The following is a 133,949-nucleotide window of genomic DNA, read 5'->3' as shown; positions in this document are numbered from 1 at the left end:
GCCCTGAAGGAGGAAATGCAACCCCTCCAGTATTCTTGTCTGGGAAGTCCCATGAACAGAGGAGCCTGGAAGGCTACAAATAGTCAGACATGACTGAGCATGCATACACTACTGAGATGTATTTGATATAATATTGTATAGGCTTGAAGTGTACAAGTTGATGACTTAATCCACTGATGTATTGTTAATTGCTACTAAACAACTAATGGATCACTGAAGGAATCAAACAGTAGATAAAAAAATACCTAGAGACAAATGAAAATGAGAGCACAAGTATCCAAAACCTATGGGACACAGCAAAAGCTGTTTTAAGAGGGAAGTTTATAGTGATGCAATCTTAGCAAATAAAAATCTCAAATAAACAACCCAACCTTATGCCTAAAGCAACTAGAGAAAGAAAAATTCCAAAGTTAGTAGGAAATAACTCATAAAGATCAGAGCAGAAATAAATGCAATAGACTAAAAAAATAGAAAAGATCAATGAAACTAAAAGATGGTCCTTTGAAAGGATAAAATTGATAAACCTTTTGCCAGACACATCAAGAAAAAAAGGGAGAAGGCCCAAATCATTAAAATCAGAAATGAAAAAGAAGTTACAACTGACACCACAGAAATAATCTTAGATTACTACTAACAACTATATACCAATAAAATGAAAACGTATAAGAAATACACAAATTCTTAGAAAGGTACAATCTCCAAGACTGAACCAGGAGAAAATAGAAAATATGAATAGGCCAATTACCAGTACTGAAATTGAAACTGATTTAAAAACTCCCAACAAACAGAAGTCCAGAACAATATGGCTTCACAGGTGAATTCTATCAAACATTCAGAGAACAGTTAACATCTATCCTCCTGAAACTATTCCAAAATATTGCAGAGGAAGGCACACTCCCAAACTCATTTTATGAGGACATCATTACCCTGATGCCAAAACCAGACAAAGATACCACAAATTAAAAAAATTATAGGCCAATATCACTGATGAACATAGACACAAAATTTCTCAACAAAAGACTAGCAAACTGGATCCAATAATATATTAAAAGGATCATTCACTGTGATCAAGTGGGATTTATCCCAGGGATGCAAGGATCTTTTCAATATTCACAAATCAATTAGTGTGATACACCACATTAACAAAATGAATTAAAACCATATGATCATCTCAATAGATGCAGAAAATGCTTTTGGTAAAATTCAGCATCTATTTATGATTAAAAATACCTATCCAGAAAGTGAGTCTAGAAAGAACATTGTCAATATAATAAAGGCCATATATTACAGACCCACAGCTAATATACTCAACAGTGAAAAGCTGAAAGCTTTTCCTCTAAGATGAGAAACAGGACAAGGATGTCCACTCTTGCCACTTTTATTCAACATAGTTTTGGAAGTCCTAGCCATGGCAATCAGAGAACAAAAAACAAAAGGAATTCAAATTGGAAAAGAAGTAAAACTGTTACTTTGCTGATGACATGATACTATACATAGAAGATCCTAAACATGCTACCAGAAAACTACAAGAGCTCATCAATCAATGTGGTCAAGTTGAAGGATCCAAAAGTAAAACATAGAAATCTGTTGCATTTCTATACACTAACAATGAAAGACCAGAAAGAGAAGAAAACAATCCCATTTACCATTACATTAAAAAGAAGAAAACACCTAGGAATAAACCTACCTAAAAAGGCAAAAGGTCTGTAATCTGAAAACTATTAAAATGGTGATGAAAGAAATCAAAGATGACACAAACACATGGAAAGATACAGTATGTTTTTGGACTGGAAGTATCAATATTGTCAAAATGATTCTACTACCCAAGGCAACCTATAGAATCAATGCAATCCCTATCAAATTACTAATGGCATTTCACAGAACTAGAACAAAAAAATCTTACAATTTTTATGGAGACACAAAAGAACCTGAATCACCAAAACAATCTTGAGAAAGAAAAGTGGAGCTGGAGGAATCTGGCTCCCTGACTTCAGACTATATTGCAAAGCTACAGTCATCAAAGCAATATGATACTGGCACAAAATCAGAAATATAGATCAGTGGAACAGGGTAGAAAGCCCAGAAATAAACCCACTCACATATGGTCAATTAATCTATGACAAAGGAGGCAAGACTATACAATGGAGAAAAGACAATCTCCTAAATAAATGGTGCTGGGAAAACCGGACAGCTACATGTAAAAAACATGAAATTAGAACATTCTTTAACACCATCCAGTTAGTTCAGTTGCTCACTTGTGTCTGACTCTTTGTGACCCCATGGATGGCAGTATGCCAGGCCTCCTTGTCCATCACCAACTCCCAGAGTATACTCAAATGCATGTCCATTGAGTTGGTGATGCCATCCAACCATCTCATCCTCTGTTGTCCCCTTCCCCTCCCACCTTCAATCTTTCCCAGCATCAGGGTCTTTTCAAATGAGGCAGTTCTTCACATCAGGTGGCCAAAATATTGGAGTTTCAGCTTCAGCATCAGTCCTTCCAATGAATAGTCAGGACTGATTTCCTTTAGGATGGACTGGTTGGATCTCCTTGCAGTCCAAGGGACTCTCAAGAGTCTTCTCCAACACCACAGTTCAAAAGCATCAATTCTTTGGTGCTCAGCTTTCTTTATCGTCCATCTCTCACATCCATACATGACTCCTGGAAAAACCATAGCTTTGACTAGACGGACCTTTGTTGGCAAAGTAATGTCTCTGCTTTTTAATATGCTGTCTAGGTTGGTCATAGCCTTTCTTCCAAGGAGCAAGCGTCTTTTAATTTCATGGCTGCAGTCACCATCTGCAGTGATTTTGGAGCCCAGAAAAATAAAGTCTGTCACTGTTTCCACTGTTTCTCCATTTATTTGCCATGAAGTGATGGGACCAGATGCCATGATCTTAGTTTTCTGAATGTTGAGTTTTAAGCCAACTTTTTCACTCTCCTCTTTCATTTTCATCAAGAGGCTCTTTAGTTCTTCTTCGCTTTCTGCCATCAGTGTGGCGTCATCTGCATATCTGAGGTTAACACCATACACAAACATAAACTCAAAATGGATTAAAGATCTAAATGTAAAACCACATACTATATAACTCTTAGAGGAAAACAGGCAGAACACTTTGACATATATTGCCACAAGATCCTTTTTGATACATCTCCTAGACTAAAGGGAATAAAAACAAAGATAAACAAATGGTACCTAATGAAACTCAAAAGCTTTTGCATAGCAAAGGAAACCATAGGCAAAAGGACAACCTACAGAATAGGAGAAAATATTTACAACTAATGTGACTGACAAGAGATTAATCTCCAGAATTTACAAACAGCTTATATGGCTCAATATCAAATAAACAACCCAATCAAAAGTGGCAGAAGACCCAAATACATTTCTCCAAAGAAGACATACAGATTGCCAAGAGGCATATAAAAAAGATGCTCCACATCATTAATTAGAGAAATGCAAATCAAAACCACAATAGGACATCACCTCACACTAGTTAGAATGGCCATTATCAAAAAGTATACAAACAAATGCTAGTGAGGGTGTGGGGAAAAGAGAACCCTCCTGCATTGTTGGTGGGAATGGAAACTGGCACAGCCACTATGGAGAACACCGCAGAGGTTCTTTAACTAAAAATAGAAATACCATGTGATCCAGCAATCACACTACTGGGTATATCCAGAGAAAACCATGGTTCAAATTGATACATGCACCCCAGTGTACATTGCAGTGCTATTTACAATAGCCAAGACATGGAAGCAACCTAAATGTCCATTAATAGATGAATGGATAAAGATGATGTGGTACATATATATAATGGAATATTACTCAGCCATTAAAAAGAATGAAATAAATAGCCAAGACATGGAAGCAACCTAAGTGTCCATTAATTGATGAATGGATAAAGATGATATGGTACATGTATACAATGGAATATTACTCAACCATTAAAAAGAATGAAATAATGCCATTTGCAACAACACAGATGTACCTGGAGTTTATAATACTAAGTCAGAGAAAGACAAATATCATATGATATCACTTACATGCAGAATCTAAAAACAATGATATAAATAAACTTATTTAAAAAACAGAAACAGACTCACAGACTTAGAGAATTAACTTATGGTTACTAGTAGGGAGAGAGAAGATGGGAGGGGCAAGACAGGGGTAGGGACTTCAGAGGTGCAAACCACTATGTATAAAATAAATAGGCTACAAGGATATATTGCACAACACAGGGAATATAGCCAATATTTTATAATAACTACAAAGGAAGTACAACCTTTAAAACTGTGAATCACTATATTGTGTACTTGAACCTTATATAATATTTACAACTATACCTCAAAAAAAAAAAAAACTATGGTAATCAAAATAGTGTGGAACTGACAGACCAATAGAACAGAATAGAGAGCCAAGAAATAAAGTCATACACTTACAGTCAACGAATATTGGACAAAGGTACCAAGTATATAAAATGGGGATAGAATGTCTCAAAAAATGATGTTGAGCAAACTGTGTATCTACATGCACAGGTATGAAAACTGGACTGTTATACTTTACTCAAAAGTCAAATAAAAATGGATTAAAGACTTACATATAAGACCTAAAACAGTAAAATTCCTAGATGAAAACAGAAAAAAGCTTCTTGACATTGGCTTCAGCAATAATTTCTTGAATATGATACCAGTAGTACAAGCAACAAAAGCAAAAATAAACAAGTGGAAGTACATCAAAGCAACAAGAAAAGGCAACCCATGAAATGGGAGAAAATGCCTGCAACCCATAAATATGATGAAGGGTTAATATTCAAATATATAATATATAAGCACACCTACAACTCAATAGCAAAAAACAAAATACTTGATTTAAAAATTGACAGAGGAGCTCAATAGAAATTTTCCCAATGAAGACATACCCATGACCAACAGGTATATGAAAAGGTGTTCAATATCACTAATCACCCAAGAAATGCAAATCAAACCACAGTGAGATATCATCTCAGCTATTAGGATGGCTATTATTTTTAAAGACGTAGTTTTTGCCAGGGGTGTGGAGAAAAATGAACCCTCACCTATTATTGGTAGCAATGTAAACTGGTACAGTCACTATGGGAAAAAGTACGAATGTTTCTAAAAAAACTTACAAATAGAACTACCACGACACAGCAGTCCTACTTCTAGGTTTGTATTGAAAGGGATTGAAATCAGGATCTCAGTGAGCTATCTATACTCCCATGTTCATAGCAGCATTACTCCCAATAACCAATTCGTGGAAACAACCCAAATGTCTATCATTGGATGCCTGGATTTTAAAATGTGGTGTACATAAACAGTGTAATATTTTTTAGCCTTAAGAAAGAAAGAAATTCTGCCATTTGCAACAACATGGATGAACCTGGAGGACAATATACTAAGTGAAATAAGCCAGATACAGAAGGGCAAATACTCCATGATACCACTGCTATTGTGAATTTAAAGTAGTCAAACTCACAGAAGCAAAGTAGAATGGTGGTTGCCAGGGTCTAGGGGAAGGAGGAAACAAGGAGGGATTAGTCAAAAGATAAAAAGTTTCAGTTAGACGAGATGAATAACTCCTAGAATAACAGCATAGAGACTACAGTTAACAATACTGCATAGACTACTTAAAATTTTGCTAAGGGTAGATCTTATTTTAAATGTTCTTATCACAAAAATTAAGTAAGTAAATAAGTCAGTTAGTAAGTTAATAATAGAGTGCAGGAGGGAAAAAATCATCCTCCCACAAAGAAAATTCCAGGTCCAGATGACTTCACTGGTGAATTTTGCAAAACTTTCAAGAAAGAGATAATACTAGTTCTACACAAAATATTCCATAAAGCTGAAAAAAAAAATGTGGGGGGTGCATAATTCCCAAATCATTCTGCAAGGACATTACTCTTATACCAAAACCTAAACAAGATATTAAAGAAAACTACAGACCAATATCCCAATGAACATGGAAAAAAATTCTAAACAAAACAGTAGCAAAGCGAATCCAACAATATGTAAAAACAATGTTTTAACTCATAGTGCTTTATCCCAGGAATTAGCACTTCTCTTCTACCTTGTTCAGAAAGTTCTAGCCAGAACAATCACACAAGAAATGTGTCTGCAACATGGCTGAATCTCAAAATCATTACACTAAGAAACCAGTCAGAAAAGATCATATGTTGTATGATTCTCTTTATATAAATGTAAATAATAGGCATATTTAGAGAGACAGAAATTAGATTAGTGGTTGCCTGTGGGTGGATGGACGGGGGCATGGATGTTGGGGAGAAACTGAGAGCGTTAAAAGATATAGGGTTTCTTTCTGAGGTGATGAAAATGTTCTACAATTGATTGTGGAGATGGTCGCACAACTCTGAATATACTAAAATCACTGAATTGTGCGCTTTAAATAGGCAAATTTTATCATAAGTGCTTGTTTGTTATTTTTAAAAAGGTATATTTTGTGTCACTGAGTTCTTCTGAGTCTTCCCCTAAGTATGGGTGACTGGAAAAGTGAATAAAATCCTTGTACAGATTAGCAAGAATTCTTTCTCCATTTCCTTGTGTCACATTTTCTTAAGTTTCTTCTGGCTGTAACATTATACAAAGATTTTTTTTTTGATTCTTTGAATTCTGAGCTTACCTACTTTGCCAAACAGTCATTTCTATTTGACTGAATAGTCATTTCTGTATATGTTAGTATTTTAAAACTCTGTTCCCATAAGCAATTGTTTGCTTTGCCTGGCTATGAGATTGCAAGCTTAAGTCTCTGAAGGGAGTATCCTTGTTTTCAACTTTTCATAGAAGTGTAAGACACAAACAGGAAGTACTCCTATCATAAACATGTTTTTGATGATTTTTGACTAAGTAAACACACTCATATCACTGGCACCAAGATCAAGACATAGAACTTTCCCAACTTCTTGGAAAATCACTCATGTTCAGAAGAGAGTTTTTTTTTTTTAACTGTGGTAGAAAACCACATAAAAATTATCATCCTAACTACTAAGTGTACATTTCATTAGTGTTAAGTACATTCGCCCTGTAGTGCAATCAATCTGCAGAAATTTTCATCTTGTAAATCTGAAATGCTATATGCATTAAATAAATCTTTCCATTTTTCTCTTCCCCCCACCATTCTACTTTCTGTTTCTATAAATTTGATTATTTTAGATATTTCATGTAAGTGGATTCATGCAGTATTTGTCTTTTGGTGACTGGCTTCCCTTAGCATGATGTCTTCAATGTTCATCCATCTTGTAGCATGAAACAGGATTTCCCTCCTTTATAAGGCTGAATAATATTCCATTGTATGGGTAGACCACATTTTGTTTATCCATTTGTCTCATGATGGACATCTGGATCACATCCACCTTTTGGCTATTGTGAATAGTGCTTCAGTGAACATGGACATGCAAAAGGAGAAAGTCTTTTAGTACTAAAATATCTAATGTTGATTGATGACATTCATGTCAGGAACTGTTCTAAAGGCTTTATCCCATTTAATTTTCACAGCAACAATATGAATTAGAAAGCACTCTCATTATCTCCATTTTACAGATTAATAAACTAAGCAATGAGAAGGTTAAGCAACTTTCCCAAGGTCACCCAGTAGAGTTGGGACTCTCACTCAGTCAGTCTGGAACCAGTACCACACACTTAGCCACCATGCTATGCTACCTCTTGCTTATTTTCTATAATAATGCTATGAAGCAGCGGTCTCCAACCTTTTCAGCACCAGGGACCAGTTTCATGGAAGACAATTTTTCCATGGACTGGAGAGGGGATGGTGTCTTCAGGATGATTCAAGCACATTATGTTTGTTGTGCACTTTATTTCTATTTTCGTTATATCAGCTCTACCTCAGATCATCAGGCATTAGATCCCAGAGGTTGGGGTCCCCTGTGGTAAGTATCTCCTATGAAGTTTTGCTCATATGTGTGCTCATAAAATGTTCAAGTCTCCTGATTATATGCCCCTTTAATTAAAAACACGAGCATTCCCCCTTGAAGCCCCAAATTTCTTTCAATTTGGACTCATTTACAAACTGCAGTATCATAAGGCATATTTATTAAGTACTCGACCTTCTAGAGCTTCTTTTCTTGTTCTGGCCAAGCATTTCAGATATGCTGCACATTGAAAAGAAGTAATCGAAATTAGCTTCATGTACTCCATTCTATTAAAAGTTATTAGCAATTAATACAGATTTAAGGAAGAGGGGAGTTATTAGCCCTCTTGCCCTGAAAATTAATGCGTCTTTCATTATACTCCTAAGGGGTATTTTACCCAATAACATTCCATTTCAGATTAATACAAAATGAAAACTACATTATTTGAGAATGCTGGCTACAAAACGATTACAAACCACAAATCTCACAAAGATTAACAGGGAAGGAAGATCAAGCAGAACAATGAACTATTAATAATTCTAGACAAGATGAAGGTAATAAAATCAATGTGTCAATCATTCTACGAGAATCAAGAAGCCACAATATTTTTTGAGGGCATGGCCAGGCTTATGTAAAGTAAGGGTTGATAATATTTGTTCTGTAGGTTAAACTAGGCTTTCAGGAGTGGGTGATTTCTGGATAGTTACAAAAGAAATGAAATATACTCTATAAATTCTAATTTTAAAAATGCAAGGGTCTATATACAGAGATACTGTTTTCTTCATTTCTAGGCATAACTGTCTTCCCTTTCCTGCACAAGGGGCCCCAACTGCTCAAGGTTAAGCGTGCCAACAACTCCAAATGAACCACTAGGGGGCAGAAGCAGACAGAAGCTGACCAACAGGTTCCCCTGAGAACCCATTCACACTTGGAGTGACTTGAAAGTGCTGATAATTGCGTCCAATATGTTAAGCTGAATCTGAAATTTTATCATATTTCCTTACTAAGAACCAGAAACCAAGATGAAATTGCCTAATTCTTTTTTGTCTATCCTGATGCTAGAGTTACCATTTGATAAGAAATACTGACCCAGGAGCACTGATAGCAGCCACATGAATACAAGGCACTACTGTTTTGCTTTCTTGTCCTCTCCATTGCCAGTTTTATAGTTTTATAGTCCTCTTTATCCTGACAGCCACTTTATTTATTCTGGCTTATGCTCGTGGTTACCCCCTCAACATTTGGCAACTTGCTCTTATCCCAGAAACAACGTCCAGACAAATTTGATTATATACCAACCTATTGCCACACGCATTTAACCTATACCACAGTCATTTCATAACAGGCAGAGTTCATGCCTCCCACTCTGTCATGATGTGTTGAAGTGTAGCCAGAAAAAGTTGCACAAGAACAAACAAGTACCCAATATATGTAATAAAACATGGCATTGACACCAATTTAAAAATCTTTCTCCCATATAAACCCACAGACATATGTTCTGTAAGGCAGTAGAAGGTGGATTATAAAGCACCATAAACAATTTCATCCATATGTCACTCATGGCAATTGTTTATATCCTGAGGAGGAATAAACACTGTTGTTTTTTCATTCAGCAGACTGGGTGCTTAATGTGTGTCAGACTAAAGATGCATAAAATACAAACCCTGTCCTCAGGAGCTCACAATCAAGTGGGAAGCCAGAAAAAGAAAGACCGCGTGGATAAACAGAAAGTTGCATTTCATGTGAAATCACAGTGATTTGGATGGGGTATTGCTTAGCTGGGAGTAGGGGGCTGAAACACAAGGGATCAGATATAAACAAATGCTGCACTTCCTGAAGAAGAGTGCCCAGAGACCAGTGCTAAAGAACAAATAGAGCTGGCCAGGTCAAGGGGAAGTGGAAGAAGGTTGGCGCCAAGGCAGGCATTTGAAGCAAGAGACAAGCTAAGAATAGCATGGGTGTGGTGTGGGTGAGCAGATAGCATCGGCTGTGTGTGCAGCGGGAGTCGTGAGGGACAGAGCTCTCTGGGCCTTATACAACCGGTTGAGAATTGAGGACTTCACCTTGTAGGCAACAGAGAGCTGGGGAACTGTTTTGAATGGGGGAAATTTGATCATTCTGGAAGAAATTGAGAAGCAGGAGATTGAGGTCAGACAGACTAGTTAAGAGGCTACAATTCTCCAGAGCTAAGGCACTGAGAGTGGGGGTGGGAAGAGGTGACACTGGGGGATTCAAATGGGCAGGGTTTGATATGTGAGGAAGAATCACGGATGACACTTAGATTTCCAGTGTGGATGACGAGGAGGGCAGTGGGGCCACCAGCAGTGATAGGGAACACAGGATCAGGGCTGGGAGACAGCAAGGAGTCTGGTTTTAGATAGGCTGAGTTGGAGGTGCCTCAGCGCTGTCCACCTGCAGATGTCTGACAAACACATGACTATAAGCCAGGTGAGCCTGAGTTGAACTCCAGAGGTTGGCTAGGCCTCTTGTCATTGCTGGCAGAAAATATGGAGTCAATGAGATTTTTCCTGAGGATGAGTAGACCAGAAAAGCAAGGACTGAATGGTCAGAGAACCCCAAGGTTGAAGGGATAGGTGGAGGACATGGGTCACCAGGCTGAGGCAGAGAAGAAATGGTCAGAAGAAACCATCTGTGGTAGGAAGCTCTGACAAGGACCTCAGATTACAGGCTAGAAGCACCCAAGTTCCTCCTCATATCCAGTCAATAATTATTTGAAAGCTCAGCAGTGTGACAGGCTCCATGCAGGAGGGGGCCACTAAGAAATCGACCACAGGACTCTTGACTTCAGGAGCCTCATAATATAGTTGGGAAAACAAAACGCACTTCCTAAAAGAGGTGAAGTGAAAGCCTAAGGAAGAGGCAAACAGCTGCGAAGGGCAAGATCTAGAGGGACCCTGTGGGACTGAGGGAACCAAAATTTCTAAAAGAAGCAAGAGCTGGCTGACCTTGGGGGCCAGGGTGGAGATTCTCCTAAGAAAGAAAAGTTGACCACAAAGGCCAAGAAGACAATAAGGTAATGTCTACTGTGGATGGAGCAGCCACTTCACATTCAAGAAGAGAGACAGATCCTGCTGGAAATGTGGCTCAAAGCCAGGGCTGAAAGATGCCTGAATGACCACCTGGGTCATGCAGATTGTGTACAGGGGAAATGAAAGTTCAGAGCAGGAAAACATTGCCTTCATTAAGAAGCAGCTACCAAGTATGCATTCTTCAAAGAGGAGAAAGAAGAAATGTTTCCAACCCTCATAGAGAAAGGAAAGCAGTGTTTTTATGAAATTAATACAATACTGATGTATCTCTTCTTTTCTACTTTTGAATAGTCTGACAAATCAAATTCTTATTTTCAGAAGGTATCAGTTCAGTCGCTCAGTGTCTGACTCTTTGAGACCCCATGGCCTGCAGCATGCCAGGCCTCCCTGTCCATCACCAACTCCTGGAGTTTACTCAAACTCATGTCCATTGAGTCAGTGATGCCATCCAACCATCTCATTCTCTGTCATCCCCTTCTCCTCCCACCTTCAATCTTTCCCAGCATTGGGGTCTTTTCAAATGAGTCAGTTCTTTGCATCAGGTGGCCAAAGTATTGGAGTTTCAGCTTCAGCATCAGTCCTTCCAATGAATAGTCAGGACTGACTTCCTTTAGGATGGACTGGTTGGATCTCCTTGCAGTCCAAGGGACTCTCAAGAGTCTTCTCCAACACCACAGTTCAAAGGCATCAATTCTTTGGTATTCAGCTTTCTTTATAGTCCAATTCTCACATCCATACATGACTCCTGGAAAAACCATAGCTTTGACTAGACGGACCTTTGTTGGCAAAGTAATGTCTCTGCTTTTTAATATGCTGTCTAGGTTGGTCATAGCTTTTCTTCCAAGGAGCAAGTGTCTTTTAATTTCATGGCTGCAGTCACCATCTGCAGTGATTTTGGAGCCCCCCCAAAATAAAGTCTCTCACTGTTTCTATTGTTTCCTCATCTATTTGCCAGAAGATATAGTTCCTAATTCTTTTGGTTATCAAGTTTCCTGGTTACTGTTATTTTCTGCCTAAACATCAGACTTGAAGGAAAAAAAAAAGAATAGTATTTCAGTGAGCTTGAGCCTGTGAGATTTTATAAACGTCATGCTTTTAATAGTAGCTTTTCTCCATCAGACAGCCTCATAGAAATCTATGCTCATAATCTTCAGAAATCACTAAATATGTGTACTTTATCATTCACCTGACTAAACTGTGATAATGGGGTGCTTTACAGCTGAAGAACTTTCTAAAATATGATTGTATTTTAATCCTTAAGCCTCACAATTCAAGAAAGGCTAACAAGTTAATGAAAAAGTGGGGGAAGGGCATGACAAGGCAATTCAAAGAAAACAATTGCAAATAGCCGTAAGCACATGAAAGATGCTTCTCATTCATTCTTATACTTCACTAACATTTAAAGAAATGCATATAAAAACAGGTACTTTCATATCTGAAAGTATTTGCTATCATCCTCTTGTCGATGTTAATGGCAGTTAAAGATTGTTGCATCTTCTGGGAAGGACAACTTGGCGTTGGCTTTCACATTGTAAATGCAAACACTCTTTGACCCAGCAATTCTCCTCCCAGATGTCTCCTAAGGATATTATTGCTCAAGGGTTTTAATACATGTGTAAAAGTTTCTCTGTTGCAGCATTTTTTGTAGACTTTTTTTAAAAAATAAAATCTAGATCATCTAGTAAGGTGGGGGGTGGGGGGTTGGTTAGGGACTTCCCTGGCAGTCCAGTGGTTAAGACTTAACCTTACAATGCAGGGGTTACAGGTTTGATCCCTGGTAGGGGAGCTAAGATCCCATCTGCCTTGTGGCCAAAAAACCAAAACATAAAACAGAAGGAATATTGTAACAAACTCTAGACTTTTTTTTTCTTAAAAAGGTCCATATTAAAAAAAAAATCTTAAAAGAGGGGGCTGGTTCAAGTCACTATGCTATCTGCAGACACTGTGCTGTGCTTAGTCACTCAGTCATGTCTGACTCTTTGCAATCCCATGGACTGTAGTTTGCCAGGCTCCTCTGTCCACGGGGATTCTCCAGGCAAGAATACTAGAGTGGGTTGCCATGCCCTCCTCCAGGGGATATCCCCAACGTAGGGATTGAACCCAGGTCTCCTGCATTGCACATGGATTCTCTACCATCTGAGGCACCAGGAAAGTCCAAGAATACTGGAGTGGGTAACCTATCCTTTTTCCAGGGGATCTTCCCAACCCAGGAATCGAACCAGGGTCTCCTGCATTGCAGGCCAATTCTTCACCAGCTGAGCTACCAGGGACGCCCTGGAGAGTCATAAACCAAACTGTACAGATCAGGACATGCTGTTGTGGCCTTGGCTGTGATCTACAGTCTTGGAGACCCATCACATCCTCCCTCCTAGACTATGATTTTTTTCCTGAAAGCCTGGCCACTAAGTGAAGAGCTGTTTCGTGAAAGAGTATCTAGGTTAATTGTACTGGGGTAAACTGTGTTGTACTCTAATCTAACTTTAAATACCCCCAAACATTTTGTGAATTAAAAGAAGAAATCAATGGAACTATGAAAGCAAGTTTGTGGAAATAATACACATCCTTTTGGAAGTGTGCACATAATTAAGGTTTATCATTCTTACCCATAGTGGATGGTGGGTGGTGGAGGGGGCACAAGGAAGCTATTCCTATTAAAAATTCTGCTTTCTGTGCCATTTTCTTCACTTTTCTGTGGCTCAGTTACCTTGCCCTGAGACTGTTCTTAAAAATAAAGTCATAGCACAAAAAAACATAGTGGAAGCGAACTAAAGGCTAAAACACAGAGTGCTTGGATCACATGGAAATAGACCACCTGAACTCCAGACTGAAGATGTGCGGGAGGTGCCACTGCTTCATCCCTTTCTCTGGGTCCCCATACACAAAACGAGATGCTTTTGGCTTCATCAAAATACAGTACACAGTTTAAAGTAGTTCATTTTCAACTAGAAACTGGTGTTATTCAAGTAATTTGGTGAGTATGTCTTTGAAACCACAGTGTCAAAATTCTCATTATATTGCATTTATTTAGTATGTTTTGTGGAGGAAAATCATTATTTTATACCAATTGTAAAAAGGTAGTGTTCCCTCAAATGGTGTGGCTTTTCAAGGGCAGTTATAGAAAAGACTAGTAATTAAGTGAAGAAGAAGAAAAAACAAATTGCAGTATAATATAATACAATCTCCTTTTAAAAAGGGCATATACCCATAATGCTTACATGTTTCTGGAAAGAAAACTCAGAAAATACATACAAGAAATTGCAGCACTGGTCTTTTTGGAAGGGAGGAGTGTGGCAAGAAAGAGTTATGGGCACTATTTTTAGTATGAAAGTAAGAGTTTTTAATAGCTGCTGCTGCTAAGTCACTTCAGTCGTGTCCAACTCTGTGAGAACCCATGGATAGCAGCCCACCAGGCTCCTCTGTCCATGGAATTCTCTAGGCATGAATACTGGAGTGGGTTGCCATTTCCTTCTCCATTTTTAATTGCAAAACAGCAAAATAACAAATCCTTCAGTGGTTTCCCACAGACTAAAGAAAGGAGTTAGATTTCGGGTCCGGGCATTGACATAGAAGACCCTGCAGGATCTATCTGGCCACATAGGCCGCACCCATGCCCCCATGTATCTCCTTACTGCTCCACCAAATTACTCACCACTCCCTGAATGCACTAGGCAGCCCTGAACTTCTGTGTTTTTGTGCTAGGTGTCTCCCCTGTCACCAGCATGCCCTTTCCAATCTCACCTGTCAGAAAACTCCCTCTCATTCTTCAAAATCAAGGTCAATCAAAATCAAGGACAACACTGTCTTATTGTTATGTCTTTCCTGATCACCCTGAACCCCGATCCCTCCCCAGTCAGGTATGCCCAGACGTGTTTTCCTCGGGTTGAAAGCTTGTGATTCACATGATATGCTATGAATGGGCTCCTCCTGGGCCTGCCCAGCTGCTTGGGTCACCATTTTCCAGTCGAAGGAAGCAATGGCTGAAGGTAGGGTATGGGATGCATGCGACACCCACCCCAGGCTGGGTGGAGCATTCACTCACAAATGTCAAGGCATCTCTCCCAGCTTTCACTCAGAGCCAAAAAACTGCTCCTGAACCCTTTCCCTTAAGACTGTTAGACCTGAAGCCAGGGGCCTATTGGCTTGATCCATTCTAGGACCGGGGAAGATGGTACTCTGACTACCTATGCTATTTTTACTTGGTAAGACAAGTTAATTCTTCATAACAAGCTTCCTTGGGGATATGTTAGCCAATGCAAACTTAACCTTAGATTCAAAAGAAAACTCCCCATCAAAACATCCAGCCTCAGTTTTTTAAAAAAATACAAGGAGAGAAAAATAATCTATATAAAGAAGTTTCTATGACATATGCAGAAGTTTGCTTCATCTTTCATGTCCTCACACCCAAGGTTAAATGATCACAAACAAAACTATAAGAAACGCTCACTTAAAAATAAGCAAGAGCAGCCAGTGAAATTCTGAAAGAGAAAGACCATAAAAGGACACTGACCCTATCTGAATTAAAACATACTGGGATGTCTCAGCAATTTAAAAAGTGCTTGTGAACTTCCCTAGTGGTCCAGTGGCCAAGACTCCATGCTCCCAATGCAGAGGGCCTGGGTTCAATCCCTGGTCAGAGAACTAGATCCCTCATGCCTCAACTTAAAGATCCTGCACACAGCAATGAAGATCTCGCATGCCACAAGTAAGACGCAGCACAGCCAAATAAGAAAAAAAATGCTTGAATAAAGAATGAGACCAATGGAAGAGAATTAGGAAATCCAGAAATTAAACCATGTACATGATGTTAGTATTTGCTAAAGATGTCATCTCTAGTAGGTAGACTTATAAAGGACTTTATACTACTGGGTTGTGAACTGAAAAAAAAGTACAAAGTTTTATCTATATTTCAAACTGTACAACTAAATAAGTTTCAAATGAATTGAGCATTTAAATGTAAGCAAGAAACAAGAAAACCATAAAAGCATGTCAAGAAACATGGTAAATAGACAAAGAATATACACAGTTAACACATACCAAAAAAAAACCCCCAATATAAATGGCCCTAAAACATGTAAAAATATACTGAACCTCAGTCATCATTTTAGAAATGCAAGTTAAAATTACACTGAGGTATTATTTCTCACCTGTCAGGTGGACAAAACTCAAAACGCTTGACAACACATTCTACGGGTAAAGTTGTGGGGCAGCAGATACGCCCACACAGTACATGTGGAAATATAAATGTTATAACCTGAATCGAGGGCAAATTGACAATATCACAATTACCAACACATTTACCTTTTGCACCTATTACACAGATGCAATTGCCCATGTAAGAAATGATACATGTTCGTGATAATTCATTGCAGCACTGTTTGTAATTGCAAAAGATTGAACACAACCCAATTGTCCAATAATAGGGTATTGGTTAAATAAATGTTGCCACATCCACACAATGGAATACTATGCCATTGCTCAAATTGAATGAAAGTATTATTTTCTATGTACTAATACGGAAAAAAATTTCTAGTTTATATTGTGAAAAAAGAGAGGCAGAACAACATCTAGAGTATGCTACCTTTTGTATAAGAAATGGAGACTATAGGAATAATTACTCATATTTGCTTGTGATTGCATAAAGAAGAACTGCAACACAATTAAGTAGGATTACTGATTGCCTAAAAAGGACTGGTGAGAAAGAAGTGGATGAAGACAGCAGAAGGGATTATGCTTTAATATATGTCTTTCCATATTACTTTAACTTTTGGCTACTGTGAATGCATTTCCTTTGCAAAAATAGAAATAACATTTAAAAACATACTCTGCAGAAAATTTTTGCCAAAGTCAGAGCTAAATAACACAAAGGCAGAGTCTATTTCTTCTAAAGCATAAGCTCCAAGTAAAATGTGTTTCATTGTATTTATTAACTTTGCTTTCTTATTAAGATCTTTTGTGATCCTTTGCTTGGTGTGATAGCTCTGACATAAGTCAAACGACGATGTCAATATTGGCTGGATAAGTGTGAGGAATACTATAGTACATTATTAGGTCCAAGATTATAAAAAGTTACCTATAAAATGTATAACATAGATTTCCATCAATTATTCATTGAGAATTTATATGGCATAGGACAGCTGAGTACTTTGTCGGTAAATAAAAATGTGATTCTTGGCTTCAAGAAAGTGACATTTGATGGTCAAAAAGCAATTAATCATTTCCAAGTGTGAACTTAAAACCAGGATTTCCTCTCTAAGATTAAGCTACTAAACATCATGATTGTTAGGGAAACATACTTTGAAATCTTTTTCAGACTATGTGGCCCTGAGGCTGATTTTATCCTCCACTGTACCAACCCAGGTTTTACAATGGTGTTCTGGATCAGAGGGGTATCATAAGTCAAGCTTTCCTTTTCACATCTCTATTAACATCTTTTTCTTCATCTTCAGCAATGAGGCTTGCTTGGTCCTCACTCTGTTTTTTGCCAGCATGTCTCTGTCTCCCATTCTCTTTGACGTTGTTCAGTCACCTAGAAAGATGTGCAGTGGCATTCACAGGCAATGATTGGCATCAGATTTTCCTCATTATTCTGCCATAGAGTCAGCACTGAAATCGATGGGAAACCAAGTGCAATCACATAAAATTGATTGCCATTTGGGTCCTATTGATTATCCTGCCAAATCTATGACAAGAAGAATAGCTGCGCTGGATGGCAAAAAGGTAGTGACTACACATGCTTCAGCTGCCATTTGAGGTTGGCTAACATAGCATCTGCCCATTGATCTAGATCAGAAAGTAAGAAAGAGATGCCTTTACAGAAAAGCAGGCTAGTGGAGGGAAAATGCTTATTCTTGTCCACTAATGATGACCTCTTAAACTTACCTTCAAGGACAATCATTCAACAATGCTCCTTTTTTCTAACCTCGAAATTTGTTTGAGAACTGAGGACCTCTGGGGACCATCTTGGACTGAGGTACTATAGATTACCCTCTCACTACAGACACACAGAGATGCTTGATAGAATAAATGAACAATAACTTGCAAATATGTAGCTTAGTTCAAATAAAGGAAAGCAAATTCTTACAATGCAAAACTAAGAGGAAATCGAAAACAAGGCTCCACGGGTTTGGGCTGGGGATGGGGTACAGCATCCGATCCAGCTAAAGTTCCTTGTGGCCAAGTGTTGGGATTTAATGGCCATATAGGGACAGAAGATATGGCCTTGGGTCAATGAAAGATGAGATGGAATGTCTTTTGTTTTATAAAACCAGATTTCCAAAAGAGTGGTCTCTTCACTGAGGGTAGAAGAACCCTGATTGGCTCAAGGATTTAACAAGGAGGTGGTCTCCACCCAGAACTTTAAATGGATTTAAAGTTTCTAAGAAAATGAAGCCACAGGTTTCTGCTAGATATGTAGTATGAATTTTCACTACTTATATGGTATGAGAATCCCTGAGCTGAAAAATCAATATTTGTTTCAGACCAATAAAATCCAAGCCACCTGGCTGAAAGAAATGGAAAACACATCCTGTAGGGATCCTTCTACAATCCAGGACACATGGGTCTTCAGAAATGTGATGGTTTGAAAAATATTGGTCAAAATATTCTTGATATTCCACTTAATTCTGGGCAGGCTCATGACTGCATTGACCAGAGTATAGCTGAAGTGATGCTACATTATATTTTTTCATTCTTAAAAAAAATTTAATTTTATACTGGAGTATAGTTGACTTACAATGTTGTGTTATTTTCAGGTATACAACTAAGTGATTCAGTTATACATATACAAGTGTCTATTCTTTTTCAAATTCTTTCCCCATTTAGGTTATTACAGAATATTGAGCAAAGTTCCCTGTGCTATATAGCAGGTCATCATTGCTTATCTATTTTAAATATAAGCAGTGTGAAATGTCAATCCCAAACTCCCAGTCTATCCTTCCCTCCCTCCCCATCCTTTCCCTCAGTAACCATAAATTCATTTTCTAAGTCTGTGTTTTTGTTTTTATAAATAAGTTCATTTATATCATTTTTTATATTCTACCTATGAGATATTTCTTTTTCTGACTTACTTCACTCAGTATGGCAATTTATAGGCCCATTCATGTCGCTGCAAATGGCATTATTTCATTCTTTTTTATGGCTGAGTAATATTTTATTGTGTGTGTGTGTGTGTGTGTGTGTGTGTGTGTGTGTATACAAGGCTTCCCTGGTGGCTCAGCGGTAAAGAATCTGCCTCCATCTGTTTGTGTCATCTTTGATTTCTTTCATTAGTGTTTTATAGTTTTCTGCATACAGGTCTTTTGTCTCTTTAGGTAGATTTATTCCTAGGTATATTTTTTTCTTTTCATCACAATGATGAATGGGATTGTTTCCTTAATTTCTATAATTTTTCATTGGTAGTGTATAGGAATGCTAGGGATTTCTGTGTATTAATTTTATATCCTGTGACTTTACTATATTGATTAGTTCTAGTAATTTTCTGGTGGTATCCTTAGGGTTTTCTACGTATAGCATCATGTCATCTACAAACAGTGAGTTTTACTTCTTTTCCAATCTGGATTCCTTTTATTTCTTTTCCTTCTCTGATTGCTATGGCTAGGTGGGATGGGGTGGGAGGTGGCAGGGAGGTTCAAGAGGGAGGGGACATATGTAAATCTGTGGCTGATTCATGAGGATGTATGGCAGAAACCAATACAATATTGTAAAGTAATTATTCTCCAATTAAAAATAAATAAATTAACAAAAAGAAGTCTTGAACTGACTACCTTGTTTGCTGAACCACTTATGCTAGAGCCCTAAACCTCTGCATAAAGAAGTATCACCATTCTGAGACTGCCATGTTGGAGAGTTCACATGTAGGTGCTCCCACACTACATGTCAGCTGAGCTGTTAACTGATAACCAGAATCCAGAACCAACTGCCAGCCCTGAATGTGAGCCATCTTGGATGTCTAACCCAGTAAAGCCTTCAGATGACCCTAGGCTCAGTTGGCATCTAACTGCCAAACCATGAAAGAACTCAAGTAAGAGCTACTCAGTCAAGTCCTTCCTGAATTTCTGACCCACAAAAACATGAGCAACATAGTCATTTTAAACCACTGTGCTCTGGAGTAATTTGTTTTTAGCAATAGATAATCAGAAAAGGTGGGGGGAGAAAATCTGAGGAAGAGATGCTCCCTAACACAAATTATGAACATGAGAAGAAAGGATCCTCAATGAGGGAGAAGTCCACAAACAATATTTAGGAAGATACTAAGAACTAGAGACATTGTAATAATCTAAAAGAGATAATGTGATGTATGTTAAATGATTAAAGATGAGATCAGGCATTCAGGGTGGTAAAGAATATTTACGTATAACTGAATCACTTTGCTATACACCTGAAACTAACACAACATTATTAAATCAACTATAATATAAAATGAAAAAAATTAATCATTAAAGAAATTTGACACACACTCTGCTAGTGATATGGGCTTCCCTGGTGGCTCAGACAGTAAAGAATCTGCCTGCAATGTGGGATACCTGGGTTTAACCCTTGCATCAGGAATATCCCCTTGAGAAGGGAATGGGAACCCACTCCAGTATTCTAGCCTGGGGAATCCCATGGACAGAGGAGCCTGGTGGGCTACAGTACATGGGATCGCAAAGAGTCGGACACAACTGAGAGATTAACACTTTCATTATTAGTGATACTGTGGAGAATCAGGAAGGCACTTTCATGATTGTTTGTGGGGCACAAGATGTTCTAACCATTATGAAGAACAATTGAGTTATATCTATTAAAATTACAAATATAGTTACACTTTGACCCAGCAATCCCACTCTGTGACTCTATCCCATATAGTTCAGTGCTCTTAAAATGACATTCAATACAATATTATCTTTAAGTGTAAAACAACAACAACAACAAAAACTAAAAACAATCCAAGTGTAGGGTATTGGTTAAATTAAATGGTTTTTCCAGTGGTCATGTATGGATGTGAGAGTTGGACTATAAAGAAAGCTGAGTGCCGAAGAATTGATGTTTTTGAACTGTGGTGTTGCAGAAGACTCTTGAGAGTCCCTTGGACTGCAAGGAGATCCAACCAGTTCATCCTAAAGGAGATCAGTCCTGGGTGTTCATTGGAAGGACTGATGTTGAAGCTGAAACTCCAGTACTTTGGCCACCTGATGTGAAGAACTGACTCATTGTAAAAGACCCTGATGCTGGGAAAGATTGAGGGCAGGAGGATAAGGGGATGACAGAGGATAAGATGGTTGGATGGCATCACCGACTCGGTGGACATGGGTTTGGGTGGACTCCGGGAGTTGGTGATGGACAGGGAGGCCTGGCATGCTGCAGTTCATGGGGTTGCAAAGAGTTGGACACGACTGAGCGACTGAACTGAACTGAACTGAATCATGATATATCCACACAATGGAATGCTACGTAAAGGCATAAAGGAGTGAGGTCATGTTTTTACATACAAAAAGCAAAACAGATCAATGTTAACATAGTGTATAAAGTTGCCTTATGGTAAACAAGGGAGAAAAATCAATACACATTTAAAAATTCTTATATTTGTATAAAGAAACACTAGAAGGATACATAGCAAACTACTTAATGAAGTTATTATTGAGGGAGTAATGCACTGACTTTTAAGCTATACATAAAAGGAGACTTTAAAGTGAGACATTTTAAAATAGGAGTTAAAACAATAATGAAAACATGAAAAAAATAGTATCTGAAGAGGGTTATTTTAAAAAGAGTAATCAAAATTGAAATTTAATGTCTATGTTAAAGATAGCTGAAAACAAACCTGTGAAAATTACATATAATCCAGCAAAGAGAAATGAAGAGTGGGAAAATATAGCCAAAAAAAAACTAAGAAACATGGAGGCAAGAATAAGAAGGTACGATACACATCTAATAAGATTCCAATAGGAGAGATTAGAGAGAATGGGGTAGAGGTCAACACAGTGAAACTACAAAATACCAAAAATATGGTAAAACAGGAAAAAAGACCAAAGAACAAAAATTAGACTGAGACTTAACAATAATGTCAAAAGATAACTGAATACTATCTTCAACTGTTAACTTCAACTCTATTGTCAGCAAGATTGAGTTCATTCAAGACTGAGTCAAAACAAAGATAATTTTAGAAAAACAAAGAATGAGAGAGTTGGCATGCATAGAACTTTGCTGAAAAAACTCTAAAGGATATATTTCAATAAGAAGGAAACTGAACCCAAGATAAAGAACTGGGATGTAAGAGTAATATGAGTTGTCATTGCTCAACATGGAGTTCAAATCTACATAAATATTAACTATAAAAACAATAACAATAGAGGTTAAGAAACAAGGGGCAACTAAATACTAGACAACAAAAACATAGAAGATAGGAGGATTATGCTTAGAGTTTGTGTTCCCAGATCTTCTTTTTTTCAGGTGGAGGGTAAAGATACTTTTTAGGCCAAGTATGCATGTTAAGCATTTAAGGGTTTGCATTAAAAGAAAGAAATGGAACGATAACTTACAAATGAGAAAAAAGAAAGAAATTTTTAAAAATCAGTAAAAAATAGAAACCACAAGAAGGCATGATACACAGAAAATGAAAAAGATGTTAGAAATAAAGATATTAGTAGTCACAAATATATGCAGTTATTCAACTCAGCTATAGTTTCTCACCTCAGATTTTTTTCTATCGAGAATACTTTTTATTACACAGGTTTCATATATACAACAATTATTTAGGGAACACTGAGAGGCAAGGAGTTCAATTCTAAAACTCCTTGTTCACCCACACATACATCTTTGGGTTCAGCCCAACAGAAATGAGACAAAGTTATTGCTTTGTGAACTGAAAGCTTCAATTAAATAGGTCTTTCAGAGTCAAGAACAAAGCCCAGGATCCTCTTAACTCTTAATAGGAGTGTACACATGAATAAAACCTAACGATGTACCTTAGATTACCCTGTCACCTTTAAAAATTAATATTAAAATCAAATCCCACTTCTCAAAACATCATGAGAAGTACACCCGTATTTACAGACCCCATTAAATTATACATAAATAAAATCTGTACATTCAATGCAGTTTCTTAAAACACAGAGCCTCCTCTGGGACTTGGGCATGACAGACAGCAAAAATCATTGCTTCATGCCTCCCTTTTCAAGTTTCTTCGAAACACCAAGCTGTGAAATAAATATGCAGAATAAAGCTTCTGTACCTTAAAAAAAAAAACATGTCATTTCAAAGAGTCTCCTATTTGAAGAGTTAACTTTCAAAGTTTTTTTTTTTTTTTTTTTGAAGGAAAACATAGAATCATCAGCAGGCTTTGTTTCTACAAGTTTCATAAAACCCAAAGGGCCCTTTTGAACAAGGGGTTTAAAGTGCGTCAAATACCACCTATTAACCACTTCTTATGTGGATAGGATCCTTGCCTTCTATGGTATGTAAGATGAGACTGAAGAAGCTATATACTTTTACCTTAACACTGAAAGTTATTGTTGATCTGAATCATATCAATTTGATATTTCAACAGCCGAGTGTGTGTGGGTTTTTGCTAGCCCGGGGAATTTATTTAAAAGGTTCTAAAACTTGTACCACCACTTTCAGAGAAAGGAAGAATGGAGTTCCACAAAAAATAAAATATAAGCTTAATGGGTAAAGAACCAGCACTTATCACCTTCTGACATCTCATCCAGAGTTATGGAGACACGCCAGCACTCCTTAATTACTAAGGAATCCAGGTGGGCATGTGAAGACCTGGAAATCAACTGAGGCCTTTTTCATAGGAAGGTGGATAACAACTCTGTCCCCCAGGCAAGCGAGGTGCCAGTCTGCCCTGGTGGAGATGGTTTGGGAGTCCTTTTCCTTCTAGACTGTTTGGCCCTTGGTTCACCACCATGTTACTTCTTGTGCTTCCCCATCTTCTCTACAGTTGTGCTAGAATTGGCTGGACTGTGGTCTCCAGGATGGTCTCTGACTCTCAGGGCTTCTTTTATGTAGTTCTGCAGGGTAGACACAGCAGCACAGATGGCCTGGTTGCCAAATCCATGGGTAATCAAGCTGAAATGAGACAAGCAGTTCTGGATGTTGGTCTCTAGGAATGGGGTGGGCTGGTTGTTCCCACTGGGAGTTCAGTCTTGATTGAGAAGGTCTGTGAATCCTTTACACACTTGATGTGCAGCCAGCAGCATATTCTTCCTAGCTGCCATCACATGCTGTCCTCCGAGATGAGGTCTGGTTAAATACTACAGCCATGGATTTACCAGGAAATTCTGCTTTGCAGACATGGGCAAAGTCCTAGGCCAAACGAACAGCCTCACCTTCTACTAAAGATGTCAGGAGGGTGATGTGAGGGGTGATATGAGTAGTTTTCTGTCCCTTGGCTGGAAGATTCAACTCATTTTGTCCAACTTCTCCTGCAAGGACTGGCCAACAATTTTACACTTGGCTTTTCTAAGAATGCCTACTGGGGCTTCCCAGGCAGCGCTAGTGGTAAAGAACCTGCCCACTAAAGCATAAGACTTAAGAGATGCGGGTTAGATCCTTGGGTGGGGAAGATCTCTTGGAGAAGGAAATGATAATCCACTCCAGTATTCTTGCTTGGAAAATCCCATGAACAGAGGAACTTGGAGAGCTACAGTCCATAGGGTCACAAAGAGTTGGACATGACAGAAGTGACTTCACACGCACATGCAAGAATACCTACTAGTAATGATGCATCTAAGTACTCAGGCAGGGAGAGTCACTCAGGACTTCAGGAACTGTCACTTTGTATTTCCATGCAGAGCTGCAGATGGACAATCTTCCAGGGACCAAGCAGAAGACCTTACTGAGATTCATCAGAGCCCCCACCAGCTCCTCCTGACAAGGCAGAGTCAAGGGGTTCCTGGTCATTGAAACAGGACCTTTGCTGAGTAATTGTCTGATCATGCAGAAATAGATGCTGGTTGTGGACACACTGCACTTGTCAACATCCTGCATCTCCTTCACCCGGGGTCCTGGTTCTCAGCCAAGCCCATGGTGTCCAGGGTGTGCATCACCTTAGATTTTTTTTTAATCAATAAAAATTCTTTAAATATGATGACAAAAGAGATGAAGAAAATAGGCCAACCCAGGAACAGAAAGAAATGAGATATCCACAATATGCATGTCAAATGAAATAATCCTCAAGTCAAAAAGGCATTATTTGGGATAAAGTAACTTGTTACATAGTATTAAAAAGGAAATATATGTATATATCTATAACAGTCATGAATTGGAACACATCTAACAGATCTTCTAAATATATAAAGCAAAAAAAAGAAGAAAAAGCCAATACTGCATAGAGAATTTTAAAACTATTTTTTAAATTTAAAAAATTCTAAAACTATTCAATTAGTGGAGAATTTTAACACACCTCATTCAGAGAGCTATAGATTAAGAAGAGGAAAACTTAAGTGTATGGAAGAGTCAAACAACACAATTGACAAGCTTGAGCTAATGGATTATGTAGAACCAGACCCAACAGCTTGTGAATACATACTTTTCTCAAACACTGGAGACTGCTTACAAAAATTGACTACATACTTAATTATAAAAAATCTCTCTAAAGTATTTTTTAAAAGTCTCAGAAATGTCAAATAGGACTTTCCATGGTGGTCCAGTGGTTGAGAATCCGCCTGCCAGTGCAGGAGACAGGGGGTTTGATCCCTGGTCTAGGAAGATTCCACATGCTGCAGAGCAAATAAGTCCATGTGCCAGAACTACTGAGCCCATGTGCCAGAACTCCTGAAGCCTGAGCACCCTAGAGCCCATGTTTTACAACAAGATAAGCCACCGCAATGAAAGGTAGCCCCCATTCGCCACAACTAGAGAAAGACCGCAAGCAGCAAGGAAGACCCAATGTAACCAAAAAAGAAATATAATAATTTAAAATGTCAAATAGTATCTCACTACGAGGCAAAAATTGATATAGCAATCATTACACTATCTTACATCATCTACCATTTGACTTATTTAGTGTTTGTTCACACATGCATGTGTATATACACCAAATGCACATATCTTTGGAGAACAGATGGAAAGCTTTCTAAAAAGAAAGGTTATTTTTTCCTGTTTGCTCGAGATACTGTCTCGTATGATTCACCATCCATGTGTTGCTATTTTCATTGTGTTTTTCAGCTGTTCATCAGAAGGGTGGTGTTGGAAACATTTGTTCTACATATCTATGAATGAAATTTGTGAGCTCTCAGTTTGACCTCAACCGAAAGTTTTGGTAGCAGGATGAAATGGAGGATAGAAGACAAAAATTAGAGTTCTTAAAAATATTTTTTCTTTCTTGTCAACATATTTAAACAGCCTCATTAGCTTTGTAGTCTAAGAAGAAAATAGCTGGAAAAGAGAAACTGATTTCTTTATTAAATACTCTCTTGATATTAGAACTGTTAACTTGATGGCCTAAGAGAACCTGTATTGGCAGAATGATGGCAAACAAATAATGAATTGAATCTGACCTCTTTCTTTATCATAGGATGAGTTGCTGTATTGATATGGTAGGAAGACGCTTCTGCTCCTTTTTACATCAAACTCAGAACAAAATTCTACAGTTCTGAAGCCTATAATTACAGCTTTGCATGTATGACAAGTTTAAAAATTAGGACTATGTTTTTAAAAAAGTTTCAGATGTTACAATTTTCAAACAATATTCTAATGGTACATGATGGGGGCTTGGGAGGAAAGACCTCGTCTACGTGACAGGAAGCTAAAGACATACTCTAGATCTGTCCCATAACTATAGAAACTCTGGGGGCCCTAACACAATTTTAGAATGTCAATGCAAAGCTTGTTGTGGTATTGTATAATTGTATTGTACTATTGTACCACTTGTTGTGGTATTGTGTAATAGTATCAATTGATACACAATGTTGAGACTTGTAAACCTATTATGTTGAGCTGAGTTGAGACCATAGAAAGAATGCAAACCTGTAATTGTACACAAAATACACATAAAGACATGAGGCAGATTGAGTGATGGTCATTAACTTCTCCAAGACCACCTAGTTGGTGAATGACATCTCAGCATTTGATTCTAGGTGCTCCTTCTTCCAAGGCTTATATTCTTCCTACTTCACGATTTCGCTATATGCTCTACAAACTGTATATTCTGAGGTAGGAATTTAACTCACTTGATACATTTTGTATCAGTACCAGAATCCTTATTTACCTTGCAAAAGAAAACCAATATGGGCCAATATGATTGTATCATTTAAATCTCAGAAGCAGTTCTACTCTCCCATGTTTGGAAATATGTGCGAACAATTTAATCAAATTTCAGGTAGCAAACCAAACTTAATTGAACATAAACTAACCTTACTTTTTAGTTTGCAGCAATTGAGCTCTCTAACTTCATTTACTCACTTATTTCTTCCCTTTTTAACAAGTACTTATTAGATGTCCATTGTGTGCCCAGCATCACATTCTATGTTAGAGAAGATAGAAGTTACATCTTCAACTGTCTTTTCTTGTGGAAATGCTTATAGTTCAGCTGGAGAAAAGCAATATACAGGTAAACACTCAAAACAACTGTAGACTGGTTCTACAATCATATATAGACAAATGAAACTGTGTGTTGTGTGTGTGGACTTCAGAATTCAAAGAAAGGGCAATGTTGCTATAAAATGGTATGGAGGAGGTAAGGCTTAACTAGTAAGTAGAATCACTAAGACTTGATGAAGAGTATGATTTAATTCAGCTTGGAGGGCAGCTTGAGTTTAGAAAATAGGAGAAACCAAAGTCAGAGTGTGGACCCGAGCCCTCTCTGACCTCCCAAACTAATACAGCTTTCCTTCTTTTGGTCCCTGATTGAGCAACAGACTGATTCCAAATTGGGAAAGGAGTACATCAAGGCTGTATATTGTCATCCTGCTTATTTAACTTACATACAGAGTAAATCATGAGAAATGGTGGGCTGGATGAAGCACAAGCTGGAATCAAGATTGCCAGAAGAAATATCAATAACCTCAGATATGCAGAAGCTACCACCCTTATGGCAGAAAGCAAAGAACTAAAGAGCCTCTTGATGAAAGTGAAAGAAGAGAGTGAAACAGTTGGCTTAAAGCTCAACATTCAGAAAACTTAGATCCGGTCCCATCATTTCATGGTAAATAGATGGGGAAACAATGGAAACAGTGAGAGACTTTATTTTTGGGGGCTCCAAAATCACTGCAGATGGTGACTGCAGCCATGAAATTAAAAGACGCTTGCTCCTTGGAAGAAAAGCTATGACCAACCTAGACAGCATATTAAAAAGCAGAGACATTCCTTTACCAACAAAGGTCCATCTAGTCAAAGCTATGGTTTTTCCAGCAGTCATGTGTGGATGTGAGAGCTGGACTACAAAGAAAGTTGAGTGCCAAAGAATTGATGCTTTTGAACTGTGGTGTTGGAGAAGACTCTTGAAAGTCCCTTGAACTGCAAGAAGATCCAATCAGTCCATCCCAAAGGAAATCAGCCCTGAATATTCATTGGAAGGACTGATGCTGAAGCTGAAACTCCAATATTTTGGCCACCTGATGTGAAGAACCAACTCATTGGAAAAGACCCTGATGCTTGGAAAGATTGAAGGTGGGAGGAGAAGGGGACAACAGAGGATGACATGGTTGGATGTCATCACCAATGTGATGGACATGACTTTGAGTAGGCTTCGAGAGTTGGTAATGGACAGGGAAGCCTGGCATGCTGCAGTTCCTGGGGTCGCAAAGAGTCCCACATGACTGAGTGACTGAACTGAACTAAGCATCCATCACATTTTCTGAGCACTTACCAGACTACCTGCCTGGTTTCTAATAAGCAGAGGCTCTGTCTTCTTATCTAAGCATCTCTGGCACATGGTACATTTCACATTTATCAGTGAATGAATAAATGGCAGTTGAATTTTGGTTGAAGGAGGACTTTGTTGGGATATCATGTAGTCTGATTTTAAATACTTTCTGTCAAGTACCTATTTTACAGTCCTACTCTGTCAAAATATCATTGTATGTACTAAGTGAAAATTATATATTAGTGCCTCATTTTGTTTGTGATATAATTTTTAAAAAACAATGCTGTGTCCTCTTGGGCACATTTCTGGAGAAAACCATAATTTGAAGAGATACATGCACCCCATGTTCATTACAGCACTGTTTACAATAGCCGAGATATGGAAACAACCAAAATGCCCATCGACGGATGAATGGATAAATATGATATGGTACACACACACTGGAATACTACTCAGCCATAAAAAAGAATGAAATAATGCCATTTGCAGCCATATGGATGGACCTAGAGATTATCACTAAGTGAAGATAGGCAGAGAAAGACAAACATCATATGATATTGCTTATATGTGGAATCTAAAAGAAACAACACAAATGAATTTATTTCCAAAACACAAAGTGACTCACAGATACAGAAATCAAACTAGTGGTTACCAAAGGGGAAAGGGGGGTGGAGAGATATATAAGTTAGTAGGCTGGGATTAACGGATACTACTATGATAACTAACAAGGTCCTACTGTATAGCACTGGAAATTATACTCAATATTATATAATAACCTATAAGGGATAAGAATCTGAAAGTGTATGTATATGTATATATGTGCTGTGCTTAGTCGCTCAGTCATGTCTGACTCTTTGTGATGCCATGGACTGTAGCCCGCCAGGCTCCTCTGTCCATGGGGATTCTCCAAGCAAGATACTGGAGTGAGTTGCCATGCCCTCCTCCAGGGGATCTTCCCAACCCAGGGACTGAACCCAGGTCTCCCACATTGCAGAATTGCAGGCAGATTCTTTTCTCTCTGAGCCACCAGGGAAGCCTGTGTATGTTTATATGTATATATGTGTGTGTGTGTGTGTGTGTGTGTGTGTGTGTGTATTGAATTGCTGTGCTGTATACTTGAAACTTACATGATATTATAAATCAACTATATGTCAATTAAAAAATTAAAACAATGGTGTGTCTTTTTCTAGGTGTTGATTGGGTGGCTTTTATCTGCTTTAGTTATCCCAGGGTTTACTACTTTGCCAGATTTGGAGACTGTAATGGACATATTTATGTTCTCAGCTAACAAGACCCATAAATGGAAGCTTTAATGAAGGTTTTTATTTTTTAAACCAAATTTTAAAATTGTAATGTTCAATATATAAATGAGAGCACATGTGCCCTGCCAGTTACAATAACACTACTTTTCCTATTGTTTACTTCAGCCTCTTAGATAATATATGCCTGGATAAAGACAGTTTGAGAAAGCAGTCCTGGGGAATCTGGTATAATACTTACCTAATGGTTAATGATCCTGTAATAAATACATCAAACCTGGACATTCTTGTCAAAGCTTCTAGTTGGGGGCAAGATCATGATGGCAATATAGTTTTTTAATCTCTCCAAGTCACCTCATAGCAACTAGGATAGCAAAAGAAAGTCTACAGGCAACATCTTCAAGCAAAGCAAGTGACTGGTACACCCATGAATTCCAGAATATGGGGGAGTGAGTCCAAACTCTGACATCAGCAGGATCCCTATGGGTTTAATAGCTGTGTGAGTTTAATAGAGGGAGGATAAAGTGGCGTTCTGATCATCTTAGCAGACCCAGGACACAGAAATTGTCAACAAATCCTTCCAAAAGAAGTACTCCACTTTGAGTGGAATGTTCAGTAGGCAAATCTGAGAACAACCTGAGAAACATCTTCATAGTTTCCATTTGCAAATCCAGAAAGAACTACAAGAACCCACTAAGGTCTGTCATAGAGTACTAAGGTAAATTAAACCTATAAGAACTTCAAAAATACACAATAACATCTCCCATCCAGAAGAACTGAGACTCTCTCTGAAAAAGAAACTTGTTGGGAGTGGAATCTGAATTGAGCAAGCTAGAAACACTGGTGGGAGACAGAAAGTTTTCACACACTGGCCAGGAGAGGTTCTGAACTGGGCAGGTGGCTACAGAAAGGCCATGGTTTTTAACAATCCCTGGCAGGATCAGTTATGTAATTTGCAGAGCACAGTGCAAAGTGAAAAGCCAGAGCTCCTTGTTCACAAGTGATTAAAAATTTCAAGATGGTAACGGGAGAACATGAAACCTGGAGCAGGACCCTGTGTGGCTACACAGGCCACATATCCATGAAGCCAGCCCTGCTTTGGAGCCAAAGCAGAAAAGGGAACCCTTGAGCAGGGAAGCTAGAAAAGCAGCTCTGGTTTGCCTCTTCCCTATTTAGCACGCATCTCCTAAACACACAGGAAAACCCATCTACTTTAAACATGACCAGTGATTATGATCAAACCGTTTATAATGATATAATAAGGAAAAAGAGGCGAATTTCCCTGGTGGTCCAGTGGATGAGAGTCCGTCTGCCAAGGCAGGGGACAGGGGTTCGATCCCTGGTCCGGGAAATTTTGCACATGCTGCAGGGACTGATCCTGCAACTCAACTACTGAGCCAGCATGCCCTTGAGCCCGTGCTCCACAACAAAAGAAAGCCATCACAATGAGAAGCCCGCACAGGCAACTAGAGAGGAGCCCCGCCCCGCTCCACAACTAGAGAAAGCCTGTGTGTAGCAACAAAGACTCAGTGCAGCCAAAAGAATAATAATACTTTTAAAAAAAGAAACAAAGGAAAAAAGAAAAATCAAATAACATGCCAACAGATAATGAAGGCACAGCAGAAAATTATGATACAAAACCTTTCAGGTAATAATACAAAATGAGGTTAAAAGAAAGTAATAAAGCTATGGAAAAGTGTTACTGAATGGAAGTTCTTGTGCCCCTCGCCCTGTGAGACCAAACAAACCAAAACGTCAGAGCTTGGAGCAGGAGACTGAGTGGTTTGTGCTCAAAAAAACCTCCAACTTCCAGAAGGTTGCAGCTAAGCATTTTCAAAGGTCAGGTGACATCAGTTGGGGCACAATTCTCTGATTGGTTGATGGTGATCACTTAGGTGCCAGAAGGCCTAGGGGCCAGCGGCTCAGGATCGTCAACTGGTCAATTAGTTCCACTTGGTGGTGGTATTAGCATCTGAAAAACTCAGGAAATATGCATCAGATACTATTACCCAGGTACTTCAGAGAGGAGCTACAGAAGAGGGTGTGTGTGTGTGTGTGTGTGTGTGTGTGTGTGTGTGTGTTGGGGGGGGGGGTCTGTCCTAGGAAGGGCCTGTAGGGTTCTGCTCAGTTATAACTCCTCCCTTTACTTTGTACCCCTCAATCTCGAGGAGAACAGGTGTTGGACAAGAAAGGGAGTAATGTGAGAATTCCCTGGTGATCCAGTGATTAAGAGCCTGCCTTGCAATATAGGGGACACAGGTTCAATGCCGTGGGGGTAACTAAGCCTGTGCACCACAACGAAAGATCCTGCATGATTCAGTGAAGATTCACTGAAGTGCTGCAGCTAAGTCCTGATGCGGCCAAGTACATAAATAAATAAATATATATATAAAGAAAGGGAATAATACTTTGGATAGAGGTTCATCGTAAACTCGGCAGAGAAACTCGGTTTCAATCTCCAATCCTGTTTCATCCTTCCCCAAATCTTTCAGGGGATGGGGAGAGAACTCCTCTGGCTACTCCCTGCTGAAATGGGGTGTAGTCCTGTCTCAACTTGGGGAACAGATGTAACCAAGCAGAACCCTATGGAGCCTTCCCCAACAGACCCCTCCCCTACATCCTCTGTTTTTAGTTCCTGTCTGAGGTACCTAGATAATAGTATCTGATGCATATTTCCTGAGTTTTTCAGATGCTAAAACCACCACCAAATGGAAGAAATTAACTGCTTGATGATCTGAGCTTCTGGAACCTAAGGATAGATCACCATCAACCAATCAGAGAATTGTGCATGAGTTGATCACATACCATGGGACACCCTTCCTCACCTGACCTCTAAAAATGTTTTGCTGAAACCCTTTGGGGAATTTGGGGGTTTAGAGGACCAGCTGCTTATCCTCCTAGTATTGGCACCTTTACAATAAATGCTCCTTTTTTCTTCACCACAACCTGGTATCATTAGATTGGCTTCACTGCATGGGGTGAGTGGACCCAAGTTTGGTGCAGTAACATGCAGACAGAATTGGAAACATTTCCGAGTTTCAAGTCCTAGATCCACGTCTCATATAATTAAAATCTCAGTCCCTTGCTGCTGCTGCTAAGTCGCTTCAGTTGTGTCCGACTCTGTGCGACCCCATAGACGGCAGCCCACCAGGCTCCCCCGTCCCTGGGATTCTCCAGGCAAGAACACTGGAGTGGGTTGCCATTTCCTTCTCCAATGCATGAAAGTGAAAAGTGAAAGTGAAGCCGCTCAGTCGTGTCTGACTCTTAGCGACCCCATGGACTGCAGCCTAGCAGGCTCCTCCATCCATGGGATTCTCCAGGCAAGAGTACTGGAGTGGGATGCCATTGCCTTCTCCCCTTAGTCCCTCAGTCCACCCTTTTGGAGCCAGCCGACCCAATTAGAAGTAGCCGGAGGAGTGACAACTGAAACTTAATAGACAAGTGTTGGGCTGCATCCTACAGGCCTACAAAGCCTGTACTTGCCCAGTTTTAAGACCGAAGAAAGGGCCTGGAGACAGCACCAGAGACATCAGTGGGTTAATGGGTTGGGGAGCTCACACGTCTGAGGCAAGATCCTGGAGCAACACCCCACCATGTGAAGCAGATGGTGGGCAGGGCATGGTGGCAGTTTTTGCTCCCAGGGAGAAGGGTAAATTACCAGTTATAGGGTAATTGACTTCAGTTGGGCTCATCAGTTACCAGGAAAACCAGTATAAGAACAGTCAGTAGTTGGGGTCTGGGACAGGTATACAGGAATGTCAGTCATGTGGGTCTAATATAGGTGAAGCAGGCACTGGTTGGGCAGGGGGTGTACAGAGAGCAAGACGGCAGCCATTTTGAGTAGCCTGACCTTACACCAAGATAGATGTCATTTCCTGAAGACTTCAAGAGAATAAGTCTGAAAACCAGTCTGGACCTGGCAGTTTGGGGGAGACTTGTAGCCGGGGAGCCAGTTGTCTACTTTTGTCTAAGCTGATTTTAACTTCTGATGTGGTATTAACATATACATAACAGGAGCTGATGGTCACTACACATGTCTCCTTTTTTCTGCTAACATCTGATCCGAAACAATTTTATTGTCTAAAAATTTAAGAGTTACAAGAGAAGACCTTGAGATTGTAAGCTTGCAGCTGCCATCTGCCATCAGACACTGCTTTGAGAATGGCTGATGGGGTCCTAAGTATGACACAACTCAGAAAATTCGAGTTCTCAACAATATAGGAATGTGCCAGAAATCATGTCCGTAATGGCAACCTAGTTTTACCTGGGATGTCTGAACCACAGCTACTCCATTTTGATTTTCAAATGCATTCCCCATCTCAAGGCCCAAAAGCAGATGTACAGTGCATGTTCAAAAGACTATAAAACAGGCTACTTTGATCAGCAAAGTTTAAGTTAAACCAGGTATAAGCCAGAATTACTTCCCCACACCTCAAAATGTATGGATTTCCCCATCATTTCCTCTTTTGATTGCAAGTCCCCGAAGGGTTTCAGCAAAACATTTTTAAAGGCAAGGTGCTCACGATCATTAAGTAGTTAATTTCTTCCATTTGGTGGTAGTTTTAGCAGCTGAAAAATCAGGGAATAAGCGTCAGATACAAATGAATCAGGCTGCCAAGGTGACTCAGTGGTAAAGAATCTCCCTGTCAACGCAGAGCCATGGGTTGTATCCGATCCCTGGGTTGGGAAGATCCCCTGGGGGAGGAAATGGCAGCCCACTCCAGTATTCTTGCCTGAAAAATCCCATGGACAGAAGAGCCTGGTAGGATATAGTCCATGGGGTCGAAAAAGAGTTGGACATGACTTAGCGACTAAACAACACAATAACTAATGTATTATCTGGGTACTTTAGAGAGGAGCTAAAGCAGAGGATATAGGGGAGAGGTCTGTCCCAGGAAGACCCTCATAGGGTCCTACTCAGTTACAAAAGCAGTGAAAATCAGAAATGACAAAGCTCTGAAATGCTCTGGCTAACCAAAAGGAGGGACTGAAAAGAGCTTTCAGGACTTAGGGGCGAATGAGCAGATAAAGAAAAAATAAATTTCAGAAACAAAGACTCAAAGTAACACAGGAGTAGACTCCATGTGAAGTACAGTAAGAGAAATAGGGGATAAGAAAAGAAAATGAAACAAACAGAAATAAAATCCTTCTGTGAAAAGCAAATTTCACACCCTCTAACCACTTGAATCCTACTTGACAAAAAAACATGAAGTTTGTTTTTTCTCCTTTATTTGTTGAAGTTTGATTAATCTTACCCAAAGAGGTTATAGTTAATTAATTTTTTAAAAATCCAGTTTCAAGGAGATATTCCAGCAACCAATTCTGCATCCATATTCTTTGCAATTCATTAGATAATTTGAAAACATTAACAAAAACATTTTTAATCTGCTTTTCAAAGGGAACATCTGTGTGTTATTGTTTGTGGCAGTAGCTTTGTTATAGCAAGTGAAACATCTGGAGAGACTTGATTACTTGTTGACAGAAACTCCAATGCAAAATGTAGGTAAACGGCAGTATATTCTCACTGGCTCAAATAAATAAGCCCAGCCAATGGGATTGTCCTAAGCTAATACATTTTGGAACATGGGAGTGCTTGGGATCTTTATCTCTGAGCCATTTCTTGTAGTGGGTCTAGATCTGGGGCCAACATTGGTTTGGACCCAATTTAAAAGAATTAGAATTAAGACCTTTTAGCTTCTGACTTTTACTCTGGATGTTAGGAGTGGCTTGTTCAGTCTCTTTAGCTTAACTCCCTGCTAGAAACAAAGAAAATCCAAGTCTTAACAATCTAGGTTGTTTGAACCCATGTTAACGGAAATTTTTAGTCTTTCTTTTTAATACTGATTTTTAGCTCACTTGATTATTAGAATAGGTTGGATAGTATTCTCATTCACCAATGAACAGCTTAGGGGTTCAGAGATAAACAGATGAACAAGTGGCCTCTAAGACCCCAACAGGTAATTTATTGACCATTCTAACTTGATTACAGCTTAACTAGGTAAGTAATGTAAGGTGCTTAGCAGCGTGTGAAGCCTGGGCTAAGACCTCAATAAAAGTTGAATCTAAGTGTAGAATAACACTGCTGATTATCAGCACAAAGGCCATCTCCTCCTCCTTTCTTGATGGAAGAGAACCTCTCATCCTAGAGACTGAAAATGCCAGCTTCTCACTTTCCAGCCTCCCTTGCAACTAAGACAGGGACATGTGACTCAATTCTGGCCAATGATAACTGAGGAAGGGGGCTTCTGGGGAAGACTTCCTCCCTAATAAGAAATACTTCATGAGTAGAAACATCTCTTTTCTTTAGTTGGGCATTATTATGTTTGCACTCAATGCTTGGGACCATGACAGCCACTTTGCAACCATGAGGGGACATGCCTAGGTACCCTGAAGGGGACAGAGCAGAAAGATGAAGGGAGTCTGAGTTCTTGGTGCCATTGTAGAGCCACTGAACTGACTCTGATCCCACCCACCTCTGGATGTTTTGTGTGTATTAAATAAGTCAAAGCTATATTTTTTCTAGTAGTCATGTATGGATGTGAGAGTTGGACTATAAAGAAAGCTGAGTGCCAAAGAATTGATGCTTTTGAACTGTGGTGTTGGAGAAGACTCTTGAGAGTCCCTTGGACTGCAAGAAGATCCAACCAGTCCATCCTAAAGGAAATCAGTCATGAATATTCATTGGAAGGACTGATGCTGAAGCTGAAACTCCAATATTTTGGCTACCTGATGTGAAGAACTGACCCTGATGCTGGGAAAGATTGAAGGTGGGAGGAGAAGGGGACAACAGAGGATGAGATGGTTGGATGGTATCACCAACTCAATGGACATGAGTTTGAGTAAACTCCAGGAGTTGGTGATGGACAGGGAATCCCAGCCTGCTGCAGTCCATGGGGTCGCAAAGAGTCGGACACGAACTGAGCTGAACTGATTAAATAAGAAGTATCCTAGTGGTGAAGCAATTTTAGTTGGGTATATAATTATCTACAGCCAAAAGCTTAACTAATACATATTAAAGGAGCTCTCTCCTTTTCAAGTATCTCAATAGAACCTAAACCCAGTTTTACTTTAATGTGCTGGACAAAATGTGCAGAAGTTGCCACTGAAGGGAACGGGCCCTTTCCAAACCCCCACCCATTTCCACATTCACCACTGAGTGTCCTCAAGTCTTCATCCACAAAATTGAGATGGTTCCTCTTTCTCAACTAATTAAATGTTTATGATGACTAATTGATTTGTGCCCCCCCCAATTAAGGCATTAGAAAATACTTTTTTAAATGGTATTTTTCCATATGAGCTCTGCACATGCTGTGTTGTAATTTATGGATGTGTTAACTGGGGAAAGGACAAAGTGATCTGTAATTCACTGGCAGAGCCCTGAGAGGCTGTATAATGTCCGCCCCTCCCCATCATCACAGGAGTAATAACCATCAAGCCCACTGGTGGGCACTGAGGGACTTCCTTGCTTGTGAGCTTGTATCCTGCATTGGATCTAAGCCCCCTGCCCAACAGCCGTTGGTGATGACATCCTGAAGAAATCAGCAGTGTCTCACTGAATCCAGCCCAGATTGAAAAGTAATGAACAATTACAGGATACCAAATTAATATTTAATGAAGATGTAAATTATTAGAGTCAATACTGAATTGCTCAGTGAAATCTATTCCAGCCAGAGAGAGCAGCAGTGGTCTGTAGAGGCAGGAACTGTCTTTCTTATGAGCCATTGTTCTCTAACTTCTCCCCAGCTCTAGCTGAGGCCTTGGCTCAGATTCCTCTAACAGCTGACAGTTGCAGCTCGATTGAAATCAATCTTAGAATCCTCCTAGCCGTTTTATTCCTAATTTCCTTCTTTGTCCACTCTTTCTCTCTGTTCTCTCTGTGCACGCCAAAACAAACTCCGTGGAGGGTTTCTGACATTAGACTTGCCAACTGCCAACACTCTGTCCCTGTGTTACCTGGGTGTCTGCCCCTTCGAGAGGGACATGATGACTCCAGGGCAATTCCACACCTTTGCAAAGTGGGAAGAGTGGCTGAGCCCGCTGTGTCAAAAGAACCTGCAAATTCCTCAGTCAGAGCTTGGGGGTGGGTGTGAAGGTGCTGGTCCATGAAACTACATGGGACACAGGGGGAAGAGGCAGGGGGGGAGAGAATCCCGGGCTGCAGGGTGTATGGAGGATGACAGCTGATTGTGCAGGACACCGAGCCCCTGAAGGGCCGAAAGATGCCCAGGGCTGTGTCTGTTGCTGTTTACTCTCAAACCCCCATTCAAAAGACGTGATAACAGCACTAGGGGCTGGAAGCAAAAATAGTCTCCCAGGAAAACAGTTTGCCAGCCAAGAGCCCCCGCACTCGCCCAAGCTAGGGACTGAGAGATGAGGAAGTTAGCCCAAAGGCTTCTCTGCTGTTTTCCCGGTTGGTCTGGCCAAGAGCCGCTTCTTTGTCCAGTAGGGATAAAGAAGACAGCACCTTTGCCAGGGCACAAGTCCTCCAGCAGTCTGGAGAAACGGTTTCAACACGTTGCAGGCTGAACTCCATCCCCAGGGCAGCTGGGCCACGTGTAAGCAGTGTGGAGCCCACAAGTGAAGCCATCTAAGTCCCAGAGGAGGTGGGCTCTGCTTCCTAGGATCATGATTGATTGTGTCCACAGCTGTGAGACCTCCTCTCACCCTACTGGAGCCTCAGGGAGCCTCGGCAAAGGGGAATCCCCAGGATAGCTGCAGCCACTGGGGAATACATGCTCCGGCTCACATACCCTCTCTCCCCGGCCGAGAATGCTCACTGCAGACTGGAATGTGAGAAGGGCTGCTCCGTCACTCTGTCATCACCTTTCAGAGCTGTTACTATGCTATGTGGTAGCTCAGCAGGTGGCTTTCTGTCTTAACCTATTTTACTCATGAAGACTGATTCTAGGACCTACAAGGCTCTCAGTCCCACACTAATTTCTTTCTCTCTCTAAACAGCCTTGTGAAGGCTCAAGTGAGCCTGTGTGTCACAGGAGATGAAATGTTTCCCCCTGCAATGCTAGAAACCACTCTAGGTATTTCAAACAGAGAGGGGTTAACACCAGTAGCTGATTATGTGGGTCACAGAAGAGTAAGAAGCCAGAGTGGTCCATCAAGCAACACAGAGATTGTTGTTGTTTAGTTGCCAAGTTGTTTCCAACTCTTTGCAACCCCATGGACTATAGCCTGCCAGGCTACTCTGTCCATGGGATTCTCCAGACAAGAATACTGGAGTGGGTTGCCATTTCCTTCTCCAGGGGATCTTCCCAACCCAGGGATCAAACCTGCCTCTCCTGCATTGGCAAAACTTTAGCCATATTCTATTTGTAAGAAGGGGGTCATTAGGTATAGCCCACACTCAAGAAGAAGGGATCACCAAGGGCATGAATGGCAGGAGGCAAGATCTTAGAGGCTGCCCATCACAGGATTGTAGCCACAGAGGCACAGGCAGCTTTTGGTTTGGGGGTCCACAGCTTATGCAATCTGGGGAGCCCTTGAAATATAAAGCATTAAAAATTACAAATATAAAATCACGGTCAGGTCCAGTAACTGGTGAAAGAATAAACAAAGTGGGGAAGAGCCATAAAATAGAATACTATTTGGCAATGAAAAGGAATGAAGTACTGATTCATACTACACCATGGATGAACCCCGAAAACATGCTGTTCAGCAAAGGAAATCAGTCACAAAAGACCACATACTATTTGACTCCATTTATATGAAAATGTCCAGAACAGGCAAATCCAGAGAGATAGAAAGTAGATTAGTGGTTTCCAGGGCCTGGAAGCCAGAATTGACTGAAAAGTCACAAGGGAAATTGGGGGTGGACTGTGGTGACACTTGCAGAACTCACTAAATGTACTAAAAACCATTGAACTGTACACTGACAATGGGTGATTTTCATGGTTTATAAATGATATTTCAATAAAGCTGTTAAAAAATTATACACACAGGGCATTGGAAGAGGCCTGTGCAAGGGAGAGGCCCTGGAGCTTAGGCTTCATTAACTTTTTAGAAAATGTATCTCTGTGGAGGAGATAGAGCTATTGCAGAGACACTGCCTGAGGTGGAAAGAGGAGGAGACGATCACTGGGCTTCTTCCTTCCTTTCTCCCTGCAGTCTCCTGCCTGGGTCTCCTATTGCCCCGACCTGCCCAGAAGCCAGGGAAGTGGAGTGCTTCATGATACCGAGTGGAGATACCGAAGGCTGGGAGGAGATCTGAGAGCAAAGAGGCAAATGACAGACTCGTGGGCCCCATCCTGAAAGGCTGCCTCCACACCCCAATGCCAAGGCAACTTGGACCAACTCTATCTTTTGACGTTGAGACATGTCTCAAGAGGAAACCCATAGAAGGCCCATGTTTCCAAATGAAGACCTAAGCTGTTGATTATTTATCATCAAACAGTATAGACCACTGGGTTGGTTGGTTCGCTTGAGCTAAAGGCTCAAAATCATTTGTTCATGCACATATATATGGAAGGATGGAGAGCAGGCTTTGGGTGGGTAGGAGGAAGGGAACAAGGAGATAACTCGTGGAAGGAGAATATTGGATGTGTTAAATACTCAATATTGGATGTATTGTCCTGGCTGCTTTTCTCATTTAGTGGTTGCAGGCAATGGGTAACAAGAGCAGGGCTGTGGGAGCAGTCAGCCCCAGATGCAGGCCAGAAGAGAATTCATTGTTTGTAGAGAACTTAAAAAAAATAATAAAACCTACTAAAAGTTGGCGTCTTTTATTATCAACATGTCCAAGTAATTCTAAACAATGTAAGTCATAATATTCCTCCCCTCATATCCCAGACACCTTATTAAAGTTCTAAAATTGCTGAAGTTACTGTTGAACTTTAAATAATAATATATAAGCTTCAGATGAGCACATTTTCATTACTTATCCTGTAAGAAACATTGTTTTCTGCATGGGAGGTGATGCAGAGAGCCCCAATTATATAATAGGGGATGGACACAGTGATCTCAGCTACACAAACATTTGATTCTAGAGTAAGATTGTGTTGGTTTGAAATTGTGTGGGCTTACCTGGGCTGAGTTTGTGTCTCCGGTCCTGGTGGTACTACAGATTCCTTCATTCAAATGGGGGATTCAGAAACACGATAGCACAGTGACTGTGAACATGAAGAAACAGAAGTTGAGTTGCTTCAATCTGTCATTCTAGGGGCAGTGACTCTGAACCATGAGGGACTTACTCTATTGGACATGTTTTTTCATGTGGTTTCCCCCTCCTTCAAAAAGACATTAACGTATGACAACCTATATGAGAAAGGAATCTGAAAAAGAATGAATATATGTGCATGTCTAACTGAATCATTTTGCTGTACCCCTGAAACTAACACATTGTTGTAAGTCAACTATATTCCAATAAAATTTTTAAAAAGTACATTAACATAAATAAAACATTAATCCAACTAATTGTTTCTTTTTCCTTTTGGCACTATTTATTTTTATTTTACTTGTATCTTTATTCATTTAATAATTTATTTTTTATTTTTATTCAGTTTGCTATTTCTATTAGAAGGAAAGTTCAACAAAAGCTTGATTTTCACTCTCTGTGTTTCTTTGTTGGCCATTATAATCATTTGTTTTATTTCATAATTATTACTTGAAAAAATTTTATCATATAGAGGAAGTGTATGCTCAGGTGCTTCAGCTGTGTTCGACTCTTTGCAACCCCATGGACTGTAGCCCACCAGGCTCCTCTGTCTATGGGATTTCCCAGGCAAGAATACTGGAGTGGGTTGCCATGCCCTCCTCCAGGGGATCTTCCTGACCCAGGGATCAAACCCACATCTCTTATGTCTCCTGCATTGGCAAGCAGGTTCTTTACCACTAGCACCAGCTGGGAAACCCATAGAGGAAGGGAGATTTAAAAATAATGTACTCTGGGTGTCAAGTATTGATAGGTATGTGATGCATAGAACCGAAAGCTATCCTCCCCATAAATAAGGAAACTGAGGCTCAAAGAGGTGAAGAAATTTCCTGAAATCCACACAAGTAGCAAGTAAGAGACCAAAGATTCAAACAAGATTATATAGTCAGCGGGAAACATGTATTCTTTACATGTATGAACTCATTTGGTGCTAACCACAACCAGTATCATGGTTCCCAATTGACAGAGGAGGGACAAATGACTTGTCCAAAGGCAGAACAAGGATTTGAACCCTGGTAGCACTACTGACTCAATGGACATGAATCTGAGCAAACTCCAGGAGATAGTGGAAGACAGAGGGACTTAGTTTGCCATCACGAAGTGTTGGACACGACTTAGCGACTGAACGACAGCAACAAAGCATTGCCTGGAAGCAACCTGTGTAAACTCTTACTCCGGGCTTCCTCATCAACCGAGGTTCCCTTCCAAAGTCATGCTCAGTTCCCATGGCTGCCGCGCTGTCCTCTCCACCATCAAGTCCCATCAAGAAGGAAATCTAGCAGACGCATGTGGGTGATTTCTAAGGACACAACTGCCATCTGGTCTGAAGTTAGCTCAGCCTGGCTGTTCACTTGGTTTACTTTGAGAAGGGAAGGATTAGAAAGAAGACTGACTTTTTAGACATTGATACTTGGGGTTCTAAGATATATTTACCTCCTACAGACTCAGACTTCTAGGCAAGCTTTCATAAAGGCTGAAGCAAAGTACATGGTGCTTCCATCACAGGTAATACTGACCTGCAACACTAGATGGCAAAATGGTGCTATGTTACTGTGCTGTGATCTGAAAAAGCTTGGTATAAAAGTGTTTCCCCAAATCCAAATCCATTGAACTGTCCTTTGAAAAAACAGTGTTTATTTTTGGAAAATAAAGTTCTATGTGGAGTTAATATCTTATTTTTAAAAAATCATTGTTTAGAAATGCCCTATTTTGGACAGTCTCAGTCGCCTAGGCTCTATCAAGTAGGTAAATATATGTCTCTTTGCCTAATGGCCAGCTGGTCAAAAGCTACCTCCTAATTGATCAGATAAAAACGGGAGGATAACAGAAGATAATGGAGATAGTACGAAATGTACTTTCAAAAGCTGCATGTTAACATAAATGTGACATAAATGTGACAAATGTATATGGCACAGATGTCATCTGTCATGGCCTCTTTTGTTGAAATAAACATAGAAGCCAATAACAAATTGGACACACTGCTCTTTCTCATTTCATTCATTCAAGAATAAGCACTTCTTATGTACAAGGCAGTTGTAGGCAGTGCAGAATACAAAGAGAATTTTCTTCTGGCATTTAAGAAATCTGTGTTCTAGAGGGAGACAAAAGACAAATGTGCCACTACTGTCAACCATCAGACCCTGAATCATTCATTCTCTGGAGCCTTACAGTTAGAGCTGCTAGTCCCTTCTTCCTCCCTCACCCCCTGCAAGCCGTGGGACCACCCAGGGTCCTGACCCGGGCAGGCAGCACATCAGCATATCAAGACTGGCTCCATCCAGGGGCTCTGGGCTGAGTTGGTATTGCTCCGTGATTTGCCTGGGCAGATCAAATCTAGCAAAGTCCCTGCTTGTCAGAAATGCAGAAAAACTATCAGCAGGAGGGAGGGAGGAATCAAGGTGTTCAGCTGTTGAGGAGAATTGGTCCAGGAAGTTTTCTAGAACATTGCAATGGGCAATGAAGAGAAGATGAAACTGTTGTTTAGTTGGTAAGCTGTGTCTGACTCTTTGTGACCCTATGGTCTGTAGCTTGCCAGTCTCCTCTGTCCATGGGATTCTCCAGGCAAGAATACTAGGGTGGGTTGCCATTTCCTCCTCCAGCGGATCTGCCCGACCCAGGGATTGAATCCGTGTCTCCTGCTTTGCAGGCAGATTCTTTACCACTGAGCCACTTAGGAAGCCCCTGAAGGTGGAATTATAGGCCCAGAATATTATCCACACAGAGGCAGAGAGCACTGTCTCGGCCAGGGGAACCTACAGGGATTAAAGCAATGGCCCTTAAAAGTATGGTCCAGTCACCAGCCTTAGCATCTCCAGGAAATTGTTAGAAATGTATATTCTCAGGCTCCACCCTAGAGCTACTGACTGAGAAACTTCGGGGGTAGGGCTGAGCTGTCCCTGTGTTAACAAGTCCTTTCTGCCATGTGATTCTGATGCATGTTTAAGGTCCAGATCCACTGGGTTAGAGGATGGCCCCTGCCAGGGAGGGGTGATAGACAAGAGAAGCCTAGCAGGGATTAGACCTTGAAGCGCTTTGTGCTAGGGAGATATTGTTTTCTGTTTGTTTTATCTGTAGGCCACATGGGAGCCACTGAGGGTTTCTAAGGAAGGAAATGGTCAGAACACATCTGTGCTTCCGATCCATCATTCTCAGGATGGCGTGGAGGAGGATGTGGAGAGAGAGGAGGTACCTCCCCACCACCACCACCTTCAGAGCATCACTAGTTTGTCTTCTGCTTTCACCACAAAGCCCCACCCCCGGCTCTCTTTGCTTCTTCTGTAGCCCTGTCTCCCAATGATCTCGCCAGCTCTCCTGGTGTCAGCCATCCCCTCAGCAGGTGACAACCAAACCTACTTCTTTGGTCGGTATCTTGCACCAGGTGGACTGGTTCGACTTCCTGAATGGCCAGCTGTCATCTCACACTCAGCAGAGCTGAACGTGAACTCACCATCCACACACTACAGCTTTCTCTCCTGCCTTCCCACTTCTGTTAGTGGCATGGCTGTCTATACTGCCATTTACTCAACAGCTGCCCTGGGGGGGGCGGTCATCCCCCAAACTTCTTCAAACCCAGGCTGACAATCACAGCCTATTCAGCATTCTAGGCATCCTTGGCACATACTTTTATTTCAACACATTGACACGAGTGTTGGGGTCTGAGGGCGAGCACCTTAAGGTTAAAAGAAGCTCATTTGCATATGCATCAAGCTGGCACGCAGCAGAGAAGCTGGACAGGGTAGAATTAGGATTTTTAGTGAACAAAGGAGTGAATTCCACCCCTTAAAGCTGAGGGTAGAGACAGACCAGAGAACAGTAGGGAGATGCATGTGACGCCAATTCGTATGGTGACAGCAAACCCATAGAGGGTCCCTGGTAAGCCCTGAAAGAATGCACAGCTCAGGGGCATGAGGAAAGATTGGTTATGAGGAAGTGGGAGGAAGTTACAAGAAATGACAGAGGGAGTGGGTATGGAAGCAGAGGCAGCAGGTATAGATGAAATTTTCTAGAAGACTGGGGAGATGGGCTAGCATTTCACAGGAGAAGGAAGAGAAAGGGAATGGTGTTTGGGCAGGGTCTTGTTTCAAAAGGTAGGGGAAACTTTGAATATGCAATTCAACAAAAAGCAAAAACAAAAAATCAGTGGAGTAGGAAAGACTTAAGATGACAGACAGGATTGAGGGAGTGCTCAAAAATCACAACGGCCAGGGTAAATGACATCATGGACACAGAGGAAGGGGCTGGTCTTGGAGCAGAGGATACCTTTCCACGGTGGAGAGCAGGAGGGCTGAGTCGAGGCTTTCTGAACATGTCATCGCTGAGGTTGGTGAGGAGAGGTGGAAAAAGATCCGGAGATGTTGAAGTGGTGAGAAAGTCAAGTCAGCAAGTTCACAGAGCTGTCTTGTGATGCTGGGGAGAGAAAAATGGAGGCAGGAAGAAGTGGGTGGTCTTTGAGAGAATGGAAAATGTTTAGAACTTGCACAATTTGATTGGCAGTCAGTAAGAGGCCCCAGATACAAGCTTCCCAGCAGCAGCCACACTGGGCCCACACCCTGAACTGCCTCCGTTTCTCCCCTGCCTGTTGGAAGCCTTCTCCTCTTCAAGCCCCGGCACCAAAGTCACTGTTGTTCTGAAACCTTCTTTGGGAGCCCATCCCCAGGCACAGCTGTTCTCAATAATAATAACATTTATGTAGTGCTTTACAGCTTAAAAGCAATTACGCATACCTTTTCTTACATACATTATCTTAATTAACTACTCTCTCCTCTGTAGTTATATAGCACTGTGCTCCTTACAGGAATGTTAACACTTTATCAGTTCATATGCCCCCAAAAATGAGATGTTCATTTTGTCTACTAGATTGTGAGTTTATTAAAAGGCAGCGCTGCACCTGACTTACCTTTGGAACCCTGTGTCTAACATAGCACCTGGTCCTGATTAGCAACACAAAGGCATGGGTTGAACTAAATGAATGAATCTCTACTGAAAATATATGTTTACAACAATCCTATGGATCCTCCAAGACCTAGTTTGATGACAATTTACTCTTCTATCCCATTAGGAGTATCTTCTTCAGAGTAAGTAAACATGCATGTATGCATGCTCAGTTGTTACGTCCTGTCTGACTCTTTCTGGCCCCATGGATCATAGTCCACCAGGCCCCTCTGTCCATGGGATTTCCCAAGCAGGAGTATTGAGGTGGGTTACCATGCCCTCCTCCAGGAGATCTTCCCAACCCAGGGATCAAACCTGTGTCCTCTGCATTATAGGCAGATTCTTTGCTGCTGAGCCACCTGGGAAGCCCTAAATAAACATAATTCCTTCTATTTTTTTCTCAGAAACTATATTGAAACTATATTTTCATTCTTTAGGTTACACAGTGATTTTGTTCAGACTTCTTGAAATTACTTTAAAACCTTTAGTGTTAAGGAGTCAGGAAAGACCTCAACGAGTTCTGAACCATCAGTGCTTCATTACTCCTGAATGAAGTTTGACACAGGCTTGGGGTCAGCTTTGGGTAACTTTTCCTACTGGTTACTAAAAGATATTAACAGGCACAATGAGGTTCTTGCCCCTAAATTCAGTTAGCATTACTCTTCACTGTTAAGTAGTAAGGACTTTTACCTTGAAAGACAGAGTAGAAAACCATCCTGCTTCTTGAGGTGAACCAGAGTCGATTCTAAACATGCGGTTCAGTTTTAAGACATCCCGGTGATTTTGGTATGTAGGCAACTCAGAACCTTCTACTTAACCTATGGCATCCAAGTGGAAATAAAAGTCTTAAAAAATACAAGGGCAGGTTTCCCCAATCCAAATTTCACCTATAGTTCCCGAGAGTTTGTGGGATTCCTAGCGGGAAGAAGGTGGTGGAAGCCATATTTTACCACTGTGAGTACAACTCCATTGATGGCTGCTATGTTCTGGAAGCCGTTCCTAGCTTCCCTTCTCACTGTTGAGATCTGCTGGGAGACAGGGATTGTGGTGAACGGATATAGTGTTTCCCAAACTGGGTTACACATGAGGATCACTTATATGTGTTAAAAATAAGGATTTATTGCAACTGACTTCCCTGAGATACAGATGCAGTTGATTTGAGGTTAAACCAGATTTTATATATATGTGTGTGTATATATATATATACACATATTTTTAGTTGTCTAAGTTTGGATTCTCTTAGAATCAGACCTTGAGATAAATGGGAGAGCAAGGAGTTTTTCTGAGCAAGAATTCCAGGGGGTAAAAATAGGGAAGTGGGGGAGGGGAGACACCCAATAAGACATGTGTGATTGAGCAGTCATCTTTGTTTATGGTTGTTGTCAAAGGATGGAGTGTGGTCAGCAAAATCATGGAAAACAAGTGGTTAATAAAAACTATTGAGTATTCACATAAAACCCTAGTGAGGTTTCCCACATCTGGTCTCGTGAGCCTTGGCTGTATCCAAAACACCAGGACACTTGTAGCTGACACTTTTAGGGCCCACCTGTATCCCTTGGGCATTCAACATTCCTGTGCAAGCCAATCAGATGGCTTTCAACTGATCACATCTGCAACTCTTTGCCTTTGGGCAAGGGAGCCAGAGCCTCCTTGGTTCACCTGTCAGTCAGACTGCCAGTGCCAGGAAGTCAACAATGGAAACTGACTAATACCCCAGCTGATACCTACATTGGGTGGAATATTTCTAAGATGTGATCCATGATTTTTCACAAAGATGACTCCAATCTTTTACACTGAAATGAATTTCAATCCACCTGAAATTTTAACAAGAATACTTATTACCAAACAACTCAGGTGAACAACACACAGCTGACAAGAAATGGATTAGACAAAGGAAAAGATGAAAGCACAGTGTCTCATCTATTCCTGAAGAGGAGGGAAAAAGGGTCCCAGTCCACATCGAGGTGTCTCAATTGTCTCAGCAGCTATGAAGCCAAGGACGTTGACATTTTCTATGCATCAAGACTGCCTGGGATGCCTTCCAGCTGCAGCATTGGGACCTTAACAAACGAGCCATATTATGTTTATACTTTACCGTTTAAGTAATGCTATTTCACTCTGTGTAAAGCCACTTAAAACACCAGTGGAAACACATGCATGGACCATGAAACAACTTTAAATGGATAATCAATTTTTATCACATATATTGAGGGTTAGACTGCTATATCTGAGTGAATTATGAAAGTATGTGCTCTGGCTAGGCATGTTTGCATACCAAATCTTCTTCTTTGTCACAGAACCAATCTATTGTAAGCACACCGGGAGTTTTGAAACTCTAACACTGAAAAACTTCCATTCTAAAAGAATTTTTCAGAACTCTGAAGCCATGGATATATTTTATTTGGGCTTAGCTGTGAAACACTGTCTTAGAACATCTTAATTCCCTTGTACAATTCTCCACTAAAACAGAGGGAATAGGATCAACATGTAAGACATCAAGAAAGTATGGCCAGCATGAAGATGAGCTTACGATGGAAGTATAGACTGTACACTGTACCCTAAAACTTATGGGATATGGTTTCAGAACAAACATGGAGAATTTGTTTAGGCAGTGACAAGTAAACACATGGAATTCATTATATCTGCAAAGCAGGGCAGGATGAGAAGGTAAATGTGGTCAAGGAGAATTTGGACCAATTCATGGATAACAGACCTTTAACAGTTCACTAAGGGGAAATTAGGGAAGTTCAAGTTACATCCTTAGCCCCTGAGGTTGATGTCATGGATGCAAATTGCTGTTTTCTTACAAAGGAGTGGTATCACCTTCAGATAGAGAACACAAGATTGGTGGACCACTGATCTGACATGTTGTGACATTTCTTATGTGAACTAGAGGATGTTGAAAATGTCATAAAATCTGAGAGCCTTGAACCACCAAGAAGCTGTCAGCTCTTCAATCTCTCAAGTTCCTTGAAGCACTTGCTGTTCCTTTTCTGGTCCCCAAAGTGAATGGAATGGTCATGGTTACTATTTCCACACACATGATACAATACACACCAACTGTCAACTTCATAAAGCACTCTCAAAATTGATGATCTCCACTATTTATAAATAAGGATGCAGAATTGTGAAGGGTAATAGGCCAATCTTAATTTTTTTAAAAAATGACCCACACCTCAGACAAACATTAGTTCATTTATTTTGCATATTTGACCATATTCTAAGTACTAAAATAGAATCAGAATCAATACTCCAGCCAAGATAGCCTAATCACCAGCTGACTTCACTTCTTTTTTTTTTTTTTTAATCTTTTGGCCACATTGTGAAGCATGCGGGATCTTAGTTCCCTAACCAGGGATCAAACCTATGCCCCCTGCATTGGCAGTGTGGAATCTTAACCACTAGACTGCCAGGGAAGCCCCCCAGTTTCAGTTTTTAAAAAAATTTTTATTGAAGTACAGTTGATTTACAATGTCATGTTAATTTCTGCTGTAGAGCAGTGACTCAGTTATAAATATATTCTTTTTCATATTCAATATCACAGGATATTGAATATAGTTCTCAGTGCTACACATAGGACCTTGATGTTTATCCATCCTATATATACTAGTTTGCATCTGCTAATCCCAAACTCCCCATCTATCCCTTCCCCAAACCCCTCCCCCTTAGCTGACTTCACGTTTAAACCCAGTGTTACATTAAGTTGACTATGTGACAAATCAAGTGAGACTATTTATTTCAATCAAGTCACCATTTGATATGTGACCATGTGACATGTTCACACACTTAGGGACAACCACAGAGGCTACACATGTTCCTCAGATCTGAACTGTCACATCATGATAGGTTTACATAAAAAACTTTCATGTTAGAAGATATAATTTTGTGCATGTGATCATTTTCACTTGTATTAATTGATTGTATTAAATCATGGAATATTTTTTTAACCACAGTCTGACCTGTGTGCTGAGATGAGTAAACATGTGTCTTAATGTAAAACATTCTTACACGAAAAAGAACATTCTGGTTTCGTTTTAGGTCATTGTTCATACAGGTCTTTTCTAACTCATATTATTTTTCAAAATGTTCATAACCCTCTGAGAATTTATTTCTATTACCTCTGCCCCCTTTATGATTTGCAGGTCAAGAAGCAGGAGGAGAAGGAGGAAGAGGAGGGGGAGAAGGAGAAAGAGGGTGAAATTTAAAGAGATGGAATTTATTACCAAAGAAGAAATGATTTGTGAATAACAAATGTGCATTCAATCAACACATGACATAGGTCAAACCTCTGTTTTAAGTGATAAATACATTAAGTTCATTAAAAAAAGTAAATGATGGTAGTATTCATTTAATCAACATTAAATTCATCAAAATAATTTATAGATTTGGGTTTAAGAGAAAAACCACTAAAAAATTTCCATTTTAAAAAACTTGTTATCAGAGGCTGGACTTTCTGATACATGACAATGATTCTCACTAAATCAAGGAGTATTTTGAGTATGAAAATGGTGCATGAAAAGCATTTTAAAAATTAAAATGGAAATGACTCTTCCTGCTTAGTAAATGTCATAAAAAAGGAGCAAAATTATATTTTCATTTACTTTCAGTAAAGTCTGAAACATCTAGCTTTCTTGCAATATTGGCATAAAAATGTAACAAAAACACAAACAATTGAAGAAAATATGAAAATGATTGCTGTAACTAAAGCCAGGAAACTATAGTGTTCTAAAGTTTTTTTTTTAATATTCCTGCACCAATTCCTCGAACTCTGAGTATAATCTACTAAGATAACTCAATGGTAAATAACAGCAAAAAAATAAGTCATTCCTTTGTTTAAAAGCAGATTTAAGTACCTACATGTCTTGTGTATTTAGTATTTTATGGGAGTAGCAGATGGAGGGGTTACAAAAGAAGCTTCAAATAATTTCTAAGTTGAAACTAAATTGGGAATTAATATACATAAAACAACCAGGAAATTATAAAATAATACATTAGTATGGAAATATAAAATAATATAGCATAATCTGTCTATACAAATGTAGAAAAAACATAGATGGAAATGTCTGATCTCAGGTTAGAGAAAGAATTCACAAACCCTAGTAATTAACCAAATTAAAAAAAGATGTATTGTATACATATACACTCTAAACATACACACATACACAAGCACATACATATAATTAGACATTCCTATTGCTTCCAGATTACACTGATAATCATGTATTTTTCTAGCTAAAACTGTATCCACTGCAGTTTCTATTTTTGAATTCTCTAGTTGGTGTTTGATAGTAATTCGGCAGTATTCAACAAATTGTAAATTAAGAGGAAATAACAGATAATCTTCCTAATGGGGAAATCCCTGTATACCCCTGAAATGAACTTCAGCTCTGCCAAATTCATGTAAAATTCCCCACGTATTTGTTTCCAATTATTCCACATTAGGCAAAAATATGCAACATGACTGTGTTCTGCCCTAATATTCTTCTTTACGTCTCTAAATCCTAACACATCTCTAACATTCATTTGGTGAATAATAACATTTTGGTGCACTAGGTAATACATATGTTTTTTATTTGCCACAAAGAACTGTATTTCCTCAACTGATTATGTACCACCTGGACAAAATTATTTTTATTACAGTTTATTTCATTTTCTCCAGCATCCACAACTGAAAAATACTTGTAAATAGTCAATGACAATGACAAGAAAGAAAGAAGGAAAAGAAAGAGAAGACAAACTTGAAATTCAAAATCAAAACTCCACATTTCTTCAGAGAACCCCAATGAAAACTGCAGCTGGAATACTTTCAAACGAACAAATTCAAGGTAAAATCAAACAGTCATCTACGTTTTTTTTTTTCTGTGATTCCTTATGAACAACTAGATAAAATTCACTGGCAGTTCCAAATTTTTCCAAAACAGAAATAATTATTTGGTTTATAGTTTGCAGAAGGGACTTATAAAGAAACTATACAAGCCACAAAAAGTTATCATGACATAATACAAAGAAAGTGAATGATATTTTTTTAATTGCATGACTTCATTTCCTGAATTATATTTCATCGAGGACCTGAGAAAAAGCGCAGGGAGTATTCTACGACTTCTAAGTTAAAAGTACTCCATGGATTATTGTGTCATGTATCATTTTGATGACTCCTATTGAATTTTCTTGATAATTTTTTAACCAACAAAATTGCAACATGTTAAAGTCAGCAATTCACAGAATGTTTGGAAAACATATCCTCTTTTGAGGCCTTTTTGCTTAATGAATATAACATGGACTCATTTCATTCCTCCTTTCCTGGAATAGCTTTGAATTTCAAACATTTGTTAGCCATTAACTACACTTTGCATCTAATACTTCGTATGTGTATAATGCAATTTGGAGTCCACATGTAAAGCTAACTTATTTGTGATCCTATAACTCTAGCAATGGCCCTGCCCAGTAACCACTCAGGTCAACCTTCCCTTCCTCCCAAATCTGAACAATTGATTCTGACTGGAGCTAAACAGATTAACAGGATTTATCATCCAAAGAAACTTTATGAGCCTTTCAAAGTTACCCAAGCCCAGTCCTCTAGAATCTTCTCTAAATGATTCATTGCTTTGGTTTTTTTTTTTTTCTGTTTAGCTTTAAGTTCTACCCAAGTCAGCATTTGTATCACTACAAGCCTGCCTTCAAAATCTGGTGACATGAGTTATTTTTGCATGATTCTCTGAAGCAATGAAAATAGAGACGCTGGTTTGCTAGTGAACAGGTTCCCAAGTACCGGCCATAACATGTACACATAAACATAAACATACATACTCATAATGTAGGTATTTCTTGACTCAGAAATGCCTAACTTATGAATCTTGTATACATACAAACAGCCAACCAGGGATGGCATCAACTGCTTTTGTTAGCAGCTTTAAGAGTCTTCTCTGTTGCCCAGTTTCACCCTCTTCTCACACTGATCCACAGACTTTGGGGAGAGGGGCAAGGTGGAGGTCATAGACATTTGGAAGCTGTGGATTTACCAAGTGATTGCACACATGCACCCCCCACCCCCAACATACAAAGTGGTGGCTCTTTGTGTGATCTCTAAATGTTCACTCACATGCAGATAAAGTGTCTTAATATATGCATTAGGAATTACCCATTGGCTTCTAGATCCTTTCAAATATGTTCCACAAAACTGATTCGGGTCACTTAGCCCAGGACAGGGCTTCCCAGCTGGCGCTAGTGGTAAAGAACGCACCTGCCAATGCAGGAGACGTAAGAGACGTGGGTTAGATCCCTGGGTCGGGAAGATCCCCTGGAGGGGGGAAGCCCACTCCAGTATTCTTGCCTGGAGAATCCCATGGATAGAGGAGCCTGGAGAGCTACAGTCCATGGGGTCGCAAAGAGTCGAACAAGACTGAAGTGACTTAACACACACCCACCCCACCCCCCGCCCCCGCCGAATGAGCAGCACAGAATGACCTGTGTAACCTAGTTGAGGGCTGAAGGCCAGTTCCCACAATGGTGCAACCCAGCTCACATAATAACCAGTAAAGTCTCCTGCAGGGGTTGAGTTATTCTTCAGTGTGCCCATAACAAACAATGACTTTTTTTTTTCCCATTGACAAGCTTCTGTTTTAAGTCCCAAATAGCCAAATGGATAATCATTCATCTTTTGAAGAATGAATTTATTCTACATTTATTGAACCCCTACTGTGCTCAAACTCAAAACCATTTCGCTTGTGAACAAAGAGGGTGCACACACACATACCACCAGAACAACAAGAATATAGTAGTTTTTGTAACAGAGGCTCAAATGGAAATGAGAACTCAAAAGAAGACACTACTTTGGCCAAGGAATTCAGGGACGCTTTCCTTAAGGACGTCTTGGTTTGACTATGCCTTGAAAGATGGGTGTGAATTCAATTGGTGGGAATGGGGTTGGGAAAAGGAGTCCACTTAGGCACAGAAGTGGAAAAAGTACAAAGTCACTGAAGAGCATAATATGATCAGAACATGAATTACATGATGAGGAGAAGAGGGGACCCGACAAGGCCAGGAACCGGGAGCAGATGAGGAGCTCTGATGAATAAGACAAGGCAATGTGTGGGCAGTGGAGACACGTAGCAGGGTTTTCCTTTATTTGCCTTTAAACTCTTTTTGTAATTGTGAAATATAAAAATTCAGAGAAGTGTATAAATCATAAGTTTAGCTAAGGGAATTATTATAAGGCAAACATCTCTCAGGGGCTTCCCAGGTGGCTCAGTGGCAAAGACTCCACTTGCCAATGCAAGAGACTCAGGTTTGATCCCTGGGTCAGGAAGATCCCCTGGAGGAGATGGCAACCCACTCTAGTATTCCTGCCTGGAGAATCCTGTGGACGGAGGAGCCTGGTGGGCTACAGTCCATGGGATCGCAAAGAGTCGGACATGACTTAGCGACTAAACAACAACAACAACAACAACAAACACCTCTCAAATCACCACCCAGGAAACAGAATGTTCCCAGTGCCTCAGAGTCCTCTCTTCATGAGTCCTTCTAGTCATTCTCTCACCCCCTTTAGGGTAACCACTAATCTGACTTTTATGAAAATGACACCTTTTGTTTTTAAAATAATTTTACTACCTAGGCATGCACTCCTTAAACATGGTTTAATTTTGCTTGTTTTGTGAACTGTATATAAATGCTATAAGTTAGTATATATTCTTTCCTGTGTCTGGCTTCTTACATGGTGGTGTATTTTTAAGCTTCATCTGCGTTGCTGTGGTAGCTGTAATTCATTGATTTTCATTGCTCTGGAGTATGCCTGTGTGTAAATATATCACATTTATCCACCCTACTGTTGATGGCTATCTGGATTATTTCTAGTTTGGGGCCATCACGAATGGTGCTTCTAGGAACCTTCTTGTGCCTGTCTCTTGATGCACATACCATCTCCTAATGTTGGCAGCATCACAGCAACACCTGAATGAGGAGTAGCCTATGTAGACACTAGTGACAAAGAAACTCCTTGGAAGATCAAGAAACTAGTTGGGCTACTCCTAACTAGTTTTGAGTATCTGACTCAGGATGAAAGTCCTGACTTTCAGGCAGAAAGTCTTCAGTTTCTAATATTCAAACCAAAGTAGGAATATTTTCTTTTATTTTCACAATGGATTATGGGAGCAAGAAACTGGATTTATCATAATCCTTGGTCCACAATGGACTCTATTATTTGTCCATTCCTGGTCTACTTCAATTAGTTTTTTTTAAAATTGTTTACTTGGTTAGTTTGAAAAATAATCACCTGCACATCCACAGTTCCAAACAAAAGCCAGGACCCTGGTAATAACTACAGCTCACTCTATGTTTTCCCCATCATTCCATCCTCTGGCCTCTCCCTACCTGGAGTAGAGGTATTTTTGAACATTACGTAAAACTCTCAAAAAGGTCTATTGACCCCAAGTAAGTATCCATTTGTGCTAGGCAAGTAGAAAAGAATATTGATTTCATTCTCTTTATGTCCTGCTATTTCCAGGGAGGTAGATAAATGATAAAACAATAAGTTGTGTGAATCATGTGAACACATTCTCCCCAGACAAAGCAATTGCAAGGGCTCCACAATTTTTTTCATAGGTAACTACTCACTCCTTTTAGAAAGGTAGCAGAAATATAGCTTATGACACAACAGACTGAAAGACAAGCAAGATGTGAGAAATGTATTCCTTGATGATAAAACTGCACAGTGCCATGAAGTCTAAATTCCTTTTTATAAAAATATGGTTACACACCATTGACATTCCTTGATAATAAAATGCAACTGGATTATTAAAACTCATTTTAATGGCAAAAATTCCTTTTTATATGTTTTGCCAGCCAATTGCTTGCTTTTCAGTTTAACCATGAATACACACCTTTGGTGGACTGAGGATTGCCAGGACAGAGTAAAGGAATCTGAATATCATGGTTTTGAGAAAAGAACGATAAATCCAGTATTACAAAGTTACAGTAGATGGTGCTAGATGGGTGCAAAAGATGCAACAACCATTTGTGCCACCTTCAAGATTTCTCCTGAGCTTAGCAGTTTAGAAAATGTGCAATTTAGATTATATCAATTCAAGAGAGGCACTCAGATAAAACAGTTGAATTAGTGAGATCAATGAATGCAGAACCCTATAATTAGACAAATGTTAAGGTTTTTATGGAAATTAACAATGAAGACAACTTTAAAGTTAAGGTCAGATAGTCTATCTTTCTGGGGTATTGGTGCCAATGTTAAATACTAAAAGAATGATTTTCTATTCATTTAAAATAATGTCAGCTATAAAGTTAATTTTTAAGCTACTTTGCTCTGGTATTAGTTATTTATCATTTATAAGGTATTGGTACACTACGTAGGTTGGCTTGGAGATTTAAATGTCCCATATAATGCATACAAAGTGACTTACAAAGCATGACCTAGTATAAATTCTTCTATAGACGTAAATTATTATTTTTATTACTATTTACTTGAAAGTTTTTTAAAATATTTGTTCATTACTTTTTAATAATTTTATTTATTTATTTTTGGCTGTGCTGGGTCTTCATTGCTGCACATAGACTTTCTCTAGTTGTGGTGAGCGGAGGCTACTCTCTAGCAGTGGTGAGCAAGCTTCTCATTATGGTAGCTTCTCTTGTTGCAGAGCACAGGCTCTAGGGCACAGGGTCAGTAGTTGTGGCGCATGGGCTAAGCTGCTCCATGGCATGTGGGATCTTCCTGGACCAGGGATCAAACCCATGTCTCCTGCATTGGTAGGCGGACTCTTTACCATCGAGGCACCAGGGGAGCCCTCATTACTTTTTAATAGCCTCTTTGGGCCGGGTATTCTTCCTCTGATTTTTCTTCTTCTTCTTTTTTTATTTTTTTTTTTAAGCTTTTCAGGTGAAATGGCTGAGTCATAGGATAATGAAGTGAATAACTTGGAACATGTCTCTTTTCTCCTTGTGGCCACAGTACAAAATGGCTTTTAAATCAATGAGCCGGAGATCAGGCAAGCACCAGCCCTTAATGAGAGAGTGATCAAGGGTTAAGAAGAGAGGTTCCAAACCATCTCACTGGGCGCATCTCTGTAACAGATGCTTCCTTCCCATGATCGGCTGAATGCTCAGTGGATGCTGGCCCTTGGCTTCCCTGAAGAAAGGAGCAACACGCCAGCGCTAGCCACACTCTGGCTGTGACTTATCTTAGAATCTGTCAGTGACTGTGGGAAAATGTCACATGGAGCGTAACTCACCCCTTGTCTCTCGCCAGAGCCATGTTCAGTCTAGGTTCATTTGTCGGACAGGGCATGCAGGAAATTCCTTTTCTGAAAGGTAACCCACATTCTCTAGCATTCAATCATACATCCAGCTCCAAATACTCTCTTAAATGTATACTTGTGTTGCATATTCTTGGAACTCAGAAGGCTTTTTCAGAGGCTGGGAGGTCCTATTTCTCAGTGAACTTTCTATTTATGAATCATCATGGCCTATTGATTGAATGCGTGGGCTGCAGTTCTAACACATCTGTCTGCTTTATCTAAACAGAACAGAAAATGTCCTATGGGCAGGGATACTGTGTAAAGTGATAGGGTTTTGCTAGAGGTTTGCTTTTTATAGAATTTAGAACCTAAATGGTTAAAGAAATATAATATTAGTAATAGTACTAAATAATGATAGTAATATGAATCTTTCTTTCATTTTTTCCCCAATATGTGTTTATTGTCCCTAGAAGAACGTGTCCCATCCCAGCTGCAATCAATAATGACAGAAGTCACAGTGGCCATGGCTTCTTCAGACGCATTGATGGTATATCCAGAAACTAATATGCGATAAGCCTGTCCAGTAGGAAGGAGGAGAAAAATCCATATTTTTAAATGTCATAGGAGCGATTCGTGCAGTTGCCCAGCAGCTGACTTTCAGATGTTAATAATTAGGCTGCGGGCCAGGCCCACGGCTCAGTGGCTAACGTACTGTGTGTGTTGCCCACGGGAGACCTCAATCTGATGCTCCCTGGATGCTCTATCTCCCCCCTGGGAGGAGGAGCCCCGCGGAGGTGACACCGGGCGCCTTCAGAGGAGTGATTGGCGTGATGTATCACCACTCACCGGAGACCTGTTTAGAGCGAGATTACAGTCTCCGCAGAGCTTCTCATTTCTCCTGGTCACAGGGTGACAGAGCACTTCACAACTTGCACTCCAGGAAGGCAGGAAGGGATTTAAACGCGAGGCTAGAAGGGCCCCTCCATAAACCTCAGCCAGATCAGCACTGATTCATAAGAGGTTTCTGCTTCCTCTGCCTTCTAGCCAGCCAGATCAACGTTTATGGAAAAATGTAAACTTGAAACGTGGAATGGAATATGAGTCACCCATATTTCATCTGATAACAAATTTAACAGACAACTGGGGAAGCCTCTGAAGTTCTGGAAGGAAAATGGCTCTTTCTCAGAATTGAGGTATCTTTACTACCCATCTCTATGGAGCCCCTACTACCACTAATGGGAGAACAACCCCTATAAGGTCAACAAAAATGTTCTTGTAATAGTGTTCATTAACAGAGCTGCTCAGTGACTGTTTAAAATCGTTCCTGCTACGATCCTTCCCAGGGATGAAATCATTTATTTCATTTTTAACCATTGCTGGTAATTCTGGGATTTCCAAATCTTCCCCTATGCTCCTTATCTTGAAGACATGATCTAACATTATTATTTTTATTATTTGAGGCTTGCTATTTCTGGGGATGGTCTCTCAGTGGTTGTTTGAAAGTTAATCCATCACAATGATTAATGAGATAATATTCTTTTCTTGAGATTGCTATCAAAGGGCCCATCAGCTTCCCAAATTCAGAACTTCATCCCTTTTGTTTCCGTCTTACCCTTTGCTTCCCACATATAATTTACTACAAAGCCCAGCTGTTTAATTTTTTCCTCTACAATATCTCTAATATCTATTTGTTAAGTCACTAAATATATATTAGGTGACAGGAACAATTCTACAAATGGGGGTTTTGTGCTTGAGCTAGGCCTGGGATCTGCTTATTTTCATAGTCATTATCCTGGACCAAGTCTGTGGTGGATTAAAGATGGCCACACATTCTTTGACAGTTCTCACACTGAGAGGTTTTATGTATCTAATGAGATTATAAGCTTTTTAAGGTATAGACTTCATGTTCTATACATGGACTAAATTGGTGACACACAAGTGACATTTAACAAACGAGAAATATTTATGTCAATTAGAACCTGACAGAATCCCATCAGTGTTGATGTAATCTTTGAGGTCTTCCAGAAAGTCTGAAAAGACTAGAATCAGAAACTCTGTACAGCATTGTCTTAATTTTTATAAAATTCCCTTGAAAGAGCTCATTATAATGCTTTCTTATTATGCTTTATAAAATTTGAGGATTCTTTTCTTACAACAGAAAGAAGTTAATCAAATATTTCCAAGGATTTTCTAGTGCATTCTCAGAGATTAGATCTGTATACCTTTTAAAGAGACCCCATAAATGATCTGACTCATTGGAAAAGACCCTGATGCTGGGAAAGATTGAGGGCAGGAGGAGAAGGGTGCGACAGAAGATGAGAAAGTTGGATGACATCACCGACTCAGTGGACATGAATTTGAGCAAATTCCAGGAGATGGTGAAGAACAGGGAAGCCTGGTGTGCTGCAGTTCATGTGGTCACAAAGAGTTGAACACAACTTAGCAATGCAACTGAACAACAACAATAAATGGTTTGAATCTGCCGTATCAATTTCATTGGGAAATAGTAATTCATGTCCTTAAATTTAAGTGCTGATTTTCAGTTATCAGTAAACCACTTGAACTCTACATGTGCTTGGCAGTCATTCTGGATAGAACCTAACTAACTTAATTTGAAATTTAGTGTAGCTGGCAAAAAGCTATTAAGAGGAAGGTTGATGTGTCAAAGCATGGTAATTTTAAAACTACATTAATATGATGTACAAACAAAAATAACAACCTTCAGTTGTTCCGAGAATCCTTATTTCTTCAGGAACTGCTTTGGGTCCTCACCTGACCACCCAGTGGAGTAAAACAAAGCAAGTAAAAGGATGAGTGAGATTCATTTGTTTTTCAAAGCCATAAGCTATGTTGGCTCTAGTTATTATGTGAACAGACATTTAATAAAAACACACAGTTCAATGAGTATGTATTGAGTACCTAACTATGTAAAAGCTCTATGTAGGAATGGCTTTTTCCATAATCTACGGGTAAGGGGGTGAGTGTGGGGGGAGAACTGTACATAAATAACCAGAAAACACTGCATGATGTAAATGATAAAAAGTGAAATATAAAAATACATGCACAATGCTTTGGAAAGACCATGGTGAAGAAATTAATTTCATTTGGGGGAAGGTGTGGGTGGGGACAGGAAGTGAAGAAGTTTGGGGTCAGTGAAGAAGTCCCAGAGAGATGTTTTCCTTCTAGGGATTGAGAAAAAATTCCAACCAATGTGCAAGGGAGAGGTGGAGAGGGAGGGGCAGTAGGGAAGGGTAGTTTCAGTTGAGGGCACTGCATGAACAATGCTCAGTGCAGTACATTTGGAGAATGGAGTGGGCAGGTTCCACTGTGGTTGCCACACAGAATTACAAGGTGGATGGGGGAGAAATAAGTTAGGGAAGGTAGATTGTGATAGACTTTAGAAAGCCTCCTAGGGCATTTGACTTTTGCAAGCAATGGAAAGCCATAGAGGTTTCTGAGCAGGGAGTGACGTGACTACCAATTGTATTTTTATTAAATTTGTTGTCAGTAAAAGGATTTGAAATAACCCAAATGTTCAATACGGAGACTGGTTGGAAAAAGAACAGTTCATCCCCACAATGGAATATTAAGCCACCATAAAAATGAATGAAGACAATTTCTATACATAATACATCTCCAGAATTTTTCATTAAGGAATAAAGATACAAAGCAGTGTATTTACCATGTTATCTTATATTTTAAAAAGGGAGAAAATATGACTAAACATATGTCCAGATACACATTTTTGCTGTATTTGCCAAGAAAAGAAATCACTGGAAAGACAAACGAGAAACTAAGAAAAATATTTACCTATAGAAGAGAGGAAGGAAGCAGGGTGGAGGAAATAGTAACTGAAGTGAAACTTGCTGAACACAGCTTGTTAAATTACTTTGACTTTGAAAATAGAAATATATTTTAGATCATTAAAATCAGTTTAATGAAGGAACCAAATTGGTGGCAAATATAGCCAAGAGACTGGAAACAAGGATGTTGCTTAACAGGTTATTGAAAGAATTCAGCCCAGATATAAATGGGCTTTCCAGGTGGCTCAGTGATAAAGAACCCATCTGCCAATGCAGGAGACTTGGGTTTGATCCCTGGGTGGGGAAGATCCCTGGAGAAGGAAATGACAACCCACTCCAGTATTCTTGTCTGGGAAATCCAATGGACAGAGGAGCCTGGTGGGCTACAGTCCGTGGGATTGCAAAAGAGTCAGATATAACTTAGCAACTACACAACAACAATCTATTCAATATTTAATCAATGTTCAAAAGACTATTCTACTGACACCTCAGGAGAATTTTGAGATTTTCTTTACCTGGATTCAGATCCCAGCTCCAACACTTACCAGCTATGTGAGTCTGAGCAAGTTATGTAACCCCTCTCAGCCCTTATTTCCTTCTTTGTGAAATGGGAACATCCTAGTACCTCACAGATGGTTCCAAGGATTAAATGAGAAAATTCATGTCAAGCACTTAGCCAAGCAGTACTGGGTACAGAGTAAATGCTTATTAATATTCACTAGAACTTAAAATATAACAATGATGGCAAATGATAGCACAGGAACATGCTTATAACAAAGTGTAGAGTGAAATAAGAAGTCTAAAAGACTCTAATTGCCTTAAAATTTTATACTATATATGTATATATAACATAAAAATAATATCTGGATGTTATGCATAGGAATAACACTGGAATAAAATAAGACAAAATGTTATCAGTGATATCTTTTAGGAAGCATGATTAAAGGTGATTTTCTTTTCTGTTTTATACTTCTCTGTATTTCCAATTCACTACCACAGGATGCAGTTACTCTAATCATTTGAAAAAGAAGAGTAAAAGTTATATTAAAAGGAAAAAAGAATGACTGGGGTATCCTAGATGTGGGGGACTAGCAGCGAGATGACACTGGAGAGCTAAGTAGAAGGCAGGCCACGTCAAGCCTTGTAATCTATCTCAGGGCTTTGAGACTCTACCTTTGGCACTGGGAGGCCAGTCAAAGGCTTTTGCCATGGGAGGGGCAGTGCCAAATCTGGATTTCTAAAAGCTCACACCGGATTCAGAGTTTCCAACAAAAGATGGTGAAGTAAATGTATATTTGTTACACCCTTTTGCTCCAAGCCTGCAGATTTGAATGAAGGGAAACAAAAGAAAATTCCACCCATGCTGAAAGTAAGACATGATTACTATGCCCCCATACAGCACAGTGAAGGATATTTGCCAAGTAAAGGGAACCTTGGGCAAAATTATGGGCCAATGCCAGGAGAGTGAGGGGAGCTAAGAAATAACTCTCCAGATCTCAAGCAGGGTTCTGCACATAAGTGAGAGGGTTTTGAGGCATCTACAGGCAATGGGTTGGTTGAGAATGAGCTGAGGGGGTGAGTGGGCCATGATGGACTAGAGACCATCATTGAGTAGACTTATTTCCATGCTGAAGAATTACAGGGAAGGCAGCAGTAAAGAAAAGACAGCGTGGACTTCCCTGGTGGTCAATGATTAAAATTCTGTGCTCTCACTGCAGGGGGCACAGATTCTATCCCTGGATCCCTGGTCAGGAAAGATCCAGCATGCCATGCAACATGGCCAAAAACAAAAAACACCATGGATATGCCATTTTTGTTTCCCCCAAACCAGATAAATTTTCACTAGATGAGGCAGGAGTCATAACAGCTTGCCATAAGGCAGCTGGTAGCCAGAGTTGTATAGCAAAGAAAAGTCAAACCAAACCAAACCAAATTAAACAAGACGAAAAACATAAATTGATGAAAGAAAAAATTCCAATGAGCTGAAAAGTTAAACCAACCAATCTCTCTAGTAAACAGTATCTACCCCTTATCCTATAGAAGAAAGAGAGATTTGGTCAGTTTTTTCGAAGCCATCATACCCGATTTAAAGCTGCAGGCTACCACAGCATACTTCCTTTTATTGTTCTCACAATATTCCTTTTGTTTGTTTGAAGTAAAATTTACCTACAATAAAAGGCACAGATCTTAAATTTACAATTCAATGAGTTCTGGCAAATGTATACACCTCTGTAATTCCCATCCTGATCAAGAATACAATAGTACATTTCCATCATGCAAGAAAGCACTCTTCTGCCCCCTTGCAGTCAACTTCTACTCCTCTTTCCCCTCCCTCCAATACAATCAATCACTGTTCTGATTTCTATCACTATCAATTAGTTTTGCCTATTCTTCTACTTCATATCAACATAATCATTGAGTATGTACTTGCTTGTGTTTGGCTTCTCTTGCTCAACATAATGTCTTTAAGATTCATTCATGTTGTTCCATGTATAAGCAATTCATTCATTTTTATTGCTGACTGGTATTCCATCATGTGAATATACCACATTTATTTATCCAGTCTTCTGTCAACAGACATTTGTATGGTTTTCAATTTTCGGTCATTATGAATAAAAAGGGCTGTAAATGATCTTAAACAAATCTTTTTGTGGACATAAGTTATTTCTTTGAATGAACTAGAGTAGAATCAATGGTCATAGCACAGGTGTGTATTTCACATTACAAGAAACAGTTTTTCAAAGTGGTTGTACTATTTTGTACTCCAGCTGTAATGCTGGATTTCAATTATTCCACATCTTCACCAAAATTTAGTGTTTTCAGACTTTTAGATTTGAGCCATTTTAGTGGGTATGAAGAAGTATCATATTGTGATTTAATTTCCATTTCTCTGATGACTGATGATGTTGAATATCTTTTCATATGCTTATTGGTCTTCATATATTTTCTTTTGCAAAGTGTCTTTTCAAGTATTTTATGCATTTTAAAATTGGGCTGCTTCTTATTTTAATATTGAAGGCATTCTTTATGAATTCTGGATATAAATCCCTTGTGAGACATATACATTATGAATACTTTCTTCTAGACCATAGTTTGCCTTTTCATTTTCTTAACTTACTTTGGATGAGAAGTTTTTACTTTCAATGAAACTAAATTTACAATTTTTAATGATTAGTTTCTTTTGTGTCCTGATTTGGAAATCCCTGCTTCTTTAAATTCATAGTTTCCTACATTTAATTCCAAAAGTTTATAGTTTTAGCTTATTTGCTTAGGTCTATGTTTCATCTAGAGGCAAAAAAAAATTAGTGGGATGAATAGTTGTTCTGCAAAACTTTTTGAAAAGACTTTCCTTCTTTTCATTGAATTGTCTTGGCCTCTTTATCATAGGGTTTATCATAGGGCTTCCCCGTGGTTCAGCGGTAAAAACTCTGCCTGCAATGCAGGATCCCCAGGAGACACGTGTTCAATCCCTGGGTTGGGAAGATCCCCTGGAGGGGGAAATGGCAACCCACTCCAGTATTCTTGCCTGGAAAATCCCATGGACAGAGGAGCCTGGTGGGCTACAGTCCACAGGGTCTCAAAGAGTCAGACACGACTGAAGCAACTTAGCAAACAGCACACTTTATCATAAATGATTTGGCTGGGTATTTATATATATTTATGTATTATACTTTGTTTTATTAATCTATTTATTAATAGATTTATTAATCTATTTATTAATAGATTTATTAATCTATTTATTAATTTATTATTGTCTTTATGCCTTGATTTCTGTCTTGATTTAGTAGCTTTATATTAATCCTTGAACTTGAATAGTTTGAGTACTACAACTCTTTTTTTTTTCCATTTATTTTTGTTAGTTGGAGGCTAATTACTTTACAATATTGTAGTGGTTTTTGCCATACATTGACATGAATCAGCCATGGATTTACATGTATTCCCCATCCTGATGCCCCTCCCACCTCCCTCTCCACCCGATCCCTCTGGGTCTTCCTAGTGCACCAGCCCTGAGCACTTGTCTCATGCATCCAACCTGGGCTGGTGATCTGTTTCACCCTTGATAATATACATGTTTCGATGCTATTCTCTTTAAACATCCCATCCTCGCCTTCTCCCACAGAGTCCAAAAGTCTGTTCTGTACATCTGTGTCTCTTTTTCTGTTTTGCGTATAGGGTTATCATTACCATCTTTCTAAATTCCATATATATGTGTTAGTATACTGTATTGGTGTTTATCTTTCTGGCTTACTTCACTCTGTATAATGGGCTCCAGTTTCATCCAACTCATTAGAACTGATTCAAATGAATTTTTGTTAACGGCCGAGTAATATTCCATGGTGTATATGTACCACAGCTTCCTTATCCATTCATCTGCTGATGGGCATCTAGGTTGCTTCCATGTCCTGGCTATTATAAACAGTGCTGGGATGAACATTGGGGTGCACATATCTCTTTCAGATCTGGTTTCCTCGGTGTGTATGCCCAGAAGTGGGATTGCTGGGTCATATGGCAGTTCTATTTCCAGTTTTTTAAGAAATCTCCACACTGTTCTCGATAGCGGCTGTACTAGTTTGCATTCCCACCAACAGTGTAAGAGGGTTCCCTTTTCTCCATACCCTCTCCAGCATTTATTGCTTGTAGACTTTTGGATAGCAGCCATCCTGACTGGCATGTAATGGTACCTCATTGTGGTTTTGATTTGCATTTCTCTGATAATGAGTGATGTTGTGCTTCTTTTCATGTGTTTGTTAGCCATCTGTATGTCTTCTTTGGAGAAATGTCTGTTTAGTTCTTTGGCCCATTTTTTGATTGGGTCATTTATTTTTCTGGAATGAGCTGCAGGAGTTGCTTGTATATTTTTGAGATTAATCCTTTGTCTGTTTGAATTTGAACTTGAATAGTTTGAGTACTACAACTCTTTTTTTTTTTTTAATCCCAAGACTATATCGGCTATTCTAGGTCCTGTTCTGCTCTGATCTCTCTTTAGTACTCTGTCAGAAAATTCCATATGCTCCAGCTGCCCCAAACTCTGACCTCCTCAACTCAGTAACATGGGCATCTTCTGCTTGGTCTGCACCATGATCCAAAAAGTACTCTTAAGTCAGAAAGGAGACGTGAATTTGAGGCTCCCTTCCTGTGTTTCCATCCTCTCAAGGATCATCCATCTCTACCACCCATGGTCTTAAGTCAGCAAACTCTTGTCTCCTATATATTGTCCAGTTTTTTAGTGTTTTATGATGGATGTTAAATTCATTTCCAGTTAGTCTGGCATGGATGAAAGCCTAAAGCTCTGTCACATTTTTATTAAGTAGTGGTCTCTTTCAGAACTGCCACCATGTAAAGATAAGCAAAAGGAAGGAAGGACCCTGCGTGGCCTATATCAATATTAGTACCACCTCTACTCCCCCACCTGAAAAACTAGAAAAAAAAAGAAGAAAATAAACATAAAACACAAGTTGGAAGAAGAATTTACATCAGAAGAAACAGCCTCAAAAACAAAAAAAGTCACATACTCTAGAGCAGCACTGTCCAATAGGACTTTCTGCAATGATGGAAATGCCCTATTTCTGAGCTGCTCAGTATGATAACCACCAGCTACATGTGGCTGTGGAGGACTTGAAATGTGACAGTGCAACTGAGGGACTAAATTTTTAATGATATGTAATTAATTTAAGTTTCTGCTGCTGCTAAGTTGCTTCAGTCATGTCTGACTCTGTGCAACCCCATGGACAGCAGCCCACCAGGCTCCTCTGTCCATGGGATTCTCTAGGCAAGAATACCGGAGTGGGTTGCCATTTCCTTCTCCAGAATTTAAGTTTCAGTTAATTTTAATTAGTTTTATATTAATTAATTTAATTTTGGCTAGTGGTTACCCAAATGTTTGGTGTCACTAAACTACTGGGGAAGTCCCAAGATTTTGAACTTTTTGAATTGATAGTATTTGTATGATATTTTGGATTTAGAGTCAATGCTGAAATGTGACAAGACTTTTGGGTGTGTATTTGCACATAAGACTGATGTGATATTTTTAGAAGAGGGTGCAGGCAGAGGATAGATTTTTCTGGGATGAGTGGTGGCCCTGAAAAATTCATGTCTACCCAGAACCTCAGAATGGGACTTTATTGAGAAATATGGTCTTTGCATATATAACTGGTTAGGTTAACATGTGATCATAATGCACTATCACTTCAGTTCAGTTCAGTCGCTCAGTCATGTCCGACTCTTTGCAACCCCATGAATTGCAGCATGCCAGGCCTCCCTGTCCATCACAAACTCCCGGAGTTTACTCAAACTCATGCGCATTGAGTCGGTGATGCCATCCAGCCATCTCATCCTCTGTCGCCCCCTTCTCCTCCTGCTGCCAATCCCTCCCAGCATCAGGGTCTTTTCCAATGAGTCAACTCTTCACATCAGGTGGCCAAAGTATTGGAGTTTCAGCTTCAGCATCAGTCCTTCCAATGAACACCCAGGACTGATCTCCTTTAGGATGGACTGGTTGGATCTCCTTGCAGTCCAAGGGACTCTCAAGAGTCTTCTCCAACACCACAGTTCAAAAGCATCAATTTTTTGGTGCTCAGCTTTCTTCACAGTCCAACTCTCACATCCATACACGACCACTGGAAAAACCATAGCCTTGACCAGACGGACCTTTGTTGGCAAAGTAATGTCTCTGCTTTTTAATATGCTATCTAGGTTGGTCATAACTTTCCTTCCAAGGAGTAAGCGTCTTTTAATTTCATGGCTGCAACCACCATCTGCAGTGATTTTAGAGCCCCCCAAAATAAAGGCCGACACTGCTTCCACTGTCTTCTCATCTATTTCCCATGAGGTGATGGGACCAGATGCCATGATCTTAGTTTTCTGAATGTTAAGCTTTAAGCCAAATTTTTCACTCTCCTCTTTCACTTTCATCAAGAAGCTCTTTAGTTCCTCTTCACTTTCTCGCATAAGGATGGTGTCATCCACATATCTGAGGTTATTGATATTTCTCCCGGCAATCTTGATTCCAGCTTGTGCTTCTTCCAGCCCAGCGTTTCTCATGATGTACTGTGCATACAAGTTAAATAAGTGGGGTGACAATATACAGCCTTGATGTACTCCTTTTCCTATTTGGAACCAGTCTGTTGTTCCATGTCCAGTTCTAACTGTTGCTTCCTGACCTGCATACAGGTTTCTCAAGAGGTGGGTCAGGTGGTCTGGTATTCCCATCTCTTTCAGAATTTTCCACAGTTTATTGTGATCCACACAGTGGAAGGCTTTGGCGTAGTCAATAAAGCAGAAATAGATGTTTTCCTGGAACTCTCTTGCTTTTTCGATGATCCAGCGGATATTGGCATTATAGTGGGCCCTAAATCCAATGACTGGTGTTTTTATAAGAAGGCCATGTGAAGACACACAGGGAGGAAAGCCAGGAGATAATGGAGGCAGAGACTGAAGTCATGTGTTTACATGCTAAGGAAAGCCAAGGATTGCCAGCTACCACTAGAAGCTAGGAGAGAGGCAAGAGATCCTCCCACTCAGAGCCTCCAGAAAAAAACAGCCTTGCTAACACCTTGATTTCAGATGTTTAGAACTGTGAGACAATAAATTCCTGTTGCTTGAAACCATCCCATTTGTGGTACTTTGCTATAGCAGCCCCAGGAAATGAATACAGTGCTCTAGCTGAGCCCCTCCTTCAGGTCTAGTTAACCCAAGTGGGCTTTCTTCCATTAAATAACACTTGTTGGGGCTTCAGTCACATGTCCTTTGCCTGTGACTTCTCATTTATCTCTCTCCTTTTTCAATTTTGTAGAGGTATAATTGAAATGCCCTATTTCACTTCTCTTTTGCACGCACTGAGAATTTGGGGGAAGCTCTGCACAGTGTCAAGAGATGATCCACCTCCCCCACTCAGCCTTCTAATGATTACACTGGCTTAGTGAGCACGGCGGTGTTTCTAGAACCGTTTAGTTCAATAAGTATTTAAACAGTAAAAGCAGCCTCAGACAAAACTTTTGCATGACAAAGGATACCAAAAACTAAGTGAATAAACAAAGAGCCAGAAAAATACTATATGGCATAAGACAATCAAAGGTATAGTTTCTATAATATACAAATCATTCTTATAAATTGATAAGAAAATGAAAAACAACTCAATAGAAAGTTGAGGAAAGGATATAAACAGACTAGTAACAGAAGTGCAAATTCAAATGGTGAAATCATATGAAAAGATGCTCAAATTCATAACCAGTTAGAGAACGGAAAAATGAAGCAGTAGTCATTTTATATACAACAAAGTGGTAAAGATTAATAAAGAGCAATGCCCCCACTTCTTAGGGGTAATGTAGGGAAGAATGACATAAATTGTTGATTAAACTGAAGCACTGCAGCTTTATTTAGAAAGTAACCTGGAAATTTCTATTAAAATTAGCAATACAAATAACCTTTTACCCAGAAGAGACTTTTTTTCTGTATCATTCAAAATGAATAACCAGAAAAAAGGAAACAAATTGAATATCCATTGGGAGAGAAATGGTTAAATAATTATAGTACATCTACAAAGTGGAATAATATGCAGCATTTAAAAATTGAATCAGAGAGACTTCTCTGGCAGTCCAGTAGTTAGGACTCCACACTTCCACTGCAGGGGGCGTGGGTTTGATCTCTGGTTGGGGAACAAAAATCCCACAAACTGCTCATGGGATGCAGCCAAAAAAATTGAGTCAGAGAAAGGAAAATGACTTTGAGGTATTTCCATGAGTATCATTGAGAAAAGAAAGATGCAAACAAGTTAGTGTAAACCTATGTTTGTAAGGGCTTCCCTGGTAGCTCAGCGGTAAAGAATCCACCTGCCAATGCAGGAGACATGGTTTTGACCCTTGGGGCGGGGAAATGGCACCCCATTCCAGTATTCTTGCCTGGAGAATTCAATGGACAGAGGAACCTGGCGGACCACAGTCCATGCAGTTGCAAAGAGTCAGACAAGATTTAGCAACTAAACAACAACATCATTTGTAAAGCAAACACTCACCAGATGAAGGCATGTATGTTTGTTTACCATATCTGTGTATAAGATAGATAGCATCATGGTTCCAATTTTGTGCTCCTTCCTGTATGCATGCCCTTGCCATGTAACTTCACAATTTCTTCCATCAAGAGATGAAACACATATGAATACCTGTGGCTGATTCATGCTTATGTTTGGCAGAAAACAACAAAATTCTGTAAGGTCATTATCCTTCAATTAAAAAATAAATAAGTTAAAAAAAATTTTTTAAACCCCAAAACTTAAAAAAAAAAGAAGAGATGAAACAGATTTCTCTGTCCACTGATTATGACATAAGCCAAAGGGATGTTTGCTGATGTGACACAAGCAGACGCTTGAAAAAGTGCCTGGGTGACTGAACTTGCCTGCCTATATTTCTCCTATCTCTATGGGAAGGATATTCCTGGGTGAGCTCACTGATTCCAGGAGGATGATGAGGGATCCTTGAATCAGAGCAACTCTAGCAAAGATTAAAGCCAGGCAAACCGAACCTAGAGTCCCTAGCTGATCCTGAGATGTATGAGTGAACCTACCCAAGAGGAACCAAATCCCAATCTCATGAGCTATGAAATACAATATTTTGTAGCTGCCATATTGAATTACTGAGTTTTGGGGTCGTTCATTATGCAGATTAGTTGACCAATACTGTGTGTGTGCATTTATCTGTGTATATACATTGTGTTTGCATAGGATTAGATCTCTGTGAATAAAATAAAAGTATTTACAATAGGCTAACCTGATTTATGGATTATCAGTATGATGAAGTTTAATGTCAGAAGAGAGAAAGGGAGAATTAAGCAAAAAGTAAAATATAAAGAAATAAATTCATAAATGAAAGGACTGCTCTAAAACAAAAAATACATGTATATTATCCCATCTACACACACACACACACACACACACACACACATACATACACACACATAGTGAGTTAGATAGTACCCCTCATCAAATATATATCCACTCTGTATCTCAGGATATGGCTTTATTTGGAATCAAGGTCTTTATAATTAAGGTAAGGATCTGTAAGATAATGTCATCCTGGATTAGGATGGACTTTAAATCTAAAGACTGGTGTCTGTAAAAGAGACAGCAAAGGACAATACAGAAAAACAGAGGAAGGCCACATGAAGAAGCAGAGATCAAAGTAATGCACATACGAGCCAAGAATTCCTGGCAGCTGGTAGACACCACAAGAAAATCCTGGAACAGATTCTCCATCAGAATGTCCAGAAGAAAACAACCTTGCTGACACCTTGATTTTGGACTTCTGATCACTAAGACGGTGAAAGAATAGATTTCTGTTTTAAACCACCAAGCCTGTGGTACTTTGTGATGGCAGCCACAGGAAACTAACATATACTCCATCCATGGTGTTCATCATTCAAGATGGTGCTCACCTGCACATATCATAACACTGACCACACACCTTTCTTACAGAGTCATGCTTTATTATAGGCATATATGGTTATCTTCCTTATGGTGACAAATGGATGCTGCATCTGAGGCAGGAAGCTGCTATTCTAATGGTAAGAAGGGAGGAAGGGCAAATAGAAAAAGGTGAAAGGCAGATGTCAGTATGGTCTGTTTTCTTTTACAAAGTTTTACCTGAGAGCCACTGAGAAATTTCATCTTTTGTGTCGTTGGCCAGACCTCACCTCACCTAGCTGCAAGGGGGCATAAAATCATATCCTGGAGATATGTTGAACTTTCAGCCAGAGTGATTTATTGATGTGTTCAATGGGAAGTTAGGAGAGACATAAAGAAGTAAAAAACACACAACTGGAAAAATGCAACTGTTTTTAATTAAGAAGAAATGTATAATTTTAAATAATTTACATGTTTAGCTACAAGGAGGTATCACCTCACATTGGTCAGAATGGTCATCATCAAAAAAAATTTGCAAACAATAAATGCTGGAGAGGGTGTGGAGAAAAGGAAACCCTCCTATACTGTTGGTGGCAATGTAAATTGGTACAGCCACTATGGAGAACAGTATGGTGGCTCCTTAAAAAACTAAAAATAGAACTACCATATGACCCAGCAATCCACTCCTAGGTACATACCCAGAGAAAACCATAATTCAAAAAGATGCATGCACCCAAATTTTCACTGAAGCACTATTTACAATAGCCAAGATATGGAAGCAGCTTAAATGTTCATTGACAGAGGAATAAATAAAGAATATGTGGTACATATATACAATGGAACATTGCTGCTGCTAAGTCGCTTCAGTCGTGTCCAACTCTGTGCGACCCCATAGATGGCAGCCCACCAGGCTCCCCCGTCCCTGGGATTCTCCAGGCAAACACTGGAGTGGGTTGCCATTTCCTTCTCCAATGCATGAAAGTGAAAAGTGAAAGTGAAGTCGCTCAGTTGTGTCTGACTCTCCGCCACCCCATGGACTGCAGCCTACCAGGCTCCTCCGTCCATGGGATTTTCCAGGCAAGAGTACTGGAGTGGGGTGCCACTGCCTTCTCCCAATGGAACATTACTCAGCCATAAAAAAGAACAAATAGTGCCATTTGCAGCAACATGGATGGACCTAGAGACTGTCATAATGAATGAAACAAGTCAAATAGAGAAAGAAAAATATCATATGATATTGCTTATATGTGGAATCTAAAAAAAGAGTAAAAATGAACTTATTAACAAAACAGAAGTAGAGTCACAGATACCAAAAACAAACTTATGGTGACCATGGGGTATGGCAGAGAGGGACAAATTGGGAGACAGGTTGACATCTCCACAATACTATATATAAAACAGGTAACGAATAAGGACCTATCTTATAGTACAGTGTGTAATGGCCTATATGGGAAAAGAATCTAAAAGGAGAGTGGACATGTGTATATGTATAACTGATTGACTTTGCTGTACATCGTTTCAGGTGGTACAACACTGTAAATAAAATATATTCTAAAAAAATGTTTTTTAAAAAGTTACATGTCTTTAAAGAGGAAAAGGAAAGGGGCTCAAGGAAGAGATAGTAAGGGATGATAAGGTCCTGAGTAAGAAATATAATATACTGGCAGGACTCAGGAAATATGAATAATAACAAAAACAATTATAGAAATAACAACTATATTTGTAATGTAAACTATGAACTTTGGTCAATGTATTGTCATTGATTGTAACAAATGTACCACTCTGGTGAAGGATGCTGAGAGTGGAGGAGACAATGGGTGTGTAGAGGCAGGGAATATATGAGAAATCTCTACACTTTCCTTTCAATTTTGCTGTGAACCTAAAACTGCTCTTAAAAAGTCTGTTTTCTAGAATTAATTAATTAATTTTAATTGGAGGCTAATTACAATATTGTTGTGGTTTTTGCCATACATCGACATGAATCAGCCACAGGTGTATATGTGGACACATATATATCCCGAACCCCCCTCCCACCTCCCTCCCCATCCCATCCCTCTGGGTTGTCCCAGAGCACCGGCTTTGAGTGCCCTATTTCGTGCATCGAACTTGGACTGGTCATCTGTTTCACATATGGTAATATACATGTTTCAATGCTATTCTCTCAAATCATCCCACCCTCACCTCCCCCCACAGAGTCCAAAAGTCTATTCTTTACATCTCTGTCTCTTTTGCTGTCTTGCATATAGGGTCATCATTACCATCTTTCTAAATTCCATACGTATGTGTTAATATACTGTATTGGTGTTTTTTTTTTCTGACTGACTTCACCCTGTATAATAGGCTCCAGTTTCATCACCTCATTAGAACTGACGCAAATGTGTTCTTTTTAATTGCTGAGTAATATTCCATTGTGTATATGTACTACAACTTTCTTATCCATTCATCTGTCAATAGCATCCAGGTTACTTCCATGTCCTAGTTATTGTAAACAGTGCTGCAATGAACATTGGGGTACACATGTCTCTTTCAATTCTGGTTTCATCGGTGTGTATGCCCAGCAGTGGGATTGCTGGATTGTATGGTGGTTCTATTTCCAATTTTTTAAGGAATCTCCACACTGTGCTCCATAGCTGTACTAGTTTGCATTCCCACTAACAGTGTAAGAGGGTTCCCTTTTCTCCACACCATCTCTGGTTTGTGGACATTTTGATGGCAGCCATTCTGACCAGCATGAGATGGTACCTCGCTGTGGTTTTGATTTGGATTTCTCATGTACCTCCAACCCAATTTTATCAAATATTGACATATTCACCATGATTTTTAATAATTTTTCTTTAAATGAAGTATTTCAGAATGCAATCACATTTGAAAGACACAATGTAGAATAGATGTTACTGATACCAGAAGAAAGTAATATGGAGATGCCTGAAAACAAACTGTCCAATTTGAATTGAAAAAGGGGAAATAAATGAAACTAAATAGGGGGAAAAAGTGACAGCTATGAAATGGAGACAAAAGAATACTGATAAGCACCAGAAGAAAAGGATAGAAAACCTAGAGGAGAAAAAATATTCAGTGATAAAATTAAAGGAAATTCATTTGAAATTAAAGAAGACATGAATCTGTGGATTGAGTGTATACTAAATTCAAGGGAAAAGGTGATATAGAATAGCAAACAGTGAGACATATACAAGTAAAGTTACTGAACCTCAGTGAATACACAGAATCTTACATGTGTGTTAGTCACTCTGTCATGTCTGACTCTTGCGACCCCATGGACTGTAGCCCACCAGGCTCCTCTGTCCATGGGATTTCCCAGGCAAGGATACTGGAATGGGTTGCCATTTCCTTCTCCGGGGGATGTTCCCGATGCCAGGATCAAACCAGGGTCTCCTGCATTGCCGGTGGATTCTTTACCATTTGAGCCACCAGGGAAGCCCTCGAATCTAATGGGCATCCATGAAAAAAGCTAGAATATAATCAGAGAGACTTCAAACTTCTCCACAGCAATGCTCAGAGTTCTGGGGCAGGGAGTGAGACCCCATAATGTTATAGTCAGTCTGTTGTCCAGATATAAAAAAAGAAAGGTATTTTAAAACATACAAAAACTCAGAGAATATTGCACCCACAAGCTCTTCTTGGGAAAAAAAATCACCTGATGACAAAATCAAGTCAACCAAGAGATGAATTGAAATTAAAAAACCAAGGACTGGGGAAGGTGGTAAAATCCAATTACTACAAAAACAGTTCAATATACAGAGATTTAAATGAAAACAATGGGCAAAAACATCAGGCAAATGGAACCAAAATGAAAAATTGGTCACCAAAATTAATATCCTGTAAGGTTAAATTTTTAAAAACACATTAAAATGACAATGAGAATCAATTTTTAATGATAAAAGGTACGATTCAAATAATGAACTAACATTTATTTGTGCAACAAATAATGTATATTCAACATGCATACATTTAAATCCTGAAGGAATTACAATGAGAAATAAACAAGTCCAAAAATTGGAAACTTTGACTTACTCTGCAGTACAACAGATTGAGTATACCAACTCCCCACGTACCACTATCATCAAAATCTAAGTAAGATTTTCCTAAGGATTTAAATAACATAATTAAGATAATTGATTAAATAGATACATATTGAACTTTATACCCTGATAAGAGGTAGTACTTCCTTTTTTTTTCATGTATCCATAGAACTATAAGACTTTGTCTTTCATTGTAAGATTTCATCAACAATAAGATACACCAATGATTCAGTAATAGCTGTAGGGAAAAAACCTAATAGCTGTCAGATTTCTTTTTGTAGAGATTTTGAGGCATGTTACAATTTTAGAGTGATTTAAACAAAATATATTCATTAAATTTAAGATGTCATCAGACTGTAAAATCTAATACTATTTTATGTCTCACTAAGAAAGTAAAAACACTACCAATAGGTAACTGCAAGCTACCATTCATTGTTGGTAAGATGTCACATTTCATAAATATTAAAATGTCTTAGAATCAATAAAAAGAGCAGTAAAATTAAAGTTTATATTAGAATTGAAGGAATAAGGCATAAGCAAAGAAAACTTCAATAAGTCCTCCCAAGTACACTAATGGAGATTATATTTGTTGACTCCAAATAATGAAACTTAAGTTAATAACAAGTATAGAAACTAAAATAACTTAATTATATAGAACTTAGGGCTTTCCCTGTGGGTCAGCTGGTAAAGAATCTGCCTGCAATGCTGGAGACCTGGGTTCGATCCCTGGGTTGGGAAGATCCCCTGGAGAAGGGAAAGGCTACCCACTCCAGTATTCTGGCCTGGAGAATTCCGTGAACTGTATAGTCCACGGGGTTGCAAAGAGTCAGACATGACGGAGCAAATTTCACTTTTAAAAAAATCTCAAGTAACTTTTGGGCCAAAGAAGATATCAAAGCCACAAACAGAGTCTATCTAAAGAAGGGCTTCCCTGGTGGCTCAGACGGTAAAGTGTCTGCCTACAATGCGGGAGACCTGGGTTCGATCCCTGGGTCAGGAAGATCCCCTGGAGAAGGAAACGGCAACCCACTCTAGTATTCTTGCCTGGAGAATCCCATGGACAGAGGAGCCTGGTGGGCTACAGTCCATGGGGTCGCAAAGAGTCAGACACGACTGAGCAACTTCACTATACTATACTCACTATAAAGTAGGAATCAAAGAAAAATCCATACACTTAAACAGTTTCATTACTAGATAGGAAAGATGAAAACAAATGAATTAAATAGCAAACAATGTTTTTAAAAACAGGAAAACAACTGATAAAAGCAGGAAAATACATTCATAAGATAAAAAATATAGTGAATTATAAAAAATGACAGAATTCACAAATCAATCAAATGCAGTTGTTTCTTCAGAAAGGGGACAAAAACCTAAAATGCCCTAAATGAGAAAATGAGGAAGAATATGAGAATGAATTAAAAAATCTATGAATGAGATTAGGTTTATTATCATAAAAGCAGAGGATTTTGAAAGAACTAGAAGAAAATACTTGGCACAACTCTGCTGATAACATGGCTAATTCTCTAGGAAGATAAAAAGTATTGAAAATGACTTAGGAAAAGATGAAAAAACCCCAAATAGACTCATAACCAAAGTTGTTGTATCAGTAAGGGCCCATTTGAGAAAACAGAAACTGCCCTAAGTATTTTAATAGAGAGGTTTTAATATCGGGATTTAATTATATAGGTGGTGGAGGGCTGAAAGGACAAAAAGGCAAAACTGAGGCAAGGCACAGAAAAGAACTGTAAGAAGCCGCTGCCACTCATAGGGTGTTACAGTATTGCTTCTGTTTTATGCTTCACTTTTTTTTGGCCCCAAGGCATATAGGATCTTTGATCTCTGACCAGGAATCAAATTTGCACCCCCTCCATTGGAAGGCAAAGTCTTAACCACTGGACCGCCCCGGAAATTCCTAGAGACACATATTTTTGAGTCAAACACATATGGACGATATTTGACACCATGAATGGATGATACTGCCCAGGGCTAAAGAACAAGGGGAAAAGAGGGTCTAAGAGGGAATCTTTATGAACTCCAACACTTGAAGACTGGGAAGAGAAGGATAAACTAGCAATGGAGGCTAAGCAAGAGAGAAAGGAGAAAAACTTGGAAGGTGAGGAAAGAGCACATCCCAACGAGGATGTCATTGGTCGGCAGTGTCAAGTATTGACAACATCAAGTAGCAGGAGAACTGAAAACTTGATCTGCACTATGGACAGTGACTAGTAGCGTCAGAGAAAACAATATCTGTAGAGTGACAGCACTAGAAGCCAGAGTGGAGTGGGTTGAGGAGTGAAGACGGGGTGACAGAGATGCTTAGACAACTCTGGGGAAGGCAGCTTGTGCAGGGGACAAAAGAGATGGTGTGGCTGGTGAAGGGGTCAGGGATATTTGCTGTTGGTGGTGGATGTTTTTTTTGTCATCAGAACCTTTTGGATCCACTGCACTCTTATGAAAATAAAAATCTGGGACAGCACTTACTGTGATTCAACACTGATATGTGACCACCTATGCAGAGTCCCTGTTTGATGTATAATAGGTATCTTGAAATTAACATGTTTAAAATTGGATTCTTGATCTTCTCACTCAAACATGCTCTGCCAGCAGCCTTTCCCATTTCAGTGTTAGCTCTTTTTGGTTGCCTAGATCAAAAACCTGTCTTCCTTGATTATCTTCTTTTTCTCTGACACCTAAATGCAATCCATCAGCAGATTTTACTGGCTCAACTTTTTAAACGTACCTAGAACACAACCGCTTATCACCACTGCCATCTTTGTCTAAGCCACTTTCATCTCTCTCCTGGATGATTTCAATGGTCTTCTGACTGCTCATCTAGCTTCCACTCTTGCTCCTCTGGAGATTATTCTCAACCTGGAGAATAACAGAAGGTTCTTTTTATATGTAAATCAAATCATGTCATGCTTTTGCTCAAAACATTCCAATGACACTTCTTCCTCCAGTAAGAGTGAGTCTTTAAAATAGCTTACAAATCCCTCTGTGATCTGACCCCATCGCCTTTTGAATTTCATCACCCAATACTCTCCCCTTTACTCTATCTGCTACTGCCACACCAGCCTCTTTGTCATTCCTTGACTATTTCAAGCACATCTTTGCCTCAAGACCTTTGCACTGGCTGTTTCCCCTGTCTGACCTGCTTTCCCCCCAGCTATTCACATGGCTAACTTCCTCTCCTTCTTTCATTTATGACTTCTCTCTAAATTACTGCTTCTTCAAATGTTTCCTTTCTTGGCTAAATAAGTTTGAGAGATTTAAATCACGAGTGTTGTCAATATTCACATTATGTACAATTAGGGATTTGTGAATTGTTTTAAGAATGTGTGCTGAGAGAGCATAGTGAGAGAGCTGAAAAGAGAGAGAGGGGAGAGAAGGAAAGAGGGAGGAGAAAAGAAAAAAAGGCATCATGTAACTCCCAAATTTGCAAATGGAAGAGGTCTAAGACTTCCCAAAATGCTTCACATTACAAAAGATAGATGAGCTACACGAAAGTACAGGTATTTACTGTCATTCACAGTCCTCATATACAGCCTCATGATATAGACTAATACAATATACTGTAAAAAAAAAAAATATATATATATATATATATCATAGCCAGGTGACATATCTATTACCTACCATATGCTTGATATTCTATAAGGTGCATACTTCACCTTTAATCTTTTCATTAACTCTTGGTGAGGAAACTGAGACTTATGGAGGGTATGTGTCTTCTCTGAGCCCACAAGCTAGGAAGTGGCAGAGAAGTGATTTACACCTGGGGGTTGTGGGGTGGGAGATAGGGACAGGTCTGACTCCAGAAGCTTTGCTCTTTTCATTACACTATGTGATCTGATACCCCCACTCTCTCAAGTAAATACAATGTTTGTTAGAAAAACTTGTTTCTACCTAATTCTGGTATTATATCACAAATTTACATGGACATTTCTATGGCCTTAATAAGAATGCAGTCATAATTTTGGAAATAATCACTTTGCAATGTGCGGTGGGTTTAATTTTTTGTTTGGTTAATTTATTATACCATCTTATATAGTATCTTGTGGGTGAACTTGACCTCCATGCACATCTTGTTTTGTTGAATGGATTACAGGATTCCAAAATAGTGCAAGACTTGGGAGTATATCATACTCTTATTAAGCATTCCTCCCATTTTAATTTCTGTCCGTTTGGTGGGGAGAGAGAGAAGAGGAGGGAGGAGGATGAGCAGGAGGGGGAGGAGGAGGGGAAACAAGGTGGGCAGACTCTGGAAGACAGGTCAAGGGTTTTGTTCTAGAAGGGCAAATTAATATCTTATGCTTGAATCAATTACACAGTAGCATGGTAAACAGTATACAGTTGACCCTTTAACAATGTGTGTTTGAACTGCCAGGGTCCACTTATATGTGGATTGTTTTCAATAGTAAATACATAATGTGCTGTTGGTTGAATCTGAAGATACAAAACCTCAGATACTAAGGGTCCACTATGGGACTCAAGCATCCAAGGATTTTGGTGTCTGCAGGGGCTCTTGGAAGCAGACCCCACAGATAACGAGTGATGACTGTATATACTATAGATAAATAACATATTCTTCTGGCCAGGTTCAGGATGTAGATGAGTGGGTAGGAGACTCTTAGAACTCCACTAACACGAACTTTTCTATTTTTAGGGATAAAAAAGTGCAGACTTCACAAACAGAATAGTAGATATCAGATTTCCAGATATTTCAAATCATCTTAACAGGTGAACAATAGAATAGTGTAACAGAGGCAGATACCTATTCATAAATGTGCTGTACAAATGTAGTTTTAGAAACAGTATTTAGGGGGTTTATAGAAAAATACTGTTTTAATGGAATTGCCTCAGAGAATATCATCTCTCTAAGACCAAGGCTTGGAAGCTCCCAACACTGGATTTCTTAAATTGCAAATTGACAGGAGCAGACAGCAAGAACAGTAGTTTTTACCCAAAGTTCAGAGGGCTTACTGCTTTTTTATTTCCACTTAATATTTAGGTTCACAAATGTTTTTACCAAAACAATACTGAGAGCATTTAATTCCAAACCAGATCCCTATATCAGACTGTTGTCTCTCTCACACACACTCTCACTCTTAGAGATTTTTATATTAATATAATTTCAAAAAATATATTCAAGTATAACATATATGAAGAAAAAAGTTTGAATGTGTCAGTTTAATAAATTTCTGCAAATTGAACACACCTCTATTACTAGCAGCTAGCACTCAGATGAAGCAATAGAACGTTATTGTGCATGCTACTTTAAATGAAATGTGAAAATTAATTTTACTTGAATTTTGAGTAGTGAGATGACACTGAAATACCGAACTTTAGAAGAGATTCTTGCTACAGAATATATTGGTTCCTAAAAGATTCCTATAGGCTTCCCAGGTGGCTCAATGGTAAAGAATCGGTCTGCCAATGCAAGAGATGTGGGTTTGATGCCTGGGTGGGGAGGATCCCACGGAGAAGGAAATGGCAACCCACACCAGTATTTTTGCATGGGAAAAATCTCATGGACAGAGGAACCTGGCGGGGCTACAGTCCATGGGGTCATAAAAGAGTCAGATGCAACTTAGCGATTAAGCAACAGCAAAAAGATTCCTATAAGTCAAGAAAAAATATCTTGAAAATTACTAAGAGGTTGGTGTCTTCATCTTTTAAATGGCACAATTTGGTTTTAGATTCATTGATAGACCTGTTTTTATGATGAAAGCTCTGCCACCCTTTATTCTCTCATCTACCAATTTTGTTGCTAACATTATTTTTACACTGTCAGTGTTTAAAAATATTTATTCTGTTCTGAAATCATAGTACCCTCACTGGTTAATCTTATTTCTATATTTCAGTGGATTCAAGTTCACCATGAATCTCTTCATCAGAGTTTTCTATTCCTGAGTTATTTCTTTTGATTCCTTTTTTTGTTGGCAGAATTTTATCACTGAGTATTCTTTTTCAAGAAAAGCTCTGAGTTCACATTTGAGAATGTCTGAGTATTGTTTTCACTTGAGTAATATCATATTCTTGAGTTACATTTCTTACTTATAGTTCCACTGTTTCCTGTCATTGAATGTTTCTGTAAATCTGGTTTGATTCTATCCTCTCCTGTAACCACCATCTTTTTGACAACTTCTATTCCTGCTTGGATACTTGCTTGAAGACTTTTTTCTTCTTCCTTGAAGTTGAAAAATATAACTAGCTTGTTTTTCAATGTCAGCTTTTCTGAATAATTTTACCTGGTATACAGTGTGCTTATTAAATCTGCAGAGGAACATGTTTGTAAAGTTTTCTATACCATGTCTGTATTATTTTTTCTAATTTTGATTGCTGAAATCTCTACCTCAGTGATGTCAATTAGGTTTATATCATGTTGCTTTTGTTTCTATATCCAACATTTCCTCTCTGTTTTCTTTATTAATTCTCTGTGATTATCTAAACCCTCTCTCTATGCCAGTAATTTAACTTTATGTCATGACTACTTTGTTTATAGTTTATTTATTAACTTTCTACTAGTTTGTTTGCCTTTGAGGGGAGGTGTATAAATTTTGTTCCTTTGCTCTGCCATTTCCTTTTAAAAATCTTCCTAATGGTTTACTGTTTTTCGTATTCTTACTAAGGTCTTCTAGAGCTGGAAGGGTCTATGTGTTGTACTTACTTCCAGACTTATATCTTCTGCATACTATCTTTTTTTGTTTGTTTGTTTATTTGTTTTAGTTTGCCATACTACTCTTTTCTTCCAGCTCATAATTATGAGACTAGCCTAAATACTCTACCTGGACCTAATATGATGTAGATGGATTCCCCTCATCTCTAGTACATCTTGTCTTGGTCCAATTTCCTTTATTGTTAGGGTTAAAAGAGGAAATTATGGCATAGAACTACCAAAGTTTTGTATCAGATAGTATTGCATTAATGACATTGTAGCTTCAATTAAATGGGTTGTATCTATAAGCTTGTATAAAAATGTTATATAAAAACAATAAAGTATAACATATATATACACATATATATGACTCAGGTTAGGACTTGAACATACGAAATATTGATAATTATGTCTTCTCTCTCAATGTTACTTTAGTGCTATAAATTGTAAACTTTGAATTTAATTTAAGAATTCAAACTAAGCAAATTGACACAAACAGAAGAGAGGAAAGGAAGACCACTTCCATTGTCCCTTCTATGCTGATGGTGTAAGAAAGTCTTAGAATTCTAAGATATCTAGGGATAATCAGATGGAGAAAAGCCTATATGGTAGGTAAGCAAACCTATAAATTGATAAAAAAAATATACGGTGAATTATAAAAAATTATAGAATTCACACATCAATCAATTTTCTTATTTACCACATGCAAATTAAGTGCCTCATTTTCCATGTGGTTTAAAATTCCCAAAGATGCAGAAATACTAAGAGCAATAAAAGGTAGTCTTTAGTAGTCTCAGTTTTTCCTTTGCTCTACTTCTCCTGGATTCAAGTCTAAAAAGGCTTCTTAAAAATAAGATTGGGACAAAGTGCTAACCATAATATATTCGGGCATGCCAGAACCTGCAAGCTCAAGGTTGGAGGCCAGCAGACTCACTACTGCCATGTTCCCAGGTTTTAGCATCTTCTTATCTTTTCCCAACTAAATCTTTATGAGGGTGTTTCCTATGATGAAAATTACACTGAGATTAATACCACCCACTTATAAATTTAACTCAGAATATTATGATGCCATTTCTGCATTTTTGTATCATGTGACAGTGGTTCCTCCACGGCAGATGACAAAAATACCCAGCTTCCTAATTCCATAAAAGAAAAACTGGCCATAAATTTGGAACTCTAGCAAGGCACTTAGCAGGGCCTCTCATAATATTCTGTGGTCAAGAAGAAAAATAGAGGCTAGATGATTGTACAATTAACATGATTCATAGCTGGTTGAACAACATATGCCAAAATGTGCTAATTAATTAATTATTTAAAGATGCTAATTAATGGGTTGATATCAAGCTTAAGAAACTTTCCAAGTGTTCCAAAGTACTTTGCCCTTTGCCCAGCCAGTGTTCCCTGTAAATTATCAACAACTTGGATCAATATAAAGTATAGTTACCAAACATATGGGTAAGATCCAAACACATTAGAACATTCTCTAACACCATATACAAAAATAAAATCAAAACGGATTAAAGACCTAATGTAAGACCACATATTACAAAACTCTTAGATGAAAACATAGGCAGAACACTCTTTGACACAGATCGTAGCAAGATCTTTTTGGATTTGTATCCTAGAGTAATGGAAATAAAAACAATGGGACCTAATTAAACTTAAAAGCTTTTGCACAGCAAAGGAAATCATAAAATGAAAAGACAACCTATAGAATGACAGATAACATTTGTAAATGATGAAACCAACAGGGGATTAATTTCCAAAATATATAAATAGCTCATATAGCTCAACATCAAAAAATGGGTAGAAGATCTAAATAGACATTTCTCCAAAGGAGACATATAGATGGCTGATAGGCACATGAAAAGATGCTCAATATCACTAATTATTAGAGAAATCAAAACTACAATGAAGTATCATCTCACACTTATCAGAATGACCATCATCAAAAAGTCTACAAGTAATAAATTCTGGAGAGTGTGGGGAGAAAGGAACCCTCCTACACTGTTAGTGGGAATGTAAACTGGTACAGCCACTATTAAGTATAGTATGGAGGTTTCTCAGAAAAACTAAAAATAGAGCTGCCATATGATCTAGCAATACCCTTCCTGGGCATATATCTGGAAAAACCATAATTTGAAAAGATACATGCACCCCAATATTCATTGCAGCACTATTTACAAATAGCCAAGGCATGGAAAAAACCTAAACATCCAAAAAAGATGCAGTATGTGTGTGTGTGTGTGTGTGTAAAAGCCATAAAAAAGAATGAAATAATGCCATTTGCAGCAACATGGATGGATCCAGAGATTATTATACTAAAGGCCACCTCATGCGAAGAGCTGACTCATTGGAAAAGACCCTAATGCTGGGAAGGATTGGGGGCAGGGGGAGAAGGGGACGACAGAGGATGAGATGGCTGGATGGCATCACCGACTTGATGGACATGGATTTGGGTAGACTCTGGGAGTTGGTGGTGGACAGGGAGGCCTGGTGTGCTGCGATTCATGGGGTCGCAAAGAGTCGGACATGACTGAGCGACTGAACTGAACTGAAAGTTAGCCAGAGAAAGACAAATATCTTATGATATCACTTATATGTGGAATCTAAAAAACAAATGATACAAATGAACTTATTAACAAAACAGAAATAGACCCACAGACATAGAAAACAATGTTACCAAAAGGGAAAGGACGAAGGAGGGATAAATTAGGAAGTTGGGATTAACAGATACACAATACTGTATATAAAACAGATAATCAATGAGGGCCTACTGTAGAAAACAGGGAACTATACTCAGTATTTTGTAACAACCTAGAAGGGAAAAGAATCTGAAAAAGAACTGAATCACTTTGCTGTCCACCTGAAACTAACATGTTTTAAATCAACTATACTTCAATTAAAAAAAATAAAATGGGATACACAGAATTTTGTTAATCAGCTACATATGGATGTAGCAGCTAAAAGAAGTCTATTTAAATGGTAGGTGGCATTGTAAAGAAATAGATGTTTGTTGGGTAGTGGAAGAAACATTGGTTCTGGCACCAGCAAACTAGGTCAAATCCCAGTTCTGCTACTTTGGCCACTCAAATTCTGTGATCCTTACTTTTTCTCAGAGTTGTTGTGATGTTTAAATGTGTTAACATGTCTAAGTTCCAAGTACTTGTGGGCAATAAATATGATCTAGAAAAGCTACCATTTAAAGTTAAATGCGTGGCCATGCCATTCCATTTTTCCCTAAAAAAGATGGTGCTTGAATTAATTCCAGGTGCCACACTTACAAGCAAAGTGGAGCTACTTCCAAAGATGGTGGCCAGGATGGATGAGCAACTCCAGAGAGACCATGAAGAACTGCTGCAGGAACTTGGAATAGCTGGCTTGAAGAATAGTGAATTGGAGACCCTATCTACCTTCAAATACCTGACAGTCCTCCGTGGCTTCCTGGAGGGCTGCTCCAAGACAGGAGAACTAACCTAGAAGATGGAAATTACAAGAATGTGGGCCAGGGTGACCACTTGGTGGGGATGTTGTGAGCAATTTCAGCACAAGTGAATGGTTGGACTACATGGCCTTAAACAAGACAGTCTGATTATCATCTTTCTAGGACACTTAGCATAAAGTGGTTCCTTCTACATTCTGCCTCATAGTAACCTGGAGTCTCCACTTTCTTGTGTTGAGCTGGTTTCTAGCTTTACAAGGATACCACCTTCACATCAACTCTAGGCCAAATCTCTTCTTTCTCCAATCTGTCTTCTTTGACCAGTTTACTGTTGTTGACCAGTTTATTGCATTTGTTTATAAATTTCTGGTTACTTGAAATGCCATCTTTCCCCAAACTATTCAAAGGACACAGAAAGGGGCATTTGTGAACATTTATTGGGAGATAGACCAGCAAAATGTGACTTTCTGGTTGCTGAAGAAGGTAAACGTGGGAATTAAGAACCTGTATTGAGCTCCAGAGTTGGAGCTGTGGATCAAGAAGTCGGGTGGGCGCCAGATTCCAGACGAAGCTTTTACAGAAAATTTAGCGTATTTGGGAGGAAGCAGAGACCAGAGGCCTTGAGCCTGCCAGCCTGCAAAAAGTACTCAAAAGTTGTCTGCTCACTAGATGACTTCTGTTTTCCAGAGGCAAAATAAGGCCTGGGCAGGTTGTTCAGTATCTCCAGCCTGTTCCAGATTGCAACTGGTAAACTGCCTGAGGCAACGGAGAGGCTGTTCGCCTCTGGCCTGGCCAGGCCCATCCGCTCCCCTCCCAGGTGACCGCAAGGAACCATTTTAATGTTTTTTTTTTTCGGCCTCTGTGCAGGGGAAAATTGGCGGCGCTCCGGTTGCCAGGGACGCCGCCGCCGCCAGTTCGGCGCGGCTGGGGTGAAAGAGGATGCTGGAGGGAGGGGGTCGTCTCTCCTGACTGGCTAGGGCACGAAGGGTTATTTGCATAATACTTCCTGACAGCACCTGATTGGCTGAAGCCGGAGGGGCGGTGGTGGGGTGATTCCAAGGGCCGGGAGCTCTGGATCCCGACCTTTCTGTTCCGGAGTTACCCCTGTGGGCGTGAGTTCTTGTTCTGTCCCTGGGGGCACTGAGAAGGCCCGGTTTGGGAAGTTTTGCAGGCCGGTGCAAGAGCCATCTTTCTCTTACAGTGTTTAAGAAATGTGAAAGAAAAGGAGTCAAGAAACTGGGGGGATGGAGTGTGACCTCAACCCCAGAAGAAGGAAGGAAACAGCTCAGAGTGGCGAGTGGAGACCGAAAAGAAGGCTTTAGGGGCTTTCTCTCAAGCTGGGAGGGGTTTTGCTGGGATTCCTTTGCTAGATCACTTGAATTTCCGTTTTCTGAGAGTTATTATCACACTTTGCTGAAACTGGGAAGAAAAGAGGCAGGATTCCAGCATTTAGTAACTCAAATCTGAATACTAAATTTTCATCCAGAGGCATATGTACTTAAAATATCAAGCCGGTCTGTCTTAGGGGACAAAATGCGTTTTAATTTGTAGATAATCAGTTATTGAAAACTGGATGTGTGTCTTTTTGTTTTTTGAGATTTCTTGTTGCAATGTTTTTTGTCTGTCATTGTGCATAAGGGCTTAAATTCAAGCTGGAGTATTTTGTACTCGCCAGTTGCCTAAGCATTGGGGGCAGTGTGGAAGGGTCTGAATCATCATGAACCATTTTCACATGTTTAAGGTTTCTGACCCTTCATGTAAAAACCTTTAGACTATGAAAAGATCCTATACTAAGTACAATTTCACCTTTATACTTTACAGTTTACATAATAATTTTTATATCTATTATCTTATTCACCATTAACCAGAATTTGGCACAGTCCATGGGAGAAGCTCCATTTTATTGAGGAGGAAATTGGGGCTGGAAGAGTTTGTATGTTTCCACATGTGTAAACAGAGGATGAGATTATTTTAATGCTTGAAATTTACATAATGCTTCTTTGGTCTACCTTTTTCTTTCCACTGATTCTCCCAAAGACCCTGATAGGTTGAGCTGGTAACATGATCCCAGTTTTACAGATAAAAAACTAGGGCTATGGTCTGGCAGAACTAATAAGCCCTGGGAGGGGGGCTCCCAGGGCTGGGCTCTGTCTCCTCTGTCCCACCCTTGTAGCACCAAGTCAGATTTTCATTCAAAAGACAATTAGGAAGATGGTTTGCCATGGGAAAAAATTAAATATAGATTATTAAAGTGAAAGGGGAAAAAATAAACTTATTTTGTGCTTCTCCCTTTTGGCACTTTTGTCCTGTGAAAAGACAGTACTAAAAGCACCCTTAAAAGGTTTTAGAGAAAAGAGATTAAAAATTAGAAACTTGAGTCTTCTTGGATTATCTGTAGGACTGTTGGAGAACACTGTTGGATGAAGGACATGGCATGGCAATTGAGATGGGAAAAACAAAACTGAAAACGGGCTGTGGTTTAGAGTCTCAAACTGAAATTTAAGGTGCAAGACTGAAAAGTTAAATCCAGCAATTTGGTACATAGTTTTAGGCCCTATTGAATGACCTTGCGTTTTAAGAACTATTTTTGGAAAGGAACATTTCAAACTCCCTTCCTAAAAAAAAATACTGGACACCTCCCCCACTTTTCTGTTAAATGATGAAAGACACCCGGCACAACCCTACCTACTGTCACTCTCTCCTGGCCTTTTGGCAGTCAAAAGGCCACGGATCTCTGAGTAGCGGGATTTGGGCAAAAGTCAGGAATTTGGCTACTTCCCATCGCCACATCTGATCTCCTGGAAGGCTGTGCAGATACAAGGATGGGTCACTCTTCATCCCTTGGCAACGGATGTTACTGGAAATATTGCAAAAGACCCAGCCAGGAGGTAGGCAAAAGCCTCTGAGGCTCATCTCCCCGCCCCCGCAGTAGGCCAAGGCCAGGGCCATGGCGGGAGCACCAAGCGTCCACGTGCTGCCGGCATGCCCCGTCACTCTTCTTTCACCCTTCTTACGTAAGAGTCTCGGGATGGAGTTGCTGCTACTGCGGGTCCCTTTTCCCGACGGCTATTAATAAACCGGATTGGTAGTTTCCGGGCCACTGCCAGCATAGATGCGGGGTTGGGGGGGGCCTCACTTTACGACCAGGGCACCAGCAATTCGGTCTTCCCACCCCGGGAACTTGAGCAAGACCCACCCATCCCCCGCACTCCTGCCCGCCCACTGGCCGGAGGGGACGCCGGCCCCTCCTTTACCCACACAGCGCCTGACCTCCCCCCCACACACTGGCCTGCTCTGCACTCGGCGCTGGCGGGTGCGGCTGGCTGCTCCATCTCTCCTCTGCCCTGCCCTGCCACGGCGCCCTCCCTCCGCCCGGGTATCAGGCGAGAGGCGGGGCTGGCCCAGCACGCCCCGCCCCCGCTGTAGAAAGGGCCCAGAGAGTGTTACTCCCGGTCATCCTCAGCTTGGGCCTTTTATCTCGGCGCTGCCGGGGAGGCGGGAGGAGGAGACACAAGGGGTGGCCCTGAGCGTCGGCGACACCTTTCCAGGGCTCTATAAATTGAGCACCTGGGATGGGTAGGGGGCCCACGCCACCACCACCGCCCACACTGACCGCCGCAGCAGCCGCAGGCAGCAGCCGCCGGGAGCGGGAACGCTGAGCTACCCAGCAGCAGGGGATCTCGAGGCGCCGGAGGAAGTGCGTGTCCCCTCCCCATTTCTGCCCGGTCTTCGGGGGTTCTTGGACTCCGGCTTTGGAGGGAGACGGGAGTGGGGAGCCCACCTTTCTCTCGGAGGCACTGGGCGCGCTAGGAGGTGGGACCGCCTGATTGCTGGGAGCCACCCGGGCGCCGTCCCAGAGAAGCAGTAACCGGGGGGATGGGGGGGAGGGGCGGTGCGGGCAGGCGGGGGTACCGGGCACCCTAGCTGGGTGAATAATCTTCTCTTTCGTCCCTGTCTTCCAAGCAGGCAAGGGCTCGACCCAGGGACCACGAGCTGATATCGCGAGCTTCCGGACGCCAAAGCCAGAAGTCGCGCATCCCGCAGGGCCGGGCTGCGATCGAGACGAGTTGGAGAAGGCGGAGGAGGAGCCGGGAATCCCGCCGCACCGGCAGTAGCCAGGCTCCCGGCGCGGGCCTCACAGAGCGCGTGAAGGCGGGCAGCCCCTCGCCCTAGCCGGCCATCCCGTGCCCCTGCGTCCCTGTGCTTCGGCGCCCACGCGGCCACCATGATGCAAATTTGCGACACCTACAACCAGAAGCACTCGCTCTTTAACGCCATGAATCGCTTCATCGGCGCGGTGAACAACATGGACCAGACGGTGATGGTGCCCAGTCTGCTGCGCGACGTGCCGCTGGCCGAGCCGGAGCTGGACAACGACGTCGGCGTGGAGGTACGCGGCAGCGGCGGCTGCCTGGAGGAGCGCACGCCCCCGGCCCCCAGCCCGGGCAGCGCCAATGGCAGCTTTTTCGCGCCCTCCCGGGACATGTACAGCCACTACGTGCTGCTCAAGTCCATCCGCAACGACATCGAGTGGGGAGTCCTACACCAGCCGCCGGCGGCGGGGAGCGAGGAGGGGAGCGCCTGGAAGTCCAAGGACATCCTGGTGGACCTGAGCAACCTGGAGGGCGCGGACGCCGGCGAGGAGGACCTGGAGCAGCAGTTCCACTACCACCTGCGAGGGCTGCACACTGTGCTGTCCAAACTCACGCGCAAAGCCAACATCCTCACTAACAGATACAAGCAGGAGATCGGCTTCAGCAATTGGGGGCACTGAGGCGGGGCCCGCGGCTGTCCCGCACCCTTCCTGGTCCCATCTCTCACCCTCTCTCTTTCCTTAAAGCTATTTTCTTTCTGGCTCTAGGGCGCGATGGGCGGACTGCAAAGTTGGGGGGCTGCGTACATGCTGGGGGCGCAGCAGGGCAGCATGGAGGAAGGGGCTTCTTTGGCGAGAGCAGAGAGGAAAGTGGTGGCCAAAGAGGTGGGATAGTGCTCAAGGACTTCCTTCTCTCCCCTGGCGGGGTCGGGCGGAGGTGGGGGAATGAGGGGACTGTGTTCTACTTTGGTGGGAATGGGCCTGAGTTGACGCCCTGCATTCAGTCTGTGCCTTTCCTGGAGTTTCTTTTCTTTCCGGAGGAGAAGGGCCGAGAATAGGCCATTCCGGGGCGCGGCGCTGGGTTGCCACACTTGGGAGTGCTGCCCGGAGCTGGGCGCTGGGGAAGGCGGGGCGGTTGCGCAGCCTCCCGCCGCCCTGCCGTTGGGCTGGTGGAGGCAGCAGTGTTGCTAAGGTTGCATCAGTTTTCCTGTAACAGTGGCCCCGTCCTAAGTATTTCGAATCTCCTCCTTGCTCTGAAACTTCGGCGATTCCATTGTGATAGGCGCACAAACAGCACTGTGTCGGTAACCGGTACTAGTTTATTAATGATTTTCTGTTACACTGTATAGTTGTCCTGTGGCACCTCTATCCCATCCTTTTCACACCACCCCCACCCCAGTATGTGTAAGCTGGCACGGTGCCAGCTTGTAGGAAACTTGCCACTTGGTGAAAATAATAACATTGTTATGAGAAAGTGGACTTACCCAAGATGGAACCAACTGACATTCTATCCATGTTGTACATAGAATGATGAAGGGTTCCACTGTTGTTATATGTCTTAAATTTATTTAAAACTTTTTTAATCCAGATGTAGACTATATTCTAAAAAATAAAAAAAAGCAAATGTGTTAACGAAACTTGACAAAAGTTTGTTGCTTTCTAATCTGCCAATGAATGGCTTAGTCATTAAATAAAAATAAACTTTTTTTTTTTTTAGCAAAAGCTAATTTTATTTTTCTCTGGTATTTCAAAGTGGTAGATAATCACCTTTGTAAGTATTCAGCTTTGTTTGGGAGGAAGCTACCAACAAGATTTACTTCCAAGCTTTTTCTTTCTAATTCAATACCAAGGTAAGTCTCAACAAAAAGTTCATAAATACTCAGAGTATTTATGGGAAGGTACATATATTAGAGTTTTCAACCAACTTGACTAGCTTATCAGAGTGCTTAGTTAACATTTTGAATTTTTCAAGAGGCTTAAGCACACATTATGCATTTTGAGGCCTAGCCACTTATCTTAAAGGCAGAAATTTCACTTGGCTACTGAGAGGTAAAAATTGGAAGAAAAACACTAGCTAATACTAGTGCACACACCTTTCAGGTCTTGTATTTACCAGTCTTCTATGTTAATCTTAGGAGAGACTTAAATGTTTTATAACACTCGGTGTGGCCTCTTGGACTATTCCCAGTGAAGTGCTAAGCTTTGTGAAGCAGTGTCCAGCAACGCTTCCAGTTTTCCAGGGAGTCAGTCTGTGGCTGTGGACAGCAGATCTGAGCAAGACTGCAGCAGGGCCCTTCCGAACACTTAGATGCCATTATGCTGCTCTTCTGGGATGGTGGAATAGGCGAAACAATGCTCTGTGTTTTATATTTCATGATTTGTTTAGGCGGGCTTAAGTATTAGATCAACTTCAGTTTTCGATCTTGGGAGTCATGAGACATTCTCTCAGCTCACAGAGCTTGAATTTAAAATACATGTAACTTTGAAGTTAAAAAAAAAGCAAGTTTTTTCGTGCTGTGGGTAGCTCAAGCCTATTATCAGTTTTTAGCAGCCGTGAAAAAATGGGGAAGTGTCAAGGCTGGTTCCTGTGTTGCCAGAGAAAGTTAATGGTTAATACATAAAGATAAGCTAGGCAGCACCAGAAGGAAGGTATATGGCCTCTTAACCTTGTATCCCCTTGAAAATATCAAAGTGCAAGCAAAAAATACAAAAAAAGGAAACTACGAAAGCCAAGTGGTAGAAATACCAAGACTTGGAGCCAGGAATTTGTGTGTTCAAGTCCTCTTGTTATCATATTTAACTCTCCAAGCTTGTTGCCACATTTGAAATTAGACATAATAATAATACAAGATTTATTTCATGGAGTTGTAGCGAGAATGAAAGGAGATTGTATATGGAATGTGTGCTGCTTGGAAGTTTCTTTAGGCACTACAGAAGGGCACTACAGGTTCTTTCCAGCTCTCTGAATGCTGCTTCACATCTTTATCTCCCTCCTTGCCCTTCTCAAGGAATATATGAACCTTAGAACAATATGTTCACTTTAAGGAAAAGCATAATTTCCATTACATACATGAAACCACAGGTAAACTCTTTCTTTTCTCAAAGTCTCAGGGAAGAGACTGAATTAAAATCAAATTGTCATGGTTTAGGCAAGGGATAGCATGAACTTTATGAGATGTTAAAATGTTTTCAGAACATTCTTGTATTCAGAATACAGAAAGGCAGATGTTGATAGGAAAACTAAACTATAAATCAAGCTCTTAACTTTATTTTTGAAAATATTCGTGGAGAGTATTCTTTATATATAAATAGTGATTCTGACCTAGGAGTAGTGATGATCACTGTTAAAAGAGGATTGGATTTTTTTCATGAACCAGTACAGTTTCCCAGGCCCAGTAAGTGTTATTCCATTGATATAACTATTCAAGTTTGGTTTATGCAACAATGCAAGATCAAATCCCTTTGACCAGATTTACCTGTTAAATTTTCTCAAGCCATTTAAATTTTTGTTTAACTTCTAAGGTCAAGTGATAAGTGAATATATTTTTAGGTCTTTCCTGAGGAAGCTCAAAGTACTTTATAGATTTTAAAAGTTGCAAACACTGCATGGCCCCTCCTTCAAAGAGCTCTCAGAGATCAAGGTTGTCTACTAGTACCCATCTCGGGTGGCAATTTGGGACTAAAGGGAAGGCAGGGGGCAAATGAACTGGGCAAAAAGGAACAGCTTAGGTGGGAATTGATTACCCTCCAGATATTTACATTTAATAAGCATTTTCTACATCCAAACCTCACACCAAAGCCTTTGAGAAGGCCTGTTTTTGCCTCTCAAAACACCTTTCTGCTTTGCTCACACAGGGCTTTTGGGGTTTTACATTTACACAGTGTTCCTTAGTGGTCTGGTCTGATTTAATCTTTCTCTGAACCTGAACCCACTGTTAGCATGTCACAGCTACAGGGATTATCCTTCTTTGGACCAACTTGAAAACTAGTCTACTTTAACAATTGTTTTAAAAAATGAAAGTCATTTGCATATGCCTCCTCATTTTTAGCTGCTGAACAAAAATCTTTTGGGAGATGGCAGTTCCTCTTCTTCCCCCCTCACCCCACTCCTTCTCTTATTCTGTGAGTCTCAGATGTTTGCAAATTTTACACAGTCCTAATGGACTGAGAGCTCAAATTTTATATACCTTCTCCCCCCCAGAGGTAATTATCTTTCTATGGGACATCAAGTACATTTATACCAATCCTTGTGAGATATATTTTGAAGAATTCTGAACAAAATGACAGAAAGCATGTTTTGTTTAAAATTCTAAAGGTAATTTTCACCCCAACAAATAAAAAATTCTGGATCAGAAACATATGAAAATTATAAACATGTGGATCATTGGTCTCTTAAAATGAGTATTAATCTTCTTTTTGTAGTTTCTGATCAAGGCTAAGTTGCTTTAATTAGCAAGAATAATTTCAACTTAAAATTATTTAAAAAAATTTTTTTTGTTTCAAGGCCATGTTCAATTTTTTTAATCAATAAGGAATTTTAGAGGTGTTCTTGAGTTACTCTAAACATTAGGCCTCCAGTTAGTTCATCTAAAACTTTGTAGAACTTTCTGATAAGTGGTGGAAATAATGATAGTGTATGACCAATAAGGGCTTCCCTGGTGGCTCAGTGGTAAAGAATCCACCTGCCAATGCAGGAGACGTGGGTTCGATCCCTGGGTCTGATCCCTGGGTTGGGAAGATTCCCTGGAGAAGGAAATGGCAACCCACTCCAGCGTTCTTGCCTAGAAAATCCCATGGATTTTCCTCTTGGGCTACAGTCCATGGGGTCACAAAAGAGTTGGACACAACTTAGTGACTAAACAACAACATGACCAATGTAACTATTTCTGTATCTGGAAGCCAGTACTGCTTGGCCTTTGCCTCATGCAACCAGGGCTCCTTCCTTGGGACCCTCCACTTTAGAGGGCCCCCATGCTGATTCTTTGTAAGGTCTTTCGATTCCCCTTGGGTAAGGAATCTTCAGGACCAACAGAGTGCCCAGAGCTTGTGCCCTTCATCTATAACACACTTGGCCCTGTCCAGCTGGCCCTGAGCCCATTGCAGGGATTTCATATGCATTTGCCCTAAGTTTATCCTCCCAATAGTGGACATGCTTAGTTGGTGGACAGGGCTTGGCCATGTAAGCTGGGCTATCCAAGGATGGCGCTTAGGTGGAAAGATAAGGTGGAATGGAGACTGGAAGTTCCCGCTTATTATTCTCTTGTCTTGGCCACCCTGGGTTTCAGGGTGAACAAGGGTTTTGAAAGCCAGCAGAAAGGAAATAAGAAGTGAAAGCAGCTCAAGCTTTTAGGCCTCTTCCAGTATTGACAAATGGAGATTCCATGGTTCTTCTATTTTCCACATCCCTCAGGAGTCTCCTTGCTCCATTGAGAGAATGTTATTTAATTAATGAAATGCTGGTTAAGGAAAAGGAAAACTACATTGATATACAGGCCTTTTCCAGCTGCTTGCTATTCTGTGCTTGAACTGTAGTGATTATGGTAAAGACCCAGATGGATACATCTTCCATAAAACCATGAAGACTTCACCTCCTTAAATATTCTTTTTTTTTTTTGGTTTTATTATTTTTATTATTGAGTTAGCTGTTTTCTTTTTAGCGTCAAAAGTCTTGGTCAAGTTAAAGCAGAAACCTAATGGTTGTGCATCTGTCTAAACAAAGCCTGCCAAAACCAGAACTATCTCATCAGCCCTTCCTGTTTTGGCATTCTCTATTTTTAAGAGGAAAAATGTTTGTATCTTCCCATTCTTTTTATTTTATTACTTCTTTGTCTATTGTTTCAGAATGTTTTGCCTAGCAGTTTTAAAAATAAATCTGCTGGTGTGTCCAACTTTAATAATCCCAAATTGGTAAGAATTTTGATTGGAGAAAGTTCTTATCATTTAGTTAAGAACAGAGTTATAGAAGGTCACTGTCTGACTATGAAGTGTTTAGAGAAAGTGCTTTCAAATCCAGTAGACAGGAAGACTGGGAAAATACTAGCAAAACTAGAGCCCAGCTCTTTTATTTTTGTGAGAAAATAAACAATGTTGGGGGTGGGGTGTTTTCTCAAATCTATTTTACTTTTCATTCCAATCTTACTAGTGTTGATATGTGCACTTTTATCAACAAGCACATTCAGTTAACAGGATGAAACTGAACATGATTCATTTGATGTTTTCAAAGGTAGAAACTAACTTTGTAGTTTTTTTTTTCCTTTTGAATACCACACTGCTGAGGTAAAGAATGTTGTAGCTTGTGGGTGAGCTCAGTAGGACCAATTAAAACCTGACTACTCTTCCGCCATGTTGAAATACCTGACAAGACTTGTGTCCTTGGATAATGGCATTTTTTTTTTTCTGCTTAGCATACATCTAATTGAGGAGATTTCCTGTTTGGTAGTCAAGGAAGGATGAAAACGAAAGTACCACACTGTTAGTTCTGATCAAGGTATTTAAATTGTTCACAATGTGGTGTTAATTTGAAGTCCTTTTTTTTTTTTTAATGAAAGATATATATCGTGGAAAAAACGTGGATATGTTCCCTAGCAGTCAAACTATGTGTAGAATGCAAGGAGTGTAGTTAGTGTACATTTGGTCATTCAAAACAAGGTGTAGTATCTCATGACATCTAATTAACATTGCAGCTTGTATGGATGCTTTGGGGTATAATTTAGTTTCTGTTGTGGTAAATACTTGTTGACAGTGCTTTAATAGTTTAAATGTTTGAGGCGTAAATGCCAGAAACTTAGATGTTTATCTCAGAAACCAGTAGCCCTTTCTATTTAGTGGGTTAGGGAACAGAGGAAAAGGCCAAAATCTCTGCAGCCAGTTTGGCCCCAAGCGAGAAAGTCAAACTGAGCCTGTCTTTCCAAATTTATGAGATGTCACTCCACCATCTCTGCCTGGGTTGATGTGATAAGGGAAGTGATGAAGAAGGGCAAAGATCCTCCCACCCACTGGATACCTGAGGAGTGGGGAGGTAATCATTGTCTTCTCATAGTAGGTTGTGGTACCTTTTTCTCTGCTTAGACAGGCAGTCAATATTAGTCAATATTATGAAATTGCCATTTCTGTCAGTCTCAAATGGTTGAATAATCTCTGATTCCAGCAATTAGATGTCCCTCTGTGGACATGCTATAGTCTTCTTATATCACCTTCTGAAATTGCCATTTGCCAGCTCGGGGTTGACCTGATTTTGAGACAGAAGGAGTGACGGACAAAAAAAGGGCAAGGTGGGCAATTATATAAAGGGAGATAAATAGAATGGAAGGAAGAGGGGACTTGAAGAGAAGAAATAGAAAAGTGGCAGAGAAGTTGTGGCAAACTGTATTTTCTCAAAGAGATGGCAAAGTTATTTGTGGCTCTAAATGCTCTTCCTCAACCTTGCCACCTTCCATCCAGAGGTAGAATCTCTGTTTCCTCACCTTGAATTTAGGTGGGGTTTTGGTGCTGCCTTGAAAAATCCACGTGGCCATCACTTCTAAGGCCGAATCATAAAGGGTCAGGCATTTTCCTCTTGTATGAGATACATGGCTGTCTCTTAAGAGAGCCTCATCCTTGGAACCCAGCTGTAGCACTGTGAGAAAGCCCAAGCCACATGGAGAGGCCACATGTAGGTGTTCCTGCTGACAGCCTCACTGAGGTCCCAGCCAACTGCAGGCACGTGAGTGAGCCTTCAACTGATTCTAGCCCCCAGCCTTGGAGCTACTCTAGCCAATGCCAGGTGGAGCAGAGACAATCTGTCCCCATCCATCACTGCCCAAATTTTAGACTTGTGTGCAAAATATTTTCATTCTTTTAAGCCACTAAGTGGTTTGTTACACAGCAATAGATAATGGGAACAGAGACTTTTTATTTCCAAATATTAGGAGATGGTAGAACTAAGTGAAAACAATTGAAAGTAGAATGTAATCTATAAACAGGGTCTGTGTTTATCACATTTACCTGAGTAACAGCTTGAGATAAACCCAGAACCTTTGGAAACATTCATCTGATGGCTGTTGTAGAGAATAGAAGGCTTAGAAGTGATGGATGATGAAAGAGGTAAGTAGCCTTTTACAGTTCTGTTAAAGCTTGACATGGTAGGCAAAATAATGGTCCTCCAAAGATGTCAGTGTCCTAATCCTTGGAACCTGTGAATATGTCACCTACATGGCAAGGGGTGATTAAGGTTGGCTGCAGCTGGAATTAAGATTGCTAATCACCTGACCTTCAGATGCTGAAATCCTGGATTATCAGGATGGGTTGAATCTAATCACAAGTCTTTCAAAATGGAAGTAGAAGGCATAAGAACCAGAGTTAGAGTGATGCAGCATAACAAGGACTCAATTTACCCTCAGTGGCTTTGAAGATGGAAAAAGGGGCCATGAGCCAAAAACTGCAGGCCGACTCTAAAAGCTGGAAAAGGTGAGGAAACAGAGTCTCCCTAAAGCCTCCAGAAAAAACATAGCCATTCCAGCACCTTGATTTTAGCCCCGTGAGACCCATCATAGACTTCTGACTGTCAGAACTGTAAGAGAGTAATTTTACATTGTTTTAAGTCACTAAGTTTGTGGGAATTTGTTATGGAAGCAATAGGTCACTAGAACACTTGGCCTCTAGCCTGTGGCCAGAAAATGAAAGGTTATATACTCTTCGCACTTAATCCATTCATTGCTTTTGGGGCTAGCTAAAATATAGAATTTTAAACACAGCAAATTGGTGAAAACAAGTCTGAAAGGTACTTTTAGTCTTCTTTTGTGAAAGATACTTTATTTTTCTTTTAGGCTCTAGTCCTGGTGACAGTGGCCCTGCCTAAACAGACACGACTTATGGGGCTGCCACTGTCTTACTAAAAGGGTTTGCTTCAAATATAGTGGCATTATTACATATTTTATGGTTAAGATCTTAGATCCACTCTCAATTTTTTAAAATCTTACTTCTCCCCCTTTAGAAGATAGCTTTGGATTTTTATGTGGAGCATTTATTTCTGCTGCTCCCCCATCTCACTATTATTTTTTTAATTGACATTTTACATGCAACAAAATATACAGATCTTAAATGTATAGTTTGTTAAGTTCTGACAAATGCATACACCCATGTAACTGACACCTCGATAAAGGTACACAATATTCTCATCACCCTAAGAAGTTTCCTTGTGTGCTTTTCTGATCATCCCCTCCCTCTCCCCAGGCAACCACTATTCTGATTTCTATCCTTATATATTAGTTTGGCTTGTTATTGATCTTCATATAAATTGAGTCATACAGTATGTATTCCAGGGTCTGACTTTTTTCACTCAACATATTTCTGAGATTCACCCATGCTTTTGCATAAGTCAGTAGTTCATTCCTTTTTACTCCTGAGCAGTATTCCATTTCATAAATTTTCACAATTTATCTAGTTTCCTGTTGATGGACATTTAGGTTGTTTCTATTTCTTTTAGCTTGCAGGAATAACTATATAAATAACATTCTAGTTCAAGCCCTTTGGGGGGGGCGATAAAGAGAGGCTTGGAATTGCTAGTTCATAAGAGGGGTATATATATTTAACTTTATAAGAAACTGTGAAAGAGTTTTCCACAGTGGTTATACCATTTACGCTCTTACCTGTAATAGATGAGAGAGAGTTATACATCTGATTAGTACTAGCTCTCAGTGAATGATGAGCGGTTAGTACTGGGATGGAGCGTAAAAGCTTTTCAATGGAGAAACATATCAGATGTTGTCTTGGTGAACCCGAGAGCCATAATGAGAGGTGGTTGTGGTGAGGGGAGATAGAAGGAAAGGTGGTGCCCAGTAGCGAAAAAAAACCAGGATTTAAAAAAAAAAAACAAAACAGGATTTAGAGCCAAAGAATCTATTTAGCTCCAGTTCTGTCAGTTCATTCTGTGTATCCTGATGAGACAGGCTGGGACCAGGGATCCTTTGCTGCAGTGCCTACACCTGGACATACCTCTCCTCAAATAACAAAATACACAGAAACTACATGGGACTAAAAACAACTGTGTGCATGCGCAGTTGAGGCAAATTCTGGACCAAAAGATACAAAGATAGAAGAATAACCAACTACCATTTCTAAAGAGCTGGGAGCAAACAACAACAACAACAACAACAAAAAACCCCAAAACAGGGTGTCAGGAGCAAAAGCGGGTTACTGAGCATGCCCCCTGCACACAACGCCACCTAAGGGGTGGGCAAACCACCTAAGCCACCCATCCAGCTTGACACCTGGACATGCTCCTACCCTCATGCCGTATAAAGAACAAGCTTGCCCCCACCTCGGGGAGTGAGCAAGGGAACCTGTTACTTGTTCTCACTTCCCCCTTGCTATAGCAGGAGCCATAATAAAGCCTCACCCTGAATTTCTTGTCTGGCCTATAGTCAATTTCTATTGATGGGGATGGCCAAGAACCCTGGTTAGTGTCATTAGGGAAGTTGACATTTTGGATGGTCATTTTTCAAAATAAGGATACTCCCCACAGGTTTCATAGTAATAGCAATGAACTACCATTCAGTACACACTTATTATATATACTTTCTTCTTTTTATGAAGTCATTATTACCATGAGTGATGCACACCTTCTGCATTTTCTCACTTTCTACCCACAAAGACTCCATGAAGTACGTATCGGTGTTATCCTCATTTTACAGAGAGCAAATTGTGTCAAAGACTGCTTGGTGTTTTCCAACATCTGTTCTCTCCTTATCCCTCTAACTTCAGCTGGGAACTGGGTCACCACAAACAAAAGCTCTAATTCTCAGCTTCCCTTACAGTTAGGAGTGACCACATGACAAGGTTGTAGCCAATGAGCTGAAAGCAGGAGTTTCACATCTGACTTTCAAAAGGTATCTTTAAAGGATAGGAGAGTACCTTTGTTCCTTTCTCCTTCTTGTTGAATGGAATGACATGAGATGGCTCGAGCTCCAGCAGCCATTTTAGCTAATAAGGTAGCAGCAACATGTTCAGAACAAAACAACAGGGGAGAAGGAACCTGGGTTTCTGATTGTCATGGATGACCTACCTCTGAACTTCATTTTCAAAAGCCAGAAGGAAACTTATCTTGTTTAAGCCACTTGCATGTCTGTTGCTCATGGCCCAATCTAATCTTAATACTGAAAGAAGGGTTTAAAGAAGTTGTTACAAGGAAAACCAAACGTTCAAGATATTACAAAGATTAAATTATAACTTGTAAAACCTTAAAGTAAGTGTTTGCTAGTTATTAATTAAATATGAGGGCCAGAGAAAGGAGAAAAAGGAAACTCTTGAGGAAGAAGTTCCTTATCTTTCATCTGATTAGTTCATTTAGGTTTCACAAGACAATGCAGTCAAATTTTGGATTATTCTATTTAACCTGTGAATATTTCAGGCTTCTTTTTCTTTCTTCTCTTTTTTCTTCCTTCTTTTACTTCACTGCTCACTAGTATATATGGTGAGAATTCACACTAGATGCTTCAGAATCTTGTTAAAAACTCTCATAAAGAGCAAAAATTCAATCTCAGAACAACCATTCCTGAATTGGGGCTGACAGGGAGTTGAGAAGGCAGCTAAAGCAACTGGCATGGCTCCCAGCCCCCCCCTCCCCCAGTGCAATGCTGGAAAGCAGAATCAACATGAAGTGGGGTGCGAGGGCAGGGGTGGCTGGGAGAGAAGTTCCAAAACGCTCTGTACCTGCTCAACACAAACTCAGAAGGAACAAATTTCTATGACAAAAGGCCTAGTCTCTCTCCTTCCCTCTTCCCCTCCTTTCTTTCCTTCTGTGTGCAAGAGCTCAGATGTGGTTCCAGGCATTTCCAGTCTAGCAGGGAAAACCATCTGTAGACAAACAATCTAGCAACACCTTGAAAGAGATAATGGAGCTATGCAGGGCTCTGGGAACATGCAAGAGGAAGTCTGCATCGCAGCAATGCTTCACTCAGTAAATATTTGTTGGGCAACTGCTATGAACCAGATCTTGGGCTATGTGCTGGTGACCATAGTGAGCATTATGCAGTCCCTGCCTTAAATGCTTGCCATCCAGAGGATACAGACAAGGAAATAGGCAATTACTACGCAGCCTAATAAGTGCTATTATAGGTGGGTGCAGGGTGCTATGAGAGCTCAGAGGAGAGGCCCTAAACCAAGTCTGGGGACCCAGAAACAGTCTAGTTTAGGCTGGGATCTGATGGAACAGCATGGATTAGCCAGGTGAAAATGGGGCTGGCATGGATTATCTGAGGCTATGCCTGAGAACTTTGCAGCAAGGATGGATAGAGGGTGAGAGATGAGGATGACACATAAGCAGAAGCAACATGATGAAGAGACTGCCTCTTGATATGATGCACTGAGAAGGACGTGTCATTTTCATGATCATCCTGCCCAACAGGCACAACCTAAATCTACCCATGAGGAAACATCAGAGAAATCCAAACTGAGGGGCATTATACAAAATAACTGGTTTATATGCTTCGAAAGTGTCTATATCATAAAAGGCAAAGACTGAGGAACTGGTCCAGAATAAAAGAGACAGGAAAACTGAATGCCACATGTGATCCTGGATTAGCTCCTGGATCAGTAATGCCAACAACGTCTCTATCTACATCTCTATCTCTTTTGCTATAAAGGAGAAAAAAGACAATTTTTTCAACTGAAAAAAATGTAAAGTTTGTATATTATATAGTTGTTTTGTAACAATGTTAATTTTCTGATTGTAATAACTGTGTTACAGTTATTTAAGTGATTGTTCTCATTCCTAGGAAAATATACACTGAAGTATTTAGGGGTAAAAGAGTATTATGTTTACAATGTATTCTCTCTCTCTCTCTAAATAGAATTCCATGGACAGAGGAGCCTGGCTGGCTATAGTCCATGGGGATCACAAAGGGTCGGTACATGACTGAGTGACTAACACACACACACACACACACACACACACACACACATCTGTATATGCTGTGTTGTATTAACACTTTTAAAATTTAAATTGTGCCCAGAAGGAAATGTTCAGTATAATTATATATATTGTATAACCCACACATACTTTATATATTAGTATGTGTGTGTGTTAGTCATGCAGTCATTGCAGAAGACCCAGGTTCAATCCCTGGGTTGGGAAGATCTCCTGAAGAAGGGAATGGCTACCCACTCCAGTATTCTCGCCTGGAGAATCCCATGGACAGAGGAGCTTGGTGGGCTACAGTCCATGGGGTCGCAAAGAGTCAGACACGACTGAGCAACTAACACTTTCACAGCTCTCTCCATATAGAGATAGTAGTAAAATGGATGTCTGGGTGAGGGGTATATGGAAAGTTTTTGTACTATTCTTCCAACTTTTCTGTGAGTCAGAAATTATTTCAAAACAATGACTTAAAAAATACACTTAGCGCTTTGGACTGAATCCAAGGACAATAAGAAATGGTGGCCATTGGAGGGGTTTGTGCTTTCAAATGCAGAGACGTGAATAGCGCAGTCTGCAGCGGATGTATCGCCAGCTCAGAGGTTCTTGTGATAATGCAGGTGAGTGATGATGGTGGCCTTGAATAAAGTGATGGCAATGGATGACAGAAGTAGATGGCTAAAGGGAATTTCTAAAGTAGAAATCAGAGGACATAATGGGATGTTATGGAGGTTATGGAGAGGGTTGAGTGAGGGTGGGATTTTTTTGAATTCTTCCTGGAGTCATTGAGTAGATCTGCACTGACTTTGTGAGCTAAGCAACAGAATCAAAGGAGCAGATTGGGGGGGGGGGGGGCGCGGCGGTTTTATTACCTTGTCAACAAGCCAGCTCTAGCTATAGCCTTCCCCATCTGAATTGACAGCAACTCCAACCTTCCAGTTGCTGAGGCCCAAATCTTTGGAGGTGCCCTTGATTTTTCTCTTTCTGTCACATCTATCAAGAAATCTTGTTAGCTCTGTCTTCATAAAATACCAGATATCTAACCTCTTCTTAGAGCCTCTTGATGAAAGTGAAAGAGGAGAGTGAAAAAGTTGGCTTAAAGCTCAACATTCAGAAAACATTAAGATCAATGGCATCCAGTACCATCACTTCATGGCAGATAGATGGGGAAACAGTGGAAACAGTGGCTGACTATTTTTTTGGGCTCCAAAATCACTGCAGATGGTGATTGCAGCCATGAAATTAAAAGACGCTTACTCCTTGGAAGGAAAGTTATGACCAACCTAGACAGCATATTAAAAAGCAGAGACATTACTTTGCCAACAAAGGTCCATCTAGTCAAGGCTATGGTTTTCCCAGTGGTCATGTAGGGATGTGAGAGTTGGCCTATAAAGAAAGCTGAGCACTGAAGAATTGATGCTTTTGAACTGTGGTGTTGGAGAAGACTCTTGAGAGTCCCTTGGGCTTCAAGGAGATCCAACCAGTCCATCCTAAAGGAGATCAGTCCTGGGTGTTCATTGAAAGGACTGATGTTGAAGCTGAAACTCCAATACTTTGGCCACCTGATGCGAAGAGCCGACTCATTGGAAAAGACCCTGATGCTGGGAAAGATTGAGGACAGGAGGAGAAGGGGACGACAGAGGATGAGATGGTCGGATGGCATCATCAACTCGATGGACATGGGTTTGGGTGGACTCTGGGAGTTGGTGATGGACAGGGAAGCCTGGCATGCTATGGTTCATGGGGTTGCAAAGAGTCGGACATGACAGAGAGTCTGAACTGAACTGAACTTCTTCTCACCACCTTTACTAATATTGTGCTGGTTCAAGCCACCATGATATCCCATCTGGATTATGTCATAGCTTCTTAATGAGTTTCTATACATTTTTATGTATTAATACAATAACCAGATAGATAATGAAACATTAATCATATTATGTTACTCCTTTGATCCAAACTCTGCAACAACTCCCAACATCTCTCTATGTAATAGCTATGTCCTTCTGAAGGCCTTTAAGATTGAATGGAGTACCTTCCAGTACCACTCTGATCTCATCTCCCACTCAGCCCCTTGTTCACTCTGTTCCAGCCACATCAGCCACTTCAATTCTACTTAAACTTGCAAGATACACTCCAGCCTTGAATCCCTTGTTTTCACTGTCCTCTCTTCTAGAACAGTCTTTTCTCAGATATCAATATAACTGAACTTACAAAGACTTAGAATCCCTCTGCACAGAGGAAATATGAAGTCAAAGTGTCCAGGGATGCTTCTGTGTGACCCCATGGTGTGCCACCAGGCTCCAAGCTCAGAAATTTATGCTTAGGCATCATTCCTTAAGGATACTTCATGGCACAAGGTAGATGGCTGGAGCCCTGGATAGCATGTTCATATTTCACACTCCTAGCAGGAGGGTGGGCAGAAAGAAACTCTCAATTGAGTCAGTTCCTTATGAACAGCCATCCTAGTCCTTCCACAAATAATTCTGTGTATAGTTTGTTGGTTACATCTTATTCACAACTTACTTTTAAAGCCTTTGGAAGGACTATGGCTTTACATTGAGAGACATATTTAGTTGCTAAGAATGCTGGAAAATGCAGTTGTTTATTTCAGGTGGCAACATGCCCAGCTAAAAATTAGTCGTGTTCCTAAGGAGAAAGGGGAGACTGTATTTTGGCAAAGGTAGCTAGCAGGCTTTGCCGCAGATATCTTGTTTCCAATGGTGATGACTTCACCACTACCTTATCCTCTGCCAGCACAGTCACAGGGCCTGAGGCCACACTGCCCATCTTCATTGTGGGTGGGCGGTGGGGAGCCTGGGTTTCGAGCCACACTGGTGAGGTAGTCAGAAGGACAGACAGGCTGACAGAGAGAGAGCGGGGGGAAGCCCTGGACACAGTGGAAGGGGAAGGGGAAATACAGGCAGGAATCAGAGCTCTGATCTTTGATGAGTCGAAGACTAAACTGAGGTTTGAGTCTTATGGTTGTGTTTATCCTCGTGTCTCTTTCTGCTGTAATCATTCACACTGTGTGGGATCTGGCATAAGACATAGGTGTTCTGCTAGCCCTGCAGATGAAATGTTCAGTTTCTTGTGTTTCCCGTTCCTTTTGCATTTTCATTTGTCTAGGATATTGGTAGTGCTTTTTAGCCACATGCTATTATTTATTGTGACTTGTAAGAAGAGTCCCAAGTGAAGGTGAAGCTCTGCCAATAAGAGGTAGAAAGGGCTTGCTGCTGCTGCTGCCACGTCGCTTCAGTCGTGTCCGACCCTGTGCAACCCCATAGACGGCAGCCCACCAGGCTCCTCCGTCCCTGGGACTCTCCAGGCAAGAACACTGGAGTGGGCTGCCATTTCCTTCTCCAGTGCATGAGAGTGAAAAGTGAAAGTGAAGTCGCTCAGTCGTGTCCGACTCCTAGCGACCCCATGGATTGCAGCCTACCAGGCTCCTCTGTCCATGGGATTTTCCAGGCAAGAGTACTGGAGTGGGTTGTCATTGCCTTCTCTGGAAAGGGCTTACATTACCATATATTATATACTTTCTGAGGTGTAAACTTTTTCGTGATGGCATCACTGACTCAGTGGACATGAGTTTGAGTAAACTCTAGGAGTTGGTGATGGACAGGGAGGCCTGGGGTGCTGCAGTCCATGGGGTCGCAAAGAGTTGGACATGACTGAGTGACTGAACTGAACTGAACTGAAACTTTTTCGTGAAAGGAATGTATTGATAAATGTATCTGTTTTAATTAACTAGCAGAATTGAGGGGTTGTGGAAATTAAAAAAAATAAACACCAAGAGATTATTTCATAGAATTTGACATGTTCACATATGCCTTTAAAAATCAAGGCAGGAATGTATACATCTTGGAGTATATCCCATAGAAAAAAAATTCCTTAGGGATAGCGAATATTCTCCAACCACTGGGTATCTCTGTGGGAGTGATAGGAGGAATTCTACTTTTATTATCTCCTTTTAAAATGGTTGGTTTATATCATCTTTTAAAATGTACCCCAAATTGCACCCTCAAACCCAACGCAGTTGGCCTCTAGCCAAGAGGCCTCTAGATTGGCTCTGTTCAAAATCCCAGGGCACAATAATCAGACTACAGCTAACACAGATGATTTTTTCTAAAATGTTCAACTCATACCAAGATTGACCATGCAAATATCCATTTGGGGGAAGGTTGGGGAAAGACTAGAGAACACCATTTTAGGTGTGGAACAGTGGGAAATGAAGATGGTACCAAACTTTTATGTCAACAGTGTTATGGACATGTGGCAAAACATTTCAATGTATGTTCAATAATAAGGGAAAGAAGAAGGTGGGAGATGAGGACTGAACCACGGAGAAAAGGAGGCAAAGAAGATGAGCCAGCATGACTGGCATGGAAGGCAGCTCTGCCGATAGCAAGCAGATCATGAGGAAGCCCAGCATCGCTGGGCAGGACACACCTGCTGCTGAGGAGACAGGGGTGGGGCATCCACCTGCAAGGTGAGAGCCAAGGTCTATATGAAGATGCCTCCCAGAAAGACAGAAAGAAACATCTTGCTATCTAGGATCCAACACATCCCCATCTCAGCAAGCTAATTCGTCCCCTCAAAGATGCATTTGTAAATGTGAAGGAGCGGCTTAGTTCTATAGTATGATGCCCAGTAGGAATTCTAGGCTTTTCTCCGTATAGGTTAGTTTCTTACTAACAATTCTTCTGTTATGGAAACACACTATTCTCCAAAGTGGGTTACAGAGATCTGATGATTACTGCCAGGTAAAAATAATTGTCTACATTTGTTCATTTAAATCTTTTGACCAAAGAAACTATTTCTTTTTTCAACTGAGAAAACAATGTAGTCTAAAAAACATTCTTACTTGTGCTTGAAATTCCCTTTTCAGGATAAGCCTATGGCTCTATGCATTCATGGACACTATGTCCCGACACTTCATGGCATCATGATCAGCAATGTTATATCAGAAAGAAGCCCTGTGGGTAAATTTTAGTCTGGACTCAGGTGATAATATTACCTTTATAGCAATGGTGGGGTAATTTGTTTTCTTTGGTCATTTTAACAATATAATTATCTCTACTCATTCTGAACATCATAGTTTTCAAACTATGGTGCATTATATGCCTGCAGCCAATATGTTTGGATTTTCTTCAACTTAAAAGGACAGCGCTTTTGTTTTGTCAACTATGCATATTAAAATGCAGAAAGATAAGCCACTGTGACAGTCAAATCTGATATTTTAATCACTTAAGTCAGAGAAGTCAAGGTTCCATTTTCAAGGCGAATATAATTTGCAGATGACCTTATTGTTTATTTGCATTTGTCCCTTAGGTGAATTAGGGGCCTTAAAAAATTCTTCACACCGAGACAGTTACTGTGGTTCACACTATTAGGCTAACATCAGAACTGTCTTCTCCAATAGATTTCCTCCCAGTTGAAAAGCAGATGATTTTATGACTTGAATAAGGGATGTACCTCACTGTGGGGTATTGTGTGGGAAGAGAGGTGTCAAATACAGAAAACACAGATATTAAAAAAATGTGATGCATGGAAAAGTTGTCAAAATGGTAATCCTGACTATATGAAAGGGAAACACCCAAGAGGTGACCTTCGTTATCCCTTAGGAACGGAGGCCACGTACTCTGCAGGAAGCTTGCTCTGACAATAGCGGTACCCCTCTCAGCTTCTCATGATGGTTTCAGATTAAGGTGCCATATATTCCCTTCAAAGTGAACTCCATTTGTACACACTTTCTTCCCGAAGCAATTTCTTTCCATTTAAATAATCCAGACAGCCTTTAAAATGTCTCCCATGAGAATTGACTTGCATATGATACTTAACCACCTAGTAAACATCAAAGTGTCATGTGAATGCTTAACCTTACGATAAGGAGACATAAATCTACCTAAAAATAAAGATGTAAAAGGTAATGTAAATTTTTCATCACATTGTAACTAAAAAAAATTAATGAAGACATTTGGTGTTATAATTCTTGTAAGGTGAATAGTAACTCTGTACTAGAAAAGAATTTAACAAATGCTTTGAATCTCACGCTCTGCCCCCCCCCCCCATTTCCAGGAATACTTTGAAGGGAGTTAAAACACTCTGATGAAAAGGTTGTTTATACAAATACATGTAGTCTATTATTTACATGTGTATTGAAAACTAGACAATGGAATTCAAAAAAGGTTAGAGTTGAAATGAAACTTAGAGATCATCTAGCATATTTTCCATTAACTAGTCTGTGACAGAGGCAAGACTAGAATTTAAGCCTCTCAGCTTCTAGATCTTTGTTCCTTTCATTACAGAGTTCTTTATTGTCCTAATTTAAATTATTTAATTTTTTGAGAAAAGTAAAAATTTCACCAATGCACATTCAAAATTTTATCTTTGGTTGTGAATTTCTAAAATTTGGGGGCTATCACTTACTAGCTGCTAAGAGGAGGGATCATGAATATTATAAACAATTCTTAAGCCTAAGAAATAGCTTTATAGCTTTCTCTACCTTAAACATGGGTTAGGAAGGCTTATTAACAAAATAAGTCTTTACTTTTAACCTTGAAAAGATTTCCTTTTTCTTTAGTGAATTCTGTTAACTTTTTCTTCCTTGATGATCATGTTGAGACCTTATTAAATTAAACCAAACATTTAAATCAGAGATAAAATCCCCCAACTGATTGTAGGAAAATAAACATTCAAAGTTTTGGTAGTACAACTTTAAGGAATCTAAAGTCCTTTCTTTGTCGTTGTCTCATTCAGATCATAATAAATATTTAATTCCCAATCTAATGGATTTGGCTTGGAGGTACCTTACATAGCCATATTGTGATGTTAGGGTTTGGTTTGTTTTAAAAATTTATAGCAGTTCCAAGAAGAAGTTAGATCTGTTCTCACAACTGCCAATACCGCAGGCCATTTTCTATAAACATCTTCTCAAAAAAAAAAAAAAAAAATCAAATACACATTACCCAAAGAACCAGAGACACAGCTGTTTCTGGTTCTGAACTTAAGAGACATCAACTTTTGCTTGGCAAAGTGCAAGTGAGAAGGGAATTGATGAAGTCTGATCACCTATTCCAAGCAATTCTGCCTGGGGATGGAAACAATGGAAGAAGATGTCCCTGACACCACTTTCTTATTTAATTCAAAACTTCTTTCCTATCTGAGATGAGAAAGTGGAAGCAGTGAGAGAATCCATAAAGTCCAAAATAAGATAAAGAAAGATTTATTTTGTCTTTCTTATTTTAAAAATATAAGCCCTTTGAGTTAAATGTACACTTACCATATGACGTAGCAATTCCATTCCTAGGTATTCATCCAAAAGAAATAAAAACATCTGTCCACACAGAGACTTCCTAACCAGTTTCCTTTTACTCCTAAAATCCCCAAGCTGGAACCAACCCAAATGCCCATTAATAAAGTATAGTATAGCCATATAATGGAATACTGTTCAATAAAAAGGATCAAACTACTGATACATAAAACAACATGGACGAATCTCAACATTACCCTGAGTGCAAGAAGCCAGAGACAAAAAGAAAGTATTACTCCATCTCTATGATGTTCAAGTACAAGCAAAACTACTCAGTGGTAGAAAACTAGAATAGTAGTTTCCAGGGGCAGGTAGTGGGGGATTGACTGTAAAAAAACACAAGAGACTTTTGGGGGCTGCCAGGTCTTTATTGGGAACAGTGGTTACATGAGTGTATATCTGCATTTCTCAGCCTTGTTACCACTGACATTTGGGGCTGGATAACTCTTTCTTGAGGAGGGCTGACTTGTGTCTTTTAGGATATTTAGCAGTGTCCCTAGCCTTCACTGACTAGATGCCAGTAACACCTCCCCTTACCTCAGATGAAACAACCAAAAATGCCTCCAGACATAGTCAAATGCCTTCTGGGTGACAAAATCACCTCGGTTGAGAACCACTACTGCGGTTTGTCAATTCATGTCAAACTGTACACTTTAAAGTGTGCTCAATTTATTGTATATAAAATATGCTGCATTAAAATAAATAAAAATAAGTGCTTTGGGGAAAAAAGAGTAATTTTGCCATGGGGAAACCTGACAAACAATACCTCAGTCAGGTGATCACGCTCAGCATCAACAGTGGTAAGTCATGTTGATGGTATGTAAGCTAGATACAATGTAATGAGAATGGCAATCTTCCTTCCAAAGGCAAATAACCCCAGTCTAATCATGAGAAAAACACCATAAAAATTCCAACAGAGAGGCAATCTATAAAATATCTGACCAGTATTCCTCAAAACGGTCAAAAACAAGGAAATTCTGAGAAACTCTCCCAGTCAAGAGGAGCCTAAGGAGACATGACAAGTAAACGTAATGTGGGATCCTGCAACAGTAAAAGGGCAGTATATAAAAATTAAAGAAAGCTGAATAGAGCATGGACTTTAGGTGATAGTAATATGTCATTGTTGGTTTATTAATTATGAGAAAGGTACCACAATAGTGTAAGTTGTTAATAATAGTTGAAACTGATTGCAGAGTGTGTGGGAACCCTGGTGTATTATCTATGTATTTTTTAAATAAACCTAAAATTTTTCTTCTAAAAAATATTTTACTTATAAAAGTCCCTTTTAATATTTACACTGACTTTAGCATGCTCAGAAATCTACATTTATGCTTATTGTTGTTTATTTTATTTTTAATACTGTTTAACCACAATCATGCCAAAGACATTTTATTAAGTCATTGCCATCTACCCCTAGACCTTTGAAGTCATTTTGTTGTTGTTCAGTTGCTAAGTCGTGTCTGACCCTCTGCGACCCCATGGACTGCAGCACGCCAGGCTTCCCTGTCCTTCCCTATCTCCCGGAGTTTGCTCAAATTCATGCCTATTGAGTAGGTGATGCTATCTAATCATCGCATCATCTGCTGCCCCCTACCTGCTTTTGCCTAATGAATTGGCTCTTCGCATCAGGTGGCCAAAGTCAATAAATGACCTTAAAATCTTCTCAGGACATGTTGGGACTAATTAATACTTAATTAAAATTACTAAAAAATTTTAAAACACTTACTATATGTTACAAATTAAACTGGTTATTGGAGACATGAAGATGGAGGCTGGTCCCTGCTCTCTAGGAGCTCAGTCTAGAAGGAAGGCACCATTTGGTGTTATGGTGAAATGCCTTTTTATAGGAACATCAAGGTAGAGAACATTATTTTATAATGGGAGAGTGTTTTTCTTCCCACAACCCAGATTATAGTGATTCTGGCCTAGGGCGGGCCCAAGCTTGGATTAAAGTCAGTTCAGTTCAACTCAGTTGCTCAGTCATGTCTGACTCTTTGTGACCCCATGGACTGCAGCATGCCTGGCTTCCCTGTCCATCACTATCTCCCAGAGCTTGCTGAACCTCATGTCCATTGAGTAGGTGATGCCATCCAACCATCTCGTCCTCTGTCGTCCCCTTCTCCTCCTGCCTTCAGTCTTTCCCAGCATCAGGGTCTTTTCCAATGAGTCGGTTCTTCACATCAGGTGGCCAAAGTATGGGAGTTTCAGCTTCAGCATCAGTCCTTCCAATGAACACCCAGGACTGATCTCCTTTAGGATGGACTGGTTGGATCTCCTTGCAATACAAGGGACTCTCAACAGTCTTCTCCAACACCACAGTTCAAAAGCATCAGTTCTTCAGCACTCAGCTTTCTTTATAGTCCAACTCTCACATCCACACATGACTACTGGAAAAAACCATAGCTTTGACTAGATGGACCTTTGTTGGCAAAGTAATGTCTCTGCTTTTTAATATGCTGTCTAGGTTGATCATAGCTTTCCTTCCAAGGAGCAAGTGTCTTTTAACTTCATGGCTGCAGTCACCATCTGCAGTGATTTTGGAGCCCAAAAAAATAAAGTCTGTCACTGCTTCCACTGTTTCCCCATCTACTTGCCATGAAGTGATGGGACCGGATGCTATGATCTTAGTTTTCTGAATGCTGAGCTTTAAGCCAACTTTGTCACTCTCCTCTTTCACTTTCATCAAGAGGCTCTTGAGTTCTTCGCTTTCTGCCATAAGGATGGTATCATCTGCATATCTGAGGTTATTGATATTTCTCCTGGAAATCTTGATTCCAGCTTGTGCTTCATCCAGCTCAGCATTTCATATGAGGTACTCTGCATATAAGTTAAGTAAGCAGGGTGACAATATACAGCCTTGACATACTCCTTTTCATATTTGGAACCAGTCTGCTGTTCCATGTCCGGTTCTAACTCCTGCTTCTTGACCTGCATACAGATTTCTCCAGAGGCAGGTCAGATGGTCTGGTATTCCCATCTCTTTAAGAATTTTCCACAGTTTATTGTGATCCACACAGTCAAAGGCTTTGGCAAGTCAATAAAGCAGAAGTAGATGTTTTTTTGGAACTTTCTTGCTTTTTTGATGATCCAATGGACTTTTGCAATTTGATCTCTAGTTCCTCTGCCTTTTCTAAATCCAGCTTGAACATCTGGAAGTTCACGGTTCACGTACTGTTGAAGCCTTGCTTGGAGGATTTTGAGCATTACTTTGCTAGTGTGTGAGATGAGTGCAATTATGCGGTAGTTTGAACAATCTTTGGCATTGTCTTTCTTTGGAATTGGAATGAAAACTAACCTTTTCCAGTCCTGTGGCCACTGCTGGGTTTTCCAAATTTGCTGGCATATTGAGTGCAGCACTTTCACAGCATCATCTTTTAGGATTTGAAATAGCTCAACTGGAGTTCCATCACCTCCACTAGCTTTGTTTGTAGTGATGCTTCCTAAGGTCCACTTGACCTTGCATTCCAGGATGTCTAGCTCTAGGTGAGTGATCACACCATCATGGTGATCTGGGTCATGAAGATCTTTTTTGTATAGTTCTTCTGTGTATTCTTGCCACCTCTTCTTAATATCTTCTGCTTCTGTTAGGTCCCTACCATTTCTGTCCTTTTTTGAGCCCATCTTTGCATGAAATATTCCCTTGGTATCTCTAATTTTCTTGAAGAGATATCTAGTTTTTCCCATTCTATTGTTTTCCTTTATTTCTTTGCATTGCTCACTGAGGAAGGCTTTCTCATCTCTCCTTGCTATTCTTTGGAACTCTGCATTCAAATGGATATATCTTTCCTTTTCTCCTTTGCCTTTAGCTTCTCTTCTTTTCTCAGCTATTTGTAAGCCCTCCTCTGACAACCATTTTCCCTTTCTGCATTTCTTTTTCTTGGGGATGGTCTTGATCACCACCTCTCGTTCAATGTCATGAACCTGTGTCCATAGTTCTTCAGGCACTCTGTCTATCAGTTCTAATCCCTTGAATCTATTTGTCACTTCCACTGTATAATCGTAAGGAATATGATTTAGGTCATACCTGAATGGTTGAGTGGTTTTCCCTACTTCCTTCAATTTAAGTTTGAATTTGGCAATAAGGAGTTTATGATCTGAGCCATGGTCAGCTCCCAGTCTTGTTTTTGCTGACTGTATAAAGCTTCTCCATCTTTGGCTGCAAAGAATATAATCAGTCTGATTTTTGTATTGATCATCTGGTGATGTCCATGTGTAGAGTCTTCTCTTGTGTTGTTGGAAGAGGGTGTTTGCTATGACTTGTGCATTCTCTTGGCAAAACTCTGTTAGCCTTTGACCTGGATTAAGGTAGTAAAGGGCTATTTTGAAGAAGAGAGAAGTACAGATTGATGGACAAGAGGAATATTTCTTCAACGAGTTCCTACCATTCTCAGTACTCTTTCAGTGTTGGCCTGTGCGAGCAGTTTTGTGAGCCATGACACTGGTTTTCTATAGGATAGTAGAGGAACAACTGTTCTGCCAGATGGGCTTCTCTGACTGATTGTGAGCTGACCTCCAAGTCTTCCTATGGCTGTGCTTATGCCCAGGTCTCCATATCTGGGCAGACCTGTGGAAGGTTCGGACCAAATGTTTCATAATTCCTTGAAACTTCCTGCATCTCCATTTTCTGACATGCAAAGAAAATTCCAAACCTCTTGGGATGATTGTTGGGATTTCCCTGGTGGCTCAGATGGTAAAGAATCCGCCTGCAATGCAGGAGACCCAGGTTCGATCCCTGGGTCAGGAAGAATTCCATAGAATTCCAGAATCCCTGGAGAATTCCATAGACAGAGGCTACGGTCCATGGGGTTGCAAAGAGTCGGACGTGACTGTGGTTGGGGTAGGGTAAATGAAAATTCTTTATAAATGGTAGGTACTTCACAGATGTTGGTTCTTCCAACCCATGGATGGAAGATGGGTTTCCATTGGAGGTTCTTGAATTCGATGAAGATTTGATGAATTAATATACAGCTAGGTGCCAAGTATAGTGGCTGGTGGGGAGCAAGCACCTGATCATGAAAGTTTTTACTTTATCCCATTTTTTTTTCCATCTACATTCCACTAGAATGTAGGCTCTATGAAGGCAAGAATTTGTGTTTATTTCACTCACTGATATTTCAAGTATGTGGAACAGTAGCTAACATATGGAAGGTAATTCTTAAATACTTGTTGAATGAAGGAAGCTGTGGGCCTCAGTTGAGGCTCTGTCCACCACACACAATAAAGAAGACCTTCTGGTAGGTAGAGAAAATTCTCTCACTCAAGGATATCTGTGCAAGTTTTTAATATCCCAATAGTCCAATTGCCTCAGGTAGGCAGATAATCCAAATTCCCCAGTTGTGGTGAGCTGAAGATGGCCACAAGCTTTTGACACTCTTTCCACAGAGAAATGGGGTCAATGTCCCCTCCCCTTGAATTCAGGCAGGCTTCATGACTGCTTTGACCAACAGAATGCAGAATTAAGCTTGTGCTAGCCTCCATTTTCTGTCTCCTGGAAGTCAGGTTCCATGTAAGAAGTGTCACTACTATGAGCCCACCATGCTGTAAGAAGTTCAGGCCTTGAAGAATGATGCCATGTGGAGAGAACAGGCAAGTGGACCACCAGACATGGAGAAAGTTCCTAGCAGTTACACCAGGAACTTCTCACGCAGGTTTTCTTAGAAGTTATTTTTCAAGATGAGTGATTCTCTAAGGGTTCAGAATTAATTAATCAACCATGGGGCAGTTGTCTACACCATAGAGAGGAAGCTTTTCCTGTGGACTTCCTCACTCCCCATTTGTCCCTGAACTTCTCAAAGTTGATGAGTGCCTTGGTATAAAGCAATCAGGGGTGATATAAAGGAGTCCTAAAAAGCTCTGTCCCATGTTCATGGAGAGACAAGAAAGGACAGACTCTGACAGGATAGGGGCTAATTTTGTCAGGTTTAAAAAAAAGACTTTTTGTCAACTGGGGCAAGAGAACCCAAGGATGGGTTTCTGAGTTAGGGGTGTGTTATCACGCCAGAAGAGCTTCAAGATGTGAATTAGCAGTGATCTCTCCAAATGGGTTTACATTAGTTGTCTTATAAGTAGGACACTGGATCATATTATCTCAAAAATAACTTGGTCCAACTCTAAGATTCCATGAGGAGTCCACCTTGTATAGTTACTTCCCTAGATAACATAGAGAACCTAGGAGCTTTAATATCTGCTGTCTTTATTCTTGCTGCCTTGTGTGGATGTTGTTATAGTAACAAAAAGTTGATTCTTTTTCCTCCTTCTTTCTCTTTGTACAATTTCATAAGGCAGGTTTGTACAATTTCATAAGGCCCAGCTTGACTAGCTCATGAATATGTAGGGAAAAGTAGTTAATTATGTTTGCATCAAAATAGGTTCAATAAAGCAGAGCAGGAAGAGCAATAGAGGTTAAAAGTAACTCAAATTCATGGACTAGGAGCAGGATGAGAGGGGAGATAATTTATAGCCAACTGGCAGCTGGAATGGTAGGGAATTGATAAGGCCACAGTGTGCAGACCTTTAATTGATAGCCCTACCATCTGTATAGAAACTGTGTGTTTGTCTGGGCACAGAGCTCAATGTGACTCTGCAATTGAGTCACAGAAAAAGAGATGGCAAAAAAAAAATCAGTTTAATCCTCCTAGTTTATGTGGCTCAGTCTCTTACTAGTTAAGAAATGTTTTCTCTGCATGGCTTAATGAATATCTTATTTTTATGAGTCAAGCGGAGAAGCTTCCACAACATTGCAATTACAACACCACCACAAACCTCTACCTGACAATTATCCTTTGTAGGCATGTTCCAGTCAAGTTGCTCAAGCAAGCAAGGAAACAACAACCATACAGATGATCTGTATGCTTTTGTGTGGACTTGGATTCTGCCATTTGTCCACATTTCTTTAGCTCAGGCTGTGTTCAGGGTGCAGGTGACAAAAGCTCTGTATTTTCAGGGCTCTCCTGTGTGGCATGTCTGCTGTGACTCAGGATTAAGATCTGCTTAATCTGACCCCCTTCCATAAGGCCACCACATGCATTCCCTTCACATGGTGAGTGGACAGGGCTGAACACCTTCACAGGCACCAGGTATGTGATACCTGCTAGCTTGAAGGGATGAAGAGAAGGCATCTTACAACCCACACAGCAAAGCAGGGTCAGATAGAAAATCCATCTCCATCCATCCACATTATACATAGCTCATGGATGGAGATACAGAAATGAAAACCAAGAAACAGACATTACTTTGGGATCACTACAGAGTATGCTGGTGCTCCTACCACCAGATTCCAGAGCAAGTGATGAATCTTTACTGCTATATAAGCCTATGTTTATCTGGGGACATGGATGTCTCTCACAACTTCATTTTTTCTCTTTATAAAAGTAATTTGTTAATAACAGCATAAATGGAGGAAATACTCCTAAACTATAAAGTAGAAAATAGCTGAGAACATAGAACATCCCTTCAGAAATAACCACTGTTAATAATATTTGGGGTTTCCCAGGTGGCACAGTGGTAAAGAATCCACCTGCAATGTAGGAAATGCAAGAGACGTGGGTTCGATCCCTGGGTCAGGAAGATCCCCTGGAGTAGGAATTTCATGAAAACGTTTTTCCAGTGTGTGTGTATATTACAAAATTAAGATTGAATATATACACTTTTCTATCCTGTTTTCACTCAACATTAAAATGTTTCCCTCTCATTAAAATTCTATTTGAATGCATCATATTTCATAGACTAGAAATGCTGTGTGAGAAAATGCTATGGAGTCAAACAGATCCCAGCTCTGCTCCTCATCTTTCAGGTTTCAGTTCTGCAAATGTGCAAATGACCTCAGTCTCACAATTTATAAAATGGGGATAATATTAGCTACTTCATATGGTTTCTGTAAGGGTTAAATGAGATACCTGCAAAACCTTAGTTTCTTTTTTAAAAAAAATTATTTATTTTTATTTTTGGCTATGCTGGGTTTTCATCGCTTTGTGTGGGTTTGAATTGTGGTTCTTGGGTTCTAGTGTGTGGGCTCAGTAGTTATGGTACATGGGCTTAGCTGCTCCTTTGCATATGGGATCTTTCTGGACCAGGGATTTGAACCCATGTCCCATGCATTGGCAGGTGGATTCTTATCCATCCACTGCGCCACCAGGGGAGTCCCTTACGTAGTTTCTATAGATAATAAATGTGAAATATACACTAGCTAGTACTGAATCATTGTTCAATTGCTGGAAATGGAATCTGTTCCCAATATTTCTTGCTCTTTATAATGTTGGATGTTTGCCTACATCCAAAATTATTTCCTTAGGATAAATTCCTAGCAGTGAAATAAAGGGCATAAACATTTTAAAGGCTTGATTTGAATGCCTTTCTAGACCAGTTGTATCTATTTGTACCCACACTAATGTTGCCCAACACTGTCATCTGGTTCCACCCATAAGAGCACTGTGTATCATCTTTTGTAACTGTGCTAATGAATAGGCAAATAATGATATTTTATTTAAATATGAATTTTGTTGGTTACTCAGTTGCATCAAACAATTTTCATATAGTGTTTTCTTTTTTGAGAATTATCTTCCCATCAATCAACACATCTTATCACACCACTTTCATGCCAAACATTGCTAGACATATCATGAAATATATTTATACTGACAGATACGAACCAAGCTCTGATCATACACTGTTTACTGAAGGTGCTCTTCATGTCAGGCACTGGACTGCATGCTTAACTTGACCATAATATGAGATACTTTGAGTTTCCTGTTAATAATTAGACTCTTTGGCTAATTCAAAGTCTGTTTTGCCACTCCTTGTTTTGGCCACATTCTTCAGAGTTGAAGATGCTATGTTTATGTACTCTGGCTAAGTAACTGCTGTGATATGAATTTAAAATTCATACATATACATGAAATGTAGATGGATGTATGGACTTACTACAATACATATAGAGAAGAGATGTGTGGTGTGGCATGCATGCTCAATCGTGTCTGACTCTTTGCAACCCCATGGACTGTAGCCTGCCAGGCTCCTCTGTCCATGGGGTTCTCCAGGCAAGAATACTGGAGTGGGTTGCCATTCCCCTCTCCAGGGGATCTTCCTGACCCAGGGATTGAACCTGGGTCTCCTGCATTGGCAGGTGGGTTCTTTACCAGTGAACCACCTGGGAAGCCCATATAAACCAAACTAAACAATTTTAGTATGTGTAAAGTTTGTGCACTCAATCCAAATTAAGGTGGTATTCTTTGAATCCTCAGGTTGAAAAGCCTGTCCTACATTTGGCAACTTAGGTGGAGGCATCTTTCGATGGCCACCCACCCATTTGCACAGCCATTGTCTAGTTATAACCTAGATTAAAAGGTCAACTTTGGTTTTGCAACTATAGCATGGCAGCTTTCTTGCCTCTGTAGGTGAATGAGAAAGCCCAATGACAGGTACTGGTGAGAAAGTTTCTTGTTCCAGTGGTGGGTATAAGAGTCCTCAACACCTTACAATACTTTCAAGGAGTCATCATTCACAGAGGTGTTTACATCCCCTTCTGGCACCTTCCAATTTAGCAGGGTATTATTTACTGCCTATTGCAAAGATATCACACAGGAGAGAGGAAAGGCTAGCCCATGGTCATTCTACCAACTCATTGGTTCATTCCAATTCAAAGCATTCAAAACATTTTCACATATATTATCACAATGATTCTAGGAGATGTTGAAAGCTGGCTCCCCCAATATCACCAACATATGATAAGACAAAGTTGAGTTTCTTGTTTTGATACTGTCTCAGAGGGCTTCCCTGGTGGCTCAGATGGTAAAGAATCCGCCTGCAATGCAAGAGACCTGGGTTGGATCCCTGGGTGGGGAAGATCCCCTGGAAAAAGGAATGGCAACCCACTCCAGTATTCTTGCCTGGAAACTTCAATGGACAGAGGAGCCTGGCAGGCTCCAGTGCATGGGGTCGCAAAGAGTCAGACACGACTGAGCAACTAACACTCACACAACAACACAGAGGGATGAAGGTAAGCTTAGAGTTTATTGAACATTGGAAGTCTGGTTTAAGGCAAGTCTTTCAATGTAGGGAGACTTGATTGGGATTGGAAAGAATCACTATATGTCCAGGATTGGTGAAAAGAGCCAGATGATGATTTTGAGATGAGTGATTCAAAGAATACCAGAGTACAAATTATCTATTCACGCTTTCCATCAAAGAGTTGATGGGTCTCTTGGCAAGATCCTATAATAAACAAAGAGTTCTGGAAAAGTAAAGTAATACTAATGAAGACATAGAATAGCAAAGTCATGTTAGTGTGGCCAGTAAGGTATGGTTTGGGTTCTCAGTGTCCAGGCTGAATGTGGGGTAGAGAGTTTTGGTTCTCAGAGGAAAAGTGGTCATATATCCATTTTATTGATGAGACAACTGAGACTTGGGGGGATTAAGTGGCTTTCTAAGGTCATGCATCTAATTAGTTCTGGAGAGAGAACTAGCCCTTGAGCATTTTTTTTTTACCTTGTCCACTAAGAACTTTCCCTCTTACACTGTTCATCTTACCCTTTGTCTCAAAGTCTCTTTGGGCACTGATGAACTGCTAGAGCAAAAGGAAGCTTCAAATTGACCTTTAAGGTTTAAGCCACACAGTCTTACTTGATAAATGATAAAATACTTTGCTGAGAGTAAGTTTGTCCAGTGGGTCTAAGCGCACTCCACTCTGTTTCAAAGATAATTTATGGATGAAGAATAGGAAATTGTGTCCTTAGTTAGAAGTATAATGTGACATAGTAATCGTTAGTCCAGTGCTGGCTACTGTATCAACAACATGCAGGGGACAGAAATCCTTTACTGGCTTTGCTGATTTTTTTCATAGGGATGTCTTTAAGTGGGAGTCAAGGAGGAAGGGAGAGGGGGAAAACTGAAAATTGAGAGAGCTGGTCCTCTTTCACATACTTGTGGTGTGTGTAGCCGGATTTTCATTTTCACCACCCTGGCTCCTGTCTCCTCCTAATCCCCATGTTTCACTATAGCATTATTCACAATGACCAAGACATGGAATCAGCCTAAATGTCTACTGAATGTGCAGGCACATTTACTTTTCCATAGTGACTGCAATGATTTACATTCTAAACCAATACTGCATGAGGCTTTTGGTTGTGGGTCCCAGACCTCTGAACTTGGCCTTTTCTTTTTTCACTCTTATCAGCTATTTAAATGAAGACCCCAAAACCACATGAAGCAAATTTGGAAGTGAACCAAAGCTAAGAGAAATAGGCTGGGAGTGTGAGGTAATATATTAGATGATGAAATGGAGATTGAAATATAATTATCATAGACTGGAATTGGGAAACAAAAACAGCAAGATTAAAACTAACAGAGGTAAATGGACATTTCTCATTAAGTGTTCATAATTTAATGACATGGATATATGATGGAGGAGATCTCAGAAGTTCTTAGGAAAATAACCTTGGCCCCAAGCTTAATACAAACCAATAAGTCTAGAAAACTGTTCTGTAAGTTACTGAAGGAGGGATAGCCTGTTTTCCCTCCTCTGTTTTATCTACATCTGGGGAGGAGGAGTACTGTTTTGGATCCATCTAATTCTGAGACATGATTACACCCTATTTGCCAGTAGGCACGGTCACTGTGTGTTAACAGGTCAGCTCTAGGATGTGACTGGTTTGCCACTCTCCCTAAAACACTGCTTGAAGTGGGAGGAGTCAGGGCATATTCTGCCATGGGAGACATTTTTCCTTTCTCTTTGTGCTCTGCCATCCATATGGCAGAAGTGATAAAGCTTACTCAGGGCTACCTTCTTGAATCATAGCCAACCAACTAACTCACTTTTTTTTTTTTTTTTCTTTACATGGGACTGGAACATGGTAAGATCTAAAACTTGGGAACAGGTTAAGCGTTAGCAGGTTAGACTCACTCACAATCTGCTTTGCACTGAAGGTATGTAAGCTAAGTAACATAGGAAAGGTTATGTACCAAATGGCTGAGCCTAAATACTAGAGTATCTTTTGGGCTGGGTACTGGGGTTTAAGTTCATAAAGTGATGAGGATTTAATTTTTCCTTTTTTTCCTTTTCTATTATTTCTGAGTATTTGTTTCTTTTTCATGAACCTCTCAAGGGAGGATGACAGTGTCTAGAGCAAGACATACATAGTCTTTGATTCTTTGATCATAATATCACTCAAGGGCACAACACTCAAATCCCTCCACTGTCTCTAAGAGCTGATTTAAGAGGACAATATAGCAGAGAATGAAAGTCCCTCTATACTCCAGACATATGTTTTTGACTCTCTATTGCAAACCCCTATTTGAGTGTCCCATATGTACCTCAAAAAATTTATTTTCAAAATATATCTCTTTGAACTCTCTTACCCTGATTCCCACCATGACCACTAATTTGCAAATACATTGCTGCTGCTATCTGAATATTACCCATTTCATTGAAGACATCAATACCCACCTTACTGCTTGGCTCCTTGACCCTCCTCATTTAGTTGGTTATCAAATTCTGTTATTAAAAAGTCTTCTGAACATATTTACTTCTATCCTCACCTCGTCGGCCTTCACTACTTGTCACCTGGATTAAGGCATGAGCTATGTTTTCATTCATGTCCTAATGCTTGGCACATAGCTTGTGACTGATTATAGAAAATATAGCTTCTGTGTTTATCTTCAAAACTTAAAAGAATCTGATATTCAAGAGATAAAACATTTATTTTTGATTGCTTCAGAAGTTAGAGAGGCAAATTCTCATTAATATAAGATAGAGCTGAAGATAAAATGACTCTAACTGGGGACTAAACTATTTCATAAAGCTTTAAGCTCTTCATTATTGGGACTCTTGAAGGAGGAGCTGGGTAGACATCAGACACGGGTTCTACTGAAAGGATTCTGGCTTTGGTATAATGCCAGACAATACGACTTCTAGGGTTCCTTTCAGCTTTAAGATTTGAGGATTTCTATATTAATTTTACACTTTTGTGTAAAATCCAAAGTAGTAAGAGCATTTGCTCTGATTGGTAGAATTAGAGAGAAGTGAAAGTGTTTCTTCTTACTGATTTTCTGTATTTTTTAAAACTTTCCAAAACAAATGTATTACTTTCACAATCAGAAAAAAAATTTTATGAGTAAGCAAAAAAACTGTTTACTTTAAAAAATATTTAATCTTCTTCAAATATGAACATAACCTTTTGTTACAGCTATCAAATAAACATTTTTGTAGGTGTCTATGCCAACTGTTAATTTGCTCTAGGTCTGGCTGCATATAACAGGAAATAAATTAACAGTGGCTTAAACAAGCTAGAAATCTTGTTCTCTTTTATGCAAAAGCAGTTTATGTGTAGACAGCCAGAGTTGGTATGATGGCTTCACTGTGGCACGCACCAACACTTTTTATCTTGTTCAGTTGTCTGTGGCTTTGATTCCCAAGGTCACCTCATGGATCAAAAAGGCCACCAAATACCGGCATTACATACATATTTTGAACAGCAGGAAAGAGGAAGGAGAAGAAGACGGGTTGGACTCCATTTAAAAAATCTTCCCCAGAAATACAACACTTCTATATACATTTCATTGGTGAGAACTTAGCCATAAGGCCATACCTAGCTGCAAGGAATTCTGGGGAAGGAACTCAGAGCTTTGTTTCTCATGAAGAAGAAAATAGATATTGGGAAGCTAATAGGTGTCTGTGCTATACCTAGTGACTAAGGATAAGCATAATAGACTCGTTTAAAAATATGTCACTGGCTACTGCTTCTTTGCTAATAGTTCTAGGAACTTTCTATTGTGTGTGTTAGTCACTCAGTCGTGTCCAACTCTTTGCGACCCCATAGACTGTAGCCTGCCAGGCTCCTCTGTCCATGGGGTTCTCCAGGCAAGAATACTGAAGTGGGTTGTCATTCTCTTCTCCAGGGGATCTTCCCAACCCAGGGATTGAACCCTGGTCTCCTAATTAGGAACTTTCTATTGGGCTCCATTTATTTAGATCAACCACTATTTACTAAAAACTTGCTGTTCATCTCACTTTATTAATTTGTAAATGGATCTGTACATTCCCCATGGGGCTGTAGTGAGTATTGAGATGGAACATATGACACACTTGGACCAGTATCTTGGAGCAGATACTGTGAAAGAAAATAAGTGAAATTGAAGACATAGTTCCTGCCTTGGAACTATCTGGGATCTTCCCAGATTAGGGATAGAGCCCATGTCTCCTGCATTGGTAGGTGGATTCATTACTACTGAGCCACCAGGGAAGCCCTCATGATGACTTCTTAGTTTTCTCCCTTGAGCGGTCACATAATTTGGTTATGCCTCCCAGAGAAGCTAACTGCCAACCTATGTCATCTCAGACTGGGAAGCATCTTCCCGATTCTTAAACGTTCCACGTTAGAGGCCACAGACTCTCCCATTTTGATGCCCATTTGTGGAACTATTACTTAGTATTTTAGGGGAAAATCTCGTGAATTTAAGTAAGAACATTTTTTCTTAGTTTAATATGCTACCCCCCAAAAAGTGCATCAATTGAGTGAACAACAACACAGATAGGGGTGAGAATAGATAATCTATTAGAACACATATTGCCTGTGGTTTTTTTTTTTTTTTTTTTGAGAATGGAAGTCTTTCCTGGCATTGCATTCTATTTTATGCAGTACATTTGCTAAGAGAATTCAAAAGAAGAGATCAGGCCCATTGTCCTTCATTCCAGCAGTATTGAAGGCCCAATTTCGTCTTTTGAGGCTCTTAAAGAGCATACTACATAAAAAGGAATGGACTGCTTGCTATTCAACCATAGCTAGAATAGCAATACCAATCATTATACTGTTATCTATTTGAAAAATGTGGATTTTACTTGGAGATGGTATTTATTGAAGCCTGCAAGAAATCATTTTCTGTCTACCTGGCAAAAGCAATTTGAAATGGAAAATTCGAGCTCAGAGATCAGTTGAAATTTGACCTTCTTTCTATCATCGTGGATTTTGGTATGATGGTGTCTGCAGGGGTGGAGGAGAGGGGTGTCCACCGGCTTGCAATCCTGTGCTAGGTTCGTCTCCTACTGCACAATAGGGCAATCTAAGAGAAACCTTCTCCGGCTTTATTAAAACGGGGGAGGGGGGGTGTTGGGGCTGATGCACTTAAAATGCGCTTTGAGGCATCATGGAAATTTTGCAAAAGACTTTTATGTAGCAACAATTCTATTGATAAAGTCAATGAGAGTTTTGTCTGTGCAAGAACTGCAGGATGGGACCCCAAGTCACATGCTTTCAAAATTATTCTCCCTTTGTTGGTTATCACAAAGGATATTTTCCCATGAAAACAAGATCTTTTGTTTCTTATGAATTCATTCTAATTGTGAAGCCGGCTGATAGGGTTACTTCATGTTCTTCTCGCACTGGCAGGTGGCCTGAGGGAGTTGGTGAAATGGGCTCAATCATATATTAAGGCTTTTCCTGGTCTTAATGTCATTTGCTCCTCATCTAAAACCATAGTCCTTGATGTTCATTTCCAAAGGTGCTAAGAGAGAGGTCAGAGAGAGCGATTTGTCCCTGTTTAGCTTTTAAAGGCAGCAGGCCAGATGTCTCTGCCTTCCTGGTTTCCCTACCATTTTGCAAATGTGTCCAGCTGACAAAGAAAAATGCAGAGACAAGATATACAGGTAGTGGAAGTTCAGACAAGTGAGAGCATTCATTTGCAAAGGAACTTATTAAATTGCATATGCTAAGTTTGTGCAGAAAATAAAACATGATACAGTCCCCTTATCCTGAGCATGCGCCCTTGATCCAGTCAGTGTGCTATGTGAAAACAGCTAACAGCAATTTGGCAAACATTTATGTAAATGATGTGCAGAAGATCTGTGCTAACTACCAATGATTCCAGACAGATAGAGCCTAGGCTGGGCCCTCAAGGAAGTCCAGAAGAAAATGCTGTGCAATGACTCAGCAGCACTGTGGCAGAGAGATGAATTTCAAAGTGCTATAAAACTTTGATGAAAGAAAATTCAGCTGACATACTTGAAAGACTGCAGTCTAAACTTCACAATCTATTAAGCTGATACAGGAAATACATATATTTTAAAATTTCCTCTGTAACCTATTGTGGAAAACCTTGGTCAAGCCCTTTTCTGCATTGAGTTCCTTAGCAGCGCTACAGTAAGAGAAGAGAGGGTGCAGGCTGTGCTGTGTTACAAGATGGGGTTGTGGGGTGTGAGTGTCTCTACATAGTAATAGTAATCTGTAGACCACACCTGTGTATGTGCACACACACGACTGTATGACCATCCAACTATCAATCAACATCTATGTGGAATGAAGGAAGGTGGGATGAAGGAGCCACTCACTTTGTATCTTTGATCTTCAGGACATCTATTGTGCCTTTTGTTGGCCGATTCCTCACCCGGCATGAGTTATCATTTTCCTTGATCTTGGAATGTGCGCTGGCCTTTGATGTCCAGAACAGCTCATGTATGGAAGCTTTTAGGGCACAGAGTGGGGCAAGATATGGTTGGAGGCAGAGATGCCTTGAGAATATCCTACATGAATATATACATGGTGTCACTTTTGGATCAAGAAAAGAAGACTCTGCAGTGGGTGGGATGTGAGTTGCTTTCTTGGTCAGAGAAGAATAGATTTTCTTCCTTTCTGATGAAGGCAAGGAAGGACACCCTGATTAACAGGGACGAGTGGGGGAAAGAAGTGTCCTTGGCCCAAGCATGGGGGTCAGGTGAAGCATGGAGTATTGGACAGTCATCAAGTCCAGCGTGACTGCGAGTTCAAGAACAGGGATGGGCCACTGAGATGGAGGCTGAGAGTGCCCGGCTGAGACTTCATGTAATGGTATCATGACTGTGGCCTTGAATCAGAAACAGGGACCTGTGGTCTGATGAGAGACTGTATCCAAAGATGAAGATAGGCAGTGTAGGCAGGGCATATAATTTTAGTAATGGTGCCCAAGAAATACCCAGAGAGGGATTGTATTAAAAGTAGGGTTTCTAGTGAAGTCTGGATTGCAGAGGGAGAAAACTGTTGTTTATATTTATTAAGCAGCATCTACATGAGATGTTCAAGTACTTTAGATTGTATTACCTGCTTATTATACTCCTTTATCAACCTTCAGAAGGCCCTGGCCACACACTAACCTATAAAAGCCAAATTCAGAGATTGGTATGGAGAAGAAAAGCTTTCATTTTTCATAGGTTGTTTTGAAGAGGGTGTTAATGGGTCTCGCCTGCAGCCCTGCAGTATAAAGGGACTTGCATTTGAAGAGAAGACACAGTCAGGGTCTTTAATGATCTTTCTTCCCTATTCCTATTCCCTCCCTTTTTCCTGACCCTAATTCTGAACATCTTTAAGAAAAGTACTTAGAAAATATAAAATAAAAGCAGCCGGAGGAAAGGCCTGCCTTGAATATTCTTTGTCAAAGCTGCGAGTGCTAAGTGAGTCAGGTGGTGTGCAAAGAGCTTTTGCTTTCTCAAGTGGCTAAGGATTTCACTCCGGCTCATTTCTTAGAAAATCTCCTTGACATAACCTTAATGTGTCTTCTTTCTCTTAGGTGACATGTGACTGTATCTGACCCTTATTTTGTAACTTGCCAGAGGCAGAAGCTGGCAGATGCATCTTCCTAACTTTAGCTGTTTGAATTAGTGTCGCCATAGGTGGACTAATATGGCTTTCAAAAAAACCCAGAATTTCACAGACTCATGGCCAAAAAGCTTCAGTGGGCCAAATCTATCACAATTCCTTATGATGACCCTACTGAGCGCTAGGTAGGACCCTCTATTGCCTAGATGCCAAAGAAACAAAGGACAGCATTCATTTCATAAACATGCATCCAAGTAGGGGCTGTTACAGAATACAGGTTTTAATGTTAGACTGACTGAAGATATATATATACTCTTAATAAAAGCCTTTGTAGAGACCTCTGATCTTACAAACCACTTGGTTGCTACAACAGTACAGAGGATAATATGGTAAGGATCTAACTAGCTTGTTGGTTTTGTTTGTTGTTAAGTTGCTAAGTCATATCTGATTCTATGCAACCCCATGGACTTTAGCCCACCAGGCTCCTCTGTCCATGGGATTTCCCAGGCGAGAATGCTGGAGTGGATTGCCATGCCCTTCTCCAGGGGATCTTCCCGACCCAGGGATCAAACCCAGGTCCCCTGCATTGGCAGGTGGGTTCTTTAGACCAGCACTGAAGGGTTCCTCTTGCTTCTGCTGTCAATCCTGTGCTGGAGCCTCCTCAAATCAGCTCACCAGAGCCATTTGTGAAATTTTGGAAAGAATTTTGAAACTGGCAATGTTGGGAGTATTTATACCACAAGAATTAACAAATACTATAAATCGGGGCTTTTCTTTTTTCTTTCAGGGAGTCAGTTGTTAAACATTTGCCAGTACACCACTGGCTTGACTCCATTCCTGGAAACTACTAAACTAATTAAAAAGCTGCAGAAACAGCATGGTTAGATCTCAGACATGATTCTGTGTGAGAGAAGCCAGACACAGAAGATCCCACACTGTATGATTCCATTTACCTAACATTCTAGAACAGGCCAACTAATCTATGCTGAAAAATGCCAGGTTGGAGTTACCTCCGGAGGGGGGAGTTGACTGTGATGGAGCATGAAGAATTTTCTGGGGTGATGCAAATATTCTCATCTTAAGGTGGTTACACAGGTATATGCTTTTGTGAAACACTTGTCGAACTGTATACTTAATATCCGTGCAGATGGTTGTATGAAAATTTTACCTCAAGATAAAAAAAAAAAAACTGCAAACAACTGTTGAACCCTACTTAATAGGCTTTCTTTGTACAATTGTAAGGGTTAGCAATTTTGAAGTTATTTGTGCATTTTTAAGCTTGAACAAATGAGTAAATATGTTGAGAGTAATGGGAGTTGGGTTTCCCACTGTTGGAAAAAAAAGGTCTGCAAGTAGGAATCCCAGGATAGAATGCAGACTGTGATAAAAAGAATTTAATTGTATTACAAATGAATGAAGCAACCTCACTGAAGTTTCCTCACTGAACGGCCAAGGCGGGGCTGACATAAGTAACTGAGGAAATGACCAGCTTCTCTAAGAGGAAAGGCAAAAGGAACTGCACAGAAGCACTGTACCCATGGGGTTCCAGATGAGTTCTGACTCTGACACATACATATACCGGAATTGAACAATTTCAGTAAATGGATGGTGGGTGGTGAGAGCCAGGTCTCTCACTGCTGGAGTGAGAATCATCAGCAAGGGGAGGAGTCTGGAATGACCCACATGTTAATAGATTAGAGTTGGAGACATAGGTATAAACTCTTGTTTAGCTTATAGCAATACAGATGTTACCTCTAGAAATTTTTACAGAAGTATATATTCACAAGTTACTATACACATATATTTCTTTGCTCTGTCAGCTGAAAGAGGCTAGAAGCAACGATACCCCAGTAACAAAAGCACATGTAGTGTCATGATCATAGTTTCTAATATATTACTCTAACAAAATAAAATGGTGCAAATTAATTCTAGGGCTGGGGCAGGAAGTATACCAAGTGAGCCTGGAGCAGCTTTTAGTGCCAAAAAGTAAGGAAATGCTAAAAAGCAAAACAAAAAAACATTGACACGATTATATCAAAGGGACACAGGAGCCAACTGAAAGTTCCCAATGGCCAAAGCTGGAAAATTTTGAGCAACAAAATAAAGTAGTACTGGATTAGTAGCAAAAGTGTAAAATAAATATCTATGAGTCCATTCTGATATAAAGAAGTTATTGAGTAAATAAATAAATGCAGGAGAATAGACAAATTTCCAGTGCAGAAGAATTCCAAATAATTTATGTAGATTCTCTGCCCACAAGGATGTGGTATGTAACTCCCCACACCTTAAGGTTAAGCTGCAGGTAGTAACGTCTTTTCAGAGTGCAATGAGGGAAAAGGGTGGGGAGGGAAAGAGTAAGTTTACAGTGGAAAAACCCAACAAATACTATCCCAACCAGGTGATTGATCCCCAGGTCAAGATCAACAGTGATAAATCACATTGACAGTATGTATCCTGGTTATGATGTGATGATAACTGCACTTTATTTCAGAGGTGTTTCTCCCTGTAACTCTAGTTGAATCCTCAGAAAAAGATCAGACAAATTCTAGTTGAGGGGCATAAAACACATGACCAATACTCCTCAAAATCTTCAAGGTTATTATAAACAGGAAGAGCCTGAGACACTGTCACAGTCAAGAGGAGCTTAAGGAGTCATGATGACTACATGGAATGTGGTATACTGGATGGGATCCTGGAGCAGAACAGGTAAAGGTCAACAATATATGAGCCAAGTGTGGATCCTTTTAATAACAGCATATCAATACTGGTTCATTAATTGTTACCACACAATTGTACCACACTAATGCAAGATATTAGCAACAGGGGAAACTGTGTGAGATATATGGGAATTCTGTGTACTATCTGTAACTCAACAGCTATAGTTTTTCTATAATTCCAAAACAGTTCTAAAAAAAAAAAAACAAAAATGAAAACAAACCCTCAGTTACAAATTGCTGGCAGTCATCAGGAGAGGAGAGTGGAGAGTGCGACAGATAGGAACAGCCATGATGGTCCCAGTGCGCCCTTCTAGGGGATTTTGAAAGTTCTCCTCTGTCCAAATAGTCTTTTCTTGGAGAATTTGTGCAGCACACCTTTTTAATCTGCCAGCAGAGACTGGGCTTCGATTAAGGCCTGCTTAGCAGCCTCAGGATGGTGGGGAGTCTGAGTAGACCCCCAGGACAGCCTGAGGCAGAGGCTGGGGCACCTGCCCCCCGCAGAGCTCTGCTGACCCAGCAGGCAGAGCAGCCTACATGGGTGTATGGGAAACAATGATGCTGCCTGCCTCCCTGGGCTGTTTTCTTGGGGCCTCATAAGGATCTACTTTGGGTGAACCAAGAGGTTCAGCTTTGACGGTTCCATTGTATTCTCTCCATGTGATGTGATCTGGCCATTTCAGCTGAGAAACTTCCAAACTACAGAACTGAAGGAAGCATTTCAGCTATGCAGACCCTTATCAGGCTGTTGCTGCTGTTTGTGGAATTAGAACATCTAAATAAGAGCTGAAGTTGCCGATATCTCGGGTTTTTTGGGAGAATTATGAATAAATGGTAGTCTGTGTTTTCACTCCACAGGTGGCCAAGAGCAGAGACTTCTTTGCTTATTAACTGGTGTGTTTTGACCAAGACTGACTAAATGGTTAAGCAAGCTGACCAACCTCAACCTGGTCAGTATGCCTCGGGACAGCCGTGTTTACCATAAAATAAACCCCACATTCCAGGGTTCCAGCCATGTATGTTCAAGAGCCAACACAATTTGAGAGTGGCAAATACTTCCTGGTTTTTCCAATTTCCCTTTTGAATTGAAAAACTGAGAGCCTGCTGTCCCATTGCCAGAAGGTGAAGTGTTAGGTGGCAATTAACATAGGCCAAGTGTTCCATCTCCTCTCCACATTTGCTTTGAGAAAAATACTAGTGAGTTATGATTTGAGTTTATATCAGGCTAGTATAAAACTAGAATAATTAAGATGGAACAAAACATTAACAACAAATATTTATGTCTTCCTCCTCTCTTGCCCAACAAGGATTCCCCTCACCAATGGGACTGGAGAAAGAGGCCTTGGAAAAAACATTTCTCTCTGACTTGTTGTCTAGTCCACTATGGTGAGCAGATAACATCAATAAAACTTCATTCCTAACTGACTTTGAGGATCAAGCTTTCGTATACATGTAAGTAAGTCCATAAGAGCTGGCAAGGGAAGCCTAGCTTCTATACTTATTGATCTAAGATTGGGATTTACTGCTGCCTAGAAAGTTCTAACCAAGTTCAGCTTTGGCACTGTACCCAGCAGAAGGAAGAAGACGGCCATTGTGGCTGTCCCTTTAGAAAGCATCATGAATGATGATAAAGACAAACACAAATTCCAGAAAAATTTGAATTGGTTTTCCTGTCAACACTACTGAAAGATGGGAAAATACTGATAGAAAGCACTGAGTGTTCATGATAAAATGTTGTCTAACTACTACATAATGCAGAGGTATGTTTCACTGTCTCTGGAAAAACAGGGAATATGTCTTCCTTGAGGAGCAGGTGACCAGTGATCAGTGCAAAGAAATAGAGGGAAACAATAGAATGGGAAAGACTAGAGATCTCTTCAAGAAAATTAGAGATACCAAGGGAACATTTCATGCAAAAATGGGCTCAATAAAGGGCAGAAATGGTAGGGACCTAACAGAAGCAGAAGATATTAAGAAGAGGTGGCAAGAATACACAGAAGAACTGTACAAAAAAAGATTTTTAAGACCCAGATAATCACGACGGTGTGATCACTCACCTAGAGCAGACATCCTGGAATGAGAAGTCAAGTGGCTTAAAACTCAACATTCAGAAAACTAAGACCATGGCATCTGGTCCCATCACTTCATGGCAAATAGATGGGGAAACAGTGGAAACAGTGACAGACTTTATTTTTTGGGGCTCCAAAATCACTGCAGATGGTGGTTTCAGCCATGAAATTAAAAGACTCTTACTCCTTGGAAGAAAAGTTATGACCAACCTAGACAGCATATTGAAAAGCAGAGACATTACTTTGCCAACAAAGGTCCATCTAGTCAAAGCTATGTTTTTTACCAGTAGTCATGTATGAAAGTGAGAGTTGGACTATAAAGAAAGCTGAGTGCCGAAGAATTGATGCTTTTGAACTGCGGTATTGGAGAAGACGCTTGAGAGTCCCTTGGACTGCAAGGAGATCCAACCAGTCCATCCTAAAGGAGATCGGTCCTGGGTGTTCATTGGAAGGACTGATGCTGAAGCTGAAACTTCAATATTTTGGCCACCTGATGCGAAGAACTGACTCATTGGAAAAGACCGTGATGCTGGGAAAGATTGAGGGCAGGAGAAGGGGACGACAGAGGATGAGATGGTTAGATGACATCACTGACTCAATGGACATGAGTTTGAGTAAACTCCAGGAGTTGGTGGTGGACAGGGAGGCGTGACGTGCTGCAGTCCATGGGATCGCAAAGAATCAGACACGACTGAGCGACTGAACTGAACTGAACTAAGGGGTAGGTCTTTAGAAAAGATTCTCATATTTTCCTTCTAAGGGAAATCAAAGCAGAGAGAGAACGGAACTTGAAAAGTTTCAGAGAAAGCTTAGGAAACCATCAGGAACCGTAATTCTCTGACTACTGTAGCTTCCTAAGAAATGACTTCATTTAGGCTTTGGGAAAGTGGTTTGGACTATCTTGACCAGTCTTTTGAGTGACTTAAATACTTGCTTTCTCTGTTGCCTGATGAAGGCAGCAATACTGAATTGTCTTCATGGACAAATGCTGGGCTTCCTTTGTTTATCTGCTCAAGGGCCTCCTAGGGTACCTCAGGAGCTTATACACTTTTTGGCAAGGCAGCTCAGAAATGCTGGGGGATATAAGGACCCAGAAGCAATCCTCAGCCAATAAGAATGGGATTTGGCAGAAGTACTCCGGCTTCCCCATCCCTTGTTGTTGCTGTTCAGTCATGCAGTCATGTCCAACTCTTTGCAACCGCATGGACTGCAGCAGGCCAGACCTCCCTGTCCTTCACTATCTTCTGGAGCTTCCTCAAACCCACGTCCATTGAATTGGTGATGCCATCCAAGCATCCTGTCCTCTGTCATCCCCTTCTCCCCCTGCCTTCTATCTTTCCTAGTGTCTTTTCTAATGAGTTGGATCTTTGCATCAGGTGGCCAAAGTATTGGAGCTTCAGCTTCAGCCTCAGTCCTTCCAATGAATATTTAGGGTTGATTTCTTTTAGGATTGACTGGTTTGATCTCCTTGCTGTCCAACAGACTCACAAGAATCTTCTCCAGCACCACCTAAAAATTGTGGTACAATTCTGAGGCAAGTTCTACAAGATTCTTCAGAGTTTTCATCAGCAGGATCAAGCTCCAATTGCCCATAGTAGAAGCTCTTTCATTAAAATTCCCCTTTCTTATCTTCTTTTCTCACTTTC

At 40.2% G+C, this 133,949-nt stretch overlaps 1 protein-coding gene and 1 pseudogene across 2 annotated transcripts; one reads left to right on the top strand and one right to left on the bottom strand.

The window, feature by feature from the left end:
- Positions 1 to 23,842: 23,842 nt before the first annotated feature.
- Positions 23,843 to 88,778, bottom strand: LOC133052812 (transcription factor AP-2 gamma-like; annotated as a pseudogene).
- Positions 88,779 to 88,988: 210 nt separating this feature from the next.
- MID1IP1 (MID1 interacting protein 1) lies at positions 88,989 to 91,398 on the top strand. Of its 2 annotated transcripts, none has more exons than XM_061136348.1 (2): positions 88,989 to 89,365; positions 89,632 to 91,398. In XM_061136348.1, exon 2 carries the CDS (start codon positions 89,894 to 89,896, stop codon positions 90,440 to 90,442), a length of 549 nt encoding a protein of 182 aa, XP_060992331.1. In that variant the 5' UTR covers positions 88,989 to 89,365; positions 89,632 to 89,893; the 3' UTR covers positions 90,443 to 91,398. The 2 variants fall into 2 exon arrangements, with proteins under 2 accessions (XP_060992331.1, XP_060992330.1); XM_061136347.1 differs by having other exon boundaries at positions 88,996 to 89,365; positions 89,635 to 91,398.
- Positions 91,399 to 133,949: the final 42,551 nt, after the last annotated feature.

The sequence above is a fragment of the Dama dama genome, chromosome X, assembly GCF_033118175.1.
Source record: "Dama dama isolate Ldn47 chromosome X, ASM3311817v1, whole genome shotgun sequence".
NCBI lineage: Eukaryota > Metazoa > Chordata > Mammalia > Artiodactyla > Cervidae > Dama > Dama dama.
This window is presented reverse-complemented; position numbering and strand designations above follow the sequence as displayed.

Excerpts from the sequence above, each read along its gene's own strand:
- MID1IP1 (XM_061136348.1), top strand. The coding sequence starts at position 89,894 with ATGATGCAAATTTGCGACACCTACAACCAGAAGCACTCGCTCTTTAAC.